At 30.6% G+C, this 144,179-nt stretch overlaps 4 protein-coding genes across 5 annotated transcripts; 2 read left to right on the forward strand and 2 right to left on the reverse strand.

The window, feature by feature from the left end:
- Positions 1–9,012: 9,012 nt before the first annotated feature.
- Positions 9,013–47,191, reverse strand: LOC129969608 (origin recognition complex subunit 1-like). The gene is made up of 14 exons (XM_056084253.1): positions 47,051–47,191; positions 43,974–44,101; positions 39,902–40,074; positions 31,671–31,881; positions 28,387–29,344; positions 27,657–27,873; positions 26,084–26,166; positions 24,732–24,833; positions 22,416–22,587; positions 18,753–19,010; positions 17,329–17,448; positions 13,110–13,285; positions 11,352–11,476; positions 9,013–9,459 (listed from the first exon to the last, which is right to left on the reverse strand). The coding sequence occupies exons 1-14, from the start codon at positions 47,143–47,145 to the stop codon at positions 9,290–9,292; spliced, it is 2,988 nt and encodes a 995-aa protein (XP_055940228.1). The 5' UTR covers positions 47,146–47,191; the 3' UTR covers positions 9,013–9,289.
- Positions 47,192–53,629: 6,438 nt separating this feature from the next.
- Positions 53,630–74,622, reverse strand: LOC129968599 (uncharacterized). The gene is made up of 7 exons (XM_056082660.1): positions 74,411–74,622; positions 67,590–68,243; positions 65,454–65,609; positions 60,606–60,683; positions 60,400–60,514; positions 55,352–55,440; positions 53,630–53,721 (listed from the first exon to the last, which is right to left on the reverse strand). Exons 1-7 carry the CDS (start codon positions 74,438–74,440, stop codon positions 53,686–53,688), a joined length of 1,158 nt encoding a protein of 385 aa, XP_055938635.1. The 5' UTR covers positions 74,441–74,622; the 3' UTR covers positions 53,630–53,685.
- A 5,084-nt stretch (positions 74,623–79,706) lies between these two features.
- LOC129968600 (uncharacterized) lies at positions 79,707–99,878 on the forward strand. Of its 2 annotated transcripts, none has more exons than XM_056082662.1 (5): positions 79,707–79,866; positions 88,553–88,633; positions 91,052–91,186; positions 96,376–96,505; positions 99,637–99,878. In XM_056082662.1, the coding sequence occupies exons 1-5, from the start codon at positions 79,836–79,838 to the stop codon at positions 99,851–99,853; spliced, it is 594 nt and encodes a 197-aa protein (XP_055938637.1). In that variant the 5' UTR covers positions 79,707–79,835; the 3' UTR covers positions 99,854–99,878. The 2 variants fall into 2 exon arrangements, with proteins under 2 accessions (XP_055938637.1, XP_055938636.1); XM_056082661.1 differs by having other exon boundaries at positions 79,722–79,866; positions 88,538–88,633.
- A 24,795-nt stretch (positions 99,879–124,673) lies between these two features.
- On the forward strand, positions 124,674–132,057 carry LOC129968407 (uncharacterized). The gene is made up of 3 exons (XM_056082264.1): positions 124,674–127,122; positions 129,689–129,857; positions 131,841–132,057. The coding sequence occupies exons 1-3, from the start codon at positions 124,674–124,676 to the stop codon at positions 132,055–132,057; spliced, it is 2,835 nt and encodes a 944-aa protein (XP_055938239.1).
- Positions 132,058–144,179: the final 12,122 nt, after the last annotated feature.

A 144,179-nucleotide genomic window follows, 5' to 3' on the forward strand; every position in this document is an offset into this window, starting at 1 on the left:
CACTTGTCCTTCTTCACACTCTATTTTTGAGAAAAAGCTCCTCCTTTTTCGGAAAAAAATGAAAGACCATTTTATGGTATATTAATTATAAGGAAAATCTAAGACAGAGTTCCCAGCCACAACTATCATACTGATTTCGGAGACTTTTGTTTCTTATGGATACTTATGAACCCTCGGTACAATGGTCATTTCCCTCCTTCCTATTCATTTCGAGAGGAATAAAATATTGCAAATTAAAACTTTGAAATGGCCCTCAGCCTCAACAACTCGACCGATTTCGTCAATTTTCAGCGCTAACTTGACAATTTCGAGACTTTGCAGTATAGTTATTCACTTATTATTGTAACTATACTTATATTTCTTTTGTGATAAACTGTAATTCATCGAAGTTCTTTGACCTAACTAAATAGATCTTATTAGTTCTAGCCGCCTTTAACGAACTCATTAATGGTATTACTATAGCCATGTTTATAAGTTTTGATGAAAAACTTTTTATTAAAAAAATATTACTTTAAATTATAATTACATCGTAATGATAGAGAATTTTGACAGCTTAATAATGCTTTTAATGTGACGAAATTAACGTTTAGTTTCATATGTTACTATATCTGTCGAAAATAGAGGCGGGGGGAGGCAAACTACCTTTGATGACGTATCTAGGGATAATGAGCTTTCCCATGAAATAAAAATTGATGAAATCTGTCTATTAGATCCAAACACCACCTCTTTCGGAGGTAGCATCACAGATCCCACTGGAGAAATATCTCGAACTGTTACCAGTGTTCAAGACAATATTGTTCGTGTTAGGGATAAAAACTAAAACGATTTATTTTCAATCAAAGCAGTTGAAAAAATATTGCAATTTACGGAGCTAAAATTAAATCTACTTTAATAAAGGGGAGCTTCTCGCTGTTTCATTTCCTTATCTTAATTTTTTACATTATTTTCTTTCGAGACAATCAATAATTATTGAGATCTTGATATAAACCTGCAAAATATTTATTTTCAATCATGTATTTTATACAAGAGAGATGATCTTTCTATCTAATATATTAAAATGATTTTTTTAAATAATTATTTTAGAAAAGTTAGTTAACAGAGAAGAATGGATTTCTAATATGCTAATAATAACTTTAAATTCCTATAAAATGTTATGTTTTTCACTTATATTATTAAAAGTTTTGTAAATGAAAACTTTGTTAACTTACCTTACATTTCATGTCGAAATTGCTATCATTTGCTATATTTAAAAATATACCTTATAAACTGTAGTCTAAATAACACGTTGATACTCTTTATTGCTTTTTCTCTGGTAATAAGAAGAGTAATTAATTTTAAATTATTATTTTGCTTTTAATCTTTTTGAATTGCTAGCTGTATAGATTTATATAACCATGTTTGCAGATTAATCAAATATTAAAATAATAATCTGAATATTTTGATATTTCTCCATTTATAAATCTAAAAAGATAAGTAAAGTTTTTTTTTTTTTCATAATTAAATCTTTATTAGTCGTTAAATGCTCCAACATTCCACTATACATCACCTTTTTAATTTCTTGCTCATTGCATACACTGTCAATTTTGATGAAGTGTGTTGAAGTACTCGATATAAAGTAAAAGAATACATTTTTTTTCCCCTTCTGATTTCAGGTAATATGGACCGTAATGTAAAGGAAAGTGGCAAAAATGGTTGTGACAGTTTAAGTCGATCGTTAGATGTATTTGAATACTAGGAAATGAAGGCAAATAAAAAAATTCATGCCCAACACAATGATGACGCTGACTTATAAATCAGCCGCCGTTGTAGTTTGATGAAAGAGAAAATCGAATGTCGAAAAATATTTCTCTATGCTGGGATATGCTATGATCAAGACTTTAGTGGCATTAGAAGAGTAAAGTAAATTCCATATTTGGATTAATTTCTCCAAAAGAACAAACTTTGATATTAAGGATGCTGCTCAAAAATTTAAAAGTATAAGGAATTGGATATTAATTCTGCGTCTGATGATGAAATGCTACATTTGTAATTCTTCATGTCACGAGTTCTCTAAATAAATGAAGAAACAATGGTACTTACAATGAATTCTTAAAAATTAATATATTATAATGAGGAACAATAAATTTGTTACAATGCAATGGCAGTGCTGAAAATTTATAAATGCTCAGTGGTCTCACTAGAAATGAATGAAGCTAACGAAACCGAAAAACTATTTAAGATCGGCGATAAATAAAGAACACCTGCATTTTTTAAACGATGTAGTTTAAAAAATTAATTTCCAGGACATTTTAAGAGAGTATGTAGAAAGCAAATTGAGGAAAGCTATAATAGGAAATTACGTATAATGTAATAATAAAGATAAAAATATAATTTGCTTTATAATTTTATAACGTAATATGGTTATTAATCTTAAAAATATCCAATTTCATAATTAAAAAGGTGTTTAAATTGTGTTAAAAAAGCGTTGGCATCTTTTTACTATTTCGTTTAAAATAAAGTATTTGTTCTAATTTTTGCTAGAAGCTTTTTTAATGAAAAATATTCAGTTAACAATTTTTAAATAATTAATTTATTTCATTAAATAATTTTAAATTATTATTTTTAATAATAATAATTGAAATAATTTAAATTTAAAATAAGTTGTATCAATTAATTTAAATAAGATAATAGTAATTTAATAATCTGAATATGTTTTTAATTAAAAATTAATATATTAATAGGAAATTGGATAGAAAATACCTTTAAGTCCTTGGGACAAAGGACATTGATACTGTTTATTCCAGTTCTCCTTCCAGAAGGAATATAAATAGGAATATTTCTCCCTTAATAGATTTTGGTTTATAATAAACGCATTATTGTTAGTTAAAATGTTGGTGATTTATGAACGCAAACCATTTTTTAATTGATTGATTTCCTTTCGAATTACCTATTAAAAAAATTGCCCATTGGGGCAAAAGTGGGCCTCATCACTCCACAGAATGCTCCATGGTCAGCCACCATTCGAGCAAGGAACTGAAGTTTTATGGATCTCCAAGTCCTCGTCCTCAACAGGTGCACAGACTTGATTTTGGATAAAAATGGATGGATAAAAGATATGGATAAAAATGGATGGATAAAAGATATGGATAAAAATGGATGGATAAAAGATATGGATAAAAATGTAAAATCTTTTTCGTACAGTTAAATACAGCATATCCAGAACACGGAAATCAACCGGCAAACTCACACTATTATGCGGCGACTGACTGCTGGCTTCAACGAGCTAGGTCGCAACATTTTCGACACTGGAAGACGGGATTATTTTCCGCATTCTATCTGGAAGATTGCCAAGTTGCCCATTTTTTTCAAACTTCTGCATCATCCTGCGTAAGGCACCTGGAAACATTGGATATCTTCATATCTGCTTCATACGACGAAATTTTATGTAATTACTTTCTATTGGAATCAATATAAATACTTAAACAGACGTTTAATAGAAGATTTTTTTAAGAAACTCCATAAATGGCCTTAGGTTCAAGATCTCATTGTATCTTTGGAAGTCAGGTTTTACTCGGTAATGAATAGGAAACTGAAATTTATAAAATGAATTTTATAAAAGTAACAATATCGATGTTACATTTATTTGTCATATGATAACTATTTAAATTACAATGTGCCAAACTATGGGTGGATTAGAAATATTTTCATTATTCAACATTATAATTTGAAAAATTGATTCCAACCATCAGCTGCATACATTGCTTTGGAGCCATTTATAGATTTTTGTGAGTAACTCGGACATAATATTGTTTTTCACTTTCATAAAAAACATTTTTATCATACAGAATTTTTTTTTTTTTTTTTGAAAATGCAATATTTTTAGATATTCAACATTATATTGTTGTTCTTTATTATTTCTTCTAAATAAAAGTATCGTTTTTCTACCTTCTAATCTTGGTTTAAAAAAATCCTCTTTTTTCAATAGCATTATTTGCAAAAGGTACTGTAGAATTTGCATCATCAGTGTAGTTAGAAGAATCTACTTTGTTTGATAATTCTTCGGATGCTTCAGTCTAAAACACCGATTTTTCAAGATTTTTTTTTTTGGGGGGGGGAGGGGAGGCATTCTAATTGTTCTATTTTGGAGTATCACTCAAGATTCTACATTTTCTTAATGGCAGTGACAAAATACTCATTGAGAGCATTCTTTTAATCTTCAGAGAGTATCTTGGAAACAATACATCAGTTAGAATATATTTAATTTAATTCCACATTTTTGGAATTAGTTTTCCAACAAAAATGCTGAAGATTAATCTCAAATTCTGTTGACTCCAAATTGTTGTGTTGCAGCCCAAACTAGATTTTGATCTTTCAAAACTGCTTTTACAATGGCATATTTATTCCATCAGAATTTCTAGGCATCTTAATATATAATTAAAAATTGAAAAATTAGGAATTTGTGGTAAAAAATTGTGATAAATGTTGTATTTTCAACATTTATCACAATTTTTTATTGTTGAGTTTCTATAATGGATTTTTAAATCTTTTTCTCATCAACATTTCCATATAATTTGTGAAAGTTTGAAAGCAACTGCAATGCTTTTGTCACTTCATATTTTGTTATTTGAATAACCCATCTTTGTACATTTAAAATTGTTTTTATAGATAATTTTTTAAGAATTTATGTAACTATAATTTTCACTTAAAAATATTTCCCTCACTGATTGTTAAATTGATGCTATTAAATTTCAAATTAAAAATCTGCAAAAAAATTGAAATTTAATTAATTATTAACTATATGAATTAACCTAAATTAAACTCTGAAAATTTTATTACATAAAAACACACTTCAAATAAAGTGTTTTATTTGTGCAACTAATTTTGCAAAAATTTTCACATATTTTTAGTATTGATTTCATCTTTGAGGAGTAAGAATCTTATGAAAGTTTTCTTTATTTAATTCAGCAGTCAAAATCAATTTTTAACAAACAAAAGCTCAAGCTGTCTTGAGAAAATTTCATCCATGTGCTAGAATACCTTTTCTTTAGGGAGCAATTGAAATCAACTTGCTGGAATCTCAATATCTTTCTGAACCTTAATGATATCCAACAAGACTTTTAATATAAATTGTTCTATATATCAAATTTTGAAATAATAGGAAAGGGGAAAAAAGTCATGATTCATACATGTGCAATGAAAGAATATTCACATTTCCTTGAATATTCAATATATTTACTTTAAGTGTAACTAAATTTGAAGTTATTGGTTAAATACTATTGGAATATTTTCATCCTATAGTTTGGTTGAAAATTCCACAAGTTATAAGCAAAAAACCTTGAGGATAAATTTGGGATTTTTTTTTGGGGGGGGGGGGGTATATTCCTCCAAATGCATATGTTACCGTGAAAGACCGAAATCAGAGAATGTTGACAAACACCAAATACGTCAGTGAAAGATCGAATATTTCATTACATTCGGACCCTCACCGGTGTATGTCGACAATCACAGATATGCTCTGGTGGAGGTCGAAAAGAGAGGAGTTGACAAAGAGGCGACTGGCTGTTTCTCGCCAAATCCTTTGTTCTGGTGGAGGTCGAAAAGAGAGGAGTTGACAAAGAGGCGACTGGCTGTTTCTCGCCAAATCCTTTGTTCTGGTGGAGGTCGAAAACAGAGGAGCCGATCATTAAAAATTAATGATGAAGAGAAGTTAATTGTACTATTAAAACCAGGAGAAACGAATATACAGTATTATATTACCAATGAGGAATTGTTCAGTATACTATATGAAGCTAACACCAGGACAAGCCATGGAGGAAGAGCACGTATTCTTAAAGAGTTGCAAAATAAATACAAAAATATTACATATGAAGTTGTAATGCTGTATTTAAATCTATGCAAACAGTGTCAAATGAAACACAGTGCACCTAAGAAAGGTATTGTTGTGAAACCGATGATCAGTTCTGAGTTAAACTCAAGATGTCAAGTTGATCTGATAGATCTGCAGTCAAACTCAGATGGTGAATATAAATTCATAATGGTGTATCAAGATCATTTAATTAAGTTTGTCCAGCTACGACCTTTGAAAACTAAGAGGGCTGAAGAAGTAGCGTATCACGTTCTTCCAATATTTTTAACATTTGGTGCTCCAGCAATATTGCAATCAGATAATGGTAGAGAATTCAGTAATCAAGTCATATCCGAAATATGCGCTATGTGGAAAGTTCATGGAAAGCCTCGTCACAGTCAAACACAAGGCTCAGTTGAAAGGGCCAATCAGGATATACAGAATATGCTAACTGCATGGATGAACGATAACAATACAAATAAATGGTCAGAAGGTTTACCTTTTGTTCAATTTGCCAAGAACACTACATACCACGAAGGAATACGCCAAAGTCCTTATGAAGCCATGTTTGGCATTAAAGCGAAAAGAGGCATAGCATCGTCTTTTTTGCCTAGCGAACAAATCGCAAGTATCGAAACTGACGAACAACTTGAAGAAATCGCCAATACTTTTGAAATCGAAGAACAGCTTGAAGAAACTGGTAATACTTCTGAAAAAAATTTGAGCGGTGGTCAAACCCAAAACCAAATTCCAAAGAAAAATATTGAAGAGCACTTGCAATCTACCATGTCTTCACATCAAGTTCTGAATGAAAAACACGAGTTAATTTCTATAAAAAGAGCGGCCGCGAAAGAGAATCTTCTACTGCAAGCAACAAAAATGTTGCGAACCTCACAAAATCAATTTCCTCCTGCTCATATTGGTGATACTGTACGAATACAAGTCCCTGATGTCGACCGTGGTCGTACAGATAACCGAAATGTGTTAGCGGTTGTTGTTGGAATAGAAGACTTCTATAAACTTGCGAATGAAAATGGTACCCTCAAGCAGCTTTACACACGTAATCAATTCGAAATTTGTAAAGAAAAGCCCCTTTCCATAGATAAGATTTCTTTTCAAGAAATTTCGCTGAGAGAAGCAGCTGAAGCTAATTTGAGAAGCGGTGGGCAAGGCTATACACGCTGTCATTGCAAAAGGAAGTCTTCCACAAATAAATGCAGTTGTAAAAGCAAGGGCCTCTTGTGCAATTCAAAGTGTCATAATAGTTTAAGTTGTTGCAATAAATGATTTGATTCACATAATTTAGTAAATTTTTTATTACTATTATTTTATTTTCTCATTTAAAACGTACTGTATAATTAAGTAAGTTTTTTACTTCTATTATTTTCATTTCTCATTTTCAAAGTACTGTGTGTTTTAAGTTCTTAGTTATTCCTCTCACAAAGAGAGGCGAAAAATTTATTGCGACTGAATTACGGAGAAAAAAATACAAATCTCGGACATGTTCAACATTCACCATTAGTGCATGGTGAATGTCGACATTCACCGGTGAAAGTCAGAAATAAGGGTATTTAGCAAATATTTCGGACATACACCAAGCGACTATGTGTTGTGAATGTCGACATTCTCCAGATTTCGATGTTTCACCGTAACACATATACTGTTTTTACAAAAGTGCTTGTGAATCGTATGTACAGCAAACAAAATCAATGATGAAATTTACAAACATTATTAGTCTTCTGTGAAACAACATGCGCCCAAATCATTTATTTTAATTATCAATTTCTTGTTATGTCTTCTATGTATCCCCCTTGACCAAATAGTCACTGAAAAATGCGATTTCAAATATATTCTTTTCATGTTGGAAGTTCAAGATAAATTCATTCAATTTTCGAAAACATATTTTAATCAAAAAGAGACTGGATACTTTTGATTATACAGTGTAAAAATAATAATAATAAATGCAGATTATCACTAAAGAATGAGTTTATTACAAATTATACATTTTTTTTACATTGAATTCTTCCATTTTTCAATAATAATAATAATAAAAATCTATTAACCAGTTATTAACATTTATGCATTAATAACAAATATTTTTAAAAAATACTCAGTAAATTTACAAACTTGTATATTCTTTGTTTCAATACAAGATATTTTAATTTTTTAAAAATATTTTATTTGATATAAATTTTGATAAAATTAACAAGGCTACACAAACACACACTTAAAAATAGAAAGAAATACAAGGCTAAAAACCTAACTATGGAATTGTTTAAAAAAATATTTATTAAATTCTTCAAGTGATGCTCAATGTCATAACCAGAAAATGGTGCAAATCTAAATCATTCCATGATACAACATGTTTTTGCTATTACAGAGAAAATAACTGCTGTATTTAATACATGATTATAAATTAGTAATTTTCTATAGAAAGTTAATTGGTTATCTAAAAATTAACTGAAATAATTTATTGAAAGCTAAAACTGCAAAAACGGGCATTGAAAAAACACATGTATGACATGTTAATTTCATCTATTGAACAATTTCATAAATATTTACAATGTTACAACACAGGAATTTCATGAATATGTGATCCATGTTGATATCTTATCCAATAATAATTACTAATGCTTATTTGAAGGATCTTTTTTAATATATTTTAAATTTATTGGTTTGTTGTTTAAATATGAATGTAATTTATGAAATAATGCATTAATTGTTTTTGCACATTATCTTAAAGTTTAAACACCACAGCATTTTTTTAAAGTGGAAAAATATTTTCTGTAATTTTCTATTATCAGAAGTATTATAAAACAAAATTACTTAATTAAAAAACATTTCTTCGCCTAGTGCAATAAAATACATTAAATATATAATATGTGGAATATAATATACATTCCATCTGCTAAAAAACTGTACTTGGATTTTTTAAAGTATAGTTATATATAATTTCAGATGTAAAGTAATATTAATATACTAAACACAGCATGACAAATAGGAATAAATGAATGCATTAGACAAGAATGAAATAAAAATTATAATTATATTATAAAGTCATTTCATTAAAATTCAAACTTACATCATTAAGATAAAACAAAAGAATGTCTTTTTTAATTCATATTTCAAAAGAATATTTTTAAATAAATTACTCTTCAAAGAAGATATAAAATTTTTAGATTTTTCTATTTTCAATATTCTTTGAAAAGCCTTTGTCAGGGAGAAAGTAGAAAACATGAGACAGCATGCAGACAGTTATAAACAAGAATATGTAAAAATATTTTTTCAATTACTAATTATGAAAAAAGAAAACCCTTATAATATGAAAAACTGGATTTGCCCTATGTATGATGGCGGAATATCCTTTCAGTTATATGATATACATATATAATTAAAAAGTGGCAGAAAAAAATTATGATAAATAAGATTTTTCAATGATCATTGAAAGTACACATATAAAGTTAACTAATGTGAAAGCACTTTTCCAGTCAGTGCATAATTAATGTCATCAGGGTCAACTCCAAGGCGTAGTTTCATGTGAATGTCACTGTGGAAATTGTCAACTAATATCACATGTGAAGCAGCTAACTTGGCACAGACAGTAGACAGTTCTGAGGAACTTGGTGGCTTTAAACCTTTAAAAAAATTATAAAATGATAGTATCATTAACACAATAAAGAAAAGAAAATTCTATTATCTTTTCAAATTTAAACTAAGTTGAGCGTCCGAGAAATAAATACAGAGAATCTAAAAAAATTATTACATAACAGGCAAACTAATGCTACTTACAACAGTAAATTACTGCACCATTAATTCATAAGCTAGATAGGAGTGCTAAGTCAATGCCATTTTATTTTTTTAAAAATAAGATACTCTACTTTAAAATTTGATAATTTATAAAATGGTTTGAAGCAAAAATTTGTGTTCAGAAAGATACAGTATGTCTATCAAATCAATATATGGACAACATTTTTTAAAACAATAAATAAAAACCTATGAAAATTAATAGACATTGTATTTCTTCCTTAAAACTTTTTAATTAATCAAAAAATGTTTTTCCCCCTCAACAAAGTTATCAGAACAATCATTCCTAAATTCTTCAAGCATTGCAGATAACTCCTGACATATACATCAAGATAAATAGAATTGTCACATTTCTTCCTATTTTGTTTTCATAAGGGGTGCAATAAGCCTTTTTTCATTTAGAATTTTGCAGATGAAAGTAGTTATCCCATCTTTTCTTAGCACTGCTTTACCCATATGCTAAATACTGGCAAAGTATTGAAGACAAGTTAAAAATAGATGATCTCGCAGGTGGTAAGAAAGAACTACTTTGTAATGGCATATAAATTCTCTATCATGAAAATCATTAAAGTAAGAAAGTCTTTAAACTGTTTTCAAAAACTTACTAAAGATATACTATTAAACAATCTTCAAATAAACTAATTACAATCAAGAGAATAACAAAAAGTAGAAACAAATTGTTATTATTTTATGTGCTTAACTTCAAAATTTATTCATATTATAAAAAAATGGGTATAAATATTTTTACAATATTAGAAACTTTCATGTTAAAAAGTCAAAAATCTTTTATTGAAGGCAAATCTTTTATTCCAAGCAAAGGTGTGTTTATTTATTTATTTTTACTGGCATGTATATATATTTTTTAAGTTGTCAATAACTTTTAGAGCATGTTCGCAGATACTGACATTTCCTAGCTGGTAGATAGAACAAAACTTCAATATAAATTCAGAAGCACTTGTAACTTTCATGAAATTGGCACGTCCAGCTGGACTACCTTTAAATATTCTATATATTGGTCTTAGAATAACATCTACTTTCCATCAAGTACATATCCATACTGAAACACTCCATAGATTATGTGCAGTTCAAAAGTATCTAGATCAAAAATTGTACTGTCATTTTCACACAAAAGTTATCCTTTCACATGTTTAAAAAAATTTTTATTCACATTTAGTCCATTTATACTAATTTCCAAGAAGTAACTTATACAAAAAACCTGATATAACTTCTTTAAAATTCTCAAACAATTCTTGAACAGTAGTATGCCTTAAAAATACTCAATTCTAATATCTTGTGAAGACTATCGATTGATATACACCAATATTTTGCAATAAGATCTGACATTTTTGTGAAATGCCATTCAAAGCTTAATCAAAATATTTTACAATTTTTAAAAATAATGGTTCATTTAAGAAATTTAAGAGACATGATAAACAATTTATGATAGTATGAATTTTAAAAGTATTTTACTGCGAGAACCATGAATTATAAATCATGTTAAGAGATTAAATTATACAATCAACATACCAGGTAAATGTCTGGTTATCAAGGGCAACCAGAAAGACAATAAAGTGGAAATTCAATGTTTTAGATTTTTAAATATTAAAAATTGTTACTAATAGTAGGTTCTGTAATTTATTCCTCCAATATAAATTGTAGTATCCAATAAAAAATTATAATAAAAATAAAATGCCTTTACATTGGTAAAAAAGAGCAAGATTACCTTCAAATTTGCAGACTGTGACAACATGTGCCGATACTTTAAGTAGAGTTGTTTCCTCAGAACCTGTTCTTGTAAACTCATTTAGCATGCCTTCAAGAAACAGTTTGGCTACTTTGGAAGAAGACCTATAAAATCAAATAATTTCTAAAAGATGGAATAGTATAATTTTGAAGACCTAGAAATTTTGAATTAAATGCTAATACATCAGACTATTAGATAAAAAAGAATAATGCAATAAAAAAAACAAAAATAAGATGTAATATTAGAAAGTAAAAACGTAATCATAAAATAATTAAACTTTCGAGTATATACATTCGAAACAAACAAAATTGAAAAAAAATGCTACTAAGAGATTATTGAATAGCTAGTATGTAATCTATACTGAAGTTTTGGTATATTCTATTGTTTTTAACTTTTAATATATATATATTAAAGGAGAAAATTACATTTCTAAGAGTGTATAAAATTGCCTTTTCAATAATATTAACCTAGTTGCTTTGCATTTTTTAAAAACAATTTTGTAATTATATATTTTTAAGCTTGACGAATAAAACTCTTTTACATCTTATAATTTTTATTACTTTTTTTAATAGTTAAAGACAAACTATGCACCATCATTATGTAAATATTTGGATTACATAGAAAAATACAAAAGAGTTTCACCAGCGATGCACAATTGATCAACATTTATAAGTAGATAAAATACAATGAACTCATTAATTATACCAGGGTTGACACTCAAATCTGGAAGGAAAATTCACTGCATTTTCCACATATGTATATGCAATATAAGAGGAAATGCGTATAACAGCACTTATGTGTTAGTTAAAATGGAATAACAATACTCATAGTTTTAATGATTGGAAAAAGCAAGCAACATTTGCTGCTACCCATGAATCTCATGGAAAGATAACTGTCTCTGAAATTAAAATTAGACTAATCTATACAAAAATGTGGGTAGAATAGGGGAGAGTTCCTGAAATTAGAAAATTGTTTAATCTTTGGTATTGTGGCAACAATGCTTTATTTTTGCAATGTTCAGAGATTTTAGATAAGGGGAAAAAATAAAAAATAAGGAACTTAAAATTCCCCATATTTTCCCGGTTCTTAGAGAATTTTTCAAATTTTCCTGTTTTCTAGGTGATTTTTAAATACCTTGTAGTTTCTCAGTTCTTCTGGTGCTTTGGCAACCCTGTATACAAAACAAGTTAACTTCTGTTTTTCAAAATAATTTAAATTAAAAAAATAATAATTTAAGATAATTTTTAAAATTAAAACATATATATAATGTTTTTTTATATTAATACCATTAGTTCAATGGGTTAAGGTTTCCAAAATCAGAACATAAATTAAAGGCAGAATAATACAAAATTCACAAGTTAAATACAGCAAATAAAGATTTATCGTAGAAAATAAAATGAATAATAAGGATCATAAAAGCAAAATTTTAAACTAATAATATTTTATGCACAAAAATCTCATTTCAGTAAGCTTAAAAAAAAAAAAAATGTTTTGTGGCTTAAGACAATGAAGCACACCTAAAGTTATATTCTGGTAAATGATAACAAAATAAAATGACAAATGATGTACATACAAAGAGGGGGAGGGGCAGAGTCTCAAATACTATTTAAAGATGCCTTTCTATACATTACACAAATAAAACAAAAGGTAAATCTATTCGCTGAAACTGAACTTCATCGAATAGACTCATGTGGAACTCCATAAATCACGATCAAATTAAAGTAATTTACATCATACTTTATAAAAGCGATCACAGGAGAAGAAAACATTTGTTGGATGGCTTCATCTACATGCTTCAATCCAATGAGAACTTTGTGCTTTTTGCAAGGAGATGTTTCAGATCTTTCAACTATTTCAGTTGCATGTCTGCAAATGGCTAAAGCTCTTCGAGCATCACCAGACACTGCTGCCACCTGAAATTAATTCATAGAAATATTAAAAATAAAATAATTAGATTAAGATCATATCCATAAAATTCAAAACAGTACTGATGCGCAACCAATCAAGTATAAATCCAAAAAGGAACTGCAGTGAACTGAGTATAGAATAATGTGTGTAGTTCGTCAGCATTGGTGTATCATGATGACTTGTAAATAACTGTAACATTTGCTGTGTTGTGGTGTCTTTTATGTTCATGTTTTGTGCTTGTGTCAAATAAAGCAAGCATTTTAAATGATGTGTCTGGTTGAACTGATTCAAAGTGTTAGAGCAGCTGGTAGCCGCTAAGAATCTTTACATAACAAGAACAATCAAATTGTGCAGTTTCAACAATCAATCAATTCAAAGGCTTTGAAATTGATAGTAATTAAAATTTTATTTTGGTTTTCATGAATTATTTATCAACATAATGTAAAAATATGTAGTTTGAATTTATTTTAATTAAAATACAGAAAAATTTAAAAATAATAACATTTTGTTTATATTTCTAAACTTTTTCAATAGTAAATCAAGTCCACCTTTTCCTTTTCAAATCTTTAATTCACTTGAGGAGCTTATTACTACACAATATATATAAACAAAAAGCAGGAAAATTCTCATTCCTTTAAAAAAAGAAAGTTTTAGCAATTTCTACTATTATATCTTGTTGAAATTCTACATTTTTTTAAATACATTAATTTGATAAGTTGATTCTTATGTGTGGGGAAGGGGCATAAGCTTCAAATTAGCCAACTATAAAATTTAATTATTTTTCAGGGACCGACTTTAACAACAAAGTAGCAAATAAAGAAAAATTAAAAAATTTTTGAAAGTAGCATTATGTATATTTGAAGTAGTAAAACTAAAACATAATTTTCACATTTTTTTAAAAACTTCAAATAGGGTTAAAAAAATAATACAAGTAAAAACAGAAAATATTCCTAAAAATGACATACATGAAAGAAATTTCCAGCTCTTAAACATTGTTGTTGCTTTTGTAATACGCTCAATCATTGGAGCTAATGGTTGTATTTGGTTTCAGTAAAAATAACTTCATGTTTATTATTCAATTAATTTATCTTTAAAGCTGCATTATTTGAAGGAGCTTTTAATAGTTCCATTCATTTTATATATAAACTAGCTAAAAGTTTCAAGTCCCATGACATTATTGGACTATTAAAAACATAAGTGTCTGGTCCATTTATCTTCTAACTTCTACAATCCAATATAATTTCCCTGTCTTATTTTTTCATGCTAGCCATGAATGAGCCAGCTGGATGACAGGAAAAATGGCCGCTAAGATTTTCAATGAATTATTTTTATGTAACTTGGCCTTTATAGCTTCCTTAGTAAAATATTTTTTTTAATTTTTATAGCGCTATGATTCATACTATTATAGAAGCCTTACAGTATTATGTTTAATGTGCAAGAACAATAAAAAGTAAATTTAAAGCAATTTTAAACAGAAACCAATTTTTTATGGAAATATAAACCCTTCTTTAATACCTTCATCTTCATCAATATAAGGAAAATCCCTGCTGAAAAGTGTGTAGCAACAATAAAAATGATTTGAATTTCTTTATCATTGTTAAATAAGTTTAAAATATTTTTTAATTAAAAAAAGGTGTAAAAATTTGAACTATAATTAAACTGACCATAAAAAAAGGCAATAATCCAAATTTTAAGATGAAGCAACATAATAATTTCAGAAGATACAGTGCGAAAACATCACAATTTTGTTTAATCCTTTATGTACCGACTTGGTTTAAATAGCTGTGCAAATTCTAAAATGACCTAGCAGTATAAAACTTGCATGGCCCATTGAGCTGGGATAATAGTAAAAGGATTAATTAATAATTTTAATTAAAGCTTCAAAAAATCCTTCAGGGTGCACATTTTTATTAGTGAAGACATACAGTGGTGGCCAAAATTGTGGACACTTTTTAAAATCATTATTTTTTTAATTTTGAATGCCTATAGAAAATGTAACGTTTCACAAAATGCAAACTCTTGCACATCATTTTTTTTTAAAAAATTAATGCTGATTTCAATGCAAAAAGCAAAATTCAAATATTTGCAATACAAAAAAAGTTGAGTGATAATAATTATCAAGATACATTAGATGTTGATGACTGCAATGAGTTATCAATACTTAGTAGGGTAGCCTTTATTTTTTTTTATTACAGCTTCACACCGATGTTTCATTGAGCTGACGAGAGTTTTAAGCTCCTCTTTCATTATTGCATGATGCCAGGAAACAATTATAGCCTCAATTAATTCTCTTTTATTTGATGAACGCTTCATATATACAAGCGTTCTCAAACGGTACCATAAGTTCTCAATAATATTGAGGTCGGGACTGTTTCCAGGCCTTATAACAATTCAATGCTCTTCATACTTAAACCACTCTCAATATTTGTGCTGTGTGTAAAGGAACTGAATTCTGCTGAAAAATAAATGATGCGTTGTTGGGAAATAGATCACTGATGGAAGGTGTAAGCTTTGGCTCTAAAATAGTGCAATGTATTTTCTTGCATTTGATGTCCCATTGATAACATTTAAGGAGACAAATATCGTCTTCTGATATGCATGACCAAATCATTACACTAACTGAGTTCTTCATAGTTGCCTGAATGCTCTCAGGATGCAGCTCTTCACCTATTCTATGTCTTACCTATTTTTGCCATCACTAATAACAATATGTTTGTTTCATCACTCCGTAGAACTTGTGACAACTGATCATCTGTCCAATTAATGCGTTCCTTTGCTTACTGCAATTTTTTTTTTTTTTTATAAGCTGCTGTAAATTGAGATAAGGATTTCATTCAATTGACTTCTGATGGTCGCCGATAACATTCTTCTATCTTGGAGACAGTTTTTTTTTTCTGTCATCAACAGATATGGTATACCTTTTCCAGCCATTTACTGCTTTGTTTCTTTTATTGAATTTGTCTCTTGATATCGTAAACAAAATTTTCGGACTCCAGATGTAGTTACAGAACCACCCACCTGCCTTGGAATTTCAGAATATAGGAAAGACCACATTCATGTAACACAATAATCTTAGTTCTCTTTCTAGATGGCCAATATATTTTTTTATTTGATGTTACTGCTTCTTCACTAAATATTAGAAATATTTACAAAGATCCCAACTGTATATTAAAAAGTTTAACGAAACTTCTAACTTGAAATTTAATTATATAAAAACAGTCTTCCTTCTACAGAGAAAAGCACAATAATGACTTGTTCCAACTTTAAACATGTCAGCTTCTGCTAGCAGTTAGTAACATTTGATTGGTTCGCAGAACAAGAACAGTGATTTGTCAATAAAGTTAGAAATTATAAACCACTTCATCACTGTGTTTGTAATTCAGATTAAAGTAAGAATCACTTTTTTCGTATTGCAAATATTTCAATTTTGCTATGTGCATTGAAATCAGCATTAAATTCTCTTTAAAATGTTATGCAAGAGTTTGCATTTTATGAAATTTAACATTTTCTATAAGCATATAAAGTAAGAAAACATAACTATTTTCAGAATTATGGCCACCACTGTATATGCTCCAATTTTTTTTTGCGTGCTTTTTAAAAACTTACAATCATAAAGATTCCGTATGCTGCATAGTAGTATAATACAATTCAGGAGATGAAAACATTCTCTTGTTTTAACAAACAGTCGTAAGAGAAATGTCCCCCAAAACTTTCTAAAATTAGTTATTATAATATACAAGCACCAACAACATAAAAATACACACACACACATATATATATATATATTCAATTTTAAATATTTGGCATTTAAACTGACATCTTTAAAATGTATTATTTAACTATACAGCATTCAAGTCTATACACATTTTTTTAAGCACAAAAATCAATACTAGAAGCAACTGAAGGTATCAAAAACCTAACTTATATTTGCTTTTAAATAAAAATTTAATTTAGATTATTTTTGAAAACAATTAAGTTTATTTCATGTGTGAAAGCGTCATTACGCTATGAAAGACTTATCTAAGATTTGAAAGGAAAATATATTTACTTTTCGAGCAACAAATTGTACTGCATCTGGGTCAAACACTTTCAGTCCTTGAATGCGATTCATGATGATCTCTTGTAGTTGCTTGAAATTATAGGGCTGAAATGTTATCCTAGACAAACCCTAAAAAAGTTTTCAAAATCTAAGCATCTAAAAATTGTACATATTGGAAAATTAATAGATAGAATAATGCTATAATTAAAATGCTTTGTAAAATGTTCAAACACATATAAGCTTGTAAAAAAAGTGAAAAGGAAGTTGTATTGTGCAGTTGTTGTTGGAAATAAGTCTCTCGACAGATGTAAAAGCATTTGTAGTTGAGCATTATTTCCCTCATAGGAAGCGGTCATGAAGGTGGACTGAGTTTTAAAAAGGTGGCAGAACAATTCCAAGAGAAGTTTAATAAGACGGTTTAATAATGATCAGGCTATTTCTTCAGGATTTGAGAAGGTTCTGCCGTGCAAAGAACATTCAGATGAATAGACTGTGGTATCGACAGGACGAAACACCAAGCCATATAGCTCAAAAATCTTTAGCCATGCTGCAGGAAAACTTTCCAGAACGAATCATTTCACTTGGTACTGACTTCCCCTACCTGTCCCGTTCCCCCGATCTTACATCACCTAATGCCTATTTGTAGGGAATATTAAAGGAGAGATTCATCTCTTTTTGCAGGAGTCTGCAGCAACCTTTGTTTCAGGATATGCTTGAGAATCTGCGTGAACGATATGAAAACTCTACATAGAGATGGTGTACATTCTAACAGTTACATTATGCATACCATGGTAAATCAACACACTAATAGTGTGTATTTATGTGCGTTAATTTCTTTTGAGGAAAAATAAACTCACAGATGATAATAATGTAATTTTGTTCATCTTTTCATTTCAGTACTGTATATTTTGGCGTATACTGTATACCTATATTGCAATAGATATTTATAATTAAAAAATTTCAAAATATACACAAAGGCAAATGATAAAAAGGATTAACATGACATTAACCATACCCGAAATCACTAAACAATTTTTTACAATTACGATGCTACAAGCAGCAGGAAATGTACTCCAAAGGCATGAAGCCCCCACTGCTTCTTCCTTTGGCATTCCACTTATTGATGCTCATAAATTTAACTGACATGGATTACAAGGCCTTTCACATTACAGTATTCACAGAACTTGTAGAGTTTACTATTGAAGATAATATTAAATTAGATAATCTTACATTTATTTTGGTTGCCAATATATCTTTTTCTCAGTTAATACATAATTTTAGAAATAAATTTCTAAGTAATTCTATTAACACTTTTTGCAATTTTTTTTATTAACAAGTTTGTTACTGTTAATTGTTTAAAAAAAATACAGAAATTTGCATAAAATGCTCAATTTGTAATACTTATACATTAATAAAAATGCATTCAAACATACCAATCTGCTTGTGACACGATTCATCATTAATCGTTCTGGAAGATCCATAGTATTGGCTATTGCAAGAACAATTAATTTTGAATTTTTTCTGGAAGGCCAGTCAAAAATATTATACATGACAGTCTGTTTTCTGGTCCATAAGCGATCCAATTCATCCACCAATAGTACTACAGCATCTTTCTTTGGTCCTTCTCCAGTGAAACGTTTCTCTAAGAGATTGCATGCCTGCTGGGAGGCTATAGTTTTGCCTGTAAGAGACTGAATATTTTCAAATTATTCACTTGACTGAATTAGAATAACTGATACGCATTAAATAACAACTACACTATTTTCTTTTGGTACAACATATTATAAGTGCAGTTATAATGCATGGGCAATCTACAAGAAAGTGAACTTTATAAGTACAGCTTTCACTATATAGTTTTTGGCTTAAACCTGCAAAAGCATTCAAGTTAAAGTTAACACTATATCTCCAAATACTTTATGGATGGCTGATAAATGATTACATGTACTTGACAATGGATTATTATTATTTTTTACAATAAAAAAAATTTGTGAATAATATATACTTATAATAAAGCTTAATGTGTGTGTGTGTGTGTTGGCGCTCTACAGGCCAGACCGTTTGATTTACAGCTTCCAAATTTGGTACATGTATACCTTGGAGGTCAAGAATGTGCACCTGCGGTCCCTTTTTTTTTGAATTTTTAATTAGAATTTTAATTATTATTTAAAAAATAACTTTCTCGCCAAAAAAATCTTCATTTTCCCCATTGCGAAATGAGTAAGGCTTCATGTTTTTTTCCACGCTTATGAGGCTAGGCTTAACATTTTTCAACTGATTATTTCAAATGATTCTGTTTATTTTCTTAATGTTTGATGCATTTAAAATTAAACGTTGTTAATTAATAGATCTTTCAGATTCATTCTGAAGTACTTTTGAAATAAAATAAAACAGAATAAAGGAAATTAAAAATTTCTAATCTGCATAGCGTTACCCCAACTGGCGTAGAAAAATTCACGCTTGCGCATTGTATTCTGATTGTTTACATCTATTTTCAACGGAAGTAGACTTGATTTAAATTATTTATAGATTAGTTGTATGCTTTTGTAATTAAATTGTATTTATGTTAGTTTAAATTCATCGTTTTTTAAGTAATTTTTTTTTTTTTACCTGTTTTCGACCGATTGTTTTAAACGATTCTGTTTATTTTCTTAGTGTTTTGATACATTCAAAACTAAACATTGTTAATTAATAGACCTGCTCATGATGAATCTGAAAAAAATTTGTTGACAAATTCTTGAGATATTACAAAAGTTAAGAAAGATATCCTTTAGTGCCCATAAGGTTTAAATGCTCAGTGACTCTGTTTTCAGTAATCATATAACAAAAAAAAAAAAAAAAAAGCTTTGTTTCAGTAAAAAAATATTATTATATTAATTGCAGATTTATCATTTCCACTTTAATTAATTTAAAGCATAAATTCTACGGGAGCTAACAGAAAATTAGAGAGATACAGATTACGTTATGACTGAAGGCCTTTACAATATTATAAGTGAATTGAAATTTGAAGTTTAAAAATATTTTAATGAAGAAGCTATTAAAGTAGGAATTGCATAAAATATTTAATTATTAAAATTTTAATGAGCATTAAGATTTGCGAACCGACTGGTCGCCAAAGGTGGTTAGTAACTAATAAATGCATTTCACAAGCATACCAAAATAATATGTCACAGCATAAATATAAAAGTGGTATAATTAAATTTACTTAATAATATAGTGACAAATTGAAAATAAGAGAAACAGCAAAAATATTATTTTTGTTCTTTTCTTTAATAAGTCATAAAAAAATAATTGCTCTAAACAAAAATTTATACTTTATCAATGAAAATACATTTTTTTAAATATATTACTATAAATAATGGTAGATAAAAGATACTAATTTATGTATAACTCAAGTAACAAATAACTATTGGTTTCCCTATTACACTTAAAATAATAATAATAGGGGGAAAAGAAAAAAAAAACCTTGTTTAAAGCAACCAGTCCTGCTTTAAGTGAATTTTAAAAATTTTAAAGCTTTTTATTGCAAACCAGGAAGTCTGAAACTTATTCCCTCAACTTTTAAACAGTCTTTTTCAAGAAATTTTTTTTGTTTTTAATTCTTTAAGCTGATATTCTTCTTCCTGTTGACTTGATTTCAATGATGACTTTTTTGAACTGGCACACAATTTTATGTTTTCCTTTTTTGGCACAACTAACAAGTGCTTGCTTCCCCATATTATTTAAGCTTATTACTTTCTTAAAAAGCACTATACAACAAATGATTTCACAGAACTTCTTTAACCCATTTAACAAAGTCAAGATTGACCTTTTTATTCATTCAAACCTTTTTAAATACATATTTTAAGCAGCTCAGTGTTTTAAAAAAATTCTCTAATCGACTTTCTATAGTTCACATATTCTCAAATAACAAATGAACCATTCAATAAACTCGCATATGAGCAACTAACCACCTCCACGATGTTCCCATAGATTGTATATTGCTGAAAACCAAAATGAAATGATTCTGGGTAATCCGTGCAAAGTTCCCAATTTGATGAAAGTCTTTAAACGCAGAATGATCTTGAATTTTCAGGAGTGCCAACAGTAGAAAGATTGAGTGTTGCTATTCCTGTCAAAGAAATCTATTCTATTCTCTAATATAGTTTCAGCAGTCTCATTAGCTGCACTTTGGGAATCCGAGGGAAAAAGAACAACTTCCACTCAAAATGAAGTTAGACTGAGGGATACAGAAATAAAAAGGGAGGTATGTTTTGAGATTGGCATTCTTTAGATAGGAAAAGGAAAAAGAAATTTAAAATTCGCTGTACGTTCCCCATTTTAATGGAAGTTTTCAAATACCTTATATTTTCCTATTTTTAGATGATTTTTTAAATTCCCTGAATTTTTATGAGACCCTGTGTATGCCCTGGATGTGTTTCTGCCATCTGCGTTCATACCTTTGTGTTAATTAATGTCTTTTTTTTATTTAGGCCTGTTAAATATTTTACCATACACTCACTACTGTAAACCAGTACTTTTATGGAATTTTATACAGAATATTTCCTATAAGAATATGACTGTTTAACTTACGGAGAGCTAACAAATGGATTCGTCAAAATTTCAAACTTGAGTTTGTTTGTTTTCTCTGGTGATTACAATATTTTCTCCATATTTCATATATAAGAAAGTAAAAAAAGAATGTTTTAATAATACAACATTCTCATATTTTACAAAAAGTTTCCAGCTAACTATTTTAGTTAATATGACACGAAACAGATTATCCGCAAAAATTGTCCAACCACTTTTAAATTGCAGCAAGAGGTTCTTTTGAATAATAAATTCTTCAAAATAAATGACATTAAGATTATGACATTTAAGATGATTTAGAGATGCTTAAAAATAATTAAGTACTTAAATGGAAATAATTTAAAACCTTCATTTACATAAAATACAGAAATAGTTATGAGAAATCTGTAAGACCATAAGAAAAATTTCTAATTTAAAAATGTAATTCACAATCTCAAAATATTCTATATTTTGATAATGTTTCTGAATTCATTGCTTTAGGTTAAATTTCAAACCAGCATTAAAGTTAAAAAAAATACTTATAAAATTACCTTAAAAATATGCACGTAACATTTGTAAGGGTCTGTCATCCACATTCCATTGACTTCTACAAATGTGAAACATGGAATTTCGCCATTATTCTTCTCTTTTTCTAAATTTCGGATCACTTCATGGACAGTTGCAGTTTTACCTGTGCCAGGAACTCCAGATATGTACATACATCTGAAGCAAAATCACCTTGTTAATTATTTAAAAAACTTTTTCATAAGGATATAATTGTTCAAAATAAGTACAAATCTGAGCACTCTCTTAATCTCAAAATATGGTATTTAAAAATACATTAAAAATTAATTAATAAATTAAATAATTTTATAAGCTGTAACTCTGCATATATCTGATACTAATTGTTAAATAAAATATTTCCGTAAACAAATATTTTGTTTCAGGTAGATTCAGGATTGCCCCTCAAATCTGGGGGGAAAAAAATCCATATGTTTTCCCTGTGTGCATATTCAAGATATGAGGAAATGCACAAATAGCACTCATATGCTAGTTAATATGATTTTAAGGAGCAGAAAAAGCAATGTAAGGAAGTAAAAATTTACTATTCAAAAGAGCATATTTAAAGAAGATATATATTTACATTAAAAAAATTATCTTTAGTTATTATCTAGAATTCAAAAAGATAAAATTTATGTATTAAGGGGGGATATATTACCTCTCAAGCTCTTTAACTGTTAGTGACATAAAAGTGAAATAAAACAGAAGACATTTTTATTATCATAATAAAAATCATGTAATGATTATTCAACAAAAAACATTAGAAAGCAATATCACTTTTTCATTTATTCATTTATGACAATCATGTATTTGGGCATCAATTTTGCAGATTTTTAGGCCATCAGTTTCATGGTGTTAATCCATAATAAAAAAGATATCGCATTTTTCTACTGTACACTTTTTTAGCTATTTCACTTTCAGTGAACATACACGAAAATATTATCAATATATTACTGAATGCATTAAAGAATGGATGTGAAGCAAAAAGTTTGCATGACCATAAAAATTTAGCTTTAAATGATTATTCGTTAACTAAAAATTTCAAAATCTGTCATTTTTGGACATTAAATTTGACATGTCATCTTTCCATGTATTCCTGTTAAATACCAAGTCGAAATCAATGATGACTCTTTTTAACTGTCAAGCAGTCTTGTATGTTTTCCTCTTTTAGCCTGGGTAGAAAGTGGCTGTTTTCCCATATTACTTAGGTGAATTTTCTTAGAAAACAATATGCAACAAATGGATTTAGTGGAACTTCTCCAACCCATCTGGGCAAAACCATGATTGATTTTTTTTTATCTGTCGAATTCCTATTCAATACGGATTTTGTGCAAGTTATTGGTTTAAAAAGTTTTCTTATTGACTTTGAATAAGCTCACTGTTTCTCAAATAATAAACAATTCAATAAACTTAAGTATGGTAGAAACTTCCACAGATTAAAAGTTGCCAATCCCGCTAGAGAAATGTATTCTATTCTTTCACAGAATTCCTGAAGTCTCGTACATGCTCATTAGCTGCAGTTCGGAAATCTAACAGAAAAAGAACAACAGTCTCGCAAATCGAAACTAGAAGAAAGAGGTGAGTTTCCGCATTATACAATCGAGAATGGTATTGTTTTGTTTTTGGAAGCTATAACTACAATCTTTTATTCTTGAAATCTTTAGAGATTGGCATTTTTTAGATGGGTAAAAATAACTAAGAAACTTAAAATTACCTGTATTTTCTGTTTTTATGAAATTTTTCAAATTCCCTACATTTTCCTGTGTTTTTTATAGATGATTTCTAAATTCCCTACATTTTCATGTGTTTTTTATAGATGATTTCTAAATTCCCTGTTTTTTCACGGTTGTCCCTGCTTTCCCAATGGTGTGGCAACCTTGCAAGTTAGAAATTTTGAATGAACAAATATGTATATATTATTTTGTATAAAATAAAATAACACCTGTTGTTTGTATGAAATAGATGATTTTGATGAAGGCAGTGCATATTGCAAACAATAAGAAATAGAACCAACATCTTAAAACTTTTCATACCAATAAAGCAAAACACTGTTAAAGGCTCTACCAGCATATATATATATATAAAAGAAGAAGAAGCTGTGAACAAAGCAGATCCCACTTCAAACAAAATAGCTTTATATATCAAATTATACTATTTAATATTTTATATTGCGCTGTTAAATTACTGTCAATAAACTCTTTCTACTTAAGTAATACTGCAAATTCTACGCACGATAAAAATGAACAGGAATCATTCTGAAATGCATACCACAATATTAAAGTACTAAAAGAAAATAGAATACTCACCCACCAGTCCCTAAACACAGATTATCTCTTACAAAACTGTAAATATCAGAGTATTCTTCTTCACGACAGGGAAGAGATTTTGGAACAGCAGCTGCATGAAGCCTGTGAAAGAAAAATCATGCACTAACTGAAAAACTAGACATTAAATACCTAATTATTACTAACTGACTTTTTTAAACTACATGTCAAGTAGAGGTGAAAAACCAAGAAAACTTATTAAGAAATGCTGTTTTTGATTTGTCATTTCTGAAATTTATAAGTGGCATTTATATACAAATAGAAACTGGTTTTAGAGGCATCATTCGGCATTTAGAGCATCGAAATTTCTGTGTACATAGCTGTGTTTGTCAGGCTGAATCCCCCCCCCCTCCCTTCATTCAACAACAAAGTGATGAAAAAATACTACACCATGATTTTTTGTCAAACATGTTCAATGGCCAGCAAGCCAATCATGCAATGCAGAAGATGCAATGGGAATTGACATTTACCATTGATTGGATATGAGACTAAATAATAGAATAACAGTGCAGTAGTTTTTACATTGAAGATCAAGTGTCATAGACCTTTTTATGTCTAGCATATCAGCTAGCTTCACAGGCCCATGACTAAAATAACATCATTGATAGGAAACTAACATTATACCACACATCATTTGACAATCTATTAGAGAAATCTCAAAATTCCCGAACACTCTACTTCACACAAAAATTGGATGATTCTGCATGTTAGAAGAAATTCATAGCTCAACCTACTCATTGCTTCTGTTTTATCCAACAAGCTACTGATAACAAACATTTGGATACTAGATATTTCTAGTATACTCTTATGAGAAAAAATGTTACTACCTGTAATAATTCCCTCTTTCATTAGGAGATTGGTAATATTAGACAGCTTTACGCTTCATATATTTTAATGTTGATAAGAAGAAAGAAAATTTATTTATAAAATTTTTATTGCTATAGAAAAGGAAGGAAAGACAGAGGATAAAGAAATGAGAAGAGAGTTGAGAAATTAAACATCATAAAATGACGAACTTTGAGCAATTGCACTTTTACTAAAGATATTTTCAAGCTTATAAAAGAAAAAAAAAAATATATACAAGATGATTCATTAAAATATTTATAGTTCTTTAAAGATAGTTTGACAATCAACTTAAAACTGCATAGCTGATGTAATAGTCAATTTTGTTGTACATTTTTTTTTTTTTAATTTCGGGCACAATTCCAGCAGCAATAATAATAATAATAATTAGAATTTGAATGTCTTCGGAATTATAATTTACTAATGGCATACAAAAGAATATTTTTTAAAAAGAACATTACAGTAACAAAAAAAAAAAAAAAAAATACCACCTTAATCGAGATTCCTCTAAAACATTTTGTGGTTCTTTCAGAGGTGCTTCTCTTTTTGGCATGCTGAAAAGATGTTTTCCAGGCTAAAAATAATTAAAAACAAATTAATTTCTAAAAAAGAAATACATTTAGAAAGTTACAGTTTGTATCTTTTTGATTTAGAGAAGCGTTTTAAAAACTTCAATAATAAATTTTCAATAAAAAAGTAAAAATGAAAATAATTTGGCAATTTTTTACTTTGATTGTCATCACTAATAAGTGCTTAAAATGTTTAGCACCTAATACATAATTCAGCAAAACAATAAAGTATCATGTTTATATCCAAAGAAAAAAAATGTATTTTACAATTCAGTTACCTTCAAATATGAGTTAAAAATATTAATACTTTTCTATAATTTTAGCATCAACAACACATATAAAATTTCATTTACCTGGCATGTTTTTGTATATTCACATACATATGAACAAATAATTTTATTCCTTTGTGAATTTAGTTTAAAAATAGATAATAAATTAAACAGTTTTGTTTACAGTAATTATTATTACTTGATTTTTAAATGAATATATCACGATACATTTCTTGATTTTTAAATGAATACATCACAGAAAATAATAGTTGAATCATATACAGAACCAAGGTCTTACTTAGAATTTCTAAGAATAAATTTTCATATGATAAGTTATGTGATAATGTGCCTTGTTATATTAAAGAAAATGCTTGAAAAGAGTATAATGTTTTCTAGAAACACTAATTAAATTCTCATGAGGGTTGGAACTTTAATAATGGCAACATTGATGCACTAATGTCGCCAATATCATATGCAAATTACAAACATATTTTTACCTCAGAGCGAATGTGTCTGTCCTTTTCATCATAGCATGCAATAGCACTTGAGAAGATAAAAGAAAAGTATGATAAGTATTAGCAGATTATCTAATGTAGTGTTGTCATAATTTTGAAACAGACTTAAGCTCTTGCGATTTAACTTGATTTCTAAAATAAAGGAACCATTTTGTGACAATTGCTTCAAAAATGTTACAAGATTCTTCAAGAAGTAGACCAATTAACAAAAAGGGTGTTGGTAAAGGATCATATGACTTTCAAATTGCTGGCAATGAATTATACACAACGCAGGTGACTATACTGAAGGACAGTAAAACTTAGTACTAATTATTTACATTTAATATTAGAGTATCTCCTTAATGTCAGATATAAATTAATAGATGCCACTATTTAAGTTCCAATCCACATTTTTTAAAGGGAAATAATTCTCTAATGTTTATTACATTAATTTTGTTTTTCTTAATTTAACTCTTTTTTTTTTAATTTGATTAATGGACAAAATTATGAATTAATCTTTCCATTAGCTACATTTCTCCCCATACATAAGATTATAAGACCAAATTTGAACTTTTCTAGCAAAAGACAGAATCTAATTTTGAGACAAAGAACTATTTAAATAAAAATATAGTCTTCAAAGTCAATATAGCAGAATTCACAATACAATAGTATATTTTACTTGTATAATATTATTAAATTGTCAGCAGAGAAAGAATGTAGGGGAAAGCTCACATGAAGTTTGGTTTTTCGTGTCTTTATTGACTTTTCTTTTATTGAATGTAACCATTTTTCTTCTATAGAACAGTCCGATACAGATTCTTCATCACTTGAACTCAAGTTTTCATTTGCTGAAAATGCACTACCACTATCACTGTCTTCTGAATAATTGGTTTTGACGAACTTCTTTACTGAATTTGCTATGATATTTTTGCCGTATACTTCATCAGTACTATAAAAAAAAAAAAAAAAAGTCGTAACATAAAAGGTACAATAGCACAAACATTATTAAATAAAAAATAGAAGTTATTAGTGCATTATTTGCAGTAAATAAAAAAAACTTCCAAGCAGTAAATTTAGACACACATAATCAAACATTCAAAATTTGCCAAATCAAGAAAATTCCTTGAATTTTTAAATTAATATGTTATGCTTTCATGGAAATTTATAGATTTTGCTATATTTTTCTTACAAAACTTTCCAATGCTTAAAAAACTATTTTAATGAATTTGAAATGGAAAAAAAGCAAATGACAGCAAATATTTTCGTATGAAATATAAAGAGTAACTTCAATAGATATAAATATATAAAGAGAGCCAGAAAAATTTAGAAAACCTTTGATCAAAATTATATAAATCTCATGATTAAAATTGAACCGAATTTCAATTACAAACAACTAATTAGTATATTATAATTTTGAATATGTCATTCAAAAAAAATGGCAAAAGAAAAAGAAACTTTTTACCATAGCTGAGAATAATAGTCAACTCGCTTGACTTTTCTGCCAGATCGAGTGATAGCAATTTCCTGATCATCAGAAAATTGCATTGCACTTCCAGTCATCTTTGCCATCATAGCTGTTGAAACTGTCCTTGCAGAGTTTTTGGCATCACTCACAATTATCGATTTCTGCTTAGGACAAACAATTTGTTGTCTTCCTTGCCTTTTTGACTTCTTATTTGGAGAAGGTGTGCAATTTGAATTTCCATGGCTAGTAGAGTTTGCCTGCTTCTCCTCAACAACAAATTTTAATTCCTGATTCATACTGGATGTGTAATTTGAACATGCACTTTCAATGGTTTTGCCATCAGTTGATATTAGTCTCTGATGATTATCAAAAAACTTTCGTGATTTTGCTTTCTTATTTGGAGATGATATGTTATAAGTATCAGCAACAGCTGATAATGCGCTGTTATTACCTAATCTCATAGACTTTCTTCTTGTCCCTTTTGACATATTTGGTGAAGGTGTATTTATAAAATTCTCAGTTAGAATAGAAGAGGATGATTTTGCCTTTTTCATTCTAGGTGAACTTATTTTTTTGTTGACTTCAGTATCTTTGAAGGAGCTTATTCTTTGTGGTGTATTCCGTAAAACTCGCTTTGATAGACCTACATCAGATTCACATTTTTTGGGCACATCTTTGGATAGATTAGTAATCATGGAGTCTTCATCATCAGATTCTTTTTGTGAAACCCTTAATGAATGGATTACAGGACGTTTGTCAAATGTTTCTTGACTATCAAGGAAAAGGATTCGCTTCAATGTATCAGCAACATCTTCTACAGTTTTCGCATTAGGATTGGCCACAATTATTCGCACATTTGGACTTTCTAGAAGTCTGTCATCAATTTTCCTGATGAGGACTTTTGGAAATTCAGGAGTGCCAGTAGGTATTGCAAAATATCTTTCTTTCTCAGAAACTATTAAAAGAAATAAACAATAAAAATTAGAATTACATACATTTCAATAAACAGCAATGCATGTTTTACCTACCCCCACAAACTTTATTGCTTGAAATACCATTATTGAGCAATTATAATTAAAGTTATGAAGTAAAAAAGTAGAGAGCAAAATTGACTTCCAAAGAGAAATTGTTTAGGGTGCATAGTGAGAAAATGCTGCAAAAATTTAAATACTTTTAAGCACTTTAACAAAAAAAAAAAAAAAAAAAAAAAAATCTAAGCATAGGATGTTTTATGTTTTATAATAATAAATAGTTTCTAAAGAAAATTTTTTAAAAAAAATTAATTTTAATTGTAATTTGAAAATGTAATATTTATTTCTATATTTGCACACTGTTTCCTTGTTTGAAATTTTGAAAACAAGTCGGGTTTTTTTTTGGGGGGGGGGGCCTTAATGAAAGCATGAAAATAATAATTCAAATGATAAAACTCTCTATACCAGAAAATTAAATCAATTTTTAGGAGATTAACAATAAAAAACTACAATTGTTTCCAACATTTCTTAAAATCCAAAGATTATCAATTTATTTAGATGGACATATCACTCCTGAAAATATGGATAGTTATGTATAAGCATAGCATGACCAAATATTTTGTATTTGATTTGTAATTATGCAACAACAAATAAGATTCACCATCACTGAGACAGAAAGTGTAAATGTTCTCCTACACTAATTCCTTATATTTAGTAATTTTATTTACAGTCTTATAAAGCTATGAACTAATGCATTCCGGAACAGCCATCATTATAAGAATGGCAAAACTGACGATAGAACTTATTTAGATGCGATGATCTAATTGAGTTTCTTAGATCATCTTTTTTAATAGAAAAGAATAGCAGCATTCAAAAATGGCCAGACTAAAAAAAATCTGCCTATAGTATAAACATATTACTTCTCACTTCTGAAGCTTAGTAAAGGTGGGTTCACACAAGGCCAATTGTTGTCTCTCTGCTGTTGTCCCTGTATTGTCCTTGTGTGAAGAGTTGAGACAACGTCGGCGAGACAAAGGTAAATGGTTGTCCCAATCGGACAACAGTCTGCCATTGTCCCATTACTGTCAAATTACTTTCTTGAAGTAGACGTAGCCTTCTATTGTGGAATATAGTTGGCCTCATGTGAACCCATTTTTAAATGCATAATGTTCTGAAATTTTTTTAAAAAATTGCTTTTTAACCTATGTAAAATAATTTTTACTCTAATTATTTTTTTTAAGATTACAGAAAAATGTCATTACATAGTTTACAATGAAAAACGAAAATGCTTTAACAAGTCTTATTTTTCATAAATAACAGAAGCAAATTCCTTAAAAAGTTCTGTAATTAGACATAAAATGAAATTAACAAATATAAGTTTTTCTAAATATTTTTTGAAGCCAGCATAAGGCAATAAATTACATTGCTTCAAAATTTAATTTAATAAAACTGAAATAAAGAATCTCATTCAATTAATTAAGATTTGCTGTAAGATTTGAAATTTAAATTAAATAAAGTATTTTTTAACACAATTTCAATTTAAAATAACATGATTCACTAATTTGAAGAAGCAATGGTATTCTTTAGAATTTCATTATAATAAAAATCGTTGCAAACTATGTCCAAAGCCAATTTTTCTGAAATTACCAAAACTAAAGAGAGAGGAGGAAGATGTGGACATTTAAAGAACACTATGAAATAAATCGTGATCATTAAAGATTTATAGATTCAAGTTAAAATCTCCTCATATGAAAATTTGCACTATCGACTAATATAATTACGTTCAACAATTAACTACAATTCAATACAGTGCAGTAAAATCCCTTGAATAGGTTGTTCAAGGGAAACAATTGCTCCAAAACAATATATTAGAGTCTGATCATATTTTAAAACCAGTTTTCAAAGCTTTTTCTACTGTAACCACTTCTTGTCGTAAAGTATATTTATATCATTTTCACTAAAAAGTCATTGCTATTAGTCTAAAGTCATTAAAAATAATTTTAAATAATAATAGAAAAAACAATTATTAACAATTTTCATGAATTCCTTTTGTCAAATTTATTTTGTTTACTACTTTTTGAACAGAAGTTGGAGAAGCTGACAGAAGTCCTATTGAGAGTTTTCTTGATCCACAGTTAAATTATTTTAATAGTACAAACAGAAATAAGACAAATTATCAAGAACAGAAATATATATATATAAAAAAAACAGCTTATGAATCTTATGAAATAAAATTATAAAAGGATTTTTACAAAATGATTTAAAAAAACGATTTAGGGGAGAAAAAAAAAAAAATCAGATAAAAATTACTTGTTCTGGTTCTTCTGGAAATTTCATTCTTTGAATCATCTTCATAAGTTGTATTACTGTTTTGAAATGATGAAGCATTCTCAACACTTTTCATTACGGGTATCAGCTTATTTCCAGAATACTTATATCGACAAAAAAATGTTGGAATTGTATCAATTTCACTGCATTCTTCAAGCAATTGACAATTCGCATCATCTGGAAGAATTTTTACCTTTAAGACAGAAAAGGAAATTGAATGCAATAATTATTAAATTTGTCTTCATAAATATAAAGAATAAAAAGATTTTTAGATGAAGGAAACATACATACTCACCTTCAAAAAATACATGCAAAAATATATAAACTGGGACTTATCCAGATAGTTACATTTTAGTAATGAACAAATTAAGCACATTCAAAAATTTATTTATCCACAATTTTCATAATATATATAAACATATCAAAATTTTACAACCCCTTTAATAACTAAGAGCAGTAATTTTAAAAAATTTACTAAAATGCCAATAATAATTCAAAATAATTACAAGCTTTTCAAGATAATTATAATTAGTTTTTAGCTGCAAATATATTGAAAAATGAAAACATAGTGCAATCCAAATATTTGTGTGACCTTCATATAGTAATATACAACCACATTTATAGTTGCAAATGTTCATTGGGACTGTAGCCCTCTCTTAAAAAATAATAAACTCTATTGTTTTCATTTTTAATCTCATATGTTTTGTTTTCAATACTTAAGAGTTTATGATAAATGAAATTGGGAAATAAATAACGAAAATTAACGAAGAAGTATGCAAGACATAGGCTGCAAAAAATAGTAATGAGGAGCATCAAAATTCAGTTACTGCATATTTCTAAGTGATATATTCTAATTTATAACTATACAAAACCTCCAATACCATTTCAAATCATTCTGGACATAAATAAGATACACATACACACATAAACATGCACTTTCAAACAATTTAATTAGCAAAGAAAAAGAAAATAGGAACAAAAAATTAATCCTAAAAAAATAAATTTGTGCTTCATTGCAATTAGGGATTGCAATACCGGTATTTTGAGCAATTTGTACAATTTTGTAATACCAGTATTCACAAGTTTAAATACCATTTTTTCGGTATTTACTAGAAATTTTTAAAATTGTCTCCACTATATGTTCAGGGATCGCTAACATAGCAAAATAATATACGTTTCTGTTTTTATGTCTAACGGGCGAAATTAATCAGACTGTGAATGCAAAGTTGTATCATACAATCAAGAGAAGTGATAAAATACTGTTTGACAATAGATTGTAAAACCCTCCGAGCTTTAGCACATGCGTTAGAATGGGTTTAATTCAACAAAATAGGGGTGAGAGGAAGGATGAAAGGAGATGTTTACATTTAACAATGAAGACTCATGGTTTTATGAGATGTAAACATTACAGATAATTAGTAATACAGAAGGAAAAAGGTACTAATGTACAGTAAAACATTTCAGAGCAACATTTATTTAATATAAGGGACATAAACAGTAAATTATAAAGAATAAATAAAAAATTTCTGTTCTTAAAATTTTGTAATAATTTTTTTACAAAATAATAATGATCTTTTTATATTAAAATATTTCGTTTTTTATATGTTATTAAATTTTTTCAGGAATATTTTAATTCCCCATTTTCTGCTTTTTGGTCACAATATTTAATGATATTATGCAAAATTTTCTGCATACTATTCCTGAAAGAAACTTCTACTAAATTACTATCTGCCAGAGGTTTTAAAAATCTACCAAAATCGATAAACACTATAAGAAGAACTGTTATAAACTACAGTAACAGTGTTCGCAATTCTTTGAAACACGAGCTAATACAGTTAAAAGTAAATGGTGAAAAATTTAGTCTTACGTTTGATGGATGAACAAGTGTAAGAAATAGATGCTATTTAAATATAAATATTCATTCAGAAATTTTTTTTGAGAATATAGGACTTACACATGTCTCAAGAATTATGTCAGCCGAAAAATGTGTGGAAGTGATTAAATCTAAATTAGCGAAACATGAATTATCCCTGAAAGAAGATATTGTATCCATAACAACTGATGAAGCAACAATTTTGAAAAAAATTGGAAAGTTGATTGATGCAAATCAGCAATTGTGCTATGCTCATGGAATTCTATTAGAAGTAATAGATGTATTATACCAAAAAAATAAAGAACAGAAGAATCCAAATACTGTGGATATAGAAGCTTCGGATTCCGACTTTGAAGAGAGTGAAAGTGATATGGACAATGAAGATAATGAAAATGTAATTTGTGAAGAAGATATTGCTAATGAGAATGAAATATTTACATATCAAGAATTGCTTCCTATAATTTATAAAGTTCAAAAAATTATTAAGATATTTAAATGTTTCCTTATAAAAAAGGATATATTACTAAAATATATACTAACTGAAAATAAAACAGAATATATGTTAATATTAGATTCTAAAACACGTTGGAACAGTTTACTCCTAATGATGGAATATGAAGCTGAGAAATCCAATCCAAAAAGCAATAATCGACTTAATCCAGCAAATTAATTTTTCAGATAGTGAATTCAACTTAATATCCACAACTGTATTAGCTCTACTTCCAATAAAACTGCCATTGAGGCATTATGTCGGGGCGATTCTAATTTCTTAACAGCTAATCCAACAATAAATTTCATGTTGCAGTCACTGAAAGAACAGTGCACATAACTATCTGAAGAATTATATATTACATTGAAAAGTCGCACAGAAGAAAGGCATACCAAAATAGAAAATGCCTTATGGTATTTACATAATTATAATGATTTTAAAAATGAAAATGAAAAAGAAGAAAAGATATTAACCAATTCAAATCTGATCAAATTTATAGTAAATTTTCTTAAAATTTTTTACTTACAAACCTATCAACATTCAGAAGAATACGGTACAGTTATCAAAGATTATGATGACACCAATGTCGATAGTGAAAAGGAATTGTCTCTTGAACAAAAATTAGAATTAGTGATAAATAAAAAAAATTCAACGAACCAAATTACAATACAGAAATAAGCTATATCAAAACCATTCAACAAGAAATTGATTTATTTGAAGATGAGGGATTTAGAAATAAATACTTGGAAAAAGTATATTAATCATTGCTAACAGTACCACCAACTAGCATAGATGCCGAAAGAGCGTTTTTGACAGCTGATAATTTTTGCACAAAATGATGTTCCAGGCTTAATGACAGTACAATTGATGCACTATGTATTTATAGATCACATTTCATAAATTTGTAATAGTACCACAGACTGAATAGTGATATTTACACTTTTTTGTGATTTAAATAAATAAAATGTTCTTTTATTTGTGTGTGTGATTCTTTATATACTGTAACTGGCAAATAAAACAAAGAAACAACCTGTGTTTTCTTTCTTTTTCTAAAATTTCTACTACTGGTATTAAAACTGGTATCCCGGTATTAAGAACTAAAAAATACCAAATACTGGTATTGAACTTTTGGACCGATATTGCAATTCTATACAATTGGTGACCTTTCAGTTTTTTTTTTATCATTTCTTTTTAAAGTTACGCTTTAATTTGAAGGAGTGGATATTTCATTCCTAATTGCTGCTCCATTTATTACTTTCTCGTATACAAAAAGAAATCACTGCCAAAAAATTTGATAGCACAGTTTTGAAGAATTTCCAGGTCAGAATTTTAATCAGAAAAACAGATTTTTGAATAGATGCCTGTTGCTTTGTAACTACGTGAACTAAAAAATACTTTGATTTAGAATAATGGAATTCTATATATGGTCTTTATATTAGTTTTGTCGATTTCTATATCAAATTTTGAATGAAATCAATTTTTAGAGGTCTGTTTGTCTGGTTGTCAGAACATAAGTCGCATAACGTAGGAAGAAGTTATGGGTACGGTTTTAGGGCATAGATCTAATTTAGGACAAGTTGAGCCATTCACAAAGTGATTCTTAATGATCCAGACTTACACCGATGTAAATTGATTAGAGAACTATTGTCCAAATGTCAAAAGATAAAAGGCTCTGTGACTTAGCATGTTTGGGACAATGATAAAAGAATCCAAAATTTTAAATGTTGTAAAAAAAAAAAAAAAGGCTTGAAAAATTCTGAAAGTTCCTAAACAACCAAGTCTTGCAGTTTTAAATAGATCAATGAAAGTGAGACAATCAATTAGGAGTAAAATTGCAACATTAGGTCAGAATATGGGTAATAGAATAGACAAGCAACAATTCAGAGAAGTGACATCTCATTTTCCAAAAAAACAAACGTTTCTGTGTGTCCTATGACAAGACAAATTAATCTTAGATTCATGCATCAGCTTGGCAAAATTGATCACATATTTACAATTGGTTGAATGGCATGCAGTTTGTTGTTAGTTTGTCCTAAACCTATAACCATTTCCCCTCCCCCCCATAGGCATATCAATTGATGTACTTTAAAGCATCACAAAATGGAACACGGAATAGGAGAAATATTGAAGCTAATTTTAATGCCTAGTCTGCAGTTTCATTGCCTTGGATTTCTATAGAGCTGATTACTCCAAAAAATATTATATCAAAATATTTGTTTATTAGTAATGATAGATGTTCCATGATTTCTATAATAATGGAACAAGAACAATAAAAACATTGTAATTATTGCAAAACATTTATGTTGTCATGAATATTCAAAATTTATGACAGATGACTCCATAGTGCATCCGCAGTTATTTCTAGCATACAGTGTTGGGAAAATATGCATGCAAGAGATATTCTTAATCATGTCAAAATCTACATGATGAAACCTCATGATGTTTTTTATCCATCTGTAAAGACTAGTTTATAATTATTATACTGAAAATGATGAGTAAGGAACAATCGCTGAAGTAAATATGTATTATTATGATCTTTATTGAGAGCAATGAAAAGGGACTGAAATGAATGGTGTATTCCAGGAAATAAAGTAGAAATTATTAATAGTCAGTATTCTTGTACCTAAAAGTTGAGTGTTAGAAATGAGAGGTGTCATGCATTCAGAGAAGAGAGGGATGGTAATTGAATGAGCATTATAAAGTCATTCCAAAAATCAACTGCCGACAGAATTATACTGTAAAGGATATCTAGTGCAAAATAATATTGCATCGATATTTCTGGTGATGAAATCGATGACCGATGGATGATATTTTTAGCAAATTTGAGTAAGTAAGGGCCCAGGAAATGAAATCAATGAATCAAAAAATATCATTATTTTTCAGTGAAACAAAATTAAGAGCCAGTACCTTGGCTTCAATTAAAGACATAATCAAGTCAACTTATGTATTTAGTCAGCTAAAGAATGAATAAACAAATGAAAAATTAACTAATAATTAATTAGCAAAACAGAAATACCAGACACATGCCTTAAATATATATTCGTGCACAACATCAAGCCCAACCAAAAGTCTAGGCATAAATCATGGCATCATGTACACAAGAAGATACAATTTGAATGAAGGTATTGTTTGACAATGGATTCTAAAACCCTCCGTGCTTTTGCTCATGCATTGGGATGGGTTTAATTCGTCAAAATAGGGGTGAGGGGAAAGATGAAAGAAGGCGATGTTTACATTTAACAATAAAATAAACTCAGATTACTAGCAGACTGAATTAAAATAATATGGTCAGAAACGACATGATATTCACATACACATGGAAAAATTTGAATAAAAAAAGTATCTAATAGGGCAAAAATCAAGGTCAAAGAATGACGAGTTCCGAAAATGTGCTCATCCTTCCGCGTCTCTCCCCTTAATGAGATAGAATCGTTGAAAAGTGGTAATAAAATACTGAAAGGAATAGATAGAATCTTAATTTCCAACAAGTGGCCATCTCATGCAAATAATTTCCTTATATTTTATATATATACTAAAGAAATACATTTTTTTACAACTAATGTAAAAATGTGCAATAACATGCAAGAAGATCAAAATTTACAAGATCTCATTACAACTTACCAATTAAAAAGCACTAAAAATCTGGCTACACAAATTATTTATTGCATCTTTAGATAACAGGTTAGAAAATATATCAGCCCTATTATTTTTAATATTGATATATTATACATCTAGAGAGACCTTTTCGACTAAGTTTCTTGAAATGCGAAAACATATCAATATGCTTTGTCCTTTGATTTCCAACAGATGAATACGGAAAATTTATTGCAGCTTAGTCATCACAATATTGTAAAGGTAGTTCTGAAAATTCAACATTTAAATCTTTACACTCATTTCTTACATTTTTAATCCAAACAGTCTCCTTTGTAACCTTAGCTAATAATACACATTCTATCTCGTAATAGACAGAATAACACATTTATGTCTGGAATGCTTTAAAGTTAACTGGTTGTTGCTCAGCAGGTTTTAATGCCTATAACTGTAGAATTATTACAGGTTAAGCTAACCACTTTGGAAAATATTTTACTAATAATATTGGCAATATCTGCTGATGGTGGATAGTTGGAACCATCAGTTTTTAATATCAGCAAAATAAATACTTGATATACAGTATTAGCAGCTTTTACTTTTTCCCCCATAAATATTTATTATATGTAGTAGATTTAGTGAGACACGCACTAAATCCCATATTCTGTTTTGCTTCAAACTTTACAAGAAAATGCCAATGAATACTTAAAAGCAGCAAGATTTTTTTGTGGTTAAATGTTTTCTAAAAATATCCAATTGTATATTTTGAACCTTCTTTGCTTGATGACAGGCATCAATCCATCAAGGCTTAGGAAGCTCATGAGATTTTTTAGAAATCTTTGGAATCACAACATCAGGTGCATGAAGTATTGTCTCAGTAACCTGTAAGGCTTCAAAGATTCCTAAGAATCAACCACTGCATCAATGATTGTTACTACTTTACTTAAAACAGCTCCAGCCCTTTGGAATAAATAGACGGATAGATGTCTTATCTTACTTATCTCTTAATCAATACTTACCTCTTAACATATCAGCAAGGATAATGGAAATAAGAAAGTTTTCAGTTTTGTAAAGATCATAATCAGATAAATTTAAGTGGCAACAGAGTTTGAAAACCTATTGGCAAGGCCTAAAGATTGAAATGTATGAGTAGGTTCACGAAAATATGTCTTTTCATCATTATTTAACAGGGCAGAGATAATAATCAGAAATTAATTATTCAATCTGCCTGTCACAAAGTTAGTATTATCATATCTCCACAAGGTATTGTGTCCATTAAAAGCAACAAGCAAAATAAAAAATTCAGGAAGTTGATTTATTAATTTTTTTCTACAAAATCACATCATGCAAAGGCAAACATGCACAGCAAGTCATTATGACAGTCTTAATATTGACTTGAACAGCAACATCCTGCAAATTAGTGTGTAGTACAAGAGGCATGATAGGGTAAGAATTAGAAATGCAAATGCAACACATCCTGAAATGCTGATCCATTTTGACACTGGAAATATCCTATGTATATAAGCAAATAAAAAAAACAGCATCCAAACATCCAGAGGTTCAAAAGTCATCTCAGTATCAGATACTTTGATATTGGAAAATGTTTTGCTTTCCTTCATTACTTCTTAGAAAACCAAGTTAAAATAAAATCTTAATCATTCAAAGAAAATGCAAAAATATATTTAAAAAATTTCTGATCTAAAAACTAACTATTTTCAGTATGAAATATATAATATTATATAATCCTGAGAGTAAAAAGCAAATTTTTCTCTGTGAAGTTTGGGCTAGAATTTGACAGCTTCAGTTAATAGATTATCTCCAAGATTTGCAACTTCTTTCCTAATTTCTTTTCCCCTCCTTACTTGCTTTCTTTAGATCCTTATTACTAAGATTTGATTACACTTTTATAAGGCTCAATAGAAATCCATCTGCTTTAAAAGTCACTTATTCAATTAACAAAATCACGAGGAACTTATATTGTATGTTCATTATTTATTTGTTTGGCATGCAGCAAACTTTATGCCTGACTTTGAAATTAAAAAACTTGTCTAAATAAAGATTAAGTTATTTATCATTCAATAAAAAAGTTTTTCACAATACTAATTATTTCTGAGTTTTGAGTCATCAATGGTTTACAATCTACAGTTTAAGCCATATGTTTTAAATTAAATAATTTTTAATAATAAAACAAAGGCTTGCCTGAGAACATACATAAATGAGAAAAGAAAATTAAAATTAATAGACATAATGGTATATACTTACAACACACTTATTAAAGATGGTATCTGCATCAATGTCATTTGACCAATTAGGCCGATTTTCTTCAAAAACTTCCCATTCGTAAAATTTGTCAATCTTTTTCTGAGTATAAATAGGAAGTTCTGATAGACGTGAATACCACTGAACTATTGCTCGATGAGGTTCAACAGGATGATCTGCAATTTTTAAAAAAATACATAAATAAATCTAATAACAAATTCAATAACAAAAAATAATTATACCCTGCAAAACTCAATTTTTATACAAAAATACTTTCTAAGACATGAAAAGGACTTGCTTATCATTAAAGAACAATGTAATTTTTACAGACAAACAATGATATCAAGAAAATTTATGAAGAATGTTATTTCTTTATTCCAGAAAAATATCCATTATTTAAAAAAAATTTCATGTAAAGTTTAGACAAAGTGATAAGTTGATAAACTAATTTAAATAAATTCTATTTAGTGATGTAAAATAACAAGAATAGAATTTAGTGATGTAAAATAACAATATTTATTTTTAAGATAAATAATCATTAATTTTCAATTTATTATTCATATATAAAATATCTATTAGTGTGTAATTATGTATATAAACTAGTTGCATTTGGCAATCAGTTGGTTTGTTAGGATTAACAATTGCTAAAAATTTTAATTTTTTTCTGTAATTAAAATTTTATTAATAATTTCAGACAAAATTTTATTATATTTCAAATTTGACAAATATATAGCTCATATTTTTTTAGAAGGCTGTTCTTGTCAGCCAGGTAGTTACAGAAATGGTGTGCAGTTGGCAATTCAATATATATGATGGAACATATTTAACAAGTGAAGGATTGTATCGTGATCGGTGATGGCCATTAGACTCAACCATAGCTCCCACCAATGCTGCTGCAGTGATTTAGATTTATTCTAATGTATTCGGATGAGCATTTTGTGGTTATTCTTACAATTATATCAGAGGTAAGAGCAACAGAATTTTAATCAGCATGAAAACAGCATTCTTTAATTGATTAAAATATCTCCAAAGTGCAAATTTCTGCCCTTTAAAATATATATGTGAAGTGTTTGATCACTTTACTTAACTACAGACTGTCAACCCATTACCATAGAACTAAGCCATATAAACAGGGATTATTGGGACTGGAGCATTTGGTTGATGTAGGTCAAACAGTCTGGCATATAGATCACCACAATGCACATTTATCTTTACAATTAATAGAGATCAGTCGCCAAAGGCAACTAGCTGGCTTACTGGTTATATTTTTTATATATGATTTCAGATAATTGGTGTGTAATGCGATATTGCCAAATTTATAATATAAAGAGTAAAAGAGCAGTACAAAAAAAAAACAAAAAAAAAAACATATGAACCTTTTACAATATCCTTATTAAATAAAAATTTAAAAAAATTTGATAAGAAAAAACAAATGTCAATTCAAGCATTTCACAATAATAATACCAGTCCTTTTTTTTAACTACAATGAGTAATAATGCATTTGTCGACTTTTGAATTTTAAGCTAAATTAAACAAAAGAAAAACATTTGGATGGAATTTTTAAAATGAAACAAACCTGATAATGGAAACTACATGAAAGATGCAATTATTTAAAATTATGTTTGAATTCTTGTGCTGCAATTTAAACACAAATCTTAATCAGATTCAGATCTTTGAATTGTCAGCACAAATTACATAATTGTCTATTTTATGCAGTCTTCTGCTTCAACTGCAAGTAACTGAAAAATTTCTTTTTTTTTTTTTCTTTTCTTTATTAAATCTAATTGTTGTTTCCTTAATTTTATTTCATCAAAGCACAGAAACTGTTTATTATACGATATTTTTAGGACTTAACTACAATTTCAAATGTAAAATAGTTCCTTTTCTTTCTTTAAAAAAAATTATGAATTCAACCTGCAGCAATTAAAAGTTGTTTTAATTACAGAAGGTGTGTTTAAAACATGCAAAGTTATTTCAACTATAATACCAGCAACATACGAATTCCTCTACAATAATTACGAATTCGTGCACTCTAGTCCTTTATTTAAAAACTTTTTTTCCCCTCAATTACAATACTTTTCTCTGCAATGAATAAAATTCTGACTTCAGCTAAATATTGTTCTGCTTTATTTGTTGATCAACTTCATAAATGAAAAGTATGAACAGCTAAGATGGTGTCAGATAACCTCTTTACTCCAGGTCTAAAAGAAAACTCAGAAGCTTATGTTGTGAGGAGTGGGACAGATTTCAATTGTTTTTTAATTCACTAGTTTAGTGAATTAATGAGTGTAGTTTATAAAAATCTAACAACGTGTTCTTTAATTTATTTTTTAAAAAATACTACAACAGCAAACTACAAACAAGTAGCTTTTATTTGCATAGTTAAAAACAAACATTTTTGTCCTACACCTCCCTTATATGAGGACTCCTTATAGACCCATATAAAGGAGGAATGGGATAAGGGTTTGAGAAAATTAAAATTAATAAATATTGTATTTTGATTTCTTTTCATTCCATGATTTATGGTTTTGGAATGTCAAACAAAAGTTGATTTTGAAATCTTCATCGGTGCTGCCACATCTTGAAAACTTTTCTTTTACAACCACCAACTGCAATATTATTATTTAGTATATTTTTTCTTTCTAGATGCTTTTTCTTCCATATCCATGGCATTTTTATATAAAAAAATATAAAATTAGTAATTCTTATTAATTTAGAGTGACAAAAGCTTCAATAAATAACTTTCATAATTTTGTTTCATTTTCTCATTGCTTATTATTTTATTGTATCAGTAGAATGTCCCTTAACTGAAATTAAGTGGTAAACATACGTTTAGGAAGAAAAAAAAGTATGTGAAATGATGCAGAATGATTTACAGTATGTATTCATATGATACAATTATTAACAAAAATAAAAAAATATGTTTAGATAAACTGGTGTTCTTAAGTCAATTTTTAAAAAAGTTAAATTTTAAGAGAGTTTTTTTTTTTGTATTTTTTTACATTATATTTATATTTTTAAATAAATAAATATATATATATATATATATATATATATATATATATATATATATATATATATATATATATTACAAAACAATAATGTATACTAACTTATATATTTTAATAAATTTAAAATCCTCAACTTAGTGTTGCATTGTAACACCCCAACTAATTTTATTAAAAAGAACAATTAAAAAAATTAAAAATTTCAATCAGTATATTTAATTATTTAAAAAAATGTATTGAAATAAATGTATTGAATATCCTCCCACTGCAAAATTTTCTTTTAAAATGCATATCACATAAAGCCTGCTACATTTAAGTTTAATTTGACTGTTAGTTTATAAACTATATCCTTGAGTTCATTATACATTTAAAATATTCTTATTTTACAAATAATAAGACTGAAAAAAATCATTGAAAAATTTTTTTTTATTTCCTTCTCAGACATAAAAGTCAAGGTTTTCTGTTTTAAACACAAATAATAATATAGCTGGTAAAAAAATTATGATCAAGCAAGGAACTATAGCTGCTCTATCTAATGGAGAAACTGGAAAATAGATTCTAATCTTTTATTTAGATATAAATGCAGCCATCCCATTCCTTCCAACTCTTCCTTATAGAGATTTTAATGATAAAGCAGAATAACAACAGGTTTCAGAGATAATCAGGAGATAAGGTTTGTGGTTTTCTTCAATCATTTGATCATTCATTTCTTGTCTTCTCCTGTTCTCCATAGTCCATCAACCAGAGAATGTTAAATAGGACAGGGAAGCAAATGATAAATGAAACAATTACAGCAGTAATTAAAATGAGAGTGATATCCTAATCACTTACTGGTACAGCAGTGATACCAGTCAGGAAGCTAAGATAAACAAAAGATTCATAAGGAAAAAAATGAAGTAAAAAAAATCTAAAACAAAAAATTTAATAAATATAAATTAGCAACTATCTAAATTACATAAGATGAATTTAATCAAATTCTATATTTTGAATTATTAGAATTTCGTATTTTTTTTTTATTCCAATGTATTTTTAAGCTGCAATTATTTCTTAATTCTTAATATCTTTACCTATTTCAAATAATTCTTTTATTTTTCCAACATAGCAATTTGAAACATCTTCTGGATCTATAGAATCATCATTTCGTATAAGGACAAAATCTCCAACTTTATAATAAATTTCACCTAGAGAAAAGGCACTAAAAAAAGGAAAATATAAATGAGAGGATTTTAATTTACAATAATATTAAAGTTTACTAAATGTTTTAAAATAAAATACCACAGCTAAATGTGAATCTTTGCTCTATTAAACCATATTCTTAATGATTAAAATCCATAAGGATAAAATAGAAAACTTCCAAGAAAGAACATAAATGAATTCATGTAAAAATAAATGCACCAATTCCCCTCAATCAAAAAAAAAAAAAAGTGAAAGCATATATACAGTTTCATTTGCATATTACAGTAACATATTAACAGAGTTGCCATTTAAATCAGGAGAAAAAATTCTCTGTACATATATTCAAGATATGAGGAAATGCACAAATAGCACTCATATGCTAGATATAATGGCATATAGTTTTAAAGAGTGGGAAAGCAAAGGAAGGAAACAACAATTTAACATTATTCAAAATAGCATATTAAAAAAAGATATATATTTATATAAAGGGAAAAAAAAAACAATTTTATCTTTAGATATTATTATCTAAAATTTAGCAAGACGAAATTTATATATTAAAGGGTTGATATGTAACATCTCGTGCTCTTTAATTACTAGTCACAAACTAGTGTGAAATAAAACAAAAGACATTTTTGTTATCATGATAAAAATCATTGTAACATTACAAAGCAATCAACAAAAAACATTACAAAGCAATTTTACTTTTTTCATTTATAACAATTCATGTATTTGAGCATCAATTTCTACAGATTTTTCAACCATCAGTTTCATGGAGCTAATCCGCGATAAATAAGATACAACATTTTTCTATGGTTCTAATGTACATTTTTTAGCTATTTACCTTTCAGTGACAGATGTGAAAGTTTTAATGATCATAAAAATTCAGGTTTAAATTATTGTTCATGAACTAAAAAGTTTGAAACTGGTTTATTTTCAAATATTAAATTTGATTTTTTCAGACTTGATCTTTCATCTTTTCCAGCATTCCTTTTAAATATTACATCTACATCAATGAAGACTCTTTTGAATCTTCCATAGATTCTTTTTTTGGCAAGACAATTAAGTGCCTGTTTTCCCATATTACTTAGGTTTATTATCTTCTTTCAATGCAAGCAGTATGCAATAAATGGATTTTTTTTGGAACTTCTCGAAACCATTCAGCAAACTCAATATGGATTTTTTATCCATTCAATTTGTATTAAATATGGATATTGAGCTGCTTATTATTTTTAAAAAATTCTCTAATCTACTTTGAATAAGCTAACAGTTTCTCAAATAATAAATAAACCATTCAATAAACTCAAGTAAAGTTGACTAAACAGTAATGTGCTGCTTCCGCAGATTGAATGTTGCTAATTCCACAAGAGAAATGTATTCTGTTCTTTCATGCAGTTGCAGATATCTTATGCATGGTATTCGAGAATATAATGGAAAAAGAACAACTATTCTGCAAATCAAAACTGGAATGATTAATATAGAAAAATAAAGTTGAGTCTCCACATTAAGCAATCAGAAAGTGAATTGTTACATTTTTAGAAGCTATGACTATGATCTTTTATTCTTGCAATCTTTAGATTGGCATTTTTTAGATGTAGAAAAAAAAAAAAAATTATTATCTGTATTTTCCCTGTTTTCATGAAAATTTTCAAATTCCCCTGCATTTTCACAGTATTTTTAGATGATTTTTAAATTCCCTGTATTTTCCAATTTTTCCTGTTCCAGTGGCATGACAACCTGTATTAAAATAGTTAATTTCCATTATCATCTTTTCAGTTTTCTCATGCAAGGTTTTAGCTGGTGTTAAAATCTCATATGATTCATTCTCTTCTGCAATGTTTACAACTTCAAATTTTTGTTATAATACTTCTCTGCATCCAGTTAACCTCTATTAAAGGTAATTTTAATACATTCTATAGTAGTGGACATACATACATAGGATTAAATCATAGGAAAAAATACCCAGTAAAAACATATGTGTGTATGACCAAGGCAATTAAGGGAATAATAGTGTTGCTAATTACTATTCACACATGTAATTATAATTATTTTAATTTAAAAGAACAAGACATAAATATCAAAACACACACACACATATATATGATGTAGTCTTATAACATACAACATAGTAGATGAGATGAAATGAAAAATAGAAGGATTTGAAAAAGGTGGATCACTAAAAAGATGCAATTAGAATACAGTGAAGATAAGCAGGACATAGGATTTACGATTCATGAAATTCCAATAACTTCGCTAGTATGAAAGATGCCAATCAACACTCATACTTATTAAGCCATACTTTTTTCTTCCCTATCACATTTAAATTTCAAAAGCTACACAAATTACTCAGTTTATCCTCTCTTTTAATGCACCATTTGTTTTAAAAAAATTATTTTTCCACGTTTATATAAAATTTTTAATTAATGGAATTATACAATTTAAATATTATCAAAGTTTAAATAAATAAATAATAAACCAATGTTTATTAAATTCAATAATAAACCAGCTGGCTATGAAAACAAACAGATTATAACTATTTCCTGAGGCAATTAATATTTGAACAACTGGCATCAAAAATAATAAAATCAGTTTATAGTAAATAATGTACATAAATAGTTTGAATCAGTTTATTACTGGAGTTCTGAAAACAATCATATTACATTCTTTTACTAAAACAATGTAGACTTAAAAGCTTCTTATTTATTAAAAAAATTATTTATTTAAAAATTATTTATTCTTATCTTCTTCAATTTTGTGAATTCAGGATAAGGAATCTAATTATAAAATAAACTTTCATTTCAAAGCAATGAAAACTGAATCATACTCTAGAAAAGAGGTAAGCATTTAGGAAACAAAAATAAAAACAATTTATCTCGAAAAACTAGTTTAAAATCAAGTAACAAAATATGCTATGATAAAAACTTCTTTGAATTATTGATAGAATAGAAAAAAAAAAATGAAAAATGTTTACTTGTAAAATATTACACGATGATATTTTCGATTATATGAAACTCTTTTCAGACCTTCCCATTCGAATTTTGTATTACATTCCATAAGACCACGCATTTTTCTAGTTTACACTCCGCTTTATATCAAAAACACCAAATGCAATTGCGCGCCCTTTACTGTTGCCAGCGAGTCTTACAACTTACATAATTAATTCATTCACTTGATTAAATGATTGAAATGGGATGAGAATGGGATTTTAAGCAACAAAGGCCGTTATCCCCTAATGCGAAAAGAGTACATTTAATAAATATTAAAAAGCTTCAGTGATTGGAGAAGGATCCGAAGATACTGCTTAATTGAAACAGCTTTTTGAATAAATGCTTTGAATGAATAACAAAAATAAAGGTCAATATTAAAGCTCCAGCTCTGTTAAATAGATTTTACCTATGAGTTGCGTATTTGGTACAAGACAAAATGATATATTCAATGTTATTTTCATGATTACAAACTTGGCAGTGAGGAAAATTGTGTAGACCAAATCTATTCAACAAACCTGGAACTATAATCATTCGGTTTAAAAGACGTGCAGTAATGTTATCCTCTCTTCTATTTTTGAGTCATAGATTAAGGGAAAATATGGTGGGAACATCGCCAAAAGATTCTTAATATTTGCGTTTTTAAAAAAATATGATCCGTTTTTTGTAGTGAAATTTCCTGATAATGAGAAATTAAATCTTCTGAAGCAATCCATGCTAGCAATGAGTGTGACTCCGTCACCATTTTTGAGAGTACGCCCGCCTTTTCATTCCAATGTATCTGTGAATAACTTTCGGAGGCATTAACTTTAATTGTAAGGCATTTTAAAGATCTGAATAGCTACCTATCAACAAAAGCAGATTTTTTCCTATAACTGAAAGTTCATTCAGAGCTTGACAAAGTGCCAAGGCTTCCGCTGTAAATATTGAATTGATGAAGAAAAGTCTATAGACGAAGGATTGCTGTCTCTATTGTATAGTGTCCTTTATGTTTCCTCTTCATCTAATTTTTATTTTCTGTACGTTTTAATTTTTGTAAGATGGCAACATAGGAGCCTAGCAACAACGGAGGTTATTATTTTGATAAAAAAAATAAACGAGTTGTGTTCTTTTTTCTTAAGTCATCGTGTCATCTAATTTTGTTCATTTAAAGAGTTAAAAGTTTATTACGGGTAAAATATTAACATAAAATATCCACTTCAATTAGAGATACTCACAATAGAAGTGAAAGAATGAGATTTGGATGCGCCCTTAGCGATAATATGATAATCCTGAAATCGTTTGCATACAGTTTCTTCAAAGAGAGCCTTGATCATATAACTAGGAAGAGTTTTATTTTTTAAACTGAAATCTGAGAGAGTAATTTCACAAAAATTGTTTCGGGAGACGATGGGGTCTGGCAGAGCAATAATATGATTTGTAGAAGCATTTAGGTTTGCAAACAAATTTTCAATTAAAACTTAGTGTTTTTTAACTAATTTGATGCCAGGATTAGAATTATGATGATAAATAGGTGAATGAGCGCCATTGGCAAGTTGCCTGAGAAAGACAGCAAATTTATTATCGGAAATGCACCGATGGCATTTCCTGACCTGTGATTTTCCTTAGGACAATATTTGGAATCCATTTTGCATATTTTTTGTGCTTTATCCAGTCTAGTTCTGAAATAAAACGAAGGGCTCTTTTTCGAAACATAATTTTCCATTTTTAAAATCTGTGACAAGAGAGGTTCCACCAGGGAGGATAAGTATTAAACGGCAGTGGTATAAATTTTGTGTTTTTCCTTATAACTTCCAAAATCCTGTTCGTTCAATGCATTTAGATTAGTTCTTGTAGCCAATACTTTTGCCAATTGCTCCATAGTCTGACTCCAAACTATTGTTTTTATATATCTTGGACTAGGTTCTAAATTTGACCATGTAATAATGACCGGGCAATGATTACTTTCAAAGGACGAATCAGAAATATAGCGTCATGAAAGATAGATGCAGAATAGATCGAGCAGCAAAGCTGATCTGGTACAAATGGCATGCGTAGATTTCGAAGTATTAAGGAGGACAAAACTGAAATTTTTAAGCCATTCTGCAAAATCATTACTTAGAGGAGATGATTTATTTTATACCCAAAGAGAATAATGGAGATTAAAGTCACCGAATGGAAAAAAAGAGACGGAAAATAAATAAAAAAATAAATAAACCTTTTACATTTTCTATATTGAGTCCTTGGGGAGCATATAAGTTAATGATAATAAAACATAAGCCTTTATGATTAACTTCAACTGCAAGAATTTCATGGTTGCTATTGTGTGTAGCACTAATTTGGATAATTTTACCAGATGCGTTTTTAGGAATGCCGGCAATTAAACCAGCTCCAGGCCGATCTTGCCTGTCTAAATAAAGAAAAAGTTTTTAGTTGAACACAGAAAGTGATCTTCATGTTTGTAGAATGTTTCTTGAAAAATCCAGAATTCGGATGAAGAAAAAGTAGGAACTTCGAGTCATTTTTTTTTTAGACCTGTACATTTCCACTGTATGAAAGTCATTGTAAAGAAGAAAACGACAATACATAACGAAAAACCAATCCCAATGAAACTATGGAAAAAGGAAAAAGTTTGAAAACACACAAGAAAATCAAAAGAAAAAAGGATTAAAAGGGGAAAGAGAGAGACCAAGAACTATCCAAAAGCATCTAATCGGATTGGAATAGAAGATGCTTTGTGAATCTTTTCTAATGCTTCTTCTTCTTGCGTAGAGCCAACCACCCCGCCACCACTGAACGTAGCAGTATCGACCGGATTTGCTGTGGCCGACTGCTAGTTTTAGCATTGTCCATCCTTGCATTGATCGATTTGTCAAACTGACATTCTCTTAGAGGTAATTGGCCACAAAATGGTCAATTACTGTTCTACTTCCTTATCTACAAACTCTCAAATAGTTGGTAAAAAACTGACAATTTTTGATATCATGTCCTTCAGAGTTTTAAGATTACCTGGTACCATCAGTACTGTACTTAAGTCATTATTTATAATTTTCAGATTTTTTCTTAACTCCGAGATTTCAATACATTCCTTTAAATAGTGGTAAACAGTACCAATTCCTCCACAAATGCACTTCCTGCATTCCTCCAAATCTTTGGAAATATGCAGGAAATCTCCCATGTCCTGATATAATTTGAATTATGAGTGGATGGTATCTTCTTATTTTTATTTCTGGATTGGGAATAAAATCGAAAGTTACTCTTCCGTTTTTAGACATATACCATCTGTCAAGCAATTGATGCTTTAATACCTTTAAATACCATTTGATTTGGGGACAACCATATCAACATCCTCTTTCTGTGTCGCCAACTTTGCATATTGATCAGCCTTTTCATTACCATATATCCCAATATGGACCTTAACACAATTCAATTTTATCCACTTGTTAGTTTTTACCCTTTTTATCTTTCTTTTATTGTCCATATTTCCTTATTACAATTGTGAGATGATTGTATGGCTTGTAGGACTGACAGAGAATCTGAAAAAATTGAGCATTTCTGCCCGTCCTCCACCCTTTCACAATATTCAATAGCCATCTTTAAAGCTTGCACTTCTGCCTGGAAACTTGTGGCATGGTTCGATAATTTCATAAGACTTTTATCGATCTTTTTTCCATAGTAGTATACTACTATTACTCATGCATTACTATTACTCTACTAGGTTACTCATGCATGTTAAGTTATGTGTCAGCACTTCCACCAATTTTTCCAACAATCCATGGGTCATGTTAATTTGCTCTTTCATTTTAATTTTAATTGTCTGGATAATAGATTCTATCCTTTCATTCATTTTAAGGACCATAGTCTCCCATTTTTTGCTTATTTGTTCTTCGATATTTTTTATAGAAGCATTTATTTTAACAATTGTCGCGTAACTAGATTTCTTTGATTAATTGTAAATTTGTCTCGCCTAAGCAGTTGTGATATTGTTTCTACATTTAAGCCCTAAAATGTCCTTCTCCTTGACATAAAGTGGGCATCCTCTCGATGTGGCCGATTGCTGCCCTTGACAAATTTATATATTTTTTTAAGGGAATTGATAAATGTCTGCGTGAATGTCGCCACACAGATGACAAATCTTTGGCTTTTCTTATATCCTTGATGGGTGATTGAAACTAAAGAAGTTTGTGCACTGCCGTGTCTTGTCTATAAATGATTGTACTTTTTTGTGTGTGAACCAAATCTTTACTTTCACTGGTAGGCGTGTTCCAAGTTTCGTGATAAGAACGACTGATGTATCCAGGGAGTCATTCATAAACTGTCTCATCTCAACAATTTCAATTTTATTATTTTTTGTTAACTCTTTAGCAATTTCTAGCAGTGAGACTTTTGTGGGGATATCATAGAGAAGAAATCAGGACGTTATATTTCCCTACATAATATCCGTCACAACTGGAATGTTTCCTATGGTGTGTAGATTAAGTATAGTTCAGCAACGGACTGTAAAACCCTCCGCGTTTTTGCACATGCGTTAGGATGGGTTTAATTCTTCAAAATAGGGATGAAAGGAGGAAATGTTTATATTTACTAGTATCTAATAGGCGAAATCCAAGATCAAAGGGAATACCGGAAATGCACTCATCCTTCTGCGTTTCACCCCTTAATGAGATATCGTCGAAATGTGGTTGTCGCAGAATCCGTTGATGAACTATAATTGGGCTGCACAAACAGGATCCTAGATTGTAAACAGGATTTTTCCCTTGTGGGTAAATTTCATATTTTGTATGACGATTTTTTTTTTTTCCTTCTCTGCAATGAAATGTAGAGTAAATGGGTAGATTTGGGGAATTCGTAATTTAGAATTTGCATTTGATATAATAATCTTAATTTCTTCGTATTAATTTTGCCTAAGACGTAAAACAAATTCATTTGTGGATTTTCCACTCTTGAAGAATTTTTCAGACATTGCGGATTGCATGATGTTTACAGAATAGGAAATATCATTTTCTTCAACTACAGTAACTTTTGTATGGCTTAGTTTTACTAAGTTTCACAATGGTAAAAAAAAAAAAAAAAAAAAAAAAGTCAAGCTAATATATATATTCAATTATGTATATACAAGTGTCTGTAGATTTTTAGAAATTCCACTCAAGTATTACTAATATTGTAAAAAACGTTTAAATAAATTTCGGTTGTAAATGACCTTGTGACTTTTTGTTACTTTGAGAAATATACATATATGTAATTGGGAAATAATTGTTATTGGGTCACCCAGTGTCAATACAGGTCGGAAAATGATCGCAAAATAAGTCGGAAACAAGTTGCAGCAGTCATCACTCGGCGTTCTGCCGGGAGACATGCCCAATGTCATTCCGACTTATATACACTTCTATAGGGCAGTATTTGGCCAATGATCATTTGCTGCTGGGGAAAAATATTAGAAGGATTTTTTTTTGTTTATTTACGTTTTTGAATTATAGTGATTACCTATATGCAAAAGTACAGAACAGACGGCCAAAACTTTGATTCCAAATCTGATAGCAAATTTTATCTATCTAGCTCTTTATGTTTTCAACGATTTACTCAGAATGGATTTGGTGTAAAGAACATGCATTACATTTTTTTCGTCTTGCTCTAAATTCTAAAAATGTTTCTAATTCAAAAAACTGTGATAATTCGTCAAAAATCTCGAGTTTGATTTTTATTTTTTTACCATTACAGTGCTTTTTTTTGTTATACTTCGCACATGATGAAATAAAAATGTGGTTACGGAAACAAAGGAGGAAATCTTGTTAATATGTGTTGTCCAGGGAGTTCTCAATTCTTTGATTACGGCTTTATTTCATGTTGCTCTTGGTTAAAGTACACAAACTCCCTTTAAAATCTGTTCAAATATCCTTTTGTTCTTGTATTTTTACGTTAAAGTGCAATCTACAAATCACTAGCATCAAGATATAACGTATATTTTGGCAATAGTTTGTAATGCGTATTTTCATAATTTATAGGGTTATATATTTATTTCTTTAAAGTAAATGCCATCCAATCCTGCAGTCTTTTAATTCTTCTTACTCCGCTCAATTGTGACTTCATAAGAACTTAGCCTATTTTTTATGCAGAATTGCCTTACTTTAATACAGATCAAAGAGGGTTTTAGTTCAAATCTCACTTTTAGTATATTAAAAAAATTTCAAGAAACAGATAATCTTAATTAAAAATATACCATATTATTATTTACATAATTTCATGGTCATTTTTTCAAAAAACCGTTTTTGTTGCTTTCCGATATCGTCTGCTTTCAGAAATCATTTCGAAGCACACAAAGTCTTGTACTATGGTTGTTAGTGTCTACAAATTATTATTATTATGAAGTAATAATGCACCAAACACTTGCGCAGAAAAGAAAGTAAATAGTAGTTCTCGCGAAATTCTTCGATGAAATAAAAACCTACATGTTCCTTTATTTAATCAATCCCGTTTCCAAAAATATTTCACTAGAAAGAAATGGGGGGGGGATACAGCCTTTTAGAAGCGAGAGAAACATTTTGGGTGAGAAGATTATTAGTGAGTCAGAGAGAACACTTCCAGTTGAGCAGATAATTTTATTTAGATTGATTATACACATATTTACAAATCAGAAATTGTTGCTTCATTTTCTCAATGTTTTTCGAATCAAGGCCATCCTCTGAAAAGAAAAGAAAACAAGTATGAAGACTAAAAATTCTGTGGGAAAACATCTTTGATTGTTAAAAGAATATTAATAAGGCTTTTAAAGTGCACAACCTAAAATAGACAAATAAAAATGAACAAACAAATTAAAAGTTATTTTTATGTACTTGCATACATCATTGAACAGCATATTTACGATATCAAGCAAATGAAATGCACACTCTGTTTTATGATAATTTAGAAAATCATCATATTCAAAATATCTTTATATCAATTTACCTTCATCCTTATAATTTGAATTTTACTATTTCCCATACAACTCATAAATGTTTCACACAAAATAATTAGCTGTTCTAGGATTCTTTTTTAAATTCCCTGCATTGATCCGATTATTGTCGGATTCATTTTTTAAAAATCGAATTTTTGCAGAAAGACTGGATGAACTGCTTTTCAATTTCAATCATGTAAATATAAGTATTTTTTCATTAAATTATTTTATATTTTGAATGAAAGTAGATTGGAAACAGGTACTATCAAAAATTGTTTCCATTTGGGTATCGCACTTCTTAAGATCAGTCCAAGCAGAATCCATATCAGGATACGCGCATGAACAGACGGGAATCTCCCATAGAATTGCCACCTGGGCAGTGAATTCAGACCAACTATGCAAGCTACTATTGAACTAAAGATATTGTTTCTTTTAAAAATACTTTGATGTTGTTTTATTACCTCAGTATCCATTGCAACTTTTTTTTTACATTGTAACATTAAAAACAATTAAAGGAGCGAAACTTAAAAAAATCTTCGAATTTAGAATATTCAGAGGCTTTGAGTGATTGGAAGTTAATATCAGATTTAAATAATTTTTCTTTTATTTTTTTTAAATATGCAAAGTTGCAACTTTTCTACTCTACAGCGACTCATAAATACAAATCTGAGCTTTCTTGCCTAACTTTAATGAACCTATGGAATGCCTAAAGGCCACTGACCACCATTTATAAATGATTGACTCGATGCAAGCATAAAATATTTGAAATAATATATTTTAATGATTAATCATTTTAGCACTTGTTAATTAATAATAGAATAAGCAATAAAATACAAAGTACCAAGCATGATGATTTATTTTCCATTTACTTATATAAACTTCAAATTAAAAATATTTAGCAAATACTTAGTGGAATATTCTGAACCTGTGGCCATGAAACTTATACGCTTGGAGGTGGCCATGTGGCCCTGAAACCTATACGATTGGAGTCACGTTGGGGAACACTGGCCATCCACTAAGTTAGTTACCTCTTTGCTTAATAACTAGCAGACTAATCACTTGACTGGCTGGATTCTAATTGATGCAACAGAGACCACAGGACATGACCTGCCAAAGGGCCACCACATCCGATGAACATGTGGTGATCGGAAACACACATTAGCAAACAGAGCAGCAACAACTTCAAGGAGAGCTCCATCGTTTGCTTGAAAGATATGGAAGAAAACAACAGAAGACCAAAAACAAAGAGAAAAAATAAACTTAAGGGGGGGAGACTCAGGGAACCTTGATATTGGAACACTCCCCTCCATCAAAGGAAGATGAAACCCTCAGAGGAATTACCGAAAAGAACTTGTTAACTAAAATGAAAGAAACTTACCTGCTTGTGGGCTTCAGTTGTGAAAGCTTTTTTGTATGGTCTTGGCTCTTCACAGCCAAATCCTGGAATCCACATGTTCCAATCTTTTTCTAATTAAGGGTAGAAAGTATACATTAGACTTAAGATATATACACATCTTAAAAAAAATGAATTAATCAGCATATTTTACTGTAAAAAAGAATAAAATAAAGTTTGAAGAAAATTAGAAATTTAAATTGGGGATTTAAACATTTTCAATTTCAACTATAAGCAAATATTCCATTTGCTAAATTTGTTAAACAATACTTCAACATAATTTTGAGAAAATAAACAGCAATTCAATAGAAAGCAATAAATTCAAAACAACTCAAATGAAAATTTAAATCTATAAAAAATTAGATCCACAAAATTTAAATGTAGATTCTGGTTTTGAACAATAGAAATAATTTATTCATGTTTGGAATTAGATTTGCTTAAAAGAATTATCTTGCCTAGTTAATTTGATATAAATGAAGTCTTAAATTCTTTTATACTCACAATGCCTTTCTGTATATAAAAATTTTCATATCCAGCAGAAAAATTCAATTGTGATACCAAAACTAAGAAGTGGTTTTCAAATGATTAATTAATTAATGGCAATTAAAAGAAAATTCAATTAAAATACAAGATAATCTGACAAAAAAATGGATTACGATTCTAGCAGCTTCTAAGTGATAAACCCTTGAGATTTCTCTATCGCATAGTCTGAGTATGCCAGAAGAAATCTGGTATAAAATGGTTAGTGATAGCATGCATGTCATTAAAAGAGACATTATTTATATATATATATATATATATATATATAAACATGTAACCTCATGCTTTTAAATAGGTTCATTTTGAGATAATTCATTTTTTACTGATTAGTAGAATTGACTTTACAGTTGAATGCAGCATATATATGTAAATAAATATAAGCTACATAGAGCACTGTTCCAATAGTATTCCAATTTTAATCTTGATATGCTACAAACAAGTAAATCACGTGGAGATAATAGTGTAAAACTGCACTTCATGACACATTCAATCACATAAAAATTTGATTGTCAGTAAGTTTTATCAACAAAAATTAGACAGCTGAGTGAGGAATAAAAATTCTTATTTTCTCACTTCTATTGCAACTCTTCATCAACAGCTACTTTACATAAGATTTCTTCTGCCAGAGATATCCCAAAGTTCTTTCATTTAGAATAATGGCATTATAACTAAAATCCCACTTTCATTTGAGTATATCATATAATATTTTATCAAACCAGTATTTTTTTTAATTATTTTTTTAAAAATTCAGGATTAATTTCTGTTCTAAATTTGTTCGCAAATTTTGATGAAACTGAAAGGCCATGTGAAAGATTTAGCGAACCAGAATGGTATTGTGAATTACAATTTAAGAAGCACTGAAATTGAGAGTTTAAACTTAGTTTAAAAGTAGGAAATATATATTGTTGAAATTAAAAAAAATAATAATTCATTAAAAAAATTATTATATATTTCCTCCAGTTTTAATTGCTAAATATGATTTTTTTCTTCTTCTTCAAAATTAGAAACTCGATTTAAAAAAGAACCTGTATTCCTTTACATTTAAATTATTAAAATATACAAAGTTGTATTCATGTATCTTATATTGATGTTAAGCTTAATTAATTAAATTGGTGATATTGCATGTGTGAGAAATGAAGTTTTTTTTTTTTTTTTGTCAATTTGTGATTAGCTTTGTTTTAATCCATCTTTATTTCATCAGAACGTTCCTAAACTGAGCAAAAATTAATATTTTAATTGAAAGTTACTCAAGTAACATTAAAAAGAATTGTTGCTACTGCATATAAATTTAGATGAGAAGGGAGAAAACAAAATCAAATATTTTTTTTCTTTCATTTGGAAATAGTTTAACAAATCATAGTTTAGCCGTTTATCTAATTCAAATTTTGCATAAGTCATCTTTGTCATCTTCTTAATTTAGAGAAAAAAAGGAAAATTGGATATTGAAAGTAAATCCTTAATTTCTGCCTTTAAAAAAAAAATCAACTCTGCCGGTTAGTAAATAATAATAATAATAATAAAGAGTGCATTGTGTTGTACTTAAATTCCTTCATAAATACTCATTACAAATTAATTGTATTACAAATGCACAAAATATTCAATTAAAATAATTAAAAATAATATTCATTTTTCAGAAGATGCAGATCTAAATGAATAGATAGAAACAAAAATAGGTCTAAACAAACCAGACGTGAAAATAAAATTTTTAAGCTATTTTTAATATTATTTATAGATTATAATGTATAATATGTATTGCAATGTTCGTAACTGTCTCTAAAGTGAAAAAAAAAAAATAATAAAATTCTTTTCCATAGCAGAAACGAGAAATCTTTTTGACAGTGCCAGGCAATTGCAAATGTTTCATTGTAAATATTTCCCAATGCTTTCATATTGGAGCCATTCCAGACCACTGCAACACATTCTACAAACTTCATCATCTTGTATTTTCATAAAATTTGATACAAGTATATTAATCAGACAGATTTAAAAATATGCAATTTTCAAAAATTTGTATTGGAAATTTTTTGAATTGCTCTAGGAGCTATCCTGATAGTGACAAAAAACTGGCAGATGTGTCAACTAAAGGATTTTTCATAACCTTTCTTTTGTTACAGAACATATTGATGTGGAAAACTTTTTTTGTCAAAATCTAAAATTTCAGTTTTTTTTTTCAAAAAATGTATATTTTAAATTATTAATTCCATGAATTGTTAATTTATTGCAAATTACTGGGTAAGATATAAATTTGGGATGATGAGTTAAAATAATTTAAATTGGGGCTTATCTTTAATTAATACCTAGTATACAGCTAAAGAGCACAAGAATGCTGTTTTATACTTTTGTGAAAATAAATATGATCTCAAATCAGAAGAAAAATGCAGTAGTAAACTTAAAGAAAAACTTTTTATCAGTAGTAGGATATGTTTATCAACTGATGTTTGAAAACCCCACATTTAATTAGCATATATCATTTTTAAATAGAACAACTTCAAGAAACGACAGGATTTACTTTTATTAGAATGTTAGAATATTTTTGTTAGAATTTCTGGCATCTATAGAATATCATATTTTCTTGGATATGAGAATAATGTAGATAGCTCAGATAAATGAAGAAAAGTGATTTTAAATTCATTATGTTTTTCATTTTTCTGTAAAATATATCCGAGCCACCAGTTTTTTTTAACATCCATATGTAATCTGATATGTCTTCTTAAAGTTTCTCTGGATATTTTGTTATCTCCTTTTCCTAACCTTGGAAATCCTCTAAAAAGTATTTCCCCAATAATTTTGATGTACTTATTGGAATGAATACATGATGTTATTGTACTCCTTAGGTAGTCAATGCTTCATCAAAATAATGTTTCAAGAACAATTCTGATTGCCTAGGCTGAATAGGCAAAAACTATTTTAGTAATATTTTCAATTGTCCATTCAAGAAGTTGTTGTGGGATTTGGACTTGATTTTAATAATGTCTTTGCAATTTAGTATGGGCTCTCTAAACTCTATCTTATAGCTTTCCTTTGTGTTGCTGTAGCTGGAGGGGAAAAAAAAAAAATTCTCTTTAAAACCTTCTTCACTAAAGTAGAAGTTCAAAAAATCTTTCTTAGTTTTGCATCGGGTGGAAAAATAAACTGAAAATAAATATCTGGTTTGGATGACATAGCAATCTAGATGTCAAAATATTTTTGCACTTGTTCTATATATTTTACAGATCATACTAATTTGAAGCAACATCTTTAATTATTAAAATTCTATTAATAATATTTTATTAAACTTTATAAAGTTAAAAAGTATGAGCATTTTGACTGAAATATAAAGGTTTTAAAATATGATGTAATAAGTATTGTTGCAGGATAGCAATTCTATAAGAATCATTGTTTTAGACTCATTATTATATTCTTTTTTCAAGTTGGTGTTCACTTTTATTTTTATAGAAATGTGAAGTTTTGCATTCTTGATTATTTGTCTAAATACAGAGAGAAACACAAGCTTTAAACTGCTTTAACATCATCATCCCTAGTTTATTGGCCAGTTTATTTTGCCAGCTGATCAAGATAATTAAATTAAAAATTTTAAAATTTGTATTTTTTTAAAGAAATTTTAATTGAAATTTTTATTTAGATTTTGACAAACTTATTTGTAAATTAATCTATAATATGTTGTATACCCCAAGAAATATGATGAAAAAATACAGTAATCTCCCAGCTCTTCATCTCAATTAAGAAATTTTAAAAGCAATTCCAAAAGTTTATGATGACAATTCTTTGCCAAATTTAAAAAAAAAGTTGCACAGCTGTAAATCAAAAACGACATGACACATTAATAAAATTTGGAATTTCACTAAATCAACAAGAATAAGTACACTTATGTAAAATTTCATGAAAACCTGAAGTGGTTAACTAAATTTTGTTTTATAATTGTGTTGATTTATCCTGGAATGGTCCACAAAAAGACAAATCATTTTATTGATACTTTGTTTAGTTTGAAATTGTTTATATTCAATTTTATCAAAATAAAAAAATTAATAAAATATGAAATGCCTACACGATTAATTAAAGAAGAGAATTAATACTCAACATATGACTAAGTCATAAAGTTTTCATTCTTAACTATATCATATAAAACAAATCTAACAGTAGGGAAGCTCAAGCCTTTGTAGTTTAAAGAACAAAATTATGCTTTAAGGGAAGTGGACATTCCTGATGACAAAAATAGTCAAATTTTGAATCATTAATATAATGTACATATTTTAGAAAAATTAGGTCTGAATTAACATATTGTGCATGTATGGAAAAAATTTTAAGTTTTCAATATGTAACAGGGGAATAATTGTTTTTAATAACAAATTGAAAATATTCCCTGTTATAATTTGTAAATATATGGCAAATTTTAGAAGAAGAATTTTTATAAAATCACACCTAATTTAGCCTTATATATTGAATAAATTATTTTTTGATAATAGAGAATCTCCTAATTTACTTAAATTCTTTACCTAGAGCAAACTGAACATCCTTTACTTCTAAAATGGAAGACTTGCGATGCTTCGCTAGACTACAAGATGTTGATATGACATCTTCAATAAATTCATCAGCTAACTGTAACAGTAACTGCAAAAAAAAAAAAAAAAAAAAAGTAAACTTCGGCATCTATTAAAATAAAAAGAACACTATAGCAATAGTTCTTAAAATATGACCCAACCTCGTCAGTTTCATCATCAGTTTGGACATTAGAATCCACTTCTCGTATAAGGTCTTGCAGACGTTGCTTACTGAGAACCTAAAATGAAATTTCACTTCTTTAAAAACATAGTAGTCTAAAGAATCACGTGTATTACTAACTTAATAATTACTTTTGAAAGTTAAAACAATTTCATACAATTTTTTTTTTATTATTTTACAGATTTGGCAATATAATGTAATTTGACTAATCTGAAATTGACAGAATCATCATGAAAATTTGATTTATCCAAGAGATCCAATTATATTATTTATTCTTAAATTATATACTGTCCGGAATGCTATCTATTGAATATTTTTAAAAACTTTTCCCATTTGAATTTTTCCGAAAAGAAATTTCAATATATTAATAGATTTCCCTCAGAAACGGCAGCGATTGCTGACGAATTCGTAAGACGTGTGCAGTTTCTTATACTGAACTTCGGTTATAAATATTCATTGCTTCAATCTCTGATTTCAAAAACATGCAAATTATCTTCTATTATAAAAGCAAACTAGAATTGTTTATGACGTATTTTTCTATGTGCTTCAGATAATCGGTCGAATACTTTATAGAAAGTTATTTCTGATTCGAACAATACAGAAAAAAATTAAAAGGAATATGCCCAAAAGATGAGCTGCGAAGCATGGCATTTTCCTTATGCTATCCATTTCTGACATGACCTAAATTGATGAGATGAATACTATTAAACAAATTTTACAGCATCAATGACAGCATGCATGTAGGAAAGAAGAGGAGACATTGTTCACTCCTCATTCCTTTCTTTGGTACTAAATGAAAGACGACTAAGTCCTAAGCTGAATGTTTTTTCAGCATTGAGCTACTTAACGTCAATGAATTGAGGTCTAAAAATACTAAGAAGAAATTCAGTTTTAGAATTTTAAAAGAATTCTGTAACAGTCCCTGATGTTAACAGTGAAATCAAAGCTTCTAAAGAAACTAAACTAAATAGCAATTAAACAAACTATTCAAGCAAGTAATGCTGAAATATATTTCAAACGAATGATCTTCATGTCTATAGTTGACCTTTTCGTTTTCGAATTTATGGTTTAATCAAGATTTTAATGGAATCCCACTTCCAGAAGATCTCGCATAATCGGAAAAAGCAATCCACAACGACAATGATTTTTAGTTTATTTTAGCTTTTTATGAAGTAGGGATACTTTAAAGTATATATATATATTTTTAAATTTACTAAACGACATCTTTTAATAATATTAACTTTCGTTGAGGACGGGGCCTTTAATAAATTCTTAAAATTCTCCGCTGATGTTACCAATTTAATAATGAGAAGTGATATAGCTGCGATGGGACAGTCAAAGCAAGCTTCAAGGATAATATCGCCAGTGACAAACATTCAGTAGTCAATTAACTGCATTTAGGAGATAAATAAGTTTTTAAAATTCTTATTCTCTAGTCTTAAAAATTCGAATGGTATGATAATAGAATTCGGAAGGTGTGAGAATAGACTTTTTAACAACCTAGTAATCATCTTGAGCTATGTTTCAGAGATTTGATGACCAAAAACTCTATCTGTGAAAGGGAAAGGTCGCTAAAAAGCTTTTCACATATTCACATATTGCAGGTATAGGAGACATACACTTGGTTGTTTTTAAAAAGGGAAGATAATATATCAATTAACTCCATAGTGTATCTCCGGCCTTTTCCTGGTACATGAAAATGAAATCTCATGCCCTCCAAATTCACAAAGATTGGTAATCTTCTGAAATTCGAGGCAAATAAATAGGAACTATTATTTCTGTTTTCAAAGCAAGAAATACTTCTACGTGTTTGATAAAAAGAAAATAAAGACTAAGTTATCAGTATTTCAAAGAAAAAAATTAATTTATAGAATTTTTTTCATTACTATTTTATCTGAGTTTTTTTTTTTTTCCAGCGGATTTAGTGATTGTATACATTTTATCTTTAAGTCAGAGATCAATAATTTTCTAATGGATCAAAATTTTCAAATAAACAAATATTGTAATTTTTTTCTTTCTTTATATACGAGGTATGTAAAATATTGTTATCGTCAAAAAATTCGAACCTGAGATTGTGGCAACAATTCACGTTTCAGACCTCCCTGAATCCGAAAAGCACATTTTTTGAAATTGTATCTGCCGTTCTATCTCTCTGGGAACACGGTAATTGCTAGAATCGTGTTCTCAGATAGATGAAATTTGGTACATAATATTTACACGGTACAGATATTACTATCAAATTTGGTACAGATATACAGATATTTGGTACTATTATTTGGTACAGATATTACTATCAAATTTTGACCGAAATCCATTCAGAGAAAGTTTGTCTGGTCGGATATCCGAATTCATATGAACGCAAGACTACATTTTCTAAGACGACTTCACATTCTGTAAAGTGCCAGATCTAAAACGCTGATCCACATCAAATGTGGAGCCAGTCTGTGATTTCTTCTTCCCAAAATGGCCCATTTGAGCAGCGTCTTATATTCGATGCAAGCCTTGCTTGCCTTGCGTAAGGCAACGGCCCGAACTTGAACCTAATAATTACCTCTGAAAGTAAATTTAATGTATACAGTTTTCAAATAACTTTTAAGAATAAATAATTGAAAAGGCAATTTGAGATTCATAAACCTTGGACCACATACGCAACAACTAAAAACGCAATAACTTAAAACATTGACTGCCACATTACGCGCCTGTGCGTTACAAATAATATGTGATTGTGCCAAACATGAACTAAATATCGATATTCATACTAAATATCGAAATTTCGTAACTATTGTTTGCTAATTTGCATGGAATGAAACAAATTCTGATTTTTTTTAACTATACCGAGACACTAAAAATAAAAATCTGAGCCTTTGTGGCGAACACGGCCTATTTTATGTAGAAAGAAAGATGTTTGAGAGGATGTGAAAAATTTTTGAGAAGACTACTCCCACTCATTTTTACAGGGTTACCACTCAAATCTGGACAAAAATTTTCCCTGTGTGTTCCCAGATTATATATTCAAGATACGAGATCAAGCATACAAGCAGGACTAGCATTCATGTGCTATTTATAAGGGAATATGGTGTTAAGAAATGAAAAAAGAAAAGAAGAAGCATTAATTTAATTTCTTTTCTAAATAATAGCATATTAAAAGAACGTTTGTATTTGCATACAGAAAGAAAAAACAATTTATCTCTATTTGTTATCTAGTATTGAGCTAGACAAAATTTATATATTGGGGGGGGGGATCTATTGAAAGAAATTAAGTTGGATATAAATTAAGTAAGTGTTCAATTTTATACCAATATAAACATAAAATATTACCAGAAATCACTGATTATTTTTCACCAGCATTGAAACAAAATTATATTGATTAATTAAATGTTTATTAAATGGAAGTTTCATTTGAAAAAACTTATTAAAAGACTTTCAAGATATATTTTAAATCATGCAATTACTCTACTGTTAGTAGTATAAAAGAAGTATGCCCATAAAAGCATTGATGGTTTATCTGATTTGACAACATCAAATGGCCTTGGATATCATTCCTTTTGATCTTGGAGGATTTTTTTATTCCTAATAGGAATAAAAATAAATAAATAAAATAAAGTAGCACACGTCAAAAAGCTATTAATATTATTAAAAAAAATTGATTAAAAATATTTGGGGGAAAAAAAGCTGTTGAGGCTGGTAGAGATAATAGAAGGATTGTGTGTGGGGGGGGGAGGGGGGGGTGGACAACTTTCAAGTCACTACCTAGGAGTGTTGCTATGCAATTTTAAACTAATTACAGAGAGAATACAGCAATCCAGTATTTGTATATATAGATTTGGTAATTAATGCACAGATTTTGAGGGCATATATGCATACTTGTGATAGTTAAGGAATCAAATCTACAGATTTTTTTGCTCAACATCAATTTATTCCATTCTAAAGAAGTATAATTATACAGATTTTGTAAAGGTATATTCATTTATAAGGTATAACTCCTTAAGTACCCCCTATTCTACTCTATATATATTCCTGAAGCAGTTCAGGAATTATTTAATACTTTTAATCTCTTTAAAAGTATTCAGGCATGAGTATATTTAGCCTTTCCTTCAATTTTAAAGAAATTGAAATTATCCTGTGACCACATTTTTTAATCCAATTTATAAAAATTCAGAACACTTACAATTTCCCCCTTGCTTCCCTCAATTGCAATAATATGAAAAGAATAAAATACTATCAAACAAGTAATTAGATTTGTTTCTGTCAAGTAAGAAATTATTTAACTTTAAAAAAAAAGAATGAATGCAAATTTTTGCTTAGAATTTTTTAGTGCTAAAACTATCAAATGAATGGATAAATATTTTAATTAGACTAAGCTGTTTTGAGATGCTTTATGATTTCCAAATTATGGTTCAACATGTACTTCTTACTAAAAACTGACATATATAAATAAGGAAGATTAAATGCTAATTTGTACATAATTTTATGAAAAAAGAGCTTTCACATTCTAAATGTAAAAGTATAAAATAAAGGAAATTGCAACAGAGTTTCAATATTACGATTATTCTAAATTTAATTTATGATAAGTTTGCTCTTTTTTTTTACATAACACTTTTTTTTCTATGGTAATACACAAATTATAAATACTTATGAAGTTCATTACATTAAATAATTTTTACAGTTAAATTATTAATGTAATCATAATCCAAAAATAAAAAAGAATTCTATTTTGCAATAAATTTTATTTTTACCCTGAGAAATAGAATTTACCACCAAGTGAAATATAAATATCCCCCCCCCCAAAAAAAAAGCTATAGGTTGATTGAAGTGAATCAAAATTTACCTGATGCACTTGAGTATTATCTGGAGGCAACATGTTCACATTCAATCCAGCACTGGCAGAATTATGGGAAGTTTCAATTACAGGCACAGTACCACTAATAGAGAGAAGTGAAGGTTTGGCAGATAGAATCTCCTTTGGAGGTACTTGATTATTTATCTAAATTTTTTTAAAGAAAATTTATATAAATAAAATTACAAAAAAGCAAACGTCCCCCCTCTTTTTTTTACAAATTTTACAACAAAATATTAAATAGTTAGTTTTTTTTATTCATTAAAAGCATTATTTCCATATGTAGAACATAACATTACCTTTTATATTGCAATATAATTCAATGAAAGTATTACAAATAATTTAAATCATTTGGTTTCTTTTCTGAATGTTATTTGAAATACTTAAATTTGCACCATTCTTTAAAATTATTAAAGATTTATGAGGGAACCCTTTAGCCATTTATGCTTTTAAAAAATTGATGTAAATGTTCTCATTTAAATGGAAAATACATTTGTAGTGAAATGCACATACATAAAATATTTTCAATCTAAACAAAGCCAACAATAATAATGAAAAAAATGTTTATCAAATAAATGTCACTTATTAAAGGAATTTTTTAACTGCAATTATAAGAAAGTGTTGAAATGAGATGGTTTTTAAAACATATTAATCTACTTAAAATATAACATCAATCTTTCTTTTTATTGGAGCAGAAATATAAATTATTTATATCAATACAGTTGTATCAAATCATTTTTAATGAAATAAAAACTAATCTTATTTCTTATCTTATGTTTTATAAACCTTATCTCTGCATGTTTGTCTCTCTTTCTCACACACACACATTCTTTTATCTTGCCATTTAATGATTAAGATAAAATTAACACTTACTATTAACTATTTTTGGCACATACATAAAATTATATAATATTTTTCATTTTGCTTGATATTTGGAAGATATCATCAGTGATGGATTTGACAAGTTGCCAGCTTGTATAGTGGTAAGAGATTTCTTTGTAAGTAGAAGAAAGGATCCCAGAATATACATGCACGAGAGAGGAAAAGAAGAATCTACTCAAACAAGCTTCCCATGCTTTTCGCCAACCAAATAAACAAAAGAGTAAATAGTTATTTGCTATATAACATCTTCTCTACAAGATTGAGATTATTGCAAACACTTAGATTTCGATTGCATTTAGAAGCCCTGTCCAGGCAGAATAAGGTGCAAAATCCCTCTTTGTATCAATATTTAAGTTTTTACATCAGAAGTACTGAATAACTGATCACCGACTTTTCTTTTTGTAACTGATTTGACTACCATACAATTCACCAGGCTAATGTACAAATCTTGTAATAAAAAATCCTGCTTGCTTACCAAGGTAAAAAGAAAAAAAAAAAAAAAAAAAGAAAAAAGTGGGACTAAAAAAATCATGTAATTAACAAACAATGGTAAAGGCTGTTCTAAGGGCAATTTTTACACACATGACTTTACATAGGAACATTTAACAGTGGAACAGTGGCTTGATCTTTGAATCAAAAGTTTTCTAGGTCAAATTATTAGAAATTAATTATGATCTTGGAAAATTGCACTCAAAATTAGTCTTCAGATAGTTCGTCTTCTATACAAATGTATTAAAAAGATTTTATAATCAAACTCAAATCTATACTGGATATAGATGACAAAAATAAAATTTTGAACCCAAAAATCTTGTTAATCTTAGCTTTATCAAAGTGAATTCTACAAAATTCCAGAATAAGACAATTCCAACGATAAGACAACTCCAACAAGCTCATTTGATCCCAACCCACAGTAAAAATGCACCAGCCCACTTTTCCTCTTTCTATCACAAAACCTACCTTTCTACTAGATCTTCTATAAAAAGTAAGTATCAACGTCAAATTTTAGAAAATAAAAAAGATTTTTTAAAAACAAATGGGAAATGATAGGATAAAAAAAAGACTAATTTAATAAGTCAATATACTTAGTTGATGCAAATTTTCATTTCACTGGTAGAATTAATATAAACTCTTTTGAATATGTTAATGAAATCCTAATTGCAGCAGAAAATAAATACTTTTATGGTAAGTCACATCTGCATTAATACCTACAAATTTTAAATATACACAGAGAAATGAATAACTTGCCTCGGACAAAATAGTTTTCTGAATATTAGTGGTTGTCACAGGAATAGCAGTTAGAGAAGCTTGTTGCCCACAAGTAGCAGCTAAAGATAAGCCAGCAGTAGATACTTGTTGCATATTGCTAGATGATGTAGGTACCCCAGATATAATAGCTTGTTGTAGACCTGAAGTTGGAACAGATATGCCTGATATAGCAGATTGCTGCATATCAGTAGTTGATACAGATACTCCTGGTATGGCAATTTGTTGTATACCAGTAGATGTAGATACTCCTGGTATGGCAATTTGTTGTATACCAGTAGATGATGTAGATACTCCTGGTATGGCAATTTGTTGTATACCAGAAGATGATGTAGATACTCCTGGTATGGCAATTTGTTGTATACCAGAAGATGATGTAGATACTCCTGGTATGGCAATTTGTTGTATACCAGAAGATGATGTAGATACTCCTGGTATGGCAATTTGTTGTATACCAGAAGATGATGTAGATACTCCTGGCATAGTTACTTGCATACCAGTAGCTGGAATAACTGAAACAGACACTCCTGGTAGAGTAGCTTGTTGTATAATAGTCGAAGAGACAGTTACAATGGGCATTGTGGGTTGCTGTATACATGTTGCTGAAGAGTTGGGATTTATAGAAGACACAGTGAACTGGAAAGAGAAGGAAAAAGAAATGAATTTGAATAATATACTTTTTTTAAACCTGTTTTTACACATGCATTAAAAAATAAAACATTAATTATTTTCTACTTTTTAGTCTATATGAAAATTTAACAAAATTTGTAACCAACTTTTTAGAATTAACTATTAGGCAATACCATAAATATTGGATTAAAAATTTATCTAAGCCAATTAGTCAATAATTAAATTCTGAAAAAATTTAAAAGTTGGACTGTCATCAAATAAATGCCAAAACTTGAAATATTTAACACATCAGAAAGAAAGAAAAATAGATTATAAAATTTTATCTTTACAAACATGAAACAAGTCAAGCTATATAAAAGTGTGTAATAAAACTGCTAAGGGTTTCAATTGCTTAATATTATTCCCATATACATTTATACATAATATACTATGTGAGAATTGAATTATTTTGTGATACAATATATTTAACTCAAAGATAACAATATAAAAATTTTATCATTACATAGCCCTACCTTTAAAGTTTTTTTTTAATCTTTAAATTAAAGGTACAATGTGTCAAAAAGGTATCTAGACACTTGTTATTGCTCGTAATCTATAAAAGTTGAATTCAAAGAAAAAAATATTCGGTCTGGGAGAATGCCTTCTTTAAAAATAAGTAAATTATATTCACACAAGAGTCATCTACATTTTTAAATTATCTTTTAATTTTTCTATTGCCGCCCCTGATTTTTTCATCTTTTAACCAATTCTGCTCAATAAGAAATCCCTACATATGAAATTTTATACAAACATATTCAAAATAATTGAAAAACATGGGAAAAAGATTTAGGGGCGGTTTCAATATATATCCAAATGTAACAAATATATCATTCTATTAAAATTTTCCTTCATACAAATTTTAATTTTGATCATTGATATGGCAAATTTGCTGCAATAATTTCTGTTTTATTCAGTTAGCAATGAAACAAGATCAAATAAGGATTTGAAATCAATGCTTTTATTTTTATATTAACTGCCTTTCATGATCAGCTGGTTTACCAGGATTAATGCTCATTAAAATCTTCAATTAAATATTTAATGCGATTTCATCTCTTAATAGTTGCTTAAATAAAATATATTTAAACTACTATTTTTGATAATTTTATAACTCACACCAGCATAAAAGCCTATGCTGTTTTGTACATTGTACTATGTATCTTTCAAATTTTTGTAAGATCTTGCAAAATTTAACTTTAGAATTGAAGCAAAAGGGATTAAATTTCAATTAAAACAAAAACTTTCTTAGTAAAACCAAACATTAAAAAATATATACATATAAGTATAGAAAATAGAATGGTTGAGCATTGAAGTCTTATGCCTACTACAGACAACATTTTTATAATTTATGCAATATCTCAAAGAATTATTCAAATGAAAATTTCTCTGGTTGATCAAAAATTCAGTTTTTAGTTTTACTTTCAAAAGGGTTTAAATGATGCAAATATTTTATTTTGTTTCAGTCAATAAATATATTTCTGAAAAAAATATGGAGTCTAAATTTTACAGAATTCCTTAGTCCTAAGAAATTGTATTCAGTAAAATATTCTTAGCAACTCCAACTTTTAAATAAATTTAAAAAGTTGTTTCTATTGTTTGCAACCAAATCTGATTGAGTCATAAAGCTTTGAATATCCTTATTTTTGGATAATTTCATAATATTAGACTAATCAGCTTTCTGGAAATTCCTGGCTCTGATTGACATATCTTCTTTAAGATGACCAATGGAATGATCCAAAATCACATGTGATGGTAAAATTTAAATTTTCATTAATCACTCAGTTTTAGTTGCAATAGAATGGACAATACTTTTTACTTAAAATGTTAGTGTTTTAAGAATATTTTATTAAATATGAATTGCAGGATAGAGGGTCTGCATAAAAATATAAATTCATTATTCATCTGAAAACTTTTGACACAAATTGCATAAAATAATATTCTTTACTTCATTAAACCATCTTTCCTATTATATATATATATATATATATATATATATATATATATATATATAGTTAAGAAATTATCTGGTGCTTTTAGACTGAATATCCTGTATATATTAACCCTTTTTGTCTTAAAATCTATAAAATTCTTGAATTAATAATATAGATTTTAAAAATTCACATAACCCCTTTTTTTTCCCCCACTTATTTTTCTAGAAAAAATGTTTCATGTTTATTTCATTTCTTACAGACACATGCTGAAAATTACACTTTTCTAAGTTTTGACAATGTGATGACAACATGTTGATAAAAACTAATTTTTATGATGCACACATAAACATGATTATGCAGTTTTAATTTTATTTTTATTTTGTGTTAAATAAATTGTTAAAAAATACACTTAAAATATTTAAAAAAATTATTATAAATAGAAACCTGATTTATATTTTTTAAAAAATTGATATAATTGAAATTTTTTTTTTTTTTAATTTTAAGATGATGTAAAATTTATTTTTGTGCTGTAATATTTCCTTATATTATCGAAAACATATGCAAATGTAGTTTAATTTTTAATTAACTAATATTATAAAAATTTCAAAAAAGTAAAATATAAGTAAAAATAAATGTAAGTAAAAAAGTAAAGTAAAAATAAACTACAGGTAAAGATTTAACTGAAAATAAACAATAGATAAATAATATTTTCAAGGCATATTGCTTAAAGTAATAAATTTTTTTTATAAATTTCAAAATTAATATTAATAAAATAAAACTTAAATTAAAAATTCTTGGAACAGTTGAAAAATAAAAATCAGATGCATATTTTCTGAAAGAATCCTTTATGTTTGAAACATAAATCACACATATACTGTTCATTTGAATGTTCAAGTTTCCACCAATCTACATTTTAAATCATTCTTTATACTTAATTTCCCTAAAGTATGTTAAATAAGAAAATAATTACTAATTAAATTTTGTTCCATTTTTAATGATATTATGCGAGTTTAGCACAAGGAATTGCTTTTTTCAGTATATTATTCATGTACATTATTATATTATCTGTTGCATTATATTATGTCATTCTTTTTGTATTTTTTCATACATTTTATACTGTATAAATTTTATACCTGGTACAGAATTTCATTTCTGCACTTTTCCCTCCCATCAAAGAGAGATTAAAAAGAAATATGCATCATGATTTTTAATCATCAGTATGACAACAGAACCAACTATTTTTATTTCTTTGAATACTTAGACAAATTCAAAAATTTTAAATCAAGAATCCACTGATTTCTTATTATTAAATCATTTTTATCTCCATATTTGGCTATGTATAAGGCAGTTGGTATTTTTCTTATTCGTTTAAATGCTGTAACATATAAAATGTGCTGCTCCATCATGTTGCTATATCTTGGATGATTTTTTTCTTTTAAATACCAAATTTCTTAATCTAGATAATTTGAAATCAAAAACAAGTTACACATGAATGATCAAAGTGGATACTAATACTTTTAAATTATTGCAACAAGATAATTTAAAATTCTTTGAGAAAATAATGCTTCTATAATCACTCAATGCAACAAATTTAGAAAAGATTATTGAGATTACATATTTGTAATTTTTGATGTAGCTACTATCACTTTTCAGAGCAAGGTTATTTTTATTTAAGTTCCATTCAAGGCATATTTTCTTGAATAACTTCTTTTGTATGAAAGCTAGGAAAATGTTTTGTGCTAAGAAGGCATCATGATGAATATCCATTATAAAGTTGCAATTATTCGCAGAATTGGTCCAAATGTCTAAAGTGAGAGAAATTTCCTATGTATTTGTTACTACAAATGGAATCTCCTACTTGTAATTTTAACACAAAATTGCTAAGATAATATCCATGAAGTAATTTTAGCAAGCAATTTCACATCTTGATTCAGTTTCTCTCATTAATTTCACAAAAACTGTTATATATATATATATATATATATTAAAAAAAAAGCCCTCCTTATTTATAATTTTAAGCAGTTTCATTATTCTTTTTCAATGAAAAGACTTCATTTTTTCTTTTTAGCATTCTATCCAAAGTTCGTTTTCTTTCATGGCTTTAGCTTGCAGCCTTTAGATTCCAATGAGCTAGTTTTTACCTCTGATCTGCTTTTTTCATTTGTCTCATTGTGATATATGCTTTATATGATTCAGCTTTAAAGTTATTGTACATCTTTTCACTGTATTTCTCTTTATAATACACAATTTCTTTATATAATGAATCAAAATTCTTTACAGTATATTAGGAAAATGTGTATGAAATTTATTGTAGATCGTCAAAAATGAATATAATGAATGGGTGATTTTTGAAAGAAAGGATTCCTATTTCTTAAATCATTTTATGCAAAAAAAAAAAAAAAAAAACTTTCTTAGGAGTAGATATTGCCTAAATTTAAATGAAAAGTTAAAACATTTACACAATAAGCTGAGCAAAGGTATCTAAACATTAAAATAATAAGGATAATCAATGAAACAGTTACATAACCACAACTTCTGTTGTTTTTTTAAATTTTATTTTAATTTATTATGAAGGGTTATGATTTCTAGATACATCATCAATAATTCCCTCTACACTCTATTTTTCTAAAAGAATGTAATCAATGCCTGTCTGTTCTTTAAAAGGGAAAACCCACGAGAGATTTCCACAGCTCAAACCATTAAACCTATTTGGATAATTTTTCGCATAAAAAACCCTATCATTTGCAATACATTTTTTATGGGAAAGAATTATGATGAAACTTCCCACCCACACTGAATTTCGAAATTTTTGTTCTGTATCAATACTTAAAATAAACATCACTAATGACTATATTATATATATATTTCTTCTCTATTTTGAGAGACTGAAAAATTGAAGTTTGGCAATGCCCTCAACCTTAAGAACTGGACAGATTTCACTAATTTGACATTTTCACCATTTTTTTCATTCTTTGAAAAAATGGGAAATATTTTATTTATAATTAAGAGAATTGTTTTAAAAAGTGGGAACTCAGTTATTTAGCTAAGTCAGTATTCATTACATCTCTAATTTCTCTTCCATATGTACTAAAATAAAAATATTTGCCATGACAATCTACTGACATTTAAATATATTCATGCTTGAGTCTCAAATATAAATTTTTTTGTATCTTCTTGACATATAATTCTGTAATGGCTTAATTAGCTGTATTATCATTCATAAGAATTATTAGAGGTCTAAGATTCCTTTAAAATGTCATAATTGTGGATGTACATTGTGTTACCATTTTTATGCCTTTGCTTTTTTTTCTCTTGTAACTCATAAATGCGAACTATTTCATTAGTATTAATCATCAAGTTTGTAGTACAGTTGTTGCTAAACATAACAGGATACAAAATATTACTTTTCTATTAGTGCACCAATCTATGTTTACACCATAGCTGCAAATTTTCTAAGAGAATGTTTTTATACCCATTTTAGTAAATCTTTCTTGATTTCAAAAGTTTATGGCATAAAATTATATACTTGGATTATTGCTCATTTTAATAAATAGTAATTACATTAAAGGGATTAGTAAAAGAAAAAAAAAAACTCTTATAATCTACTTCTTTCAGTTTGTAATTTCGTGTGTTCTCTATTACACAATCGTCTTCGTAGGCCTACAGTAATATGCAAAATCAAACAGAACAAACCTCCTCCTCCTGAAAATTATGAAAAAACATTGTTCTTGCAATTTCAGGCTTTACAATGATAAGTAACATTATTAAATACTTATGTATATAGGACTAAAATATTTATAGATTTATTGGTAATCAAAATACTGAAAGTTAATTCTTTTTTAAATATATTTAAAACCTCATTTTTTAAAAATTATCATCCTGCATTATTTGTCTGGGTCCCAATAAGCACAAGATATTGCTCGATATTTCCACGCTGTTCTTTGATATTCTGAATACTGTACAATAACGTGAAGATGACGTAATAATATTATTGGGGATTTTGTGTTAACAGGGGAATCTGTTTAATATTCGAATTTCGGCAAAAGGGCAGAATATTTATTACATATTTCAGAAAAATCCCCTTTAGATCATTATAAAATATAAACAATGTTTGTGGAGGAGGGAACAGAATTTACCAATTTATGTCCAACAAAGCTTCATTTATAGAACTAAAAAGCATTAATAAATATCAGAAAAATAACTCACTTCATCACCGGACGGCTTAGGCGATTCCATTTCTTCCGTATAAGTTAAAAAATTTCTTAATAACCTTTAATCGAAGGAAAAAGGCCCAAAATTATGCGCAAAAGCTTTTAATGTCAAACACACTTAAATCGGACACATAATTTTCTGTCCAATCATCAACAGAATAAAATTAAACGTCACATGGATAGCCAATAAGAACAATCCAATCTGACTCTCGCCAATGACGCTTTGTTGTATATCACTTTATAGGTTACAGTGGAAGTTATTATGATTATATATTGCAAGCATTACTATATTTCTTTAAAGTGAAACAAATTTGTCTGATTGATGAATATTTGGTGAAATTTTATTCTTTACGTGATATGAAAAATTACATATACAAGTGACAATGCTATTGACATTGACCAAATGTCGCTGATCGTTACCCAGTCAGGCTGATTTCTTATTTGTCCTGTTATGGTTGGACTGAAACGATGAACACGCATGCGCTGTGACATCTATAATAAATATATGCACAATATCGTAAAGCAGCGCTCACACGAGGGTAACTACGTGTAATAGATGATCACGCCAACCTCAGGAAGATCATGTGACCATCTATCACGGACAATATTTGGCCTCGTGTAAATGCTGCTTCACATGTGTACGTATTTTAATTTCACACCTCAGAAATTTTTTTGGATATTTGTCGCAAATATTTAAATCCCCATGAAAAAGAAGAAGAAACGTTGTAAAAAAATAACTGTAAGAAATTTATTTTACAGTTACTTTTTTAATTAAAATAAATCAGTTCTTAATTAAAATCTGTGTGTTAAAAATTGTTTTCATCGAGTCAAAAATCTGATAACAATTTTTTTTATTATTTAATATTATTAATTTATTGAAAATCATTTCTAAAAAGTTGTAATTTAAGCTAAGTAGGAGTCATGACTATGCAATGAAGGATTGTAAGTTACAACATTCCCACGGTAATAATGCATGAATTGCTGCAAAAGATAGAAAATAAAGCTACATTTTGAAAAAAATATGCATTCATTGACAACCCCTTGCCAACTCTGATTTAAAACTTTCTCTTGTTCTAATAATTCATTTTGCACAGTTTTTATTTATTATTCTCTACTAATAATAAAAGTGAATATGGTATTTGCTATGATTTACTAGAGAGACTACTCACCAAATGGGGTCAATTCATGGTCACGTGTCAGGTACCAAACAAACCGCTTCTGTTCAATTTTCAACCGTTCTGCGCATGTCGTGATGTCTGCCGATAACGTTGACACTGTTTACATTGTTGTTGACATTGTTTAGTAAATATTTACTTACGTTTTGTAATTGGGATGACAGCCTTTGTAGCTAAAAATCCCTAAATCCCCCTCATTCAAACAAACAAACAAACGTTTTGTAATAATTACGTTTTGTAAATATTACGCTAGCCGATCAATTATTAAAAACTTTTGATTTTTTTTTTTAAAGATATTATTTTGAATTATTTCCTCCAAATTTTCTTAGTTATATATTTTTATTTCTTATATTAAAATTTTAATTAATATTTTCAATAGAATTATTTTTATGCAAAATTAACTAACATCGCTTTTTAATTCGCCTGGTGCCGCTTTATTCTTTCCTTTCCCATATCCCCCCACCCCCATTTTTTCATCCGAAGGATACATTTTGACAAATGACTATGGCAGTGTTTTTGAAAAATTACATATGTTCTTTTTTACATATTATTTAAATATTAAATGTTGAATTTTATGAATATAGTTCCCCCAGTTAGTTCTTTTTAAAAATAATTATTACTCTTAGATAAGTTAATATTTTAAAGCTTACTAATGAAATTATTGTATTTTTTTTTTCTTATGTAATTACTTTTATAAATATTGAGAGTTAGTTATTTGATGTTTTCAGTTTGCTTAAAAGAAAGAACATGAAACTCAAATTAGTATATATTGAATAAATTATGTTTACAATTTCAAATTATGAAATATAAAAGGTATGGATACCTTTTTTTAAATCTATGCAACTTATGAATAAATAATTTCATTTTAATTTGTAGAAATCATTAAAGGAAAACAAACAAAATCAAGCTTTCATCATTTTTATTTACACATTACAAATATATATATATATATATATATATATATATATATATAGAAAGAGAGATATATATATAAAATATATGTGATAATTATTTGAAAAAATATGATCCAATGTATGTTTCAATGTACTCACTAATACAAAAAACTAAAAAAAAACAAAAAACTATTAACTATTTATCAACATTTATTTTTCTAGACACTTAGAAATAATATAAACACAGTATGACAAGAATGTCAATGTAAATGATGAAATCAATTTTTTTCAACAGAAACATCCTAGATACTAAAGAACAGTTTTTTTTATCACTAATAAAAACATAATGTTGAACAGTATACTTTTAAAGCAGAACATTTATGAAATTTTTTTAAATGCTAAAGTTACATTGATAAAAATTAAATTGAATGAATATCATAAAATAAAACAAAAACATATAATAGAGTAAATTTAATAAACAACAATAAGGTCATGATATATATACATATATATAGAGAGAGAAGTTAAATAGGATATAAAGAGGAGTTGAAAGAAACACTTTTATGCTTTCACAGAATTTTATAATTCAAAATTGATATGTTAAAGAAATAGAAAAAAAAAAAAAAAGTGAAACATGCATGTAGCAATGAAGTTGGGAATAAAAATTATATAATAAATGCTGATATGGAAATTGATTTTCAATGAAAAGACCTTTATTTATTAAAACAGAAATCACTGAGGTGCACAGTGTTATAACAGGATATTATGATAACAGTGAATTTCAGTTTAAATACAATAAACTATTGACATTTCATTTTGAACAATAGAAAAGATGTTTGATATAAATTCACTTTGAATCCATCACAAATCTGCAAATGTAATTAGAAAGCTAGTAATATTCACTTCCACCTAAGTTTAGCATTATAGCAGTTGTTATTTTTGCAATAGGAGTTTGTTTACTTACGTTAATTAAATTTAGATAAGATTTTGTAAAAAAATGCAATATAATACTCATGTAAACATTTTAAAACCTTCTAAGCATATTCAAAATTATCAGAAATTTCATCAAATGTGAATGAAGTAAATTAGAAATGCACTCATGATTTTGTTTGATTGTTTTTGGTGGCAAATCGCTTACCGATTTCTTTTTCTTCGAAGAGTTTTTCTAACAAATTACTGGAACAGCTATATTCAATAAATGGACACAAACTGAAGGAATTCTTCAAAATGATCGGAGCATATCATTGACTTCGAAGGCTTGAAAAAATCTATACCAAAGCTATCAACCCAAGTCAGGTTTGTTGAAAGGAAAATAAAAAAACATTTTATCATGACAGTCACTCTTGTATTTCGCATTAAAGCATGCATCCATCAGCACACCAGTATTTCCTCTGTTAACACATAATAAGAGGAAACAAAATGACTCAAAAATTATAACTTCAAATGTAAACAAAAAATCCGCTTCATACTCGGTGGAGAACGTTAATGGCAGACTGTTCGACGAGAGCGGCGCGGATGAAACTTAAATGCCATGCGCAACATGTACATGACATGTGACTTTTACGTCACATGAATTGATCCCATTAAGCATATCACATATTTTGGTAGCAGAAATGAATACCTTAAAGAAGTCAGAATGCTTATTATTGCAAACTTTAAAAAATCGACTTTTTTAGTCATACTTTTAGGAAATTTATTGCACATCTCACAAAGTCTTAAAATTAAAAAGATTATTTTTGTTGATAATTAATTCTTGTTCAATTTTTTTTCTTAAGTTGTTTTTGTGACTTATGGCACTTCACAAGCCTGTTGACAGTTATCTGTCAGCGATTTGAGCCTCTCTTGTTTTTACAGTAGCGCCAACTCGGGGTAAGAGTAGCTACTTCATGCGTCACATTCGTTTACAAAACCCTTTTTTTCAGGGGAGCACATTCACGCACCTCACAGATATAACACGGAAGAAGAACCATGCCCGAACCAGGACACCCAGATCACAGGGAAGACACGCCACCCCTATGGCAGGACGCCGACTTTTCTTAAGTTTGACAATTCTTTAAAATATAGTTTTATGCATAATTTGCAAAATGCCTTTTCTTGTTTTAATAAAATTCAAACTATTTTCAATGCTCATTCAGATCTTTTCTTAAAATATTATTCTTCATTTAATAGCTACAGAATAAAAATTCTGTTGTAATATATTTATATTTTTTTGTGACAGCGCCTTGAATTCTGCTTTCTTATTTTAGTTCTTTGAAGTTTTTATGCAATCAACGCACAAAATGTTATATGATTTTTGTAAATATTATTAATCTATATGAGAACAAGTTGTTTTTTTACATATATAAGGCTGCAAGGAAAAGAATTTTTTGTTACACTACTCTCTTATTTGATCTTCTGGATCAAGATATTATAATGTATTTTTATTTTCTGGTATCATAGAATAGTTTCTGAAGTTACTGCTTCATAAATATACTAAAAAAATTTTTTAAAGGGTACTTTTATAAGTATAATAGTACAGAAAAGTTTTTTTTTATGTGAACTCTTTATAACATTTTAATATTTTTTCATAATTCAATACAATAATTAATGGAGTCTGGAAATAATTTCTTCTCTCTCAAACTCCTCACCAAGTAGCACCATTTATAAGGAATAATTTAATTAAATATCATATGATAATTTTCTGAAAATGTTAAACTAGATTGCTTTGATTGAGAGCAGACAAGTGTGCAAGATTTCAAAAATGATAAATGATTAAATTATTAAAATTAATTAATGAATTACTTTATTACTTTATTACTAATTACTTTATTATTCTACTTTATTACTAATAACTTTATTATTCTACTTTATTACTAATGAACTTTTATTGTTACTTCTTTCATTTACACATATTATGATGATCCAAATGGGCATATATACTATATATATATATATGAGTATCCACATGGGTATATATACTATATATATATATATATATGAGTATCCACATGGGTATATATACTATATATATATATATATATATATGAGTATCCACATGGGTATATATAAATTTTGAATTAAACAACATCTTTTTTTACTTACGTTGCGAAAATTTAGTGCTATTTTTATAATCAAAAGAATAGGATTTCTGGTATTATCTTCTATTATCTTGTTTTTGCATTATCACCCAAGGCACGAATTTTATAGACGATGATAATTTTGATATTCAACAGCTGTCCGATTCCCTTGTAAACACAGATAAAGCCAGTGAAAGATCACAGTGAAAATATCAACAGATCTCTTTTACTCACTCAGACGAAGAGTGAGATTTTTGCTGAATGAACTGCTTTGAGTAGAATTTTGCTGAAAGAACATGCAGCTTTTATTCTTGCTTGCCGCCGGAGGTATTTTCTGATTTCTTTTTCTGTTTAATATTTCGGGTATTGAAAAAAAAAAAATCAACTAAATGCTACTCTATGGATTCATCGGTTGTTTACTTAAGGTTAGATTTTGCTGCGTGTAAATTAAAGTGTGACTTAAGATGATTAGTTCTGATGTCTTAAAACACGAAATTCTGTAACTTATTTCGTTTCTTAATTGTTTTTCCTTTATTTTCTCTTGTGCAAAGAGTTACGACCGAAGAAAAAAAGTATCCGAAAATCCTATGTTTAAAACCATGTATGCCTATGATGATAATTCTAAAGTGCAACAAATTAAAATGAAAAAATAACCCGTTAAAATAGTATGAATAGACTGAAGAGAAATTATAGATTTCTATGGAATTCTGGACTTAGTCCGGAAGTGCGTGTGAAAGTGATCGCTGATACACACACAAGCTTTGTGGATAAAATTTGGAGTAGGGTTTTATCACTGGAACGGTAGATGTGGTGGGGGCAGCTTTGGATGGAACGTGTCGACTGTTTGGGTGGCAGGAAAAAATAAAATTTAACTATGAGGTCATGCATTGTAGTCAAAATGCATAATCGATCTTCTTCACGATGCGATGAATCTGCGATAGTGTGTAAGTGCGCACGATCAAGGAAAGGTAACTTTCATTTCGATTTCCATTAATACTCTGCTAAGACTGTATTTTAAATCTGCATCAACTTCCACTTCCGTCTTGTGTCACTGTAGAATGATATCCGATGTCCATCTAGAATGTAATATGGCATTGACAATCTTCGATTAATAAAAGTTTATAATTCTTTTCTTTTAAAAAATAATCAGTCTGGATTGCCAATCCATTTATTGTTTCATTATTTTTAAGAAAAAAATGTCGCGATTTAAACAGCAGTCTCAGACCTATTAAATAAATTTTATGTATTGCCCCAAGGCTTGATTCACCCAGAAATATTCCGCTAAACGAATATAAGTTTTTATTTTCTGTCACAAGAAGTATGCACAAAGAATGCACTGCGAACGCGAAAAAAAATTCCACCTCCAAAGTTTAATGATGTTTCGCGTTTTAAACGTCCGTAATTTTGAAAGAAAAAAAAAATAATCTCTTGCTTATGAACGTAATAATTCACAAATGCAAAGAGCAAGATGAAGTTTAGTTTGTTTGGTTTAATTTAGTTACATTAAAGTCCCATTTAAAGCAACCCTATTGCTATTTTGGGACGAACTTCGTAACTTTGAATCGCGACCAGATGAAGAGAACAACACCTGAGCTAGCACCTCCCTTTCCAAACTTCTACACCACACCAGAAAAGCAAGATGAAAGAAACTGTGTTCAGAATTTGTCTAAAATAATATATTTTAGGTGAATTCCGTCAGCGATAAATCTGGCTGTGCGAATGTAGTCGCAATAACTTACGAACTTGATGGATAAGCAAAATATAGAAGTGATTTTATCACCAGAATAGTATAAAATTTTGCGTCGTGTGTTTATTCGAGTTAGCCGTGCATGAGCGGGATAGTTAAAAAAATCGTAGACTTTTAGATAAATTTGCATATTGCTAAATTACAAATTACTGCAGAATTATTTCAAATTTTGGTTCCAATCGGAAAAAAAAAAATCTGTGTACTCGGTTCTTTTTATGAAGCACGAAATTGCCATATCAGAAAGTTGAAGAGAAGATTTCGTTGATATGCACCGACTTTTGATTTCAATTGATCGGGAATTAGTCATCCAAAATCCATGCACGGTGTTGTTCAACATGCTACGAATCATAAAATGCACCGTAACCTCTAAATCCAGTGGTGGGGAGACATTCCAACTTGAGGTAGTGCTGGTTCTCCCAAACGCGAGGTCAGCCGCAAAACTGATTTGTGAGGCCTTGAAAAAAATTTCTTAAGACAAAATAATAATTTATTGCACTTCGTTATTCATAACGTTGCACAAAATAGTACAATGAGAACATAAAGAATGCATGAAAATTGTGAATAACTAAATTATTTTTATAAAGTTAATGTTTCTGACATAAAAAAGAGTATTTAATTTAATAAAAGCAAATTAGGAAGTAATTGCTTTATACACATAAAATATGATTCGGTATGTGAACCAGTGGGAGTGGTCTCCCTTAAACTTTCTCGGATTCACCCTAATAAATTTGTCATTCCAGAGAACGCCTTTCGTGGCACTGGGGTACAATAGTCATGAAATATTAACTTTTGGCGTGAAACCAGCATTTTTGCTGAATTTGTCGTGACATATTTGGCGATTAATCCCTGGTATGCGTTAATAGAATCCAAAAATTGAATTTAAATTGTACACATGTTTTTCTCAACAGAATGAAACAAAAATTTGATTCAGAACTGCACTTGTAGTGACAAAATTTCAAACCAAATTTGATATATTTAAGTCACTGTGTTTTGAATTATTGCGTTTACATGTTTCTGAAAGTCCAGACCGATCTCCAGTATGTCCACTATTGGAATTGGCCTAAAATTTGACAGATATATATACTCTATAAATGTTAAATCTGTGTACTGAATTTCATCTATCTCTTCGTTTTGTAACTATCGTGTTAACTGATATTCAAAGAGACGGACAGATGGAGTTCCCCTGAATTTATTTTTCTCAACATTTGATAGAAATTCGCAAATTTGGTGTGAGGACTCTATATTAAATTTCAACCGTCTAACTCAAAGTGTTTTTGAATTTTCCTTGCTACAGGCAGATAGACGGACATTTTCTAAAAATAGTTTTTTTTTAACTTATGGTGGTCTGAAACTTGGGGATTCGTCAAAATCTCGAGTTCGTATTTTTTGACGATTACTGTATTTTCTCTATACTAAGTATACAAGAAAGTAATGAAGTTATAATATCGACGTATTATTTTATTTTCTTAGATATATATATATATATATATATATATTCTTGTACATATATACGTGTCTTTCCTGATAAAACGGGATTTTACACACACACACACACAATTTTCTTATGATTAATTATTGGAATAAGTGTATTCAACTTTCGCTCCGAAGTGTGGGCAATGAAGCATAGTGGCCAAAAACAACATAAATGACGCGTGTGTTACGGGTCCTCAGTTCGAGTCGCGTTTTTTCCTTTATTTTTTTACTTATCTATTTATATTTAATATTTTTTTATCCATACAGATGTCGTTCCAGAAAAAAAAATGCGATTTTACACACACACACACACACACACACACACACACACACACACACACACACACACACACACACACACACACACACACACACACACACACACACAAACATTTTTAATAATTAACTATTATAGCCTTTTACTGTCTACTCTCATGCTGACAATGTCATATAGCGCCATCTCGGACCCGACTTCACCATGGTAAAACTGAATGCAAGTTCAAAGATATAAGTAATGATAGATAAACTTTAAAATGAGTACTATAATATAGCAGATTGTTTCGAATAACATGTTAAACTAAGTGTATACATGATTTTTTTTTTTAATTAAGTGACCAGTTCATAAGTGGGTAAGATTGAAAAACATTCTTATGTAATCAGTACGTGATTCATATCTAAATACTTTCCCGCAAAAAACATGATTTTATATATATATAAAAAAAATCTGCCGATTGGAGCTTGGTTTTCCAGATAATTATCTTTAAACAAATATTGTAATGTTTGTATTATTGTGATTCTGGAAAGCAAAAGATTAAAGATAAATTGTGATTTTATTAAGTAAATCGACGGAATCAATACTGTTTTAAAAGTCGCATTTTGCAACGTGAAGATTGTTTTCAATCAGTTTTCAAATAATACGAATTATATTCAACAAACTCTTATACGAGACAAATTCAGAATCTTTCCTGAAAACAAATAATGATTCTTTCGATTAAGATCATAACTGTGAATTTGACCTTAATTAGCCATCTGTAAGTGTGCTGAGAGGTTTTATATCCAAACTTGTATTCAAATGGCGGATGTGAAATATCCTCGATATTATTCAAATATATGTGTATTCCGATTAAAAAAAGCCGAAGACATTAACCCCCTCCTCCCCCAAAAAATCAGTCACTTGATTTGTGTAGAGCTTTGCGAATCTGCACCCATCGCAACCCCTCATGTCGGCATTGACCACAACGGCCTTAGTTATGGTACTATTTAGGCTCACATTGAGCTGCTTTGTCTCTAATTATGGAAAAAAAGGGATCAGAATGTATATGACGACTTTGGAACTGTTATTCAGCATGCTTAGGAAATATTGTTTAAAAACTAAGAGAATATTTTGGCCTTTCTTGCTTGGTGACTTTAATTGGTCCAATATTCCCTGAAAGGACAATCCTTAATTTTGCTGGAAGTTGGCCCTTTGTTGGCCCAAACAAGACGTATTGTTCGGTTTTGATTTCCTTGCAGAAGCTGCAGGTTGGAGGCAGTGATGAATAATTTTTGATTGGTTGAGGAGGCATTTGTTCGAAAAACGGGATTGGGAAGATCCCAGACTTTAATTCGCAGATAACATCTGAAATTTGTCTGGAAGAATATTTTGAAGATGAAAGTTTTAACCGCAATGATTATTTTTTAAATTTATTATTTCATTGACATAGCTTGTTTGATGATAAAATTAATTAGACCTTCAGAGAAGAATTCATTGGGGGGGGGGGGGTGAATGTTTAGAGATTTTTTTAATGATCCTTTGGCAGTTCATTTTCTGCGATATAATGATTTCATATCCTGGTGTCAATATAAACTTTCTTGAAAGAATGCTTTCTTTTTAAAAAAAATCTAAATAGATATATAGCCTTCGAGACTCTGCTGTTTCCTTCTCTACGAATTGCATTCGAAGTAGTATATCGATTCTGACACAGAGAAACGAAAGGATGGTGCTACTTTGTGTATTCACACATTGTAGAGAGAACATTCTCGCTAACCATTACCTTACAAGAATTTCCTCATAATTCTGCTTTATTTTTGAAGGCATTCCAGATAATTCCAATCACAGGAACTTAGTATTGATTTCAAATCATAACATCTTGTGCCTTTACATTAAAAAAACATAAATCACAAAAGTGAAGAAAGACTCCAGACTGTCTTTCAGGGCACGCTTCGATTAAACCACAGAGGAGATCATTTTTCTATTGACCGAATTATCCGAAAGTTTAAACGATTTTACAGTTTTGATATCAAAAAGACATACAGATTCTCATTTACCTAGCATGTTGTGTTTGAGTTATCGTTTCACATTCATTCAATGTATTTTGACAGGCAAACGTACCGTTGAAAAGTTTCGTCCAAAATTACATTTGTACAAATTTTATAATCTTTGTTCAAGATTCACGTTCCAAATTTCGTACCTTTAGCTCTTCGCGAGAGATTGTGTTCACATATATACAGATATAATTTTTAGGACTTGAAGTGATCCGAAACGGTTTGGGTTATTTTTATGATTACAACACCCTCTTTTTGTCTCTAAACCTGTTTGTATACAAAATTATTCGCAAGTTTCTTTAGGCAGTCTCTTAAAAAATGCATAAACCAAATGAGCTTTTTAAAGTTTCTTATATTGCGGCTCCAATTCTTCTGCATGTCTGAAACGATTTCGCATATCCGTGTCATGCGATTTCTTGCATTCGTCAAGATTCAGCATTCGATGTCATCTCCGAATTGATTCAAAGAGTGTCTCTCTCACTCTAGATCTTATACATATAATCTCTTAATTATATTGAGTGTTGGAAATTGGATTCGTATCGGTTATACTTTAATACTGACTAAGAACATCAGATACTCGGTAACAGTTTTTGGACCCAACTGATTAGCTTCTCGACCTCATTCGTTTTCAAACTAGTGATATTACATTAATCAGGTACAAGGTATTAAGTCTCTATAGCCCTGTTCGTCGTCCTTTCTAGGTGATCTATTAACATGTGTGATGTTTTTTTTTAAATTATGTATAGTTCAACCCCTGTAAAAATGCACATATTTCTTAAGAATTCCTGTTTATTCCTATACTAACTGCATTAGCAAAGACTTTCTTTTCCTCTTCAAGCTCATCTGTCAATCACTGTAGAAATATGCTGCCCTCCGCAGTCATAAATATCTGTTCCGAAGAGATGAAATCCCGGTTTGGAATCATATTCGTATAACTATCCTTTACCAATCTCAGCACAAGTGCGAAAATCAACGATTTCATTCCGACGGGAAAAGAACCTGCTGCCAGTTGTATGAAATACATCAGTACCAGTTATAACCAAGTATCAGCATCAGCCTGTACCTGGTGTAGCAAAAAATAGTCTTTCTACCCTAAAACAGACAAAACTATCCAAAAATGGAGTCCAAAGAATAGAGATTATTTAAGAAAATTTATTGATGACGAACATATTTTTAAAAGAACCTATATGCATTCACTACAGTATACTTCCAAAAGTGGTAATTTGCGAAAGTGGCAATTCACTTTTAGGGCTGATTACCCACATACAGTCAGTGAATTGATCTGTTCCGTAGCAGATGAGCAACCCGGTTGCATTCCAATCTGGGCCGATGAATCTTGGCATATGATTTTGAATTAAATTAAACCATCACCACAGACAACTTAGTAAGAACAGACTTATATACATACACTCTACTCTGCTATTATTATATTTAGACATTTTGCGATTTCTATTAAACAACCGATGTGATGAGTGAAGTTAATGGAAAGCAACTGAAGTGACCGAGTGAAGTGATTAATTCAAAACAACAAAGAATAGGTTTGCTCCGTATATTTCGCATCTTACATAAAGTATGAGAAACAGTACGAATTTAGAAATGAAAGTAATTGCCCGAATTTTCTAATAGTCTAAAATGAATTTCACATACATAATGGTAAACTCTGCTAACAATACAAACTTTATTAAAATACACTGCTAAAAACAATTAAAGGATATTGAGGTTGTGGATTAATCTTGATCATGGAGAATTGTTTGAATGATTGATACATTATCGACAGACGTAGTAGTCTATATAAGATAAAAATGACATTAGTTTGGCTGAAAAAAAATGCGTGTTACTGAGCATTCGGGTACAATTCGTCTGCCTAGAGTGTCCCAAACATGCTCGATTGGGTTCTTGTCCAGAGAACACGCTAGCCAATTCATTCGTATGATTCTTTTCTCCAAAAGGAAATCATTCACCAAGTTAGTACGATGTGGCTTGCAACTGTCGTCCATTAACATGAAATCATCTCCAATTGCTGCAGCGTAAGGGACTACAATAGGTATAAGGATCTTATCCCTACATCGGCGACCGGTCAGAGCACCATTTCGAATGATATGGAGATTGGTGTGCCCATCAATGGAGATGCCAGCATAGATCATCACTCCCCCACTGCGAAATCTTACACTTTCGTGCACGAACGCAAGATTGTTTCTGGTGTCACGCCCCCCCCCCCCCCAGATGAAAATACGCCTATTATCATGATGAGCAGTAAAACGAGACTCTTGAGAGAAAAGAATACTGCACCATTCATTTCTCCTCCAATTCATAAGCTCAGTTGCCCACTTCCTGTGGGTGCGATGGTGCCTTGCTGTAAACGTGACACACACCATTGGTCGGAGAGCATACATATCTACAAAGTGAAGGCGGTTTCGGACAGTTTGTGCTGAAACTGAGGTACCAGTTGCCGAGCGAATTTGTTGTTGAAGAAGAGTGGCATTCATATTTCGGTATCTCCGGGCCGTTAGCATTAAATAACGGTCTTCATTGGGCATTGTTGAACGTCTACGCCTTTGCCCTGATCTTCGGTCTGCATTTCCAGTCTCCAAAAAGCGGCTCCAGACCATGGAAATCACACTTTGTGAAACTCAAATGGCTTTTGCTACTTTGGCTTGTGTTTGCCTCCCCCCCCCCTCTAACCGGCCAACAACTCTCTAAGCTTCTGATTCGGTTAAATGACTTCGTTGAGACATCGCACTCATCGAAACAACGCGCTTACTGAATGTCAATCACTCTTTTCAGCCTTGTCTTACATTAAGTTGAAAGCCAAATCAAATTCGCTGCCGGTAAAGCGTTGTCTTCGAAGTCAAACTCAAAATTTGCATACTGCAAAGTTTGAAAATAAAAAAAAAATTGCATTTGTAACTCTCTTCTTCCATTTTATGCAAAAAAAAATAATAATAAATCTTATACCATCATTTTATACAAGACTTACAATGTCTTTTAATTGTTTTGAGCAGTGTATATCTGTTTTTGATCGAAGTATAATTTGCTTTAATTTCTTAAAAAGCATTAATTTATTTTGACAATTTTATTTGGTATTTTTGAATTAGAGTTGAAATTTTTAAAAATTATTATGGATAATTTTTTTCTATAATATATGCAGTTCTACTGAAAATTTTCAAGCTCGATTCTATCGTTATCATATTTTCTATTCAATCAAGAAATAGTTCAAAATTTGCAAATCTTTCTGACAGTGATCTTTTAATACTTTTAATTTGACTTTTGGCATTCTATATTACATTGGTAATACAAAAAAGCAAAGTCAATTATATAAATATGCATTTGCACGAATGTTGGAATTTAATAGCGGAGGTAAATGTAACAAAGCGTTTGACATTCATTTCACTGAGAAAGTAACTGGAGCTAATTAGTAAATATTATGCTAGTCTCGGCTTTTCAAAATGAAACAAATTGACATAAAAAATGAAGTGCTTCTCTTTTCAGTTCTCGTGGGATCGGTTTCTTGTGACGTCGAATGCTTCAAATCCGTCTTCAGAGATTGCCAACTCAACGCTGTGGATGACTGTGAGTACGGCACTAATCGTGTTTCATTTTTTAACTTAATTTTAAATTCATTTAACTAGTACAAATCGATCGTCTACAGGGAGAACGCAAAATCTTTTCCTTAAAAAAAAAGGGGGATCACACAAAACTTTTTATGACTAGACATGTGTTTATTACTATGAAAATTAACTTATTACATTTCAGCGCGTTCCCCCTTTCTACCGTTGTTGTGGGGCGGGAGTTGGGAGAAGGGGCGTGTCAGCTCAAGTAACATCCTTATCATCTGACTTGGGCTCAAAATTTCGATGTCCAACTTAAAATAGTTCTAGTGTTGTTTCCAATCAGAATCGTGATAAAACAAAACCTAAACTTAATGAACCTTATTTATCTTGAGAATATTAACTTGCTATTCTCGCCACATAATGCTTAATGTCTTCTTAGTAACATCTGCCATTCTAAGTTTCGAAGTGTGGCACTTTTTTATTGTTCACCCTGAAAAAAGTAGGAAAAGGAGCTATAATAGGAGAGCGTGGAGCCTCATAGGATGTGATTGGTCTCTTCCATCTGCATAAAAGTTTTCGGCTGGAAGAAAAACTCTTCAGAGCTTCAGTGTGCATAGATGGATGGGTAATCTATGTACTTGATGTCAAGAGAACAGCTTTTATACTAATGTCTAAAATCCCTTTGAATAGAAATAGTTCGGTTTCATGGGACCGTTAAGCGCATTAAGTTTTGTTCCTCAATGTGCCATCTTCTTGACAATTAACTTCTGATTTAATGCTTAAGTTTGTGAATTAGTTTCACTATCAATTGAACTATAAGAAATTAAGAACAAAGCTGTGCAATGATGCATCAGCTTTTTAATCAGGGGCATAATTTTAGCTGACTCGTTACACTTGGTTACCCTGCCACTCCATTGGCACAGAACACAGTCTTATAAACAGGTTTCTTTCCCCGACAGTATATCTCGGATTTTCCAGCGACCAGGTTATGAACCTTCTGTCTATTAAACATTCCATTTATTGAAAAACATGTCTCATCCACCCATATTATGTTTATCAGGAATATTGAGTGGACCTTTAAGTTATTCATCAGAAAGTGAACGTTCCAAGAGATGATTGGAGAAGGTCGCCAAGAGATGCTGAGAACGTTACTTGTGTGAGGTCTCTCAGCATTTCTTGGAAGTAATCCTTGCACAGGTATAGATCAGTATGGAGGTAAAACTGATTCATTCAGGATTATCCAGTCGCGGCTTTTTGAGAAACTACACTTTTCTCTGGTCATTTTTCTGCTGCTTTGAGGATGGCGAGAACGCATGCTAGCACATCTTAAAGTGGCCCTTTGCGTCTTACAATGCAAAGTGCATGAACTCAAGGTCGGCTGGTCACGTAGCCTGTCTTCTCAAACGCCATGCAATTTTTGCGATGTTCAGCCGTGTAAGATACGGGACTCCAGGGAAACATTGATGATGCAGCCTTGCAGCTGATTTAGCATTATACAGACATTTACCGTAAATTAAAAACATCACGCAAACTCATTACAACCAAATTTTGCCATAACCCGCAGCTTTAACGTATAATTCAGCAGAGACATCCTTTTTATAGAAGTACTCTCTGGTGAACAGATACGATGTTCCATCTTCATTTGCGTAATACCTTGGATCCATGTGATTTTTCTACCAGGTATGGTTGAGTTGAGATGAAGCCCCAGTGAGTAGCCGATGGAGAGTAGTAACAAACGTTCGACAGGATGGGAATGATTGAGTGAAATCTCTCTCCTTAGGGATTTTCTTTCTAAGCACTTTAGTCCCGATTCTCTGCTTGTCTACTGTTGCTTATTACAAGTGTTGTTGCTGTGCATGCTTCGGCTGTGTTTTCTTGTCTGTCTAGTAGGGTAAAATGACCCTGTAGTAATAGTGTAGAACCATTTAGATAATATTAATACTAAATAATACTAAATAACTACTAATATTACTAAAATATAAATACTAATATAATATAATATATAATACTAAAATAACTTTTTTAGTATATCAAATCTATGCGATTTTTAAAAATTGACAGTTTGAATTTATTATATTCTTAATTAAAAAAGATTGCAGACGATGTATCTGTTTTATAAATTAGAACATTTTATACAAAAAAAAAAGTTTTATGTTTAAAAATACTACACATGAAAGTATTTAAATCCCTATCAACTTCGAGTTTATCAACTTGTTAATAAAGTTGCATTGAAATAGGAAAATATATAGTTCATGATATTTTTTCAGAGTTTTTCTTGATGGACTCTCACTCTGGACATCACAAGGGATCCTTAATGAGAACTCTCTAAAGAGGGAATTTTCTTTTTTCCCGAAAAGATCAATGCAATGCATAATGCCTTTTTATTTTCTGGGTTTCATAATATTATATAATTGTGTCATGATGCATTTTTCTGCAGGTGATCAACTAAAGGCTGTATACGAATGCGCTGCACAGAAGGCCACTGAATGTTCCATGGAATTCGCTGATCCAGCTCGAAACGTGATCCGAGCTTTGGAAGAAGTGTGCACGGAAGCGAGTCCCCTCCGCACCCGTAAGAGACGATATCAGGAGTCACTGAAAACTCAGTTTGGGGTTTTGTGGAATGCCTCGTCTTTAAAAAAAGAAGCAGAGAAAAAAATAATTTTGGTTTAATGCAATTATTAATGTTCAAAATCTGAACAAAATAATCAGTTTATTTTGAGTTTATAGAGGTTATATTGGGAAATAATGAATCTAGGTCACTATGAAACTTTTCTGACACTGCCAATCTGAATTATCACTGGTTTTCTGGAATGTCCGAAAATGTGTGCGCACATTGATTATATTTTGTACACGCATGCAATAAGCTTAAAAGTTTTATCTATAATGTTCTTAATCCATTAATTAGTTAGCGCTATTAAGATCCATTTTGATGTAGGGTTAAAGAAATTTATTGCTGAATGAATGGTACTGTAGTTAGGAATTGGAGAAAATATGCTTCAATAAACAACCAGTAATGTCTGATAAAAAATTTTTAAAAAGCCTGCTGTATGATTAAAATCTGAAAATTTTGCAAATCGATATCTTTTCAAAATAAGATTTCCAAGTCGGTTTCCCTCCTTTCTGATTGCCTGTACGATTAATTTTAACATAGAATAATAAAAAAAAGAGTGCTTTTTCTATTTTTTTTCCAATATATTCATTTCATACAAAAATACAATAATATAGTATTGTAATTAATATAATAACACATATGTAAATATTTTGTATTTAACGTTTTAGTTGAAAGGAAAAATTCTTTATAATTTTATCTGATACTCTATTATATCAGGTAGTAACTTTCCGTTGCTTTATCTTTGATTAGTTTCTTTGACACATATAATATTTCTTAAATTTATTATTGAATTTTTTAAAAGTAACAAAATATTTATATAATATTATGAAATCGATAGCGTCTAATTCATATATATTTCATCTTGTTTATATTTTAATTTTAAAATTTTGATTAAATAAATTTTGATCCAAAGTTAAAATAGAATCAGTAAACGTTGAATGACAGAGCAGCGAATCTTGGTGCAGGTATTCGAACAGAATCTTCCTTCAAAAGAAGCAGCATTTATCGGAATGGCTTCTCGATAGAACTCTGGTTAAAAGATGACCCCACTCCTGTTCGTCCAATGTACTTTTTTCGCAGAGATACCCGAAATATAGTGTTTATAAAAAAATTTGAAGATACATAATTATTTCTAAATTTAGAACGGTTTATTAAAAAATTTAGACGAAATCATTTATATCAAAAAGACTGATTTTATTCAATACCAAAAGCTATGATAAGCAAACATTTTTTCATCATGATTTGAATTTGCCATTCACGTGTATTGCTGCTCACTTTGATTGGTCGACGCAGCTTCTACTTTATAAAGAAATCAAATATTTAAGATACTTCAGAGAAGTAGTACAATTTCGAACAAATAAACCCTTTGTTTGAAATATGTTATTAAGTTTGCCTAAAAAAAATATGATTTTTAGTAAAGATGAAAAATTTGAAATTCTAATGCTTAGTGCATGCAATTACAACGTAGTTTTACAAGTATACAAGTATTTTTAAAAACGTAGTACTGTATAGGTATCGAAAATTTTATTTTGTACAAGCTTTTTAAATATTTCAATTAATTTATTATTTGTTCATTTTTTTAAAGTTAACGAGAATTGTTAAAGGCATCACACAGGGCAACAACAATTTCGCTGTCTTAGATCTGTGACTTGTTTTTGACCAGCGCTTGGCTCTGGAGACAAAAATAACCACAGTGTTTGTTTAACACATAGCTAGCTATAGCTTTTTTTAGTTATAGGATGCCCACTCTTTGTCTCAAAAGTTATACAAAATGCACATTTAAAAGTAAATAGAAGGAAAACTTACCAAATATATTGTTCACAAAAAATAGTTCTATTTATACAAAGACTCCATATATAGTTATTTTACTTTATATTGTGTTTACACAAATAGTAAAGTTTTTTTACCAAATGGTGAACATACAAATTAAGATAAAAATGCTCGCTTATTGATTTTCTAGGGGGATGTATAATTTGTGGACATTCTCGTTTGATGCTGCAACAGTAGTTAGTCATCAAATGTTTATATATCCCATTTACCTTGATACCGTGTCTCCATGACCTTCGAATCTTGGTGGAATCGCTCACCCTCATCAATGACTGCATCAAGGTTTTTCGGGTAGTCAAGAAAATAGTTATGTAAAAATATGCAATTTGATGCTCATGTTCCAACCAAGCACTTAATACCCCTCTAAGAGTTGCTGGTTAACTTAGGTGTAATTCTGCGTACATGTATCGTCACGAAAATATTTAGCAATATTTTTTTAATACTAACCGAACATTCTTTTCATCTTCTATCATTCTTCCGATGAAATGCTCATCTTTAAATAGCTGCCGAATCTGTGCGCAATCAAACATACTTTTTATCTTTTCAAATTATAGGCTATGAAATGTCAAAATGTGATACTTGAAACAGTCTGCTTCAATTTGCGAAACTTTACCAAATTGATGAAATCCATGAAATCTAATTTTTCAGACAGAGGTGGAAATAAAATGTTTTTTTTATCGACAAATGGCTGATATAGAATGTTTGGATTACCAGGTTTCAGATTAGATTTTGGCAGCCAGTTCATCGTCACCCAGTACTTCTTGCGAGCACTGCAATCCCACAATGGGTACTTGGTATACCCGTGCTGCTGGCTAAGGAAGAAGCAGGCCATTTTAAGATAAACACAGATGATGTATTTATATATGTAATAATGCAACTAATCAGTTACTCTCTTTATACCTTCATATTCTCCACGTAAACAAATTGAATGTCTTATTAGGACTTACTGGGACTGTACCAAATAAATTTCCATTGTGGAGCAGGGTACACTTCAAAATCTGTTTTGAGCTATCGTTGAAAATCGCCATTAAATTGCGTTATAGTCTGAGACTTCCATCTGTTCCATTAAACTATATGCGTTACTACAATACACAGATGCATCATCACTTCGAAAGTATTGCAAAATCGCATTTTCCTTTTATCGAAAGTAGGATACTTTAGTGCCTTAGAAAGTCCCCCCCCCCTGCAGTCTTGATGTTAAGAGCTCTGTAGCATTTTTGGATAGTTCCAAATCTCGTGCCAAATCATACAATTCATGCTGCTCCAATCCTTCATCGTCGATTCAACTGTGTCGTTGGCATAATTCCGATCTTCACCAGTCTTCCTGTATTTCCAAAGAGGATTATTCTTTGAAAATTGGTGTTGGGCTTTCGGAAAAATGAGACACTGAAATATAGCTGATAGTAAACTGGGATACCCTATTTTATCCTTCTTTTTGATAGCCTGATGTTTTCTCTATACAAAAGTAACGATTCATTCCATGATTTTTCTTGATCACCGAATTTCACTAAAAATAGGCTAAATAGGCTTGACTGACAAATATAATAACTTGGTAATAACCTTATACTTGGAATGGTAAAACTGCCACATATATAACAAAACGAAATGGGATTGTTGAACCACTTTCGACGAAAATTAGCAAAGACAGATGAAAGCAAAGATTTCATTTCATATATAAATAATAATAAAAAAAAAATACTACTAATCTAGTATCAAATGTAAACTGACATTCTTTTTCGGAATGTGCTTCATTTCATTAGAGCGACATTCAACATTTCTGAGGTGTAATTGAATTAATCTAGAAGAAGCAGGCACCTGTTGTTTATCTCCTTCAGTATCCTTCACCTGGAATCAGTCGGAGAAGCTTTATGTTAAGGAGTAGTGCTTCCTATGATCCCGCGGAAAGTCATCACATTCAAGTCGAGAAAAAACATGGTATAACAGCAGTTCTGAAATCGATATGCCTATTTTATTCTGAAACGCCTCAACAGAAATCGTGCCACCAATTGCGCCCCTCTGCTGTCACTTTACCGATTCATCTCTGAAATGTGCAGGAAAAGGCGTGTGTCTTTATATGTGCATTGATGCATAAAGAGTGTGTCAAAAAATATAGAATTGATAATCATATTTCTAAATATCGCAGCTAAATATAATCTCCAGTAACAAAGTTTCATTAAATATGACAGGCAATTCTATGCAATTCGACTTTTTTTTGAGGTTGATAAAATAAAAAAATTTCAAAAATTACTCTTTTATACAGTCCCCGCATGGAAAAAACGTCAGTTAGCAGAATGCTTCTTGTACACACACTTATAAGGCTGCTAAAGGTCTTTTATCTGTAAAATTCGATATGATATATAAAGGGAAATTTATTTAGACCTCTTTTTCAAACCTCAGATTAATGTTTGAATGTATGTTCCGGTTTATATTTCCGGGATAACGAACATATCATAATAAATTAATAAAAGGACAGAATCAGAACATGAAAAGGAATTTATTAATTCTTATTTAATTTTAAAAAAGATTCAACTAATTAATTAATTTATTCAAGTATTTTCAAAACAGGCTCATAATGAGTACCTTCTATACCTATTCAAAACTGCTGTCTTCTACGAAAGGTTCGCTGGTGTAAGGCATGGCAATCGTGACGGCTACTTTATCTTGCATCTTCGGTTTACCAATCGATCCTCAGTGAATGTGCCGAGGTGGAACGTCTTGACAGAATAAGCAACGTGAGGCACCATCCTGCATGAAGATGATGGCAGGCAAAGCATGTCTTCGTTGCAAAGCAAGACAACGTGGTCTCGCAAAAGTTCTGCTAGTAAGGTTTTACAGTGCTTAACCCATGTTGTGTTGTAAACACTGTAACTCAATAATCTTGATTGGGTTTGAAACGATGACTGATATAATACGGGGAAGATGAAAATATTATACGAGTGCACTCATGAGCCGTCCACTTGAGGTAGGAGCAAGATACGAAGGAAAAGACACGAAAAAGATAATATACATTACATTCGTTTACATAACACAGCATTACTAGATTTTTAAAAAAAATCGAAAGAAATTAGTTTTAGAATTAAGTCCATTAGTCATTAAAAATGAAACTCAAGAGCTCAACGATACGGCATGAATATAAGCCTGATACGTATTAAATCTTACATCGAGAATATAACATTCTTCTGCTGGTATGATATAGAAATTTGGTAACTGGATGCCATCCGACGGCGGTTCAAAATATTGATCCCCGCTGCGGAACAATCATCCCTTTGAAACGGGACACTACAAATCGACGGAATAATTTTCGATGTTCTGTTTTCCAGGATTCCTCAGACAGAAAGAATGCTATACTGAAGCTCTGGACAACGAGAACTGCTTCTACCTCATCTACAATTTGAGCAGCTACATCGAGACATCGCAGGACTTCATCAAAATGAACAAGGAGGGCTGTAGGTAAGGTGTGCCACGTAATGCTCATGCGCGGTAAAATAAAGAGTTGATTCATGTGATATCACAATCACATGACAATAATGAACATTAACAAAACAAAATAAAATGACATTAACAAAATACTGTTTTGAGAGACAATGCGCATGCGGTTGTCGCTTAGCAGTTTGTTTTCCCTAGTCTATGACTTTCGACTAAAAAATGTAACAAAAACCGTTTCTAAAACCTACGTTTATTAGTGCGCGAGGTAGCAGAATTTTTTAGTTTAATTTTTTACTTTTTAAAATTTAATTTATAATTCACAGCGATACAATGAATCGATTAGATTTATGAAATTCACCACCAGTATGGATAATCTACACTAGTGTAGAAAATTTGACGATCAGGAAATGAGAATAAAGACACGATTACAAAATTTAATATTCAGAAACATGAAACGAGTCAAATGAGATGAAAATACACAAAAACATTTTATTGTTGGCCTTTTGATTGTTATAATCCTGATTTTTGCTTAAAAGAACTTTTCGGAGTTGTCATTTAACAGTACTGATCTATTAAATGCGTGAACTGGAAACATTTGACTGAATGTCTTTAAGCTTTTGGGCACACAGAGTTTTCCGCCCCCCTGGTATATGTGGGGTGGGAGGAGCAGACAAATTAGTTTATTTTTAAAGTATCTATTTTGCTGGAAATATTTTAAGAATTGAAACTAAAATTCTTCATCCGACATTCTAATTTTGGAACCATTTTCAATATTTTTGACTATTTCTGCATTTAACAAGAATTTTTGAAATACTTACTTTTCATTGATTTCTAATCAATTATTTTCTTGATGATTTTCATTGTGATCGGCTGAGGCAGTGACAGGGGGGGGGGGATATTCATTCGGCGTCCTCCCAGCTGAGAAGCGTTGCGGTTGAAACTTCTGCACAGCCTATATAGGAAAATGCAAGGGATATAAATTTTCATTGAGTATCTACTACAAACATTGCTAATACCTTTCGCTAATACGCAAAACATTGCTAATACCTTTACTTTCACATGAGGTACGCAGGGAAACAATGAATGGTTCTCCAAGAAAAACTAAACATTTCAGAGAGGAGCAAATTATCATTCGGGAGATTATTTCTTTTTGTTTTCAAACTCCTTTGTGCACTCTCTCTGAGACTGACTCAAAAATTTAAATATGTTCTATTTATATTATGAAGCTTCAAAAACTAAATTGTCCAACTTTAAGATTTCACCACTTTTTTAAGACAAATTGATGTAAATTTCTTAGAAATTATATTTGACCTTGTCTTTTGAAGCCCTTTAAAATTTCATTCGACATTGTTTATTTTCTCTTATACGAAATATACAAAATGAAATTATTATAATCTGAAAAAATCATCCTGAATACGAAAATTTTTTGGAATTATATCTATCTATTCGTCTGCTTGTGAAAACGATAACTCAAAACTGTTTTGAACTAGACGGATGAAATTTGGTATATGGATTTAGCATCAAATTTGCGATGGTGTCACTTTCCAAGAGGATAATATAGTAAAAATGCCGACTTTACAAAAAACTTTTATCAACTTAAAAATATATATATATTTGCTGAAGTCCATTATACAAAATTTTCGCATTGCAAAGAACAATATTCATTCGAATTTTTGATTGTCATTATATTTAATCGACAACAGAAAAATTTTATTGAATTTAAGATCGAAGAGCTTACAAAAATAGATGAGAGAACGGATGAAGGAATGTAATTTCTTTAGAATCCAACATATCAAAGGCAATGCCGTGAATGTAAAATATAAAATGTAATCTTGTAGTTCCTTTAATGTGAACTAAATAAATGTATTTGAACTGGAGGCGAAGAATTCAACAACAATAATGCAAATTGAAAACGAATCTTAAGGAAATTCAAACACAAAATTAAAAAAAAAGGAATTAAAAAATATGGTTAAAGATTTAACGTAAAAGCTGGAATCATGTTATAAGAAACTTAATGAATTCACTCACGTCTGAAACCCAACTTCAACCAAAATACAATCCATTTTTTTTTGTTTATTTATTTTCGCATCTGAAACTGATTCTTTTATGTTATTATTTTACTTCTGCAATGATTAGAAGGGAAATTTAAATTCAACTTAACAACTGAAATTATAAATAATACGACAATTAGAAAAAATTTATTTTTATTTTGTTTCATATCATTTTTTGTATGCAAGATCATGTTAGAATAATTTCGATACGATTCGCGATGTACATTTTTTAGCATCGGTGCAAATATTCAGTGACTGGCGTTTACTTTTAATGTTGTGATTTTTGATAATAAAGACATAATGTAGATGATATTTAGTGCAACATAAATCTCTCCAGTTGAGAATCTTCAGGTAAATTGGCGGAAAAGATATTCATCGACTGACATTAAAAAAACCTATTAGGGTAAAACTTCCCAAAGCAGAATTTTTTCTTCCCAAAAGCAGAATTAAAAAAAGAAAATGAATTAAGCAGACGGAAAACAAGAAATGAAGTTCAAAATTATGGAAATGTTGAAAATAAATTTCTCATTTTTTTCTCAAAGTAAGTATATTTTTAAAAAAATTAAACTTCATTTTCGCATTTCTCAAATTTTGATTTTTTGTAAATCTATCATTCTTCAAACGCATTAAAATTTTTTTAACAAATATTAACTTTTTTGTATGAATGCTGTTTATTTCGTTATAAATTTTGTGCCGATTTGGAAGCTTATTTTACTTATATTATTGCTTAGGGAATAAGTCAAAATGTTTAAATAAATATGATCTGTTTGTAAACTCTGTAAATTTTGATATTTATAAAATTGCGAGCATAAAAAATGACAAAATCTAGGAGGGTGTGTTTTTATTAAACACTTCTGCATCAAATGAATGAGCTTGGAAGATAATATTTTGATCCTGCAAATAATCGTTTACTGCAGACTCATTTGGAATCGATCAAAGTGAGTCGTAAAGGTATATAAACTTGTTAAATCCAGTATTTAATTCGATACTTAACAACTCATTATGAAAGTAATTCAATATTTTAAAAAAACGTGTGAGTATGTTTTCGAACGCACGTGGCATAATCTCAGTAATGGCATTCTTCTTTTTCTTTTTCTTTTTCAGGAATTTGAATGTTTACTCCAAATGTGTCGTGAAAAACGTGAAAAAGAACTGCGGCGACCTTTCCACCTTCACCTACTTGTTGGATCCCCTGATGAGGTTGGGCCAAGGTCTCTGCAAGGAAGTGATACTCCCCGCAGACGAGAATGACAAGGCGTCTGACAATTTAGGCTTGCTTAGCATCTTTTCGATCACAGTTCTCTCCTTTTATCATATCTGAATAAAATAAATGTGGAAGCATGAAACTGGGCTCCATATTTTCTCTACAAAGTGCATCCACGAAGAATGCTTGCACACTTTGGTTTGATTTGAAAATGCTAGAGTTCACGTTTCTAGCGCTTTAAAAGCGACGCAATATACGTTTCTCTATCATGCAGTACTCCAGCCCTTCTAAAATCCATTTTTAATAATTTAATAATTAATTAACAAAATTAATAATTAACTTTTGATATGATAATATTAAATTTTCAATAAAAAATATTTAATCAAGTAGTTTTTAATTTTAATCAACTTCAAATAGAAATCCAACTTATGAAAAATAATTTTTTTTTTCAATTATTTCTTTTGTTGGTTAATCTTGTATATTTATATTTGTAAAGCTTCGATTGAAAAATTTTTTTAAAGATTCTTTAAAATTAAAATAAACAAACATTTCCAAAATAATTTTTGTAATAATTTACGAGGAAAATTTACAATACAGTAAATGAATATAATAAAATTAAATTTATTCATAATGAACTTTATAATGAAATTTTATTTGGAAACATTTTGAAATGGACATAAAAGGAAAATTATTGGACAAAATGTTATTAAACTAGTCAACAGTTTGGAAGAAGACATAAGAACGCAAGATTTTATTTTCTGCAAAAAAAAAAAAAAAAAAAAAAAAAAAAAATTACTATTTACGAGAAATGGCTCTGATGCAATATCGCGAACGAACATAGGCCGTGAATCTTCTTTTGGACGGATAAGAATATCTTATTTCCTTTTTCACTTTATTTACAGTTTATACTTCGATTTTAGAGCATATGTTTTATGGAATCTAGAGATGCGCACCTCAATTCAGTTTCGGAGTGTTGTTATGCAAAATGGCATAACTGCACAGTATGATGGCCAAGTTGCACTCCAGTTATATGACTGTGATGTCGTATGAATCGAATTCATTGTCATTGACAATGTACATTCCAAACAGGCGATGAACTTCATCCATTTTCGATCCATTCGTAATTTGTTTTAAACTTCTGTTTCGCTATAGCTTGTTATTGACCAACTGACTAATTCATATAAATTGCTTCGATCCGTTTAAGCGCCTGAAAAAGCAATTTTCATTATATTTTATTCACAGTAAAGTAGCTGTCGATCAACACAACTTAAATGCATTTCATTTGCTGATCGAAAAATGTTTCTGGATACATCAAAAGAGGCACAATATTTCCGTTTGCGATGGAAGAGTTTGCTGAGTTCGACGAAGAATTGTGTAATTTTTACCCAAAGAAATCAACTGATTTTACAGTTTCTTCCAGGAAACTAAAAAGTGTCCATTTCACCCCCACCCATTTCATTCTGATGGCCGCTATTCGTTTCCGTCGATTGTTCCCTTCTTTAACGCCAAAATAATTCTTCGAGTGCCCTCTGAAGAGAGCCGCGCACTCGAAACTTCTAAAACAGTCCCAAGATTTGGAAAGTCCTATTATTAGCCTCACAACGACCGGGTTCATGGCAAATTCTGCGGGTGTCACTCCTAAGTGTTGTGTTGACGAACGCTGCGGAATTTGATAATAGTCCCGAGGTTTGGGGAAGGGGGAAATTTCTGCATCATTGTTTGAAGACCGAATTCTCACAGACAAGAATTCAGTGAATAATTGACACCACCAAAAAATGTTAGAAGAGTGAAGATTAGAAAAAAACATCAAAATGTAAATTTCTAAGAAATGTCATCAAACACAGTAGTGCTTAACGTCACCTGTTCTTGAAAAAAGATAAAAGGATCTGAATAAATTAAAATAATAATAAAAATAAAAAAAATAAACATCTGATAGAATTAAAGTCGGAAATAGAATCCTTGGGAGTTATACAAGTTTATCATAAATATAAAATATTACTTCTAATGAGAACAGCAAATTAAATCGAAAGCAGAAACGTTTGTTGCCACCAAAGAAATGCAATTACGCGATAGGTGGGTCTGACGATAAACGTATTTCAATTAATTTGAGCCAAGGGCCAAGAAAGCAACAGTTTGGTGGGAAAAACATAATAACACATACCGATACAAAAGCAGGTGAGCGTGCGTTCATATGTTGATACTCTTCAGAGCATATTATTGGAATTGATACGTTTCGCCATAGAAATGTTCAATTAGAAGCAAATTTTCTGAAATTTTAATTCATTCATTCGTTGACAACATTCAAAAGTATAATGACGCAAAAATGATTTTTTACACCCTTTTAAATTTAATTTTCAAAATTATTATGTTTTCATGAAATATTTTTTCTTGAATGTTGACAGTTTTTTAAAAATACTTTTATGTCTTGTTTGCAACAATACTTTTCAATGTTGCAATGAAATTTAAGCCACTTTCATTGTACGCTATTATTAACGTACTTTTCTTCTATTTCTGAAAGCTATTAAAGATTCTGTTCATATATTTCGTCAATTTAATAACGGAGTTTTGCTTTAATATTTGTTGCCCTTTTTATGCAATCTATGAGCAAAACGCTCTAAATTATTGAGAATTACTTATAGTATTACATTACTTATTACTTTGCAATTAATTCTAATTTTTTTTTCATTACTTCCACTTTGTTATTGCAGCATTTATAAGCACCAAATTTCAAAATTATGTACAAATTACGTCACGTATTATGAAATAAATATTATAAAGAAAAACATTTATGAAATTAGGTCACGTATTAGGCATTATGAAATTAGGTCACGTATTATGAAATAAATAAAAACAAGTACATTTTCAAGTACAATTTCGAAACACTTACATTGCAAGTAAGTAAAATAAAGCTTATATCTTAAAATAACTTTTTTGTGGCGTTTAAAAATGGGCTGAAACTTGAAACTAAATTTATCATTTTAGGAAAAGAGAGGTCTCATAATGTTCACGGCCAAGGACAAGTAATATAAAAGATATTTCGTTGAATTTAAACAGAACCAATATTGCTGGTAGACGAGCAGATCGTCAAAGACGGCTCGTGTTTTTAAAGAATTATTGCAAACAATGGAGTTATTTCGATCATAATGGCTTCAAGAAAATTTACTCAACATTCGATGAATTTTTTTCTAACATTAAACTTCTTCGATACTAGTAAATACGCTCGCTTTATCCCTCGCTTTTTCACGAGAGTTTCAACATTTTGCAGCCTCTCTTTATGTGAAGGAAGCAAGTTCAGTTCCTGGCGTTTCTTCGGACTTTTTATAAGAAAGAACAGATGTCATTTTTCCTTTTTTTTTATACTTATGATTCTTTCTTCTGTCACCTGTGAGGGTTTATTTATATTTCAGAATTGAATTTGAAAGGTAACATAGTTCGCATGCAAATGAGTTTTTTTCTTCTTGATGTATTATTATATTAACTTCGTGCATAATCATGCTTGCTTAGTTTCAGGTTAGAAGTATTCGAAGCAGTTCATTTACTGTTGAATCGTACGTAATACTTCGGTTTAATGTAGGTTTTATGATTAGTTCATTTAAGTGCAATCATTGCAATTTAAATTAAATTCGCATTTGATCGAAGTGATAAATAATCTTGCTTCATTTCATTGTTTGCAGAAAGTTATTCTGTATAGCACTTTTTTTTTTGTAACAATTAAATAGAAGTAATTCACAGAAGACCTAACTCACTACAGTTAAAAAAATGGGGAGAACGATATTTTGAAATATGACTGGGGCATAATTTTATATTGACATTCCTTAGAACTTATAAGCAAGAAAAATTAAGTTTCATTGATTCTGGGGTTTTTTTTCCCTTCATTAATATGAATCACTTACAATTTTAATATTGATACTTAGACAGTAAATTCCGTGGCATAAGTTCATTTTTTATTTGAAAAATTAAATATTCTGTTTATTAATTATTACTATTATTAAATGGAGGTCCTTTACTCTTTAATTTGTGCCTAGAGCTTCAAAATTCAAAAGGCGATGCTGGCTGTAATGTCATCTTTTCTTCTTCGTCGTCTTCTTCTTCTTCTTTTTTTTTTTTCTTTTTTTTCTCCCTTTTTCTTTTTTGCTCATTTCGAGTCGCACATTTTGAGCATGAACTGATTCGAATGATTTTGAAGACTGCCATGATGATAAGCAGCTGAAATATATTTCATCAGATGGCAGCACGATCGGCAAACGAATGAAGTTTTTCCATATTCCCAAGGTTAGAACGCAGAAAAATGGAGGATTGCTTTCCAGGAGGATATTTCTGTAATTCAACTTAAGTCCTAAGAAATGAAAAGAAATCATGAAATTTAATCGTACGGCAGCTTCTGTAATTTAAAAGTATTCAGCAGATAGATAGATGCTTCAGCTAGCTGCACAGGAAGGTCTGTAGAAGGATCCGTTTGACCTATTAAAGCTCGCATTCATTTTGCGGAATAAATATTGTAGAATATCACAAGTCTCCTCTTTTATGAACTTCTCAGAGTTAAAAAAAGAAAGAAGAGAGAAAAGAAATTGTGAAATGCAAACAACTTTGGAATTTGTTTTAAAATATCTTCGTGTTCCCTTTGGAGAACTGAGGTTTAGAAGAGCTTTTATTGAAACCCAAATTTTACTTTGTCGTGTACGATGTGCATAAATAGAAAGTGTTGTAATTATCATAAAATTCAACCTGGAAATACAAATAAATCTCCTTATTTTAGAGCTCCCTGAATTCGGAAAAAGCAATTTTTTAAAATTATATATGTGATTTTTTCTGTATGTGAATAAGGCAATTAAGAAAAAAAAAAAAAAAAAACTCACACTCAAATTGTTGATTAATGTAAAAACTAGACAAAATCCGTCTTCTGAAAAATCTGCCAGTCTATGTTCATACAGACACAATAACTTTAAATAAAAGCTAGAAGAATGAAATTTACTATATTGTTTTATAAAGTAAGAACAAGAAATCAGAATCCAGTTTTGGAGTCACTTGTTTAAAATGAACACACACACACACACACACACACACACACACACACACACACACACACACACACACACACACACACACACACACACACACACGACACTTCAGCCTAAGACCATCTGGAGATCAAGGAAAGAGCACTCGCCGCCTCTCAGCACACGATACTGACAGATGAAACGAGGAACTTGGTAGATGAAACTTCCTTCCATTCATCAATCGTGATTGTTTGCATTGAAGCGACCCTCGCCCTGAAATTTCCATTAAATATGCCATTTATCATAATGATCGAGCAATGATTTATTAATCACTGATTAGTAATGGTTCGTCAAACAGAAACTAACTGCTTCCCATGAACTCTGCATTTACTTAATGGCCCGAAAGGACTAAAAAGTATCGTAAATCAAGCAGGAAACGAGCGCTGATGACGCCTCTTATTGTTTGAGATACCATTTCGATACGAGAAAAATGCGTGTTAACATTGAGTGCTCACGCTTCCGTCCTCTTAAAACAAAATTTCTTAATTTCTATTTCTATGAAGCTGTTTGAGTAATTTTATTATTTAAATACTGCATAAAAGTTCTTGGCGATTTTCTTTTTTGTTAAGAAATGTATAAAATACAGCAAAATATTTTTAAACTTCAATTACATAATTCGCGTAAAATATAACACAAAGTAATTTTTTCAATTTTTGATTTCAAATAGTTATTTTAGATCGATACACTAATACGTGCATGTTTAATAGCATTTATGTTACAATTTTTGTTTCAAATCTAAAAATACTTAGTTTGCACTGTTAATGCTCTACGACAAAACAGTATTCATAAATTCTTCGTTTATTCAAAATTCCATCCCTGATACAATTTTTGCTTCACATCTTTCTTTCTGAAATGCAATAATAATGCACGACGATGAAATAATATTCTTAAATGATTTATTTATTTAAAATCCGATCACCATAAGTTTTTGCAAATGAGGGAGAACAGTTTCAGAGTTATAGCTTCGAATGAACAAGAAGTATTTAAAAATGAAAAAAATAACAAGCAGCTCCATTTTAAAAAAAAATGCTAAAATGTCTACATTTTAGTAACTTCGCAATATCGATAAAAAAGAACCAAGTGTTAAACATGAGTCTGCTTATAGAATTTCCATTGCTTATAGAATGCATTTATTAGTAAGAATAGAATGTAAGTAAGTTTATTAGTAACATTTATTAGGAACAATAGAATTAGTAACAATGAAAGACAGATATCGTCTTTCATTTAGCTATTTCGAACGACAAGATTGAGTAGAGACATCTATTTTTTTCCACCGAGGGAAGAAAACTCCGTTATATCAGGAAAAAATGGATTTCCTCCTTCCAATTCGCATGTTGAAAACTTCTTAAATCTCTTTATTTACATGTAAAAAGAGATTTGATCTTACACCAACTTATTTACTTAAAACTTGCACCAATTTTTAGCTTAAATGGGTTAAAAATTAATGCAATAGATGGGCTATTGCTGAAACTTCAAAATTTTGGACTTATTCACGCTTCTTGCGAACAATTAATAAACAGCAATTTTTCCTTGAAACTTTTTAACAGGAAATAAATTCAAATACAAGAAAATCTACATGGACTGAAATTCAATGTTTGAAATTATGGGCGTTCGATGTACAATGTGATGTTAAAAAATTCAGTTTTTACTATTTGTGACAAAAGTACCTATTTAGGATTGCTGATCTTGTTTTCATAATGTAAAACACCGCTATTTGTATGTGATGTAATATCAGATCTTATATTTGAATCTATTTTTGTATATGATTATAGCGATTTCCATTAAACTAATTACTTTCGCCTAACATCCTACGAATGGATATTTACTAATTTCGTGCCCAAATAATATATTAATTTCAGCGAATTAATCAACTAGTAAATTAAAATCTTCACGGTCACGTATTTTTATTATTTACTAACCGCCTTTAGCGACCAGCCGATTTGCAAATCTTAATGCTCGTTAACATTTTAAATTAAATACTTTAAGTCTTTTAGCAGCTTCTTCATCAATATTTTCAGTATAATCATTTTTTATATAATATTTAATATTTTTAAGCTTAACTTTCTGATAGTCATATAATCCACTTATACTTTTATAAAGTCCTGAAGCCATAATGAACTATGTATTTCTCTTTTTTTTTTTTTTTTTTTTTTGTCAACTCTTGTAAAATTTCAACTATAAATTAAAGTGGGAATGATTAAATTGCAATTAATATAAAAACATATTTTACTGAAATCAAGCCTTTTTTAAAAATTTCAATTCTCAGTCAAACGTCATTCAGCATTTGAGTCTTATGTGTACTACAGAATAATCTTCATAATTTATATAATATCTCAAGAATAATTCAACAAACATTTCTCGGATTCATCATGAAATTCAGTTTTTAGTTTTACTTTCAAAAGGATTTAAATGGCGTCAATAACAATATTTTATTTTGTTTCAGTATCGAAGTATACTTCAAAAAATTGTAAAGTCTAAATTTTATACAGTCTTTTGGTCCTAAGGAATCATATTCCGTGAAATATTCTTGACACTTTCACTTTTAACTAAGGTTAAAACCTTAGCATCGCCGAAAAAATTATTTTTGAACTTCAGTAGGATGTAAAAAATCAATTTTGTGCTGTAATATTTTTGGAAATTATAGCGGAAAAACGAAAAAAATTCACTTAGTTTTTAATTAATTCATATTCTAATTAGAAATTTTAAAAAAATCGCTTCGAGGTGCACATTTCCGACCTCCAAAGTATACATGTGCCGAATTTGAACGCTGTAGGTTGGCCTGAAGAGCGCCAACACACACACAATTTAGCATTATTACAAATATAGATACATATTAAAAAGATAAAACATGAGATGTACTAAGGAGAAAAAAAAAAAAAAAAACAGTTTCAATGTATGAAATAGCATTTCATGCCGGCGCCCTAGCATAGGGGTAGCGCGTCTTCCCCCTGATCTAAGTATCCTGGGTTCGAGTCCCGGTTTGGGCATGTTTGTTCTATCTGTGAGATGTGTGAATGTGCCCTCCTGTAAAAAGGGGTTGTGCAAGTGAATGAGTGATGCGTGAGTAGCAAAGCCATACTCTTGGCCCTAGTTGGCGTTACTATAAAAACAAGAGATGCTTCCCTCACCGGCTTAAAATCGCTGCCTTCAAACAACGGGCTTGTCCATGACAAGTGCCATAAGAAACAGCATAACATTTCATTTAAAAGCCCTTCTCATTTGGCAGACTTCAATGTCTTATGGCGCGCCTCTACAGTTGGAAAAAATCGCGAAGAGCCTTTCTTGGATTCTTTCGCAGGATTCTTGCGGGGGCTTTTCAGCTGTTGCTGAAGCAGGGGGAAGCTATAACTTCTGATCCACAAATCAATCGGGAGGAATGCTTTCCTCGAATCTAGTGGACACAAGAAAATGTAAGATATCTCCAAGATATTGTAGAATATTCTGAATGGTGTTCGATGTCACGAAGATATCGAAACAATATTTTAAGATGCTAATTATTTTATTTAGGTATTTTAAGCCGCTTTTTAAATCGAAGTAGCTTCAGTACTTCCGTTAAAGGGTAGTGATCAAGATGCAACTATATATACTTTGAATTTGGTAAATATTGTGAAGCGGGTCTCATTTCATAAAGAGAATAGAATAGTGGATGATCCAGCATAAAAAATGGCAGCGATTTCCTCATCAGCTGCTCCTACTTTATGAGCAGCAGCATGATGTTTTTCGGAATTTGGAAGTCTTTTGAACTTTTGTATTTTAATCTTATACCATAGAAACACACCCTTAGCTCTTAGTTTAGGGAATTTCATTTTGAACTTTTGAAATTGTCCGACGTCAAATTCTACTGAAAGCATACAGAATTAGGTTTCATACCGATACTGGAATTTTTTAATGTGAGGACACATAGAAAAAAGTCTTTAACTTTCCTTTTCCCTGATTCCTCAACAACACCCGATTCCTGTCAGGAGCTGAAATAGTAAAGAGCTCTCCACATTAAGCAACACTTTCCACAGTTTTATTGATTGATTATTGAATAGGCATCCTATACAGCTTGCTCAGCAACAAGTTTCTCAATTAATGTTATGGTTTTTAGGAGGGTTTTTTTGCAGTTCAGAGGAATTTTTACTTTGGCATTGTCAGTAGCATTCTCTTATCAAATTCAACTTTCGTTATATGCACCTGTGTTTTCTATGGAATGATTAACTAGATTTTATACGCTCTTCTATCGGATCTTCTATACGACCCTGAAATATTCATATGTCAAAATATTTTGTTATACATTCCAAGCATTTTTTCATAGGATAAGTGAAAAAAATGAATCGGAAATCCATTGAATAGGTTTTTTTTTTTATAGTGTACAAATTAGTTTTGTCTGAGTTGCAATTTTAGTTACATAAATTTATATATTTTATTAAAAATGTAACTTTGTTTTCAGGATACCACGGAGAATAATCTCTATTCTGAAGTAACTGAAAAATTTATCAGAAAAATGACATTTAATCATATGCGGTTATGTGGGGAAACGCACCCATCAGAGGATATCAAAGAATGTATACCGAATTTTGGAGCTGGAACTATATGAAGATTTCTATTCATTATTTTTAGAATATATCCATTCTGAACAAAGGTGAATTATATGAGATGACTGTTTCGGTCTTTCAGAGATTTTACTTCTTATCTTTTCTTTTTTCTTAATATAAATAGTTGTTTACGATAATAAAGGCTATAAATCATCAAAAGTTTCATTCGGATTTCAAATTTTCCCAAACCTGGCCAAGGTAATGACGCCGGCTTACAAGATGAAGATACGTAGGAATACAGCAAGAAATCGGCAAGTATCGTTGTATATTTTCAATAACCGTACACTTAGCACATTTTTAAATATCATAAAGTCTTTTATTTATGCACATGCTGCAAACTTTAATCCATTTAGGATGACAGTTTCCAGATTTAGAAAAGCGGCTAACTGAATTTTTTAAAAAAAACTTTTTACTTGTTGGTGAAGATGGTATTTTAAGATGAATTCTTCTTTCACTTCCTCTTGAAGCGAAAGTTTTCTGTAATCGCTACCACATAATAACTCATATTCAGTGCGATCACTTAAGAATTTTGAATAATATTAGACGAATCAGGTAAAATGAACTACATTTTTATGACATCAAGAGAAAGGAGTAAAAACAATTACCTGAGGGTTATCTTCAATTTATTACAAAAAATATTTAAAAATTCATAAATTGTTCCTTATCGACAATTATTCCTTAATAGTTCAATGATATAATATTTGTACTTGCATTATTATTATTTTTTAAATTGTGGAACGATGCTACACTCCGGTGTTTGAAAACATGAAATACTTGAATGCTTTAATCGGAGGGTTTTCTTCAATACATTTGTTTCTGTCGGAATCTTCAACGTTTATTGCTAAGTTTTATTCAAACTGAGCGCATAAATTTTCAAAATTTTACAAATAAGAAACAGTAAAATTATCAACTTCACCTCAGAATTGCTTTGATTCATTTCAGGTAAATTCTCATACCGATTAAGAATCTCACACTAAGACTTAATTCCATTCTTTTATTTCTCGTTTTGCTTTCATAACTCTGTGGCGGACAACAATGGTTTTTTGCTATTCAACGGATTTCAAGTCAGATTTGGCAGCAGAGCTGTCCGTTTGAAATGATCCGGGCAATTCTACTTCAGATACGTGAAACATAAAAGTGATGCCCTTTCCATCGGTCGGGGTTTAATATTATCATACTGGTGTTTTTCGAAAGTTTGCAAAGGGGTTGAATGACCCTTTCCTGCAGTCTCGAAAGAGGAATTTAGATTAACTAAGATCCTGTTTTCAGGATTTAGTACTACATTTCCTAAAAAGTAGTGCATTTAACAAATAAAAAGTTAACTTTGTTTCTTTTGTAAGTTTGTAAGGTTGCAGTGAGTAACCCTTTTTTTCCGTTGGAAAGTTTTAATGAAGCGATAAATCCTTTTAAGCATCAGCACTGATGCATGGCATTGAAAGGCAACCAATTCCTCAAATATCTTAAACAAAAATAACATACAATTTTAGCAGGGATACAGATTGCTGGACATTTTTAAGTTTTATAAAAGCCTTCCATTTACTTCTAAAATTTTAAAAACATTATGTAAAAAGATTTCATTCATTTAAGTAGCATGGAATTCTCGACCAAAACTTAGAAAAAGGGCTCAACTTCCGACATTTTGCTATTTTTCCGAAACTAACGGACTAATCGGGACTTGGTTTCTGCCTCGAAATAATCATCGATATTGGCAAAGCAAACGAATTCTCATCGTCTGCCCCCCCAACCGACAAATCCCGTTTATAGGTAGTCATAATTCCAAGTGCAGCTCCTTCATGCTGACGATACATACAAATGTCGGGATCTAATTTTGGGACTTACTCATTAAACATTTCTTGAACAAGAACTGAAAAGCGGTTTCTTTATTCATACACGAAGAGCGAAGGAGTGTGTTGGACCTTCCCAGCGCCCTCTCTTCAGGATTCCAGAAATTTGTGCTTTCGGAGTCTGGTGAGTCTCAACCGCGGATCGTAATTGCAGATTGCGAGAAGCTGACTGCGGAAGAAAAAAAAAAAAAAAGAGAGAGAGAGAGAGAGAGGGGGAAATATCTTTTATCGCCGCTTTTAACAATAAAACACCCAAAATCTCTATGTACGAGTGGTGATGGTGGTGGGGGGGAGGGGTGCAAAGGATTTTTTTTTTTTAATATAGGCTGCTATCAAATTTTTTTATTAAAACTCGGGAGGGAAAAAACGAATATAAAAAAAACCCGAAGCCTTTAAGTGTTGAGCGTTTGCTATTTAGCAGAGCAGAAAACTACCCATTGTTTTCTGCTTTTAAAGCGTTCACCACAAGGGGGTCTCTAGTGCAACAAAGCTGCTCATTATGACCAAACCGTAAGTAATGTGTGTGACGTCACGGTCTCAGTCTTGCTTTCAAAAAATCCCACTTATTATTATTTTTTTTTACACAAATGCTTTCTCGATGCACGTGGGTATTGAGAACTGTTGTTGCTTTGTTGCAAGGTTGTTCACCAGAGGGCGTCATGAGAAAACAGTGCGATTTGAAGTGCTGATCACTTGGAACCCTTAGAAAGGGTCTCCTGACGAATAAAAAAACAGAGGACTGCATGTTAGCTTCATTGTTGAAAGCAGAAGATCGAATTACTAAGGTTGTGGTTGAAACCAGACTTGTAAAGGAAATGAACGTCCATTTATTGTTAAAAGGAAGTAATGCGTTCAGCACTTTTTTTCCAACTTTTGCCTCAAACAAGGAATGCAGAAAAATGATTCACATTTATTTTGAAACTAAAATTTTAATGAGTATTAATTAAAAACAATTGATTACAAAAGATTTTTTTTTCTTGGAAAGCATTCTCGTAGAAAAAAACCTATTACATTGTGCGCAACGTTCGAAACCTTACTTCAGTTCGACCACTGCACCAAAGCTGGGTAGTAAAAAAAAGAATTATACCATAAATGGATGATATATATTAATTCGAAATAATTATGTTCAAAAATTTAACAAAATATGTTTAAGCAAGATTTTTTTCCTTCTTATTATTTCTCACGAAAGACAAAGAAAAAGCCCGTATGAAGATTTGCAACACCTTTATTTTGCTGAACATATGAAAAATAAATATAATTTTCATTTGCTATCAAGACGGCTACCCGGTTTATAGAAACAGCAGAACAAATCTAAAATAGTTTCTGTGTTGCTTCAAACTAGGACATAAATGTAATTAAATTCACCATTCTTATTAATTAACTAAACTCATTCATTTAATAGTTTTCCTTACAGAGATTTTTAAACAATTTTCCAAAGAAAATCCATTCGGTTTCTTTAATACAATTTAATTTTTAACAAATTTCAGGAGCTTTTCTTTCCTATGATATTGATTCTGATTTAATTGTTTTCTGCGCCTTTGTTCTCATCCCCAGGATTTTTCTAATTTTTTTTTTCCATTTTTTTCTAATCTTAATGAAAATAATATTATCTTAATAAAAGATAATTTTCTTCTTTTAATATATGAAATCTAAAAACAGCAGAGATAAATATTTAAAAAAATAACAAGAAAGAGGTTGCATCATGAATTCAGCGAGGGTAAAGGAAATTTACAAAATAAATAAAAGCGGACTCATTATAAAAACCTTCTACTATAAAGAATTTCAGGAAAATAAATGAATTCAATATAATGTCTTTGGAATTATAAAACCCGATAAATATAAACACCCTGAATCATTTATACAGTGCTAATCATGAAGTGAAAAAAAGAAAGTACCATCAATTACGATGCGGTTTAAAAATCGCAGAAAACTGGATGTTCATCCTTAAAATCAAATTTACTGTAATGGAGAAAATGTTGTATCTTGTTCTGTGAAAGTACAGGGTTGTCAAAATTAAACTTCCGCTACTCAAAGGGCCCTGGAGGCTGTTCTACTAGTCCAAAGAGAAAAATATTTGGACAACAGATACTTTAGAGGATTCGCTGGAGATTTTTGAAATGAAAAAAAAAAAAAAAAAGATTAGTTAATACAGAATAAAAAAAATATTAGGGCAAAATAAAATAAAACTAAAGTAATACAAAATTACAAAATTGAATTTGCTATTTATTAAAAATAAATTCATCTCTATGCATGACGTAATGTATTAAACATGCAGATTTGTGCTTTACTAAAACATGTTTAATATGCAAATCATTATATTCGACAAAACACTCCATCCGGAAAATTGCGCATTCTACAGCTGAACGATGATGATCAACATGGATATTTTGAATATTTCGGAGGATGTTGTTCTTCAAATTCAACACAGTTGTTAAAAGTTCTCAGTATACCTTGTCTTTCAAAAAATTCCATAAACAGAAGTCGCAATGATTAGGATCGGGTGATCGTGATGGCTAAACTGATGGGGACCATCGGTTGATCATTCGAGAGTCTGCAAATGTTTTCCTCAACAATTGTTGGACCGATCATACGATGTGAAGTGAGGCTCCATCTTGCATGAATATGGTTGTAGGCAGCCTGGTTGCTGAAAAGTAAAAATTACGAAAGTCTGCAACACGTCAAGACACCGTTGCCAGTTAAAGGAACAATGATAAGACCTTGAAGGGTCCCTCGTTCAAAAAAAAAATACGGTCCGATAACGAATGAAGCAATGAATTCGCACCACACGGTCACTTTCTCATCATGCAAGGCTTTGGCGTGCACCGCGGGGGTTTCCTACCTCCTAGATGCGACAATCACGGCCATTCGCCTTTTCATTAAGACGGAAGTGTGCTTTGTCCGTCCATACTTATTTACATGAGTCAATAAAATGGATGACAGAACCTTATTCGGAGTTTCCCCCCAAAATTATATGAATGTTTACTTATCAAATTACAACTTTTGTAAATTCCATTATTTTTTTAACTTAGTAGGTATTTTAAAAGTAGCATTTAAATTGTGTAATAGTTTACAGTTTATTTCTAAAGTTTGTTCGATCCTTCAAACATCACCTTTATCTATAAAATCCTGTGAAAGATAATTTAGAAAAATAAGATTGGTTTTGAATCTTATTCAAGCAAACATAAGTGAGGAAGATTTTGATTAATCAGTGTTGCATTTTTCTTTAAAAGCCATAGTGGGAGATTTGGCATTTGCGATATTACAAACAAATAAGTAACTGTATAAAACTGTAAATGTATAAAGTTTTTTTAAGAGAAAAACTCTATAAAATCTATTATTACTCATAGATCAATTTTGATAAAATATTTTGTGTTTATCATCATTTTTGGCTTTTTTTTTTTACCGTATTGTTATTCTTAAGTATTTTTCATGCTTCTGTTCCTCTGCTTTCTAATTACTTTTTAAACTTCTTAATCATAGGAAAAATTATTGAAAAGTTTTAGCAATAGATCTGGTACATAATATAATCTTCCAATTTTCAATTAAAAATAAAGTCTGTCACTTCAGAATGCGCGAACACGTTTGTAAATGAGACCCTATGAAAATATTTGTTTTCTAAGTCAGCAACCTTCAGCACTAGAGTCGACATTTTTGTTTGCGTAATCCCCAGAAGAGGTGCTCGCCACACCCCAGCTCGCACATCATCAAGGTAGTGAGAAAGGGTTACAAACATTTAAACTTTAAGAGCACGAAAAGCTAAATTAAACATCAAAAAATTGTACTATTATGATATCTGCGTCACTTTGTGGGATTAATATTTTTTGCGCCATTGGTCATTTAAGGCATTAAAAACAAAGGATAACACAGTGACCTCAAAGGAAGTCGTGGATGCATCGACGATTATATACCAAACTTAAATTCGCAAAATTCCTTCAGCCATAAATGGGAATAGTTTCCAGTGAAGAGAGGAAGAATAGGGAGGTGAGTTCCGCCTGAGGTTCGCGGGTGAAAAGAACAATTCAAGCAAAGCACTTACGGTGGCTGGATATAAATAATTATTCGAACAACGAGGCACGTTGTTCGAATGAACTGAAAGCAATTCATCTAACTTTGAAGGGGATCTCGGATTTCGAAGCACGGATTTGGCAAAAGTGAAGAATTCTTCGGATCCATGTCGCCAGGAAGCGATGATAGTTGGAATAATGTTTACTCGATTGCCACTGATTTTTCAAACCTTTTTTTCCTCCTCCTGTTCAAGCGCAGGCCACTTAAGGCGAAACAAAAGTCTTTGCAAGTGCCACGTCAGTGTTTTTAATTGCAGAACAATGTCAAATTGGATGATTCATCGGGTTAAATTTGTATTCAAATGTAAGTTACGATGATAAAAGTAAATCGTCAACTAATGATTTCCATGCAATGGCAGCTCACGTGCTACATTCCTCTTAGTTGGGTGATGCAGGATTTTCAGGCAGTGCAGTCACAGGAATGCTGTTTACTCACACTGTACTGCGCGGAATGCACGGGCTAGCTATAAAATAAGTGAAGTGTTTGGAGATTGACTGCATAAAGAAAGAAAATTTGTTCTCTCGAATGTAACAAAATGTATTTTACTTAATGTTCCGAAGATGGGATTTCGATTTAAGTAAAATAATAAATAAGCCAATTTTTCACTACCGACAGCAATATAGCGCTTCTCATGCTGGCAAGAAAGAATGACATAGTTCCACTGTAGAGTTTATTTATATGCTTTCCGAAGAATTTGCTTTCCAAGTATTCCAATAGAGACATTCTTTGGATTGCACGTATCGCAGTATTCAAATGTCATGTTTCTTTTTTCTATCTCTTGATAATATTTGGTTTTATAAAAAGGTAGAAGCATATTTTTTTAACGGAAGCAGAAAATCGGTGGCTAGTGTTTCGTCTCTATGGGGCTCTCTAAGAGAGGAACGCAGACATCTGAGTTTTTCCTGGAATACCCCTCCCTCTTCACTACGCCTCTGACTCAGGCACCATCATTCGTACTCTTGGTTTTAAATGTCTAGTGAAAGTATTACATGCGATAGCATCCAGGGAAAAAGCATATTGCTGTTCTTCAAGTAAACTTGCGCATTGATAAAAAAGAGAGAAAGAGATTAAACTTTTTTTGTGTGTGAATTTAATCACGTGACTCGCAACAATGATCATTTCGTCTGGATTATGCTTTGATTTTGACCCGCTTCCACCGGATGACTGGCTTTCAGTTTCATAGTTCGGATCTGGTGATCTGTGAAAGAATGGACTCAAATGAATTTGAATTCGTCCACCCTATCCACAGGTCAAAGCGCCCGTGATCCAACCAGAAGGTCGCCCGTGAACGACCCTGAAACTGCGTGTTTCGTACGTGAACGCACTCAAATACTAATGAATTATTCCGAAGTGCGTCAGTCGTTTCTTAAATTCGATATTTAATAATTAATGTTTTGCAATTGTTTCAGAGCGAAATGATACGAAAATATTTATGTTTCTGAATGCAAACAATAATTATATGTCATAGATCTCAAACCAAGTGTCGATGGCGAAACAAAAAATTTTAATCCTTCCTCTATGATTCAACATTTCAGTTGATTGTAACAATTTGTTATCTTTAATTTTTTTTATATATGAATACCATTCGCTTATATAGAACACTTGTTTTTCATTTGATTGGTTAGAACTAAAAAGGTGAATATGTGTCAATACTTTTGTTACTGTAATTCAAACACTGTGTGTATTCCAGGCCTATAATTAAACACAGGCTGTTTATATTTGAACTAAAAAGGCGCTCACTGTGTGAATGCTTTTGTTGCTGTCATGTGTACATTGTTTGTGTTTGTGGTCAAGAATGAAGCACAGAACAGTAACAGTTCATAAACATGAACGTAACGAAGATTTTAAAGGTTAACGGCAAGAATCGTTGATTATAAGCATATTTTAAATATTACTTTATTTTTTTAATAAAAATTATTTAGTTTTTCCATTATGTTTCTTATCGAATAAGCCGCATTCTATTCTATCAGTCATATGCAATTTGATTATCTATTTTAACTTTTACTATTGAATATATAAACCAATTAAAAAAATATCAACACTATTTATTTTTATCCAAATATTTTTTAAATAGTTCTTTAAAATACATTTTTGTACGATCCACATTTAGATTAAACCGTTAAAACTAGATCAATTGTAGGTTATCATATGTTTTAAAATGTAAGCAATTTTTTACTAAATATGGCCCGAAAGACAGTATGAAAAGTTATTATCCGTATCTCCCCATCATTTAAACAATTTTTCATCTAGAACAGTTTAGAAATTAGCTATTGATTCACGAAAAGAGTGGACATTCTGTTTATTTATTAATTACTATCAAATATAAAAAATGAATTTTTAATGTCATGCAAATTGTAATGATTTTTAGATACCACTTCTTTTAAATCGAATTCGGCTTCAAATGAATTGGCAATACTTAAAAAAATTTCTTATCAGCTCTGTCTTTTGTGCAAAAGTAGTTTCTTTCCAAAGGAGAACAGGATTGTGCATATTCAAAATTAAATTGGCATGGCCACTAAATTTTTAAATTTTGGATGTGATACAACATCTAACATTTGAGCTTTGAATGTAAAAGCTGAAGCCAAAAAAATTCCATACGACTATACACTAAATTTCATTCAATTCACATTCGTCCAAGATTTGATAGAAATTTATTTATTTGGGGAAAAGGAAAGGCTGCTTTTCTTACGTGTTACGTTATTGCATTTTTCAGACAGACTCATGTCAGACAAACATAAACTTGTTTTTCTAACTCGCAGATGTATGAAATTTTCAAGCTCCCCATGTGGAAGATTTTTGTACATTTCTTACACAAGAACATAGAAATGCAAGAAAATGACTATTCAACATCGGAGATGCCTGAACTCGTTTATCGTCCCACACCTGCTTCCCGCTCTGCGGCTGCGGCGCTCACCTCGCAGCAGACGATTTTTTCGCAGCAGACGAAGGTAGAAAGATTCTATTGTCCGGACCTTTCAACTCATAAAAACAATAAAACTAGTTCCCCATCGTGCGCGATGGCGCGTCACTGTGGGGAGGACGTGCGATGTGTCTCGCTTTTCCTTCAAACCGCGATGGCTAACCACGGACTTGCTCCTCACTAACACAGTTCCTCGCTTAGATGGCTTCGCTCCGGCTGATCAGGCCCGACATTCTTATGATGTCGAAGCGTTATTTACTCTCACGAAGTGACAAACCGTTGACACAAACTTCGAAGCAGGTTCACAATCGCGATGATCCATCCACATAATCTGTCGAAGTTATTTAAATTTAGACAGAGTGTTTCAAATGTTGCTTCTCTTTTTATAAAAAAAGCGTGACGTTGAAGAAAGAATTTGAAAACAATGATTTTATCTCTCTCTCTCTTCTTCCCCAGTAAGAAATGGAGGTTGCTGTGACAGAAGAAGTAATCTGGAATCATTTTTTCAACTAATGTGAATATACTGATGGATTAAGATAAAGGTGTTGAGATTGAATGCAACTGAATATGACTGGTTCGCAGAGCACCAATCTGAATAAGTCGAAATATGCTATGATAATTAATGATATTTTGCAATATTTCGCGAATCAGATAAAAGTTATTCTACTGAGTAGATATTTCAAGCAACTTAAATGTCAAAGAAAAATAAATTTAATAAGAGATTGGACGTTTCTACTTGAAATAGAATGCACTAACTACGACTTACTTAAATATTAGTCTTAACTGATATCAAAGTGCATTTCTACGCCTTTGATATTTCCCTTCCATGTCTCACAATATTGAACCCTTTCTGTTTATATGAAAACTCACTTCCCGGCAAAATTGAATAGTGGAATGTTTATAGATTATTCCAAATTTTGGATTATTATGAAATTTTATACGCGATATTTCATGAAGGAAGACATATTTTCATTGAAAAAAATAATAGTATTTTTGAGTCGCTATAAAGGGAAAGTATAATATATTCGGAACATCATTCTTATTCTTTCTAATGTATTTTCTCCATATAAATTCTTTACTGTGGATAGAAATCAAAACAGACATTCTTGTTAAGTTAAATAAATTATTTGGAAAACACGCATTGCTTAATCGGCCCTTTCTGAATATGATTCCGCATATATTGCGGGTTTTACGGGCCTGTTTTCCGTCTCATACGATTATTTTTTAGCCGAAAAAGAAACAACACATTCTGAAATTTAGTTCCAAAATACTCTAAATAAACATATTTATTTGCAGAAGCGCGGAAGGAAAATGATATCGCTGAACTCATCTCACAGGTACGCAAAGAGATAAAATATAAAATGTGGGGAAATGATAGAACGCGAAAAATGCTTTCAAATTATGATTTTTAAAAATGAATTAAAAATTTTTTGAAGTATGATTTTTTCTTTTGGCAGCTTTGGAAAAAATAGTTTTAATCCATCACATATTTGCGAAGCACGATAAAATGCGAACATTTTTCTCAAGTAGCCCAGACTCATCTCGACTTCAGAGTAAATATATTGCATCCAAATGAATCACTTGCTGCCTCCCCTCCCCATTTTTTAGATTAGGTAAGCAGCAGACGCGATAGCATTGAGCGAAAAGGATCGCCTGAACAGATATCGGCAAACAAGACAATCGAACGAAGGTCACTCCTCGCCTATTGTCAGAGCTCCAAATATAGCGTCGGGCAATTGAAATCCTGCTTCGTTTCCCAATTTTTTCTCTTTAGAGCAACACAGGACCGGATTAAATCCATAATTTCTGTAGTGAATGGAACACATCCCCTTCTTTCCATTTCCCGGAACCAGATATTTCATATTCATTCTAATTTAATCTCGAGTCAAACAGCTTTTAAATAAAATATTTTAAAATATTAAAGTAAAAAAAAAATGTTTTAATTCGAGCCACCTTTAAGCAAGTTGTTTTCATTATCATTTGCACAATAAATAAATAAATAAAGTTTCGAATGTAAAGAAAAGGCTTAATTCTAAAGGTTCTTTTAAAAGGTTAAATTTTTTTAACGTAATTTAAATATTTTAATAAAAAATTTGGCAAGATTCGTGATTTATAAGTGAGTCAGCCGATTTGCAATAAATATAATCTTACTAATCTAGAAGCGAATTCACAAGTTCAAAAAAAATTCTAAAAATATTGTTTTTAAGTTTGATCTCAAGTAGAATAAGTTAATGTCTACGACTTTTATGAATAAAATGAAAGCATACAGCTAAATTATATATTTGTACTTTACTTATACATTTGCTCCCAAAATTTGGAAGTAGCGTTTCTCTCCCTAAATATAGAGTCCAATTTTCCGCCACCAATTATAAAGAATATTTCACAAATTGATATTTTTCGTTATGTGAGCCATAGAAAAATCTGAATTTTGTAACATTTTATTATCAGTCTCTTCGGAATTAAAGGATGGAGTGTATATATAGAAATTGCCGCTTGTAGTGATCGCGGATGTGACGATCCATCGCTTGGAAAATAGCATGGAATGTCTTATCTTCGAAATTCATACAATATCTGCCTGTTTAAGTGATCAACCATTCTAAACTCAAAGAAAAAGAAACAAAGAAAGAAAATGATTTTCTTTCGATCGTTGTCTTTGCCGATCTAATCCTCTCCTATACCTTTAAAAATGTTCCACTTCCTGCCATTCAGAGACCAGTTTTGATAAAATTTTGGAATCTGCAGTCCGGAAAAATAACATTTTGACGCATAAACGATAGCGATGGCGAAAGGCAAGGAAGGTGAAATATGGGTTGAAGGGATAATTTATATAATAATAATAATAAAGTCAGCCTTTAGTCTTGTTAACTATTTTCAAGAAAGTTTTATCAAATAAATATCTATGATTTTTCTTTCAATTCTGTGTACCGTCTGTTTTTCCAATTAAAACAAACGAACAATACGAATGGTGTCGCCCTTGTCTTCTTACGAACCCGAAACAAAGAAAACTCGTACTAGAACACAAGAGCGAAAGTGTGTGAAATTTTTCCTTTAATACTTTTACCAACAGATTCTTAAAAGGATTTCTTTGACATATGTCGATACAGGAAAGGAAATTTTAGATATCATTGAAAGGAATGCCGTAAGCGCTAAGCATTTTCATCCCTTCACTTATCGAGTGAGAAGTCCAGATTCAAAAAATTTTAGAGCTCTTGTTAGAGATAAATAAATGAAAAGATTTGATCAAGAAATAAGAGAAAATTTTAGAATAAAATAAATTCAAAAATTGAAAAAAAAAAGGAAACTATTTAGGATATAAATTAAATGAAGAAATATCATTACATATAAGTATTATTTAATCTATGACCAGAAAATGGCACTGTAATGATTCAGCTTCTTCCTGGGTGACCACTGTGACATTCCTTTTTCCCACACTCGATAATTTACAATTCCGGGCCATTCTTCATCAACGAAACTCCCACAGTGTTAAGCGCCTCCAGATTGCCAAATGGAAGACCCTCCTTTTAAGTACGGTCATCTGGCCAATTAGTGCTAATCCAGATAAGGAACCACACGTGCGTTTCCCAGGGAAATAAATCGTGTCTTCGAAAGGCGAGAGTGTCAAACACTCCAGATGTCCAGATGTCCTTCATTTTTCCCATGGTGGAGGGTGGATCATCAATGAACATTTCCCACGGGCGACCAGAGACGATTCAGGTTGTTCTGAACGGTGATTGGGTAACAGGGAGTCTGAGAGGAAAATAAAAGGTGAGATTTTTCTGAAGAACGGGGAGAGAAGCTTCGTGTGAACCAAGGAGAGAAGCTTCGTGTGAATCGGACTTCTGAGTAAAATTCCATCCGAAGCAAATTCGGTGGATTCCGAGAGCTATCCCTGGAGTAGCCTCAGACGCCAACAGCCTGTTAGCTGTTCTTGTAAAATTGTTTCCTTCGAAATTGTTCTAGGAACTATTCTTGTTTAATTTTCGTATTGTAAAGAGCATCATTCATTTAACCTAGATTAGAAAGAGTTGTTTTTATGTAATAAAGCTGTAAATAAAGAATTTGATCAGAACGCTACCTGTTATTGGATCGAGACTTTACAGCTTTAATATTTGGTGGCAGTGGTGTTGATAGAACTTTGCGCGGTAAGCTATCATTAGCTAACTGGACTTGCGTTTCAGACTCAGAGATTTCTAGTCTGAGAAAACTTACAATATCTAGGTTAAAATTACTTTTAAAAAGTTGCGTGGTAATTGCCAACTACAAGATCGACGAGTGGAACTCAAAGCGAGGAAGAATCGCTCAGCTGCAAGAGCGTACTGGCCCAAGTTAGAAAGGAATTCTCTATCTACAAGTTCGACGAGTGGACTCAACTTCGATTGGAATTCCCTAAACCTCCAACCTGGTATCAACCAACCGACGAAGTGTTCCGAGTATCCTGCACACCGGTGAGTGCTTCCTAACTTTCCTTTCTCTAGAGGCAGTAAATTTATTATAAAAGTAACTGTCGATTACTGAAGTAAAATTTGAAATTTCAGTGTAGCATTTTAGAATTGGCTATTAAAGCATTTCAGTAAAGAAATTTTTAATTAGTTGGGACTAATTGTAAAGATTAAAATTTTGGTGTACAAGTTCTGTTAATAATATAGAAGTAATGTTAAATTGTAGATGCTAATTAACTTGTAAATGCTAAATGTAACCACAGGTTTCAGTGGCTGAACCAAATGTATTCGATGAATGATAACTTTGACTTTTATCGAATGTGTATTAGATGAAAAATTGTGTGACAGTTTTGCAGTAATTAGTTGAATAGAAATCTGCTGATTTCAGTAAATTATTCAAAACTAGTGAAATATTTAATAGAATTTATTTTGTGTATTGTATAAATCAACTGTGTTTTATGTGTATTGTTGATACATAAAGGAGTTCCTTGTGTTTAAAATCAGTTGAGTTTTGTGTAGCTTAAAATATTTTTTTTGAGAGTAAGATAGATAATCAGTTTGTAAGTAGAATTAAATTAAGAAATGGCTTTCTTAAACAGAGCGTTAAAAATAGATGTATTTTCCCTGACGGAAGAATTAGGGATCGAGACTGACCCCTCAAATAAAGTAGTAGATCTGATCAGGAAAATTAAAGAGTTCCCAGATATTGACTTAGACTTCGTAAAAGATAGATATGAAGTTATAGTGGAAGAACGAAAAACAGAGAAAGAGCGCGTAGAGGCAGAATTACAAGCTGAAAGGCAGCGCGAACGGGAATTTGAGTTGGAGCGTTTAAGAATATCTAATTCCTCGGGAATTAATAGCTCACATTCAAGCCGAAATGAAAATTCTAGACCGCGAAGAGATATTAAGCATTTAATGCCTAAGTTTGATAGTAACCAAACTGATATGTCAATTTATCTGACGTTACTAGAGAGGCAATTAAAAACTGCCGAGATTGACGAGGCTGAATGGGTCTCTCAACTACTGTCATTATTGCCGTTAGATTTGGCTCACATCATAGCGAAAGAACCGGAAGACTAGGCTCAGGATTACGAGCATATTAAACAAGTTTTGCTGGAACGATTTAAGATAAAAACTGAGACATATAGGCAGCGTTTCGTGAGCCATCAGAAAAAACCGAACGCATTGTGGAAGGAATTAATTTTTGATCTGGAACATTTCTTAGATGGTTGGCTTTCGGGATCGGGTGTAACGGATTTTACCGGGCTAAAGAAATTGCTAATCACAGACCAGATAAAAAAACGCGTCCCTAGCCAGATAAGAGACCATTTTCTAGACGTATGGTCGGAGTTCGTGGATCCTTTTGTTCTAGCCGAGAAACTGGACCACTACGAATCGGTGCGGACGAAATCCAACTTTGTAAAATTCCCCGAAAGAAAAATGGTTGAGAGAAACAGACCGTTTTCGCCTAAGAAAGAAGAGAAGTATAAAGCTACGGAAAGAATGGCAAACGCTAGACCCAATGAGAATAAATCGTGGAGGAATTTAGCCCCACAAAGGAATTGGAGGGGAGACAATTTTGATCAGCGGAAACAATTACAATGTTATGAATGTCTGTCTACGACGCATTTAAGGCCAAACTGCCCTCAATTAGAAAGGAATCAACCGACAGAGCAGATAAATCACGTAGAAAGCGCGCACGAAAATGAATTATTTGCTCCCTATATAAGTGAAGGATCCGTTAACGGATCGGAAATTAAAATTCTCCGGGATTCAGGCGCCAGCGTAGATATCGTTACACGAAATTACGTCAGTAATGCAGATTTTACCGGTGAGGTAATTTGGGTCAAACAACCATTGGACTTAGATTTGAGGTGTTTGCCTCTGGCACGTGTAAAGCTCACTAGCCCAGAGTTCGGGGAGGTCGTCACAAAGGCCGCTATTGTCGATTCATCTCTCGATCAAGGAATTTACCTTCTTAGTAACGCAACGGCCGAGTTACTTAACAAACGTATCAGTATTGCCACTGTGAATGCTGTCACTACTCGTTCACAAAAAAAGGGGATGGAAAGGGGACGCGAAAGGGGATGGAAAAGCAAGGAGAATAGAAAGCGGAACAGGAGGGAAGAATGAGATAGAACCTGAAATGCAACTGAGAGAAGAATCGTTACCACCCATTGAGATAGGGGAAGGAGCTGGAGATTTATTCACTCCGTTCAGGATAACTCAAGAAGAATTTTCAAAGGCTCAAATTGACTGCGGAACCTTGGAAGAATGTAGGGAACGCGTTAACAAAGGACATGATGGAATTAAAAAGGAAAAGGGATTGTTTTTTAGGGTAACAAAAGATCATTTAGGGAACCCGAGATCTCAATTAATTGTGCCGAAAAAATCCAGACCGGCAATATTAGAGATGTGCCACGAGTCGACGTCGGCACATCTGGGGGTAACTAAAACGAAAGATAGGGCCCTAAAATATTATTTTTGGCCAAATTGTGTAAAGGATATCGAGAATTACGTTCGCTCGTGTGATCCTTGTCAACGAATCGGTAAACCGAGGGAGAAGACAAAGGCCCCTCTCAAATTAGTTCCCGTTATATCGGAAATTTTTAGCAAATTAAATATTGATTGCGTAGGACCATTACCCATTAGTGAGAAAAACAATCGATATTTGTTAACGGCGATGTGTATGTCTTCAAAATATCCGGATGCAATCCCTATAGAAGACCTTACGTCAATCACAGTGATAAATGCTATGTTAAACGTTTTTAGTAGAATGGGGTTTCCCCGTGAGATACAGTGTGATTGGGGTACGTCGTTCACTAGCTATTTAACCACAGAATTTTTTGATAAGTTCGGAATAAAAGTCACTCATTCATCTGTGCGGCATCCCCAGACAAACCCGGTAGAGCGTTTCCACAAAACCATTAAGCGACTTCTAAAGGTACTATGTTTAGAGTCCGGAAAGGATTGGGAGAAAAATCTTCCAGCAACTCTGTTAGCTTTGAGAACGGTTACTCACGAGAGCACAGGATTTAGCCCCGCTGAGTTGGTTCACGGAAAAAACCTAAGGACTCCAGAAGTGCTGTTATACGAGCACTGGGTAGCACCGAAAGAAAACGAAACGGCGGTAGCCAAATACATGTACGACTTAATAAACCGCATGAGACGTTGTCAGGATATAGCAGTAACCAGGATGTTGGAGACGCGAGATAAGAGAATATTATGGTATGACAAAAATGCTGTCCATCGCCAATATAAATCCGGTGATCAAGTGTTGGTGCTCGCAGCATCTATGCCGAATAAACTATCAGTACAGTGGATAGGGCCAGGCGAAATTCAATCTCAATTGTCGGAAACGAACTATATAGTGAAAATGACAGGAAAGGAGGCCAAGCCCCAAATTTTTCACGTTAATCTGTTGAAACCTTACCATAAAAGATTGGCGGAGGTGAATCTAGTGTTCCACGAGGAAAAAGTGAATGTGGAGACGGAAAATGATTTAGAGATCGCATACCCGACGGGAGACGTAAACGTGTACGATTTCGAGGAAATATCTCGAAGTAGCAACTTAGAAGAGAGGTTAACGACGGAGCAGATCGGGGAACTCAAAGAGTTGTTACATAAACATAAAACAGTTTTTTCAAATAAGCCGGGAAAAACACATCTAGTTGAGCACGATATAGAACTGATCAGTAATCAACCTGTTCGGTCGAAGCCATATCGCACATCGCAACGCCAAGCCGAAATTTTGAAATCGGAAATAAAGCAGATGTTAGATCTGAAAATAATTGAAATGGGACAATCAGACTATACATCACCAATGCTGTTAGTAGAGGCACCGGGAAAAGCCCCAAGACCTTGTATTGATTACCGAAAATTAAATAGTATAATTAAAACTGAGTACTTCCCCTTGCCAAATTTAGAAGAGCGAGTAGAAAGAGTCTCCGCCGCAAAATTTATTACGGTACTAGATCTAGTGAAGGGCTACTGGCAAATTCCAATGACGAAGAACGCAAGTCGGTTAGCAGCGTTCGTAACTAATTTCGGGACGTATCTCCCTCTAAGAATGCCATTTGGATTGGTGAATGCGCCATACTTTTTTAGTAAGATGATGGCTGAGATATTAGGGAATTGTGAGAAGTATGCAGTACCTTACTTAGACGATATTGCGATCTATTCCGAAACATGGGAAGAACACTTGAAACATGTTGACGAGGTTCTTAAAAGAATAGGAGCGGCAAATCTAACCGTGAAACCATCAAAATGTCAGCTAGCACAGAGCCGGACGAAATATTTAGGACATATGGTAGGAGATGGCGTTCGAACACCAGCCGAAGCAAAAATCAAAGCAGTGATAGATTTTCCTACCCCCAAAACAAAAACTCAGATACGAGCTTTCCTTGGGCTAGCGGGTTATTACGCACACTATGTGGAAAAATTTTCTGTCATAGCCGCACCTTTAACCAACGCATTGAAAGGTAGGATGACGAAAGAGCAGATTAGATGGACGCCCGAATGCGAACAAGCATTCCAAGAATTAAAAATGAGTTTGACAAAAAACCCCGTTTTGCATGCCCCTGATTTTACAAAAAAATTTATAGTCCAAACTGATGCGTCGGATGTAGGGATGGGAGTTGTAATGTCTCAATGGGGTCAATTCACGGTCACGTGTCATGTACCAAACAAACCGCTTCTGTTCAATTTTCAATCGTTCTGCGCATATCGTGATGTCTGTCGATAACGTTGATGAAACCATCGTTTTGTAAATATTACGCTAGCCGATCAATTATGAAAAACTTCTGATTTTTTTAAAAAAGATATTATTTTGAATTATTTAATCCAAATTTTCGTAGTTATATAATTTTATTTTTTATATTAAAATTTTAATTAGTATTTTCAATGGAATTATTGTTTTTGTATAATTAATTACCATCGCTTTTTAATTCGTTTGGTGCCACTTTATTCTTTCCTTTCTTTCCCATATCCTTTCCTTTTTTATCCAAAGGATACATTTTGACAAACGACTATGGCAGTGTTTTTGAAAAATTACATATGTTCTTTTTTATATATTATTTAAATACTATTGAATGTTGAATCTTATGAATATAGTTCTTTTAAAAAATAATTATTACTCTTAGATAAGTTAATATTTTAAAGCTTACTAATAAAATTATTACATTTTTTTTTATGTAATTATTTTTATTAATATTGAGACTTTGATGTTTTATGTTTGCTCGGAGGAAAGAACATGAAACTCAAATTAGTATGTAGTGAATAAATTATGTTTACAATTTCAAATTATAAAATATAAAAGGCATAGATACCTTTTTTTAAATCTATGCAACTTATGAATCAGTTATTTCATTTTAATTTGTAGAAATCATTAAAGAAAAACAAACAAAATCACATTTTCATAATTTTTATTTACACATTACAAAAAAATATATAGAGATAAATAAAATATATATAACTATTTGGAAAAATAGGATCAAATGGATATTTTAATGCACTCACTAATTCAAAAAAACTATTTATCAACATCTATTTTTCTAGACACTTAGAAATAATATAAACACAGTATTACAAGAATGTCAATGTAAATGATGAAATCAATTTTATTCAACAGAAACATCCTAGATACTAAACAACATTTTTTTTTATCACCAATAAAAACATAATGTTGAACAATATACTTTTAAAGCAGAACATTTATGAATTTTTTTAATGCTAAAGTTACATTGATAAAAATTACATTGAATGAATATCATAAAATAAAACAAAAACATATAATACAGTAAATTTAATAAACAAGAATAAGGTCATGATAAATACATATATATAGAGAGAGAGAATTAAAATAGGATATAAAGAGTAGTTGAAAGAAACACTTTTATGCTTTTACAGAATTTTATAATTCAAGATTGATATGTTAAAGAAATAGAAAAAAAAAAAAAAAAGAGTCCAATATTTTTTGGAATGAATTTCTTTCTTTCTTACAGAATCCTGAAGTTCTTGTAGCTCATTTTGCAAATTGCTGATCCTGTCGATTATTTCAGAAAAAGTAATAGTCTGGGAAGAAGCAGAGTACATTCCACTGAAATCAGAATTCATATAATTTTGCTTAGTAATCAATTCTCTTGCATTTATATACTTAACTAAATGACATCTGTTTACAAAACTTAAATATATATATATATATATATATTTCTTATATATAGCATTCAATTTATCAAATTAAGAGCACTTTTAATAAAATACATCAATTATATATATATATTATAACAGTCAATAAGAAAATTGGATTTTTAGTAGTTAGTAAAGGATTCACTTACTAAATAAATCTTTAAGAAATTTATTCACTTCCACCTAAGTTTAGCATTATAGCAGTTGTTATTTTTGCAACAGGAATTTGTTTACTTACATTAATTAAATTTAGATAAAATTTTGTAGAAAAATGCAATGTAATATTCATGTAAACATTTTAAAACCTTCTAAGCATATTCAAAATTATCAGAAATTTCATCAAATGTGAATAAAGTAAATTAGAAATGCACTCATATTTTTGTTTGATTGTTTTTGATGGCAAATCGCTTACCGATTTCTTTTTCTTCGAATAGTTTTTCTACCAAATTACCGGAACAGCTATATTTAATAAATGGACACACACTGAATGAATTCTTCAAAATGATCGTAGCATATCACCGACTTCGAAGGCTTAAAAAAATCTATACCAAAGCTATCAACCCAAGTCAGGATTGTTTAAAGGAAAATAAGGAAACATTTTATCATGACAGTCACTCTTGTGTTTCGCATTGAAGCATGCATCCATCTGCACACCAGTATTTCTTCTGTTAACACATAATAAGAGGAAAGAAAATGACTCAAAAATTATAACTTTAAATGTAAACAAAAAATCCGCTTCATACTCGGCGGAGAACGTTAATGGCAGACTAATCGACGAAAGCGATGCGGATGAAACTTAAATGCCATGCGCGAATAGCTCATGACATGTGACTTTTACGTCACATGAATTGACCCCATTAGATTCCGAAGGCAAGGAACATCCTATTTTATATCTAAGTAAGAAATTTCCAGACGCGGAAAAGAAATACAGCACTACTGAAAAAGAGTGTGCTAGTATAGTATACGCCATAAAGAAGCTTAAATTTTACTTGGATGGCCAGCACTTCACTATTGTCACGGACCACAATCCGTTAGTTTGGCGAAAAACATTGGTCATTGGCTTTACAACCATACAACTATACTGTCACACATAAACCGGGCAGTAAGCACCAGAATGCTGATGGTTTGAGCCGCTGTGACCTTTAAAAAAAGGAAAATCTAGTGATAAATTTTAATATGTAAGCGGTATTTTAATGTGTAAATAGTGTTTTAATGTAAATTGTTTTTTTTAAATGTATTTGTATTGTATAATTGCCTCTAAGAAGGGATAGTTGGTTCCACGACCCGGTAGTGACTTTCGTCCAAGACTGGACAAAAGTCCCCTTTCAAAGGGGGGGAGAGCTGTAATGATTCAGCTTCTTCCTGGGTGACCACTGTTACATTCCTTTTTCCCACACTCGATAATTTACATTCCGGGCCATTCTTCATCAACGAAACTCCCACAGTGTTAAGTGCCTCCAGATTGCCAAATGGAAGACCCTCCTTTTAAGTACGGTCATCTGGCCAATTAGTGCTAATCCAGATAAGGAACCACACGTGCGTTTCCCAGGGAAATAAATCGTGTCTTCGAAAGGTGAGAGTGTCAAACACTCCAGATGTCCAGATGTCCTTCATTTTTCCCATGGTGGAGGGTGGATCATCAATGAACATTTCCCACGGGCGACCAGAGACGATTCAGGTTGTTCTGAACGGTGATTGGGTAACATGGAGTCTGAGAGGAAAATAAAAGGTGAGATTTTTCTGAAGAACGGGGAGAGAAGCTTCGTGTGAACCAAGGAGAGAAGCTTCGTGTGAATCGGACTTCTGAGTAAAATTCCATCCGAAGCAAATTCGGTGGATTCCGAGAGCTATCCCTGGAGTAGCCTCAGACGCCAACAGCCTGTTAGCTGTTCTTGTAAAATTGTTTCCTTCGAAATTGTTCTAGGAACTATTCTTGTTTAATTTTCGTATTGTAAATAGCATCATTCATTTAACCTAGATTAGAAAGAGTTGTTTTTATGTAATAAAGCTGTAAATAAAGAATTTGATCAGAACGCTACCTGTTATTGGATCGAGACTTTACAGCACATTCAGCAAACCAAGGAAGAGAGAGAAGGCCTACATTCAGGGCTTATATAGCTTCAAAAGGGGATTTTATTAAAATTCAGCAAAATAAGCATTTATTTGAATAGTTTGACTTTTGCAAAATACGGCAAGTGATCATGGCAAGTGAACGCAACGGAAATTAGAACTTAGCGAGAAAAAGTAAAAAATTGCTCAACTCTAGCACATTTCCTTAAGTCTGAATATATGTACTTGGAAAGTAATTACTTTTAATGACTTGGATTGAATGAATTTCTTATGCACACACATACATATATAACATTGAGTTGTGAAGTGAAAATCACATGTCTAAAAGAATTGTTGTGCATGCTATATTTATGTAGCATCCTGAATATAGACATAAAAAAAAAAAAATTAATGCTTTTTCGCTCTCCTTGATTATGCCCGCTGCATCGATGTGTTGAGCCTCATACTCTGGTCCCTGGTTTTATGACGAACATTAAAATATATTGCACATTTTTTGAAAAAGAATCAGGTGATGAATTCTTTAAATGACATCTATATTTTCTTCATGCTATTAAAAGAAAGGCTTCATACTGTTAACTAAATGCTTTCTAACAATTCGTTGTTAAATCCTGAACCAAAAAGACATTCTCTCATCATATTAAGGGGAAAAAAAAGTGTGAAAACCATGCAACGTTTATATTGTAACGTTTAATCTTTTTCCTCACATGGTAATTGGCATTCAGACCAGATGTAACGTCACCCGTTTTCCCACACATAGTTACGTGCATACGGACCACCAGATGTGGATCCTTTTCACTATAAAAATCATTGCGTCTGGTCATTTGTTACTATCCAGTTGTGGGAACACAGCTGTGTGACCCGTCGTTTCAAATAGAACCATTATGTCTTCAAGGGATTGGAACGTCAAAACACCCAGATACTAAACTTCTTTTCCCTTATAAAGAGACTCTTCAAGTCATCAAGAAACGAAGCAATTATCAACAACCAGTCACCAGTTGTCAGTAAGTGTCAAACCGAGGTGCGCTTCAACCGGTGTTAGCTGTGAATTCATTAAAATTGTCATGTGCTCAAGAGGCGATCGGTCACAAAGATGGATCCTTAACAGACATTCCCTCGATCGACTTGAGACCATTGAGGAAGAGTTGCTGAGCAGCTATTGAGTGATAGGGAATTCAAGTTCATGAATATGAAACAAGAGGTTATCTGATGAAGTTAAAATGCCTATTTTTTTTTTCCAGCGAAAAAAAAAGGAAAAAGAAAGGCTTCGAATTAGAATTCGGAGAGGCTTCGGGTGCGGAAAAGTTGTTCCTGATTTTCTGAGAAGCTCCGTGTGATTCGGACTTCTGCGTTAAAGTCCACCCAATAAAGATCGGTGGATTTCTGGAGCGTCCCTGGCGTAGTCATTTAGAAATAACAACCTGTTAGCGGTTTTTTCGTGACTTATTCTTCGATTTGATCGAAGAACTATTTCGTGATGGAACTATTATTTGATATTTGTAAATAATATTAACCTAAATGAGAACAAGTTGTTTTTTGTAAATATACAAGGTTGCAAATAAAAAAATTATTTGTTACGCTACTCTCTTATTTGATCGGTCTTAATCACGATATTACAATTTAGCTTCGAATTTAAATTACTAGGAATTGAGTGCAAATAGTATCTATATTAAGTTGCTCAGATGCAAGCGAGTGGTAAACAAAAACACATGCCACTCAGAAGTTAAAAGTGAATCTCCAATGGAACGACTGTAAAATCACTGATTTTAAGAACTTGATTCATTTGAAATTATAGCAATCATTCTCTCCACAAGCCTCATATGACAGCACCGTCCTTTATTAACATATTCTTTGAAGACTGAAGAACTTATTATCATGTGAGGGCATGATGTTTTTCTGTCGGATTGATACAACGTGCCTTAAAAAAAAATAATGTTCTCATATCATAACTTCAAATGTGTTATAGCAGATTTCAATTTTTTTAAAGATATATATCTAAAATTTTGAAAAAAAAACTATATTTATAAATGGTCACAATTTGTAATTAATATTTAATATACACAAATACAATCAAGTCATTTCAAGTCTATAAAACTTCAAATGCGATAAGATGCACTGCCATAGAGCAATAGTATAAAAAGTAAAACCACATATAAACACACAATACATGTGTCATAACATTTGAATGATATTGACAAATAGGTTGCAAATCAATTCTAATATATTTTATTAGGTTACAAGAATGTTGTTTGTTATCTAGAGAATTGAAAGAAGATGGTGGACACATTCCGAGATAATTTATGAAATTGTTTATAATTTGTAAAAATATTTGAAAGTTTTGATGCATGTAAAAGCAAATTAAATTGAAATAAGTAATAAAAAGACTCTATGTGGCTGTAAGAAACTGTTCCAAAATATGTAAATAAAAGGACTTAATATATATCAAGGAAGAAAAAGTTTTTTTTTTTATAATATAAATGTAATGTTTGATGTCAAATTTTTGTTTGTTTGTTTGTTTGACGCCAAAAATGTAGCAACTTTATTATCGAAAATTGTTCGTCGGAATTGTCCACACACACACACGTTAAAAACCTTAACTTAACGTAGACTTAATAAAGGTCTATTCTTCAAAAAGGAAACGACAAATCTCATTGCACACAACGAAGCTGGTTCTTCCTGCATTCGATTGTTTATTCACGACCCAATCGGAGTCTTTCTGGAGAATGAAAACATTTTAGCTTGGAAAAATAAATAATCTGGTCAGAATAGTTTTGCAAAAGATTTTTTTTTTTTTTTTTTTAATATTGATTTCAAAAGTTTTTTTAGAGCAATGCTTAAATCAGATGCTGAGACGACGACGATTAACTATAGACGGTTTCAAGAATAAAAACGTAAAAAAAAAAAAAAAAAAAAAAAAAATATTTTCAAATAGCTTAAAAGTTTTATCATAAATGCTTGCAATATTGGATTTCTTTTGCGATAAGTTAGACGCAATTGTGTTATTGTCCCTTTACAGATTCGACCTTTCTTTTTTAAAGTTTTTTAAAATAGAATCAATCAGTTTGCTGTGGAATACAGAATCAACTTTAAAACTAATAAACTATTGTAGAAAGCATTCATTTTCGGAAAATCCAGGAAGATTGTTTTATTCTGCAACGCTTTTGAAAAATAGCTCCATTTCGAATAATCTACTTTGGAGTCTTTCAACTGTGAAATGATCGAAACGGGGTGAAAAGTGAAAGCGTGTTGCATTCCTTTGAAATACTTCCCAGATCATGATATGCATTTCGAAATAATTTTTATCCTATTTATTTGGTAATAACAGAAATATCAGCAATGAGGTAAAGTACGTTTATTGCAGGTACAGATAAGATTCATTCAAAATGTTATTTAATTTCCTTCTTCTCTGATTACTGTCGCTCAAGAAAAAGCTTTGTCTTAGTGAAAGGAGGAAATTTTGTATCCGACTCTTTTTTGTTATGTTATAATACTATTTTCATCCATACCAGTGACTTAGAAAAAATGGCGAGAGGTATTTCAATTTATAAAATATAAATTATATTTTTTATTTAAAATTTCTAAATTTATTGAATCCAAATAATTTATTTCCTAATGTTTAACGTTTTTTAAAATTTTTATCATGTTTTCGGACAGAAGTAATTTATTTTTAAGAATGATGGTATGTTTAAAGTCAAATTGTAAATACAAATAATTTCAATGCTCTATTCTTCACTCAGTTTTATAAATTAAATTGACATTTTAAAAGTTCTAGCATGCATTCAAACTGAATTTATAGGAGCTCTCGCTGTGAAGGAACAGTTTGAAAAAAGTCCTAATCTTGAATAAATAAGCTATTTCTTAGATTTCTTGATATATATAGAACGCTGTACTGCATGCCCCACCCTCTGTCTGTTTTTATCTTTTTCAAAGAAAAGTGAATATAGAAGATTCGCTACTACTAGTATCTATTTCTTGCCCCCCCCCCAAAAAAAAAGCCAAGTAGGGAATTGCAATACTACAAAGTATCATTGTGATTGGGGGGGGGGGGGAATCAGACTTTCTATATTCCATGAAATAGCTTTTTCTGCTGTAACAGACAATGAAATTCCCCCCAAAATATCAATATAAAAATTAAGCTATGGATATTATTCCTTGAAAGTGGTTTTCCTTTCCAAAATAAGGAGTGTTTTTTTAATTAATGAATCCATATTTTCTTTAATTTACGGGAAAAATTATTTAACACTATTTCTCATTTTTTTTAAAAAAATTATAGCGTATCTATTATCAAAGAAGGTGTGTATTCGAATCGAATGATTATTTTCAAGAAGTTACTGTTTCTGCTTAAATTGAGCTCTCATATAAATATTAGACATTTCTTGTCTAAAATTTCTAATAAAAATTAATCAGCGTTTCTGAATGCACTTTTACACTATGGGAATGAATCATGGTGAAAATTTTAGAGCAAGAGCTAAATAATAATAATAATAATAAATTTCGGATTGAGAATTTTCTTGCAATTTAATTAAATCAGATGTAAGCTCTGGAATTTAAATTCAATTTGCACAAAGTAATTTCTCTTCTAAAAGACAGTTCTTTTCTGAAATGCACGTTTATTAATTCTGACCTATTCCTGGTGGTTGCGCCTGATTCAATCTGGAGTTCATCGAACTCTGGAAATAGCACTGGACTCTCAAGCGACAGTTTTAAAGACAGATATCAAAGGAGATGCCACTAATCGCAAAAAGATTTTCCTTTATTTCTACAGCTTGCAGTTCATAAACACAAGATGACGTAAAGCGTTGCACAGCTTGTCGTTCTGGTGCAAAATATCACGTAACAAACAGGATCGTTTTCCCTCACGAGGAAGTTACGAATGCCTCTTGACTTTTGAGCCGTCTGGGTAGAATTTACTAGTGCAGGTTGGAATCCAATTGTCTACAGAGTTATCATTTGATAAGTGGCATTTTTTTAAAGCAGTCTTTTAGAATCGTATGCCGTAGTCTGCTTTTATTTAAAAGCCGTGATGATGTTTAAGATGAACACTGCTTCAAAAAGTAATTGAATATATATATATATATATATATATATATATATATATATATATATATATATATATATATATATATATATATATATATATATATATATATATATATATATATATATATATATATATATATATATATATATATATATATATATATATATATATATATGTATCAACTATTTTTTTAACACCGTCTTTTTTGCTAGGTGTTACCGAGATCTTCTTTGAATTGTATTTGCCAGATTGCTAATAATTAACAAATTTTTTAATTTAAGTTTAAAAATCAAGACTGTATTGAAAAGATTGTCAACGTTACTTCTTCTTTAGTCTAACATTTTCAATATTCAAGTGCATCTGAAAATGAGCCAAAAAAATCGATAACAAAATTTTATCTTTATAGGCATGAAACAAGTCAAGTCAAATAAAAGTGTGTAAAAATTATAAAGAAATTGTGAAAGATTCCTTTTTTGACTCGATTTATTCAAAGCTTCCAAGAACAATATTGTGAGCCATTTTCTGGTTCATCCCAATACCAATTAGCATGAGAGATTAAAAGGCTCTATTTCAGTTTTTGATAAAATAATTTAAGTTGTAAGAAATGTTTTATCATTATTCTGAAACACGCAGTCTTTGGCGACCAGCTGGTCCGTCGGAAAAATGGATTGTATTTAATTTTGATCAAGTCTTTTCTCTTTAACAATTACTTTATGCATAATTTCCTTAAAAAAGTATTTTCGGCATCAAATGGTGATCTCACTCGTGCCTTCGTTTACTGAATGAACGAACCATCTTAATAAAAGAAATGATGTCATCAAGCTCTCGAGGTATTCTAAATGTACATGGTCCTTTATTGTACTGTAACTTCAATTTTTATTCCACATATAACTTGCAGATATTATTGACAAATTGTTTCTTAGTTTTCAACAATGAAAGAAATCGTGCGATTAAATGCCTCATGAAGCAGTGAAAATGCGTTGATTCTCATTGCGACAGTAAAATTTGTTGAAATACACTCAAAAATCTATTTTTTTGAATTATTAAAATCAAGATAAAATCACACAACAAATAAATTGATATCATTAAAAGAGATAATTTTTTAAAAGGAAGTTAAATTTCTATGTAAAAAAAAGTTATCAGAAGCTATCGCGGACAAACTTCAAAATCTTTATTAATTTAAATTCTTTTGAAAGTTTCAGAAAGAAGATCGCTGGGAAATATGCATCCCATCAAGTTATATATCTACTTTTTTTTTAAATCAGATTTGGCAGTTCTAAGTCATATAGATCGCTCACACACATTCAGACGCACACACATGCTATTTCTTTTATTAATAGTAGAGACATAGATAGGATGAATGATCGTTTCTCTTTTTCTTTTATGAGTTAATAATACAATGGAACTTGAGTAATTCGACCATTGCTCGTTTAAATTCGTTGATAATACAAATTTTGATTTGTTTCTGCGGATAAGCTTATGCATTTTTTTGTGCATTTAAAATGCGGTGGAACGGCTTTTTGGTTAGAAGCATTTATAAAGATAGTTACCCTTAATCATTTAAATTTATATCGTTATCCGTTTTTACTCTTTATATATTAATGACATATTAGTTATTAAAACTATTAAACGTTAAAAATAAAAAAATAATAATAATAAAAGAAGCATTGATTTTTCAATTTCTTATAATACCTTTTTCGAGTCACCATACCTCGTGCATAATGTTACTTGCACTGCATAAAAAAAGGATCTCACACGAGATTCAACAATGGCGTATACCCCACTCGGCGCGGAGAAATCAATTTTTTTATGCCGCAGAGTTTCCGCCGGGTTCATCACCTGTCCGCGTTTTCTCAAGCACAGCTTCCGGAAAGAATTTTTTCCCTCTATCTACATTTTCAATATTCTTCTCTCTCCACTGTTCGAAACTTCGGGGAAGTTCCTCTTTTTGTTGAGGATTGAGCATTTCCGACGGAAGTGGATCCTGCTTCGGGAACTTCCAGAAGGAGTGAATCACATCAGAAATATAATTTTGTTCATTCGAATTCGATGGGATGATAAAAATTCAAATGAAGTAAATGTATTGAAGTGAATACAGAAAAAGAAAACGACATTTTTTATAACAAATGTGGCAATGAATGCTTATTTATTAACTTTTTAAAACAATTTTAATAAATATAAAGTGAGTTTAATAATTATTATAGTTTAATTCTTTTTATAATCTCGATAAATAAATAATATTAATAAAAAAAGAGTATATAAAAATGAACCTTAAAAAATGGTTCACATACGGAATTTAATTAGCAAGAAATTGGATTAAATGAACACAATATATGTGGGTGTGATGGCTTCAATGCATCAGTCCACTTGAATTAGCTTAATCTTTTTATTCTTGATTAACAAATGATGATTCAGATGGTTTTTACAAATGGAATTCAATGATGAAGAAGGAATTTATATTACATGAAGATGGACAGTTGATGTCGTTCAAAGGATCTTTCCCACCTACGCGTGGTGCACTGGCATTTGCAGAGGAATCCTTCAACGCAAGAATTCCAGTTTCGGCCCTTTCTCAGAGTATCACGGCTTCTCGGTTTCCGGTCGCACCCTTCTCGGCGGACGTCCGTTCTCTCCCCTCGTCTAGTGAACTCTGAACTCTGCCCTCCGACTGCTGGCTATCACCGGATGAACTCAGAGTGCCCTCTCGTGGAGTTAATTTACCACATCGCTCGGCCATCGACATGTGAGGTCCTCCGAACTCTGAAACACACAAATGAAGGAGAAAAAAAAAGAGAGAGGACATTGAAGACAAAGGATAGAAATAAAAAAACAAAAAAGAGTGATGATGAAAAAAGAAATGTATTGATCTCAAGTTGCAACTGCATCAGTCCAGGGCTTCATGTGATCAGCTGAAGTGGAAGTTGCCTCAGGCCCTTCATGAGATCCTACTTTTGCTACGTCGTAACGATCATGTGGCTTTATCTTGACCACTTTGTAAGGTCCAAGAAACTTGGGTCTTAGCTTCAGACCTCCTCCTAACTGTGTTCTTTTAATAGCTACCAAGTCGTTTATTTTATAGAGTGGAACAATTCTACGATGTTTATTATATTGCCGTCGGTTCTCTTCTTGAATTTTGAAGATATTTGCTTTGGCCTCCTCACGAATTGTTTCTTTTTCTTGAATCATGGAGTGCAAGAATTCTTGATCTAGAATTTCTTTGTTTCTTAGGTCCGTTTTGTTTCGCATCTTCACACCTGTCCCGCGAATGACCTCTAGTTCCATCGTTTCCGGTACAACGATGAGTTCACGTCCATCCACCTGTACGTACAAGACATTTTCTTTTATATGGTAATCATCTTTGAGTTCTTTCTCGACCAGAGTTTTCAGCAATTGCATACGTTTGTCAGCTTCTTGTGCAGTTGCGATCTTAGATGTAATTTTGCTTTGGGAACGGGTGACCATGCACACTGCATTCCAGCTCAATGCATCTACCTGTTTATTTTCGGTGCTTACCAATTCATTATTCTGAATAAGACTCAGACATTTTGGCGGGAAAATTCCCTCCATTACTAATTGATCACTTATAACTGCCTCAATCTCAACGGGTTTACATTCCTCATTAAAAGCAAATGAAAAGGTTGCAGTTTGAGCAGAAACTTCATTTCCAAAACAAGTTTTAATTTGTATATTTCCCGTTGTTTTTTTGATAGGAAAAAATGATTTGTTCACAATTATAAGTTCACTTCCTGAATCTTTTAGAAATTTTACTTTTTTTCCATCCACAAAAATATCAATATATTCTAGCCTATTTTTTGGCTTAGTTCCAATTCCCGATATAACAAATTTGTTTTCTGTCTCACTTTCATTTGTAAATTTTTCAAATCGTTTTGGACAGTTACGAGCAAAATGAAAGCTTTCTCCCTTTCCCCCGCATACATAACAAATCCTTTCCGGTTTAATATTTTGATATTTGTTTCGATGAAACGATTCACTTTCCATTGCCTGTTTTTGAAACCTTGATGCTTTCGTTTCACTACTATGTACATTAGAATTACTGACTTCAGATAACGATTTACCCCGAGATGAAAAAAATAAATCACATTCGCGACTTAACTGAGTTGGCGGAAACCATGTTTTTCCTTCGCGAATACCTACGTATTCTTTAGTTCGGAAATCCAAAGTTTCGTACAACTTATCTGCAACAATTAAATCACATAATTTTTTAAAATCTCTTTTTACTTCTCTTACCTGACAATAGTAATCAAATGTTGCCGTTAATCGCGATGCGAATTGAACGTGCGATTCGCTTGGTAAACGTTGAGCATTTTTAAAATTACTAAGACATTCTCGAGGTGTCGGCTGAAATTCAGCTAAAAATAACTCTTTTAATTTCTCATAATCCGACAAATCCTGCTCAGTTGCATACGTTAAAACATTATTAGCTTTAACCCCTAGCAAATTAATTAATATCTCAGCTTGGAAGTCTTTAGGAACTTCTTTAGTAATAAATGCCTTTTCTAAGGAAGTAAAAAACAAATGCAATGCCTCGGGTTTATCAGGAACAGAAATTGTTAGTGTTTTAATACTTCTTATTAAATTTTCAACACTAAAAGGCACGTTTGATCGCTCACTAGGCAATGATTGTTTTTTCAATTTTTCTAGCTCAATCTCCTTCTCGAGTCGGGCCAATTTCATTCTTTCAATCTCTAACTTGGATTGTTCAGTAACTGCCATAGCCGTACGATCCTCAGCGATCGATTTGATGACGCCACGGACAAATTCTTGATCCGTTTTAAAAACATCAGAATTCTCAATTAATTTCTTAAGTTCCAAAATTTTAGCATTTTCTGACACAGTTTCACCGAGTTCTTCGGCAAGTATTTTTAAATCACACTTCTTTAAATTATTTAAGATACTCATTTTCAGAAATATGGCAGAATAAATATAAAACAGAAGTAGCACAGTACCTTTTAAAATTTGTTGTTCACCGGCTTCGAGCCCCCATGGTTGTGGGTGTGATGGGTTTTAATGCATCAGTCCACTTGAATTAGCTTAATCTTTTTATTCTTGATTAACAAATGATGATTCAGATGGTTTTTACAAATGGAATTCAATGATGAAGAAGGAATTTATATTACATGAAGATGGACAGTTGATGTCGTTCAAAGGATCTTTCCCACCTACGCGTGGTGCACTGGCATTTGCAGAGGAATCCTTCAACGCAAGAATTCCAGTTTCGGCCCTTTCTCAGAGTATCACGGCTTCTCGGTTTCATGGTCGCACCCTTCTCGGCGGACGTCCGTTCTCTCCCCTCGTCTAGTGAACTCTGAACTCTGCCCTCCGACTGCTGGCTATCACCGGATGAACTCAGAGTGCCCTCTCGTGGAGTTAATTTACCACATATATAAAAGAAAATAATTTTTTTTCTTTTCAAAGTTTTGATTTCCTGTTAACCAAAATGAATTGGAATCAAAGACAAAAAGTACAATTAGATTAATAGCAAATTCAAAGAATGTCTGGAAATCCTCAAATGATCGATTTAAAAAGGGTCTAATCAGTCAATATTGTATATTGATCTTTCGAATCCCTTTTTCATCTAAGAATCTACTCACATCCTCTGAATATGAACTTTCATTTAAATGTTTCTTGCTGTGGTTTGAAAAAATTTGAAAGAAATGGGAAAACTTTTTTTAAATCCAACGATTCGAACCACTCATTCAGCTGTAGGCTTGCAAAGAGTGTAGGAATATTCATTCTTCGAAAGCATTCTTTTACCCATATCTATATCAAGGATAAACGAAAGCGAGAATTGCCCTCCATTGCCATTATTAAAATGACGCTGGGGTTTTATTAAGTAGCTTAATCAATCCAACTTTTATGCTTTTCGGAGGTAATTTCGAAAGCTAATATCGGGAGAGCGATTTTTACACCACCTCAAAATTTCCCACTGTGTGAGTTTTTCTGGGGAAAGGAACGAGCTACGAAATTTTTTTTTTAAGATCCATAACCAGTAAAGACACACTCCATTTAAATTCATGTGAAAAGAAAATTAATATGTAAATTGGAATTACTAATATATATATACATATTTATGCACAGAGAGAGAGAGAGAGAGACTTCAATAATTTTTATGAAAGATATTATATTATTCTCTATAAAATTGTATAAAAATTTATCATATTAAAGAACAAAATCAATTCATTAAATCAAAATCGGCATGCATTTTTTTAACGCAAGTATGCGCTAATGGCAAGCATTGAAAATGGCAAATTAGACAGCCATATTTAAATTTGTTTTCTCATTTCTCAAAAAGGTTTTTTTTTTAAATGTTATTTGAGTAAAAAAATTTTTTAAAAAATGCATGGAAAAAAGAAAATTGATGAAAACAATTATCACTATCTATCCTGTATATACCGAAAAACAGTTTAGGATGAAACTATCTTCGGCAATAATTTATGATTACGGTTGCAAATGCAGAAGTCACCACTATATTTAATTATTAGGGCTTATATGAATATAAGACATATGAATTCAGCTTTACACGTTTTCACACATCTCGAAATGGATACAAAATGGATTCTTTCGTACTTCTGCAAATCTTGCATATGATTTTGAATAAAAGATAAGCAAATAGTTGAATTAAATATGGACACGGAGGAGAAAGTTTAATTTTAAAATGTGTGATTTAACTTCTAATTTAAAATTCAGCTTCCATCTCTAGAATTCTTTCTTTAGTTTCCGCAATTCGCTTTGAACTGCTGAAACACGATCGATATTCATGCTCAACATCTGCAGAATCTAGCTTGCTCCCTGATGCGATTTTTTCTCGAGCGCCACTGAATCCATCTTCAGCTTCGCGGACTTGCAACACTTACGGATGGATCAGAAACGCTCGAATTTGACTTTTCCGATAGATGAATTAAAAAAAAAATTCACACAATATGGGGAAAAAACCTCTTGTTTAAAAAGATTTCGAGATTTGACTCTTTGTCTTGGTTTCCATATTTAAAGAGAAAGTAATACTGGACCTTTAATATCTTGATCCATAACGATCAAATAAGAGAGTAGAGTAAACAAGCAATTCTTTTATTTACAGCCTTACATATGTTCACAAAAACAACTTGTTCTCATCTAGGTTAATATTATTTACACAATTCACACAACAGTTGAAAGTTTAATCATGAAATAGTTCCTCAATCAAATCGGAGAATAGACACCAAAAAGACGCTAACAGACTGTTAGCTCAAAACGACTACACCAGAGGCAGCTCTAGAAATTCATCAATCTTTATTGGGTGCATCCAGATAAATTTCTTCCTGTCTTCTTTCCATCCCCCTATTACGGTTCAGAACATTTTTTTTTAGTTCCTGATCAGGTTTGGGTCCCCTGAATGGCGGGACCCCGGTGCATAGCATCTACCACGCCCCCCCCCTTCAAATGTCCAGCCCTGCTTGGTCTTGGTATCTGGAATTCTGAATGAACTCGAAACGAAGCAGTATGAAGCGTGCCGTTCAGAAATGCTGCTCAGCTGAAGCAATGAAAGGGAAATAATCGAAGAAAATCCGAGTCATACTGAAGCAAAATGAAGCACTTCTTTATCACTCAAAATTCGTCTTCTCTATAGATGTACTTAAAATTTCAAAATGTTTCCTTCAGTTGGATGGAATGAAGGAAGGAAAAAAATGTCATCTAACAGGTGGTTCTGTAGTCTCCATCGTTATCGCAGATTGGTCAAAGATCCCGCCTCGAATTCTGGGCTCGGAGAAGAGAAATAAACAAAAATGGCCTTCACCGCCAATTCCGATAGAAGGTTGGAACGAATCGCGCACCCCTCTCCCCCAAGGGCGGTGTTCTTCCGGATTGCGGACGCAGCTAGCAGCAGTTAATCATTCTGTTTAGCCAGTCGGTGCCGGGGTCACGGTCGAATAAATGTCGTTTCACTATTCAAATGTAGTTCAAGGAGGGGGTTGCAGAAAGAGCGCTTTTTCCAGCGATGGAATGAAAATGGTTCCGTGTCGTACATTCCTTGCTTTACTTATAATGAAGACGAATGCAGGCGTGTGCGTATGTTGGCCGCATCATTTAACTTAGAGCTACCAAACTTGGCATATATATACTTTGGGGGATAAAAACGTGTATTTCAGGGCCTTTTTTTTTGTGAAATTTTAGTTAGAAATTTAATAAATTAAAATGAAGCGACATTTTGACATATCTTTGCTATAATTATAGAAAATATAACGCAAA

Source organism: Argiope bruennichi, chromosome 5 (genome assembly GCF_947563725.1).
Source record: "Argiope bruennichi chromosome 5, qqArgBrue1.1, whole genome shotgun sequence".
Lineage (NCBI taxonomy): Eukaryota > Metazoa > Arthropoda > Arachnida > Araneae > Araneidae > Argiope > Argiope bruennichi.

Excerpts from the sequence above, each read along its gene's own strand:
- LOC129969608 (XM_056084253.1), bottom strand. The coding sequence starts at position 47,145 with ATGCGTGGTCTTATGGAATGTAATACAAAATTCGAATGGGAAGGTCTG. Across the intron at positions 31,882-39,901 it reads CCATCTTTAATAAGTGTGTT|GTAAAAATTCTTCCAGATGA; the intron begins GTAAGTATATAC and ends TCTGTCTTAAAG. Across the intron at positions 26,167-27,656 it reads CACGAAAAACCAAACTTCAT|CCTGGAAAACATCTTTTCAG; the intron begins GTGAGCTTTCCC and ends AATTATTTTTAG.
- LOC129968599 (XM_056082660.1), bottom strand. The coding sequence starts at position 74,440 with ATGGAATCGCCTAAGCCGTCCGGTGATGAA. Across the intron at positions 65,610-67,589 it reads AGAAAACTATTTTGTCCGAG|ATAAATAATCAAGTACCTCC; the intron begins GCAAGTTATTCA and ends AAAAAAATTTAG. Across the intron at positions 53,722-55,351 it reads CAACTGAAGCCCACAAGCAG|AGGATGGCCTTGATTCGAAA; the intron begins GTAAGTTTCTTT and ends TTTTCTTTTCAG.
- LOC129968600 (XM_056082661.1), top strand. The coding sequence starts at position 79,836 with ATGCAGCTTTTATTCTTGCTTGCCGCCGGAG. Across the intron at positions 79,867-88,537 it reads ATTCTTGCTTGCCGCCGGAG|TGCTTCTCTTTTCAGTTCTC; the intron begins GTATTTTCTGAT and ends TAAAAAATGAAG. Across the intron at positions 91,187-96,375 it reads AGCGAGTCCCCTCCGCACCC|GATTCCTCAGACAGAAAGAA; the intron begins GTAAGAGACGAT and ends TCTGTTTTCCAG.
- LOC129968407 (XM_056082264.1), top strand. The coding sequence starts at position 124,674 with ATGCTGTCACTACTCGTTCACAAAAAAAGGGGATGGAAAGGGGACGCG. Across the intron at positions 127,123-129,688 it reads TTTAACCAACGCATTGAAAG|ATTCCGAAGGCAAGGAACAT; the intron begins GTAGGATGACGA and ends TGACCCCATTAG. Across the intron at positions 129,858-131,840 it reads ATTGTCACGGACCACAATCC|AGACTCTTCAAGTCATCAAG; the intron begins GTTAGTTTGGCG and ends TCCCTTATAAAG.